At 35.5% G+C, this 144,179-nt stretch overlaps 8 protein-coding genes and 1 pseudogene across 8 annotated transcripts in view; 5 read left to right on the forward strand and 4 right to left on the reverse strand.

Annotated features, from left to right (window-relative positions):
* Positions 1-39: 39 nt before the first annotated feature.
* On the forward strand, positions 40-39,466 carry LOC136798837 (uncharacterized). The gene is made up of 42 exons (XM_067055513.1): positions 40-271; positions 829-1,221; positions 1,896-2,279; positions 2,444-2,581; positions 3,608-4,102; positions 4,675-4,925; positions 5,957-6,047; positions 6,610-6,997; positions 7,735-7,855; positions 9,015-9,183; positions 9,674-9,787; positions 11,413-12,042; positions 13,138-13,268; positions 13,559-13,611; positions 13,970-14,130; positions 16,901-17,209; positions 17,655-17,954; positions 18,885-19,211; positions 19,650-20,083; positions 20,448-20,763; positions 21,151-21,282; positions 25,868-26,020; positions 26,255-26,599; positions 26,927-27,244; positions 27,624-27,935; positions 28,060-28,230; positions 28,601-28,927; positions 29,077-29,232; positions 29,713-29,886; positions 30,192-30,371; positions 30,629-30,738; positions 31,996-32,075; positions 32,461-32,600; positions 33,054-33,371; positions 33,779-34,072; positions 34,631-34,936; positions 35,243-35,721; positions 36,393-36,490; positions 36,696-36,852; positions 37,388-37,726; positions 38,432-38,594; positions 39,003-39,466. The coding sequence occupies exons 1-42, from the start codon at positions 214-216 to the stop codon at positions 39,314-39,316; spliced, it is 10,329 nt and encodes a 3,442-aa protein (XP_066911614.1). The 5' UTR covers positions 40-213; the 3' UTR covers positions 39,317-39,466.
* A 117-nt stretch (positions 39,467-39,583) lies between these two features.
* Positions 39,584-41,361, reverse strand: LOC136799053 (uncharacterized; annotated as a pseudogene).
* A 4,408-nt stretch (positions 41,362-45,769) lies between these two features.
* Positions 45,770-65,800, reverse strand: LOC136799062 (uncharacterized). Its single transcript, XM_067055745.1, has 20 exons — positions 65,728-65,800; positions 63,749-64,075; positions 56,636-56,950; positions 55,865-56,188; positions 55,357-55,527; positions 54,874-55,191; positions 54,285-54,434; positions 53,699-53,872; positions 52,419-52,592; positions 51,889-51,998; positions 51,448-51,524; positions 51,091-51,233; positions 50,229-50,531; positions 49,766-50,062; positions 49,349-49,654; positions 48,642-49,105; positions 48,033-48,130; positions 47,653-47,809; positions 46,885-47,377; positions 45,770-46,184 (listed from the first exon to the last, which is right to left on the reverse strand). Exons 1-20 carry the CDS (start codon positions 65,798-65,800, stop codon positions 45,901-45,903), a joined length of 4,758 nt encoding a protein of 1,585 aa, XP_066911846.1. The 3' UTR covers positions 45,770-45,900.
* Positions 65,801-69,479: 3,679 nt separating this feature from the next.
* On the reverse strand, positions 69,480-81,584 carry LOC136798848 (arginine-glutamic acid dipeptide repeats protein-like). Its single transcript, XM_067055522.1, has 17 exons — positions 81,411-81,584; positions 79,551-79,621; positions 79,172-79,277; positions 78,195-78,294; positions 77,796-77,952; positions 77,430-77,513; positions 76,818-76,994; positions 75,762-75,860; positions 75,278-75,358; positions 74,846-74,993; positions 74,619-74,688; positions 74,270-74,301; positions 73,767-74,021; positions 73,023-73,093; positions 72,643-72,741; positions 71,817-72,440; positions 69,480-71,624 (listed from the first exon to the last, which is right to left on the reverse strand). Exons 1-17 carry the CDS (start codon positions 81,541-81,543, stop codon positions 69,843-69,845), a joined length of 4,089 nt encoding a protein of 1,362 aa, XP_066911623.1. The 5' UTR covers positions 81,544-81,584; the 3' UTR covers positions 69,480-69,842.
* Positions 81,585-86,938: 5,354 nt separating this feature from the next.
* LOC136798891 (multiple inositol polyphosphate phosphatase 1-like) lies at positions 86,939-93,914 on the forward strand. The gene is made up of 2 exons (XM_067055557.1): positions 86,939-87,077; positions 92,061-93,914. Exon 2 carries the CDS (start codon positions 92,062-92,064, stop codon positions 93,364-93,366), a length of 1,305 nt encoding a protein of 434 aa, XP_066911658.1. The 5' UTR covers positions 86,939-87,077; position 92,061; the 3' UTR covers positions 93,367-93,914.
* Positions 93,915-94,044: 130 nt separating this feature from the next.
* On the forward strand, positions 94,045-125,385 carry LOC136798880 (muskelin-like). The gene is made up of 25 exons (XM_067055545.1): positions 94,045-94,146; positions 94,573-94,642; positions 96,368-96,510; positions 97,544-97,632; positions 98,284-98,393; positions 108,319-108,456; positions 108,690-108,744; positions 109,039-109,113; positions 109,399-109,580; positions 110,128-110,241; positions 110,611-110,709; positions 110,991-111,049; positions 111,525-111,608; positions 112,640-112,780; positions 113,469-113,539; positions 115,067-115,134; positions 115,264-115,337; positions 119,365-119,476; positions 120,256-120,330; positions 120,886-120,947; positions 121,347-121,398; positions 123,489-123,539; positions 124,312-124,411; positions 124,713-124,747; positions 125,194-125,385. The coding sequence occupies exons 1-25, from the start codon at positions 94,076-94,078 to the stop codon at positions 125,272-125,274; spliced, it is 2,211 nt and encodes a 736-aa protein (XP_066911646.1). The 5' UTR covers positions 94,045-94,075; the 3' UTR covers positions 125,275-125,385.
* On the reverse strand, positions 98,709-103,220 carry LOC136798909 (uncharacterized). Its single transcript, XM_067055582.1, has 6 exons — positions 103,068-103,220; positions 101,947-102,262; positions 101,078-101,159; positions 100,410-100,529; positions 100,120-100,233; positions 98,709-99,693 (listed from the first exon to the last, which is right to left on the reverse strand). The coding sequence occupies exons 1-6, from the start codon at positions 103,118-103,120 to the stop codon at positions 99,278-99,280; spliced, it is 1,101 nt and encodes a 366-aa protein (XP_066911683.1). The 5' UTR covers positions 103,121-103,220; the 3' UTR covers positions 98,709-99,277.
* On the forward strand, positions 103,956-107,402 carry LOC136798867 (laminin subunit alpha lam-3-like). The gene is made up of 2 exons (XM_067055536.1): positions 103,956-104,410; positions 104,707-107,402. Exon 2 carries the CDS (start codon positions 104,992-104,994, stop codon positions 107,329-107,331), a length of 2,340 nt encoding a protein of 779 aa, XP_066911637.1. The 5' UTR covers positions 103,956-104,410; positions 104,707-104,991; the 3' UTR covers positions 107,332-107,402.
* A 13,242-nt stretch (positions 125,386-138,627) lies between the features above and the next one.
* LOC136798900 (acid ceramidase-like) overlaps positions 138,628-144,179 on the forward strand; it is a 7,673-nt gene continuing 2,121 nt past the window's right edge. Inside the window, exons 1-11 of the mRNA XM_067055569.1 lie at positions 138,628-138,811; positions 138,918-138,961; positions 139,243-139,330; positions 141,181-141,252; positions 141,460-141,538; positions 142,066-142,140; positions 142,384-142,429; positions 142,744-142,816; positions 143,050-143,121; positions 143,390-143,444; positions 143,993-144,074. Coding sequence (XP_066911670.1) covers positions 138,707-138,811; positions 138,918-138,961; positions 139,243-139,330; positions 141,181-141,252; positions 141,460-141,538; positions 142,066-142,140; positions 142,384-142,429; positions 142,744-142,816; positions 143,050-143,121; positions 143,390-143,444; positions 143,993-144,074 — 791 coding nt within the window. The 5' untranslated portion in view covers positions 138,628-138,706. The remainder of the gene's footprint in view (positions 138,812-138,917; positions 138,962-139,242; positions 139,331-141,180; positions 141,253-141,459; positions 141,539-142,065; positions 142,141-142,383; positions 142,430-142,743; positions 142,817-143,049; positions 143,122-143,389; positions 143,445-143,992; positions 144,075-144,179) is intronic.

Consider the following 144,179-nt stretch of genomic DNA (forward strand, 5'->3'; position numbering starts at 1 on the left):
GAACAGAACAACGGTAGAATCACCGTCGTATATAATGGAAATAACCAATTGGGACATAATGGAGATGGCCCGCTTATTGGCTCGAGTGATGCTAAACTGCTTGGTAGAAGTAAATCGTTTTCTAAATTGGACAACACTGTTTTCTGTCATAACCAACGCTTCAGTATCTCGTTCCTAGATGGTAATCATCTCTTGAATGGTTTTGTATGTGGTATGGATAGAGTGTTTACGATGAGCGCCGATCTGTCTATTTATGTCACTCTGGAAACAGGTAATTATTATAATATTGTATTTTTGTTGCTTCTCAGAGAGTTTGTATCAAAAGTACTTTACTTTGCTTTACTTTTTAAATATTTTCTTTTTTAGCACCTATTATAAGTCTTTACACCGTTCGAAAGATCTACTTTAGGCGTACAAACTTTTGCGAGCAGAAAGTTTTGCGATTTTCGCGAATTTTAGCCATTTTCACGAAAGCAAATGTCTTTGAAATTTTCCTTATTGATGGTAACAAGGGTTAAGTTAGATATTATGCAAAAGTCCATCAAATGTGGTCAAACCCCTCCCTAGTACGAGGGTTAAGGCTTTTAAGCATAAAACATAGCAAGATTAAAATCTAAGCGTAAACAAGATAGTTTGCAATAAAACAGAAGATAAAAGCTCGTACACACTCTGACTTGAAAGCTGTTATCGTGATTTCAGAGAGTTTATTCCCTGGTAGGTATCTTTGTTTGATTTGCCATTATTTAACTAATACGGGAGAGAAGTTGTGCGTGATTTTCTAATTTTCTCAGTCTCTTAATCTTTCTCTTTCCATTAATTCTACCTTAGACCTTAGTAACCATAACCAGTACCCTTCTACTGCAATTTTTGATGTACAACAAGACAAACTTTGTGCAGACCAACATGGTATGATATTTTACACGTTGACGAGCGATGATTACATTTTACAAAGAACCTTGACCTCCGATTGGCAATATTTAGATAAAATGGGGACGAAAAAATGTTCAGTCATGAATTGTGATGAAACTGGTAACGTCTTTTGTACATCTTCAAATACAATTTACGTGTGGTCTGTGGAGACTTCTTCTTTCTGGACCCATTTGTATGATCTTTGGGGTCAGCAATTCTTCAAACCTTTAAACAACAACAGAACTCAATTTTGCATAGTGGAGCAACTGCCGGGCAAGGAAGTAAATTATACTGTCATTGCATATAAGCCAGGTAAAGATTGTTTCTATATGTGTACGAAAGAAGCTCTTATCTTTTAAACAAGATTTTTTTTTGAAATTTGTTTCTCCGTAGGTTGTATAGACTGGAGTCGTTTATAATGCGTGTAATACTAATAATAATAATAATAATATACGGGATTTAGTTTGTATAAACGACTGGAAGAATCCGGTGTTCCAGCCTTATAGATACAGGGGCTAGCTACGCAGAAACTTGCGTAGCGAGAAAACAATTTATCAAGCAACAACAAACTCTCAAAACGAAATCAACTCAAATGAAAAACTTTCAATACACAAATCCACACATATTTTTTTTCTCGAGAATTATTTTGAGCAGGAAAAAATTATAATTGCAATATTGACACTTTTCTTTTGATTGGAGTTAGTGCACAAAGGTTTCTAGACGACTAAAATTGTTCCATTTAATTTATTACTTTTTGCTTTATTTCTACTATGTATAAATTAGTCGTCTAGCTTGCTAGACTATAGGTTGTAGTAATTATCTTTTCAACGATGTATTACTTAGGAAATTAGTAAGGCATTCATTAAAGAAGTTTTTGATAAAAAGTAGACTTTGATATCATAAATTTGTTATAGTATTACGAAAAGAGTCTTTAGAATTTCATATTCATAACTTTTCTAAACGCTCTTATTTTCGATCGATTACAGTTCAGCGGAACTTGATACCCTTCCTCAGTAACGGAGTTGAATTTTCATCAACATTGAGCGACACCAAACATTTCTACGGCTTTGGATTCCAGCTCTCTTGGGACACAATTGAAGGAAAAATCCATTTTGCAGTCAAAGAAAAACACCACTGGGTAAACGAGTTCGTATTTAATGATCAAGAGACATTCTCATTCTCGCATGACCCAGATGTGAACATGCAATACCAAGCCTTTTCTACTAAAGTCGCACACACCTCATCTGCCCATGAAGACTTAAAGGTGTCGACAAGACTTCCATGGTCAAACGCTATTTATATTTTCGGTTATGGTTCTTCGGACGTCATTAAAGAATTGGTTTATTTCCCATCTTCTGCTGCTTTCAAGAGTAAGTCATTCCTTACTTACTTCACTTCTAAAAATTTATTTATCATATTAAATTCCTCCATAATTTCATAATCCCCCCTTGAAACTACTTTTCAGTCATATCAGAAATATCCCGCGCGCGTCCAATCGATTATGTCTGATGGAACAGTTTCTTTTTGTATTCAGGGACCATCGATAACTTGATTGTTTTTACTGAAGATTCAAGCTACCGAAAACTTCAGGTTCCACCTCAAGGGCTCGATTATCAAATCAACGGAATCACACTTCTACCAAACGGACAAGAGCACGCACCCATCATTTCAGGTGATAATAATTCTCAATGCATAATTCCATATTTTTGTATGGTTGCGCTTCTAGAGTCACAGCCGATTTCTTTAATGAATTATTCTGGGGTTAAAATAGACGACTTTTTTTCTTCAAATCTCAAGAGGAACAATCCTTAAATTTATTGCGCGTAACCCATTTTCGGGTTTGGTTTTTACCCCTTTACTTCCAAGCTCAAAGGGCTATACTCGAGACTCGAGACTCCTGTATGGAAAATGAAGCCACTTAATTTCCCATCCAGAACGCCCGCGCGTGGTTTTTACACAAACGCCAGATTGAAAGTAAAGTCTATCGCTAGATTTAAAAAAATGCTGTCCTCAAAAACAAAGGAACCACTGGATACAATCCGTTGTCATGATTGCGGCGCCTTCTAGGTGCGTTCTGGGTGGGAAATAAGTCGCTTCACTATTTCTTGCCTGAGAAAGGTTAGAGTTCTACTCTAGCCCTTCGGGCTTTAAACTCAATGGTTTTACCATGTAAAAGTAAAAGGCAATGACGTGCATGTAAAGATACAATTGCATTTTTACATGCATGGTTTTTAAAATTCGGCGTGTAAAATAGCACTTCACGAACGTGAAAAATTTACTCATTGTTTTATCTTACGCACGCGCTTAAAGCCCTATTTATTTAAAATAGTCTTTTCACTCTTTGAAAAATTACATGCATGTAAAACAGCCATTTCATAGCCGAAACCTTTCAAAGATAAAAATCACATGCTTAAATAACAGATTTTGAAGATCTTTTTCATTAAAAGACCCCGAAGTTTAGACTTTGTCGCTCAACTAAGTAAACTAAAATTCCCAATTTTGAAAAGGTCGGTCTCAATCTTTCCTGCTATAAGTTTGTCAACTTTCCGCAACTTCTCAATTACCCATTTACGCTTTCTTAATGGATAATTTGAAAATATTCCGGTGTTACAATATAGGTACCATTTAGCTATTTTTCTAGTGGCAAGGATCACGATTCTTTTGTTCATTGAAAAGACCAATAAAATTGCTTTTTCAGATACTGAGAGGTTAATGGATGACAACAAAGAGTACGTTTTTACACAATATGTATTTTATGGAGTAAATGGTCAAATTACAAGTCTAAATTTTCTGGCACAGCCTTACGCAATTTTAGAATTCAAAGACATTGAACTGGAATTCCAAACTTCGTCTTATCTATTGACTGAAATGAAAATCCAGAATGATTTGTATGGTCAGATAGCAAACGGAGAGGCTTATTTGGCGAACACTTTGGTCGGTTTGATTGACCCTGATACTGAAACGTGTATACAAGATGTCAGCGAAAGCTGTTTACCAAAACTTGTTGAAGAAGTAAAACTTTTTAGTTATGCATTAGGAAAGATTCCAATCTTCGATTATCTGAAAAGAAAGCAACGGCTTGACAAAATGAGATTTTTATTGATCTTTCCAAAAGACAATAATGCAGCCGTCCTAACGACAGATGGTATGCATTGGATGAGACTCAAAGTGGCTTGTAAATTGAAAACTAATAGTAAGTATATATTTTGTAAGAAAGGTGTTTTTTCAGGATTTCAAAGCGCAGACAATACTCTTACTCGTAGATTAAGCTTGTCAAACTGAACATAGCCCTTAAAAATACATTATGTTCTCATAACATGTGTGAATTTAAAAATTTCTTTTGATCATTGAAGTTTAAAGATTTCAGACGTTTTTCGCGTTCCTAACCTCAACTTTCTATCATACTTTGTTTAAAAAATATAAGAATTGAACAGAATTGAAAACAATCAGCTAAGTTCTATATTGTGAGAGATCCTAGCCAGTCGGTTTAATATTCCGACGAAAGCGTGAAACATTTTGATCTCATCCTCTGGCAAAAAAAAGTTTCTTAAAATATTTTTTACGTATAAGAAGTATAATCCACAGAGACCTGCGATTCAAACTAGATTAGGATAACGCTATCACTGTATCTCACTAACATTCTGCCGATTGATAGTGTGAGGGTTTTGAATCCCAAGCTTTTCCAGGCAGGGTGTTAGGGAAATAAGGTGATAGACTCTCTACCTTCGCTCACATGTCAAACTAAAAACATTCAAATTATTTTAGCGGAACACCTTGCGTTTTTCCCCACTCCTTTACAAATCGAAAAGAAATCACCATTGATTTTCACAACTCGTCCTATCGATCTACGAAATGGGAACGAACTGCTGATCTCTTCTATGCATGGTTGCTGTGGCACCTTAATCATCTCCGTCAAAGGCATAACACGACCAGTATTTATCAAAGAATTGAAAAAATCTGATGAAAACACACAGTATACTTTTAATTGCCAATTAAATTATGCGGGTGCACATCAGGTAATAAAAACTTTATCCTTTTTGTTACCATATTTCGTTTCAAATTATCTTTTTAGAAAAAAGGCTGTACAGGGTGTCCCGAAAATCGAGCGCGAACATGATTCTGAGTTTCTGAGTAGAAGGTTGTTGCGTGTGTTTAACAAAATGTAAAAAAATATATACCAACACAATCATTGTTTTTATAAGAGTCATTATGATTAAAAAATTGACTTTCTTTACAATTTTCATGACATTAAAGTTATTGAGAATTGTTTTTTGTAAAAGTTATTCATAAAAGATGTCTCGTGACAATTAATATGACACAGAGAGAAACTTTGATAAACAGTGCAAATTTAGTGAAACACAAGAGCTTTTTTTCTATGGAAGTGGTACGACTTAATACTTTTTTTTTCGAGACACCCTGTATGTACAAGCATGTTCATGGTATAAGTGACAAATATTTAAGAGGAAAAAAGAGATGTGGTTACGTCAAATCATACGAGTTTTCAGAATTTGGACATCGGGTTGAAAAAGGGACTTTCCAGAAAATACATAATCCCGGGGGGGGGTACTAGGGTTGGCGAATGAGGGGTATGTGCGGACAGGACCTCCGAAAACTGACCCTTAGAGAGACTGATTTTTGCTGAAAAGGTGACTCTTAGAGACTTTTTGAATTTTTTTTTTCGATTTTTGAAAAAAGTCATACCCTTAGAGAGACTTTATTACAATTTTTTTTCGATTTTTGAAAAAAGTCATACCCTTAGAGAGACTTTATTACAATTTTTTTTGATTTTTGAAGAAAGTCATACCCTTAGTGAGACATTATTACAATCTTTTTCTCTGAAAATCAAAAAATTTCCTAGAAATCCTGAATTTTCCGACCCTTAGAGAGACTAATTTAAAACTTTCTGATTTTTCCGACCCTTAGAGATACTTTGAAAGATGAAAAAACCGACCCTTACCGTCCGCACATACCCATCATCCATTTTTTGCCTAATTACCCCCCCCCCCCCCCCGAGTACATAATGGCCTTTTTATCCTTACATGTTTAGCTTGTATTGGTTTATCTACCTACGAGTTTGGAAAGCTACCTTATTGTCGACAAAATTATTACCAAGGGAACGACATACGGTCCTTCTTTAAGTAAGTACAACAAAGGCATTGATTCCCTTTTTATTGATACCCCTAGTTTCTGAATTCAGCCATTTCTCAAATTAAAAAATATGTGAAAAATTTTCAAATGGAAAGAAGATCCCATACTTATGCGGGGCCCCCACTTATGCTAGTTCCTCCTTTCTGTTAGTCTACACAATAGACAGCTCCAGGCTTTTAGGCGTTACTAGTAGAGTAAGAGTTTTACGCTCGAAACGAAGGGAGATATGACGCAACCTACCTTTTGTTTATTGTTAAATTGGTGCTACATGGTGTTACTTTGATAGGATTAATTTTCGCGTGGATTCAATTTCGTAAACCAGCCAAAAATCAATGAAAAAAGGCCTGGAAAACGCCATTTTGAGCCTAAAATATGATCTTTATAATTTCGCGAGTCGTTAATCTCACACGATTTCGCGAGTTTTATTTTAACGAAAAAATAAAAAAATCACAAAAACACGAAATCAAATCTCCCGAAAATTAATCCAATTAGAGTATTATTTTATTATTCATTGTGTGAGATTGTCTACTAAGATTGATTTATTTTTAATAGCTTCACTAACATGGTCTACTGAAATGGAGTTGTTGTCCTATCCGACGCCTGATATTATGAAAACAGCTTTTAGTATTTACGCAGACCCATCGAAAGATTTCGGTATTTATTGGTATTCAGTGAGTAATACTGGAACGATTAAAATTCCCGATCGTTATGGATTTCAAAATCGTGGTGAAAAGTTTTCACAATCATCTTCTCATCCACATATACCGAAGATTAAAACAGTTTCAGACAAAATAGACTACACTATGTTTACAGTAATTGTAGATGTTAAAATTTCTCATGGTGAGTTTGGTGAGGAGTATCTCTTTCAATTCGGCAGAGAAGAATCAAACATCAACACGCATTTCACTGTCACCATTCAAAGTGGATTCATCATTTTCAAGTAAGCATCTGTTCTTTTTAGGAAGTACCTACCTAAAGCCTAACTCAGAAATTAGATCATAAATTTTTTCTTGTAGTCGGAAAATCACAAACTGATTTTCATAGCGAATATTTACAGTCAGCAACACTATATCAAATGGCAAGAACTTCCATCTAGGTATTATTTCCCGAACAAGAAGATGGTGTTATTGAAAAAGAACAACTTCCCCGATTTTTGCCCGTCTCGCGCCATGTTTGTGCTCCGTTCGGGAATTATGTGCCGAATAACGGAAAAATGGAATTAAAAGGCGCGTTAATAAAGATGATGTCATTTATACATCTTTCTCAACAAAAGACATAAGTTTTTAACTTCAACGGCCATTTCCGGAATGCTCACTACTTTAGAAATCGGGAAACGGGATACTTTCTTCCTAATTCGGAAAATCATTTCTTGTCAAGGCAATACTACCGAGTAACTCACCAAAAAAACCCGGCATTTTTCATTCAGTTTCTTGGTAAGTTCCACTTTGATGTTTTTTCTGAAAAAAAGAAGCCTTCTGGTACGCAAATTACTACAAGAGCTTCAAAAGTTAAGTGACGTCAAAAAATCGAATATATGGAGCCCAAAAACCTGGGCTCCAATAATTCGAAAAAGTCGCAAAGTGGAATAGTCATTACTGCGTTGAAAAAAAGCCGTGGCGATATTTTCCATTTGAGTGTTACCGACTGACTTGTTGCGTTTGGCAATTGTTTTTGTAGAACACAAGAAGATATGACGAACACATCAGCACGTGTTTTGAATGACCAGTGGACAACCGTTGCTATCAAAGGAGAGGCCGTGAATGGAACGCAACAATTGCAAATCTTTTTCGATTCTAAGGTAGGGACCACATCATCAACCATGGGTCCGTGCGAACCGTTTAAAGCGAGGGGGTAAAACTTTTGGGAAAATTGCCGCCCAACTTTATCTAAACGCAATATAAAATGCTTCTTAATTGGATGAAAACAGGCTTCTGACCACAGATCTGTAAAGCCCGAAGGGCTAGATTTTCGGCCTTTATCGAAAAGTGAGACAGGTTTTGGTAGGATTTCCTACCAAAGAAATCACGTGACAACAAGCAATTTCACTGGTTTGAGAGATGCGAAATAGCGTTTGCCGCCTAATTTTTTTGATCTCGCGCTCTGAAAACAATTAAAATGCTAGATCCTATCCATCGGCACGAAATTTAAAAAGTCAAATTTTTGCTTCACTTTTTTTTGCTGGAGAAAGCTTAAAGTTGCCTATCTAGCCCTTCGGGCTTTACAGATATCTGTGCTTCTGACTTCAATAAAGATTTGTTTGCAAAAAAAGTGAGGGGTCACGGCTTTCCGCTTTCCCCGTCCCGCATAAGGGGCCCACGATCACACAAATTGTAGAATCAATGATAATTTATTAAGTAAATCTTTTGATTATAAACCCCTTATTTGTCCGAAAATTTCGGAACATTGCTGCGAATTCTGGGGGGGGGTACTTAGGCGAGTGAAGGGTACGGGTATGTACCGCCCTTAAGGGTGCCTTTTTTGGGACTTGAAAGGTCCCTGTAAGGGTTGGAAAGACCAGAAAATTAAATTTCAGTCCAAATAAGGGTCGGAAAAATACTACGTTTCAACTCTTTTTTCCTTTAAAGATTAGAATTTTGTCAAATTAGTCCCAATAAGGGTCGTAAAAATCGCAAAATTTTCCTATTTTTTCCTTTTTAATCCCGCTAGGAGTCAAAAGTCGGGTGGTACCTATCCGTCAGCTCGCAATCCTAGTATCCCCCCTGGATATGAATTTAGCTGACATTTTGCACCCTTGCTATATCTAGCTGAGTTCCTGGAGATCTTTTCTTTTTTTAAATGATTCTCGACCCTAAGAAGGATTTCTCACAATTCTTCAGTTAAATAAAAATGCTGAATTTTACCCCAGTAGGCAAAACGCTCGTCTATCCATCCACCCATCCATTTTCAGGGTTGAATAAAAGAAGTTCATACATACTTTCACTATTCTCTTTCAATAGCTTGCTTCGACACTAACCTTACCAAAAACAGTCCAGAGCTATACTAACGGATATGTAAGGCTTGCGCTTTACCATTTCAACGGATTCCTTTCATGCTTCCGATATTATGCAAGTGCTCTTGATGATAAATATGACTTAGTGAATGCACAACCTTGTTCTCATCTGTACGGTAAGCCTCCATCTACACTCAAGACTTTTATCTTTCATCCTTAAGATAAGCTAAATGTCTACCTTACTTCAGCAAGATTTAGAAAACCAGGATCTTTCTAGTCTTATTAACTCGATCAGTAAACGTTCGACGTTATGAACAATTTGGAACTAATTTTCGCGGGAATTAATTTCAGCGTTTTTTGTGGTTTCTCCAAAAATTTGAATACAATTTTTTCCAATCTTATCGAAAAAATTTGAAAAACCGCTAGGAAAATGAAAGAAATTTGTCCGAAAAAGGGCAAAACCGCGAAAATTAAAAGCCGCGAAATGCAATTTTTCCAAATTTTTTTTTTCGACCGCGAATATTAGTTCCCGCGAAAATTAGTTCCAATAAGGTAAAATAGCTTGGCAAATAATTCGAGTTATTTAGACGTTTGACTTATGCGAGGTTTCTTCTAATGGTTATATCGGTTTCATATATCGGGATTTACCAACTTTGTTGTTTTCAGCATACACGGCAGCAAAGACAGACTGTCATGCTAAATTTGAGACGTTCCAAGCACCGCAACTTTCATGTCAATTAACTTGGGAAAATTACATTAGAAGGTCCGACTTACAACTTTGTAAGTGTAATAGATATTTTGCTAGTTTTTGACTTGCTCAACAATGACAGCATTTAACATAACTCCTACCATTCGCTTGAACAGCATTTTTTTCAACAAAAGAAAGAACAACTTGCCGTTCTTTTTGAAATTTGTCGTTCTTTTTTAATGTTGCGAAGTAGGCACTTTCTCCTCCTCCAAGACATTACCGAGTTTGTGCATGTGTGTTTTTCAGCGACGGAGACGGTAAAATTCGAATTTTCTACATCCTGACTGACTGAGGACGACGTTGAATCAGCACTTTTACCGTCCTCAGTTTTGCGGGTCAGAGCTGGGAGTTATTCCAAACCACTTCAAAGTGGAATTGACGTTAATTGCGTAGAAAAAACGTGGGTGACGTCTTGTATAGGCTACGAATGTTCAGAAATTACCAGTGGATACCCCTTAAAACCCACAATAAAAAGTGGTACCCTCTATCTCATTGTTTAGTTGGAGTGTAAGGCTGAAACTTTTTGTGTTGAAAGTACGTTGTCTATGATTGTCTTCCCTAGCAGTGATGTTTTGTAGAAAACAGTTTTCAGTTTTTCACGAGGAAGTGAAAAAGTGCAGTTTTAGCTATTTACCCCTTAAAACCTACAAAATGGTTTTTCTCGAATAACTTTTTACAAAAAAGTTCTTTTGACCTCAAATTTTGAACAGTGATTCACTGTAAAGTTACTAATGTTATGAATATACCATTAGTACCTAAATGATCTCAAAAATAAATGTGTTAAAATCAAATACCCCCTTAAAACCTACAAAAATAAGGCTAAAAACCACAAAGTCCGACCCTTGCTAACGGGATACTCAAGCTGATGGATACAAATTGTGGTGTTGCTGCTTTCGTGATTCAATGGTTCAAAGACTTGCTAGAAATTCATTCCCACAACAATATTTTCATTTTTCAGGATTTTCATGCCCATAATGCAATTGTGGTGTGGTTTTTTTCGTTTTTTTCGTCAAAAACGGCTACGAAAGGCCAAAACCTTCATTCGCTTCATTTTTTGACCTATGGTTTCTAATGTTTTTTTCTAAATCTCCATCAAATTTGTGACATTTTTGGTATGCAACATGACCAAGTTTTGAGAAAGTCGATTTTCAGATTTTATTGATCATCACCATAAAAGTGCTTTAAAAGTAGAATTTTAAGGGCCTGTCATTTTCGTTGGGGTCTATTCACGAAGATGAAAATGATTTTTCATACCTACCATAAGTATAGGTATCTAAAAAGTATAGGTTTTATGACCTTAAATTCAATTGTGTAATTTCTAGGTCCAAAAAACCTGATTTTTTGAAGGGATTTTTGATAAAATTTTGAATAACTTCGAATTTTTAAGATACTTTAGCATCTTTAAAATCCTCAAAATTTGGTATTTTATGAAAGAACATTTATAAGAGGTTGTAAAAAAGTGAAACATACCACATAAAATTAAATCTGGTAGTTATGAAAGCCAAAAATGCAACATTGTGGGTTTTAAGGGGTATGTGGTTTTAAGGGGTATCCACTGGTAGAAATCACATAGTCACATTAATATTGTCTAAGGAACGACCATGCAAACGTGTCAAATGATTCAACTTCATATATATTTTTTGTTTTCTAATTACAGTGCATAATAACTTTCCTCCGTATGACGGTACAAGTCGTCTTGGTTATTTTATCAATCGAAATGTGAGCTCGTATGACTTGTTCACTAATAACAATGACATGTCGATCGAAGAGGGAATTATTGATTTCGCGCTGTGTAACACAAAACATCAAAAATTGGATCACCAACTTTCCATGGAACCTTGTTTTGAAAGGCTTGAAGATTGTCAGGAGAAAATGTTCAGTTTAGGAATAGTATTTCGAATAACGAAATTAGGTACCAGTGAACAACAAATTGTTAGCATCGGTGGATATCGTTTGAGTATTTGGTGGAATAAGCAGAACCAAACTATTTGTAGCTTAAGCTGGAATTTGAACACAAAAGAAGCATTCAAAATAGAATTCATCTGTCCTTTCGAAGTATGGACCTTCATGGAATTTTTCATTTTCGAAGATCGCGTTGTTTATTATTTGAACAATGAAATGTACACTGTGGTCAATCTACAAGAAGCTGGTTATCATGAAGATTTTCAAGTCCAACTGGCTGATGAGGATCTAGACATTTGTTTTGACCAAGTTACCTACTTTCTTCCTTGGAGGGAACCCGAAATATTTTCAAAATACAAAAGATATTATACGGTCTTCCGAAATTGTAAGTCGCCTTTTTTTGTGATTTTTAGTCTTACACGCCTTGTCATGTCTATTTTTTTCTAATAAACCAACGACCTAATAAAATAGATAGACCAGTATCCTATTGAAATGATCCGCGTAAGAATGATAAAAAATTTAATGATTTTTTGCATCATTAAAATGTCATTCTGCGTGCAAAAGCATTTTTTTAAGATTAGCTATTGGTTGATATTGATCACATGACCTAAATTTTGTGAATATGTTCTTAATTTCAAGTCAACCTTTTAGGCTTAAAAATTAGTAAATATTGTTAAAATTATAACATTTGTATTTGGATAGTGCTTGTCTTTTCTATCTTAAGAACGCACCATGAACGCACGTTTATTTTCTTAGTTAGAGTCTTTCAAAAATGTTTATGTTCTTAAAGAAAATGCGCTGAAAAGCGCAACAGTGTTGTCGAAAAATATTGAAAAATATCTTTTGAGAAAGATGATTAAAAATGCGATCTGACGTAAGCAAAAAAATTATGTTTATGGTCAGTAGAAATTCGATATAATTGATTTTACACCATTTAGAGATGCTTGTAAAAAGTCTAATTTCTTTGTAATATGACTTACGCGGGCGGCAGAAAGACGGCAAGATGAAAGAATACCAAATGAATAGAAAACAAAAGATTTTTTGAGAGCCATTGTATGAAGTTCTTGGTCTATCTATTTTATTAAGTCGTTGAATAAACTTACTTTATTCACTTATTGATTAAAATGGGCTTAAAATTAGCATTTTTGGCAGTTCCTGTTTTAAAATTGTTCCTAAATTTTTGCCGAGATTGAGCCTCGTGTTCTTTCAAAATTATTCTCAGCGCAAATAGAAAAGGGGATAGACTCCATCACTTCCGGCTCCACCGAAGGCAACCAGATGAATATACTACTGAGGTTAAGGCCCTTCTTATACCGCCCCTTATTGGCGTTATTTTTGGGCTCGTGTCATAATAAGGGCCGGCGTTAAAAAGGACTGGCCTTAAAAAGGACCGGCGTAAAAAGGGCCGATAAGGTATATGAAAAAAGCTTGTTTTCCTAGGAAAGAGATTTATGTTGAAGTGAATTTTCTTTGTCTCCAGATCTTGATTTTCAAATGAAATTACCAACAATGACGGTGGAAGTGATCTGTCACAATGTCACATGGCACAACGACTTGCTCGATGATCGCACCTTCAAACAGCAAGCTATTTCAAAGATCATCATAGAAGCTGTAAGAGATTTTTTTGTCGTGGTTAGATTCTCAGAGCTGAATCAACTTGTGTACATTAAAGACACTTTGATTCATTTTCACAAACACCTAGACACATCGTACACTAAGGGATGTGACAGGGAAACATGCGGACTCTATGCTTATCAAGTTAAGAAATAGGGGATGATTTCCATGACATCCATTCATTCAAAAAGTCTCCCAGCCTGGACTTCTCATCAACTTTTGGTTTATGTTGGGAAAGGGTTTTTTGTTCTGGTGCAACATTCTTTAATTTTTCTATTTTCTTCCAGTTAAGTGATTTGTATGAAATAACACTTTTGCCATCGTCTGCCAGCACTTTCAGGTAAGCTTAACACTTAGCTAAATTTTGATATTATATTTCAAAGCCGAGTCGAAATCACATTTTCACCTAAATCTTTTACCAGCCGATATTTTCAGTACACAAAGTAGAAAAGCAACTCCAAAAATATATCCAAAAAGCTTTAAAGCTTGTTTCTAGATTGAAGCTTGTTTTTAGATTGAAACAATTTTTTTGTCCTAATGATGATTTAGCTAAGAATCGAAAATTTGACGTTTTTACATCACTTGTGTCATTCTTGTTAATGTTTTGAATTTCAAACCTACAAGATGTATATTTTTGAAGTTGCTTTTTTTACTTTTTATTTTCACGTCTTCTTTTATTTCTTCCCTCCCACCTATAGCTTGTATGAATCAGAGAAAACCAAGGCATCCGTTGAGCTCCACTTTAGATATTTTTTGAGCAGATATCCTGCATCAATTCTTTACGAATCGTCACAAGACCACGTGTTTCAGATGCGACATTACACTGTCCTGCTCTCCACACAAACGACCAAATCAACCTGTAAGTTGCCAACATTTCCTTCTTAGGTTTATTAATATTCCATAAGACTTAATTACAATAATGATCCATTGAACCAACTTTAACCGTACAACTTTCGCGAGCAGAAACTTTCGCGAATCTTAGACCTTTTTCACGAAAGTAAATGTCTTTGAAAATTCTTAAAAGGATCATTCGCGAAAGATTTATGGCACTTTTTAGCCTGTTAAAGCCTCATAAGTCAAAAGACAAAAGTTCATCAACCCGATTCAGGAGGTATTTGTCTCTCTAAGCCTTTCTTTTCGTCTGAAAATGTTAATTTTTATGTCTCGATTCGCCAAAGTTTATGCTGGCGAAAGATTTTTCGTAATGTCGTAAATTTCGTAATAATGTCGTAAATTTCGCGGTTTTTTGACCTTACGAAAGTTTCTGTTCGCTAAAGGTTTGTACGCCTAATAATGAGTGTTATGCTAGTTTGGGGAGTAGAAAACGTATATTTCCGAAAGTGTTTAAACTCTCTTTCCTCATGCAAAAGCAAGGAGATCCTTAGATTCACTTCATCATACGAAATGTGGAGCAAATTTCAAGACACAGCTTTCTTTTGCCTGGGAAACATTTTTCTCTATCTAGTATTTCGCCTGTATCTCATTGCAAGTGATCACCGAACTCTAAAATAATGCCTGGAATGAACTTTTTTTGAAAACGTCAATTTCCATAGCTCAGGCTTAACAATGAAATCTTTTTGGACCTACCTCGGAGGTCCTATAAATTAACCGATGTCCGTCCGTTCGTTCGTTCGTCTGTTCGTTCGTCCGTCTGTTACCAGCTTTTCTCAGGATTGGCTCATTAGTTTTTTCTGATTTTTGGCACAATGATGCAAAATGGCAATGCCCAAAATGTGACGGAGCCCGATTTTCGAAAAAAAATCATTTCCGGCCGAAAATGCCGGAAATATGCCGGAAAAACCGGTTTTTTGGCATTTTCTCAAGATTTCATCATTAGTTTTTTCTGATTTTTTGCACAAAGATGCGTATTAACAATTGCCCAAAACATGGCCGAGTCAGATTTTTGAAGAAAAATTTTTTTTTGGCCGAAAATGCCGGAAATATGCCGGAAATCGCCGTGTTTTTCTGGATTTTCATTGAACTTTTTTCCTTATAATTGGTTGTTTTTTCATTCAAAAACATTATTAATAGCAATGCCCACCATCAAGCATGTTTTAATTTTCAATAAAATAGATTTTAAGCCGGAACTTTCTAAAATCACCGGAACAGCCGATTTTCGCCGGAAAAAACGGTATTTCTTGAATTTCTTGAGCTGTACTTTATATTTTTTCATGAAATTTTGCACACTGATGCAAAATGTCAATACCTAAATGGGTGGCGGAGCCCCGATTTTCGAAAAACATCTTTTTCCGGCCGAAAATGGCGGAAATATGCCGGAAAACTGGTTTTTCGCATTTTCTCGAGATTTCCATCATTAGTTTTTCTGATTTTTTGCTCAAAGATGCGTTACTAACAATGCCCAAAATGGCCTAGTCCGATTTTTGAGAAAATTTTTTTTTCCGGCCGGAAATGCCGGAAATATGCCGGAATTGCCTTTTTCTGGATTTTCATTGAACTTTTCCTTATAATTGGTTGTTTTTTTCATTCAAAAACATTATTAATAGCAATGCCCACCATCAAGCATGTTTTAATTTTCAATAAAATAGATTTTTGAAGCCGGAACTTTCTAAAAATCACCGGAACAGCCGATTTTCGCCGGAAAAAACGGTATTTCTTGAATTTTTGAGCTGTACTTTATTTTTTTCATGAAATTTTGCACACTGATGCAAAATGTCAATACCTAAATTGTGACGAAGCCTGATTTTCGAAAACAATTCATTTCCGGCCGAAAATGCCGGAAATATGCCGGAAAAACTGTTTTTTTGGCATTTTCTCGAGATTTTCTCATTAGTTTTTTCTGATTTTTTGCTCAAAGAATCGTATTAACAATGCCCAAAACATGACCTAGTCCGACTCTTTAGTTTACTTATATTTCTATGCTTTTCACACAAAAACATTACTCATAACAATGCTCATTATCAAGCATGATTCAATTGTCAATAAAACTGATTTTTGCGACCAGAACTTCCTATTTATTATTTCCCTACAACCCTTCCCTCTCCCCCCATCAACAATCAATGATGAATTTATTGTGTTGTGTATTTTCGCTAAACGCTATATTTTCTGACTGATTTTTTTCATTTTTCTTTTCGCATTGCTATCTAACTTTAATCATCAGGTAGGTCCATTCAGCATATTGCTTGTTTTTTTAATATCGACCATTTTAAAACACAGGCTGATTTCACTTTTAACAGAAATGCTATAACGATATACGTTCCAGTCTTCCTTTTAGATTTCGGTGATACCGTGTAGGTGTAATATCCAAAGTTCAAACACGCAAGGGAATGTAGGTTTGATTGTGTTATAGACAGGATCACTGAAGATGCCAGATACCTTGTTCGATTTAAGGAGACATTTTAATTGCATTGTCGAGTTATGGAGACTCCACTGTATTAACACTAATAATTTAATTGTACATGCATGCACAGTGTCATAAATGAAGGGAAATATTTTCAACTGTCCATTTTTAAAACACCCAATGCTCGAGGTTTACATTAATAGACTAGTGCTCAAAGGCCTTAAATACACGGAGATGTACTTCCATGTCTTTCTGTGATTATAACACTTGTCTGTCCCTGAAGAAGGACCTTTGAATGTGGGTAAGAATTTTCCTCGCTATCTGTTTTCAGTGCCCTACAATACGAGGTTCAATTTCGAGGTTACTTACACTGAAGATCCCAAACCGAGTTACGTCATCCAAATTCTTGATGGACCTACTCTCAACCATCAGTACGAAAAAGGTTACTTCATAATTGCACGTAATGAAGATTTGGTTGAAAATTCTTTCGAGGAGCAAGTTTTGGTTGGTAGCGCAGAAATCTTTCATCTACAAAGTGTTTATCTTTGTAAAGTTGAAGTTAGTTTTTGGGTACGAAGAATGACACATTTTGGATTTGGTCCATCAAGTTCAAAAGTCACTTTTCAAGGTGGAGAATCAGGTGAGACCCCAAACAATAAAACTGTTACTGTCACGCTCTCTGATTCGGCAACCATTCGATAGGCTCTTATTCGATGAAATTCGAAGATCGAATTAGAAAGCGTCAACTGTATAAGTAAGAAAGTCTGCGACCTCAGTCGGAGGCTACCTGAAGGCTCCTCTTTCAATAGCTATCTACCCGAAGATAAGAAAGGCCACCACATTTTCTCCCTGAATTGCTCGACTTACCCTTGATCATACTCTTAATTGCTGAGCATCAAGCAGAGAGGCATCAAGCACCATTTTGGGAATTTTTGGTATGATTCGGCCGGGGGTTGAACCCACAACCTTGCGAACCGTAGCCGGATGCTCTACCACTGCACTACTGTCGTCGAAATATACTTATTTTTATAAAAGCCAGTTTACCGAATGAAATTATTTTTAAAAGTATTCGTTTTTCGTTTTAGGGAACGTCTACCCGACAAATATAACGGAGTTCCGCCAGCTCAACCAATCAGCTATCAGTATTGCATGGCAGAAATATCCCGAGGACATAATGTGTGCGAACTTTCGTCTTTTTCGACTGCTAATCGAAGAAACTTTGAACTCTTCAAACGTTCAAACGTTTGAGTACGTGGAAAATGCTAACAACACAGTAGTGATCGATACTTTGAAGTCATACACAAGATATTCTTTATATTTGTACGCTGTGAACGAAGTCAGTAAAGGAACACCAGCTATTGTCAACTTTCGGACAAATTCATCAGGTGTGGTGGTTTTCCCCATGTGATGAATTGTTATTTATAATTTACACGTTTTTTATAAGAACATCGAAAACATCCAAAGTCTTCGGACGTTTTTAACCTTTTGAGTTTTAAGCCTAAAAATGTTCTTAACATGTTCTTATTTTCACCATTTGTGAGTATTTTCTGTCTATTTTCCTAAGAAATCGGATGTTTTAGAGTCTGCAAAGCCTTAAAATGTTTTTAACTTGTTCTTAATATTTTGGCTATCGAAGCCTTATGTTCTTATATAGATTGTTCTTATAAAAAAACGTGTATTTCTAGGAGTCCTTTCTGTTTTTTCGCAATGACATGACGTAGGCTTTCAGTCAAACAAAGCATTAAGGTTTACCTCGTTAGGTTTAAGTATTGTGTGCAATGAAACTTTTAGTTAGATACTTCTTGTTTTCGAATCAAAATGGCTAAACCTTACGTTCTCAGGGGTGTTGGAAAATTTTGTAGGAGAACACAATTTTGTTACGAAGTAATTTTCTTATTGTTAGTATTATTACAGTTGACGTTCTCTAATTCGATCTTCAAGGGGAATTGGATTTTCATCGAATTAGGGAGCTCATCGATAAAGGGAGCGCCGTTTATGAGAGTTTCTTGTTGACGGGGACTTTAAATTTCATCGAATAAGGGAGCCTATCGAATAGTAGAACGTCGAATTAGAGAGCGTCAACTGTATTAGTATCTTAGTGTTATAAATAGATAATTACTTTGTCATAAAGATCTGCTTTCCTACACAAATTTACCGACACCCCTGAGAACTGCATTATTACTCCCACAAGGGGAATTTTTATCCCGGAACACGTAGGAACAGGCGCACAACAGCCATGGCTATTAGCTAGTTAGTGGTTATAAAACTTCTTACTTTTCCGAAAACAACTAAAAACAACGCGTGATTTCTTACAGCACCTGACTTCTCTCCCAGTCTCCAAAATCTCACCTACAACAAAGAAACCGGAATTTTCGAAATTGAAATCTCACCTTATCCAGACGATAAAGAAATCTACAACGATTTAGACCGACCAAATTTCTTCATTGATTTTCGATCACCAATAGATGAACAATGGACTTGGTTTGATATTTATGCTACTGAAATTAACGTGACTGATGCAACAAGTTTTTCTCTTGAATATGATGATGTTGGATTTGTGGTCTACAATGTTTCTTTAGGTGCAACAAACCAGTATGGAGATGCGCCAACTGAAGACTATTGTTATTTGTCGCCACAGGCCGGTAAGCAAATTTTATATTTTATCTTCTTATTTTGTTTCTGGCTATGTGGATGATGATTGAATCTTGTGAGTTCCTTTTCAAAATTTGGAGGAAAAGACTCGCGTAACTTAAGTACCGTAGCTTCGTATAATATCGACATACCTTATCTAATTCCGCCATAGCAACTATCTGGTCTGCAAAGTAGTTACAAGTATTTAGCATGATTTTTTAAACAGCTTATTCAGAAGGCTTATCTATAAACATTTTAAAGACCAGATAGCTGCCATGACGGAATTAGACAAGGTATATCGGCATTACACGAAGCTACGATAGGGAAAGGGGTTATAGTATTAGGGAATTTGGAAGAGCTTCCAAAAAAATAGCGCACATACTCCTTTTCCTTCATCTCCAAGTTGGCATAAGCACAATCACTTACCAATTTTTTTGAATTTTTCATAGACAAACCCATCTACTCCCTGTTCATCGAAAGTAAGGATCTTTCTGAGGAAAACGATCAAAGTCCAAGTATCGAGCTCACTCTTGCTGGTAACGAAAATGCTCACGAAAACATGTTCGTAACAAGATACGTTGTTGATCTTCAGTTCGAGAGTGAAGAAAATGTTTTACAGTTAGAGATATCTCACACAAATGCAACGATTGAGTATTGGAATCAAGCAGATAGACTTATTGAATGTTCGAACGTTGGACCAACTCCACGTGTAGCAAAACCAGTAACGAAAGAAATGCAGTTGAATCGTTACTATGTGAACTATACGTTGACGGTTATGATTTGCAAAGGAAATCAATGTAACCTAGGGAGTTGGGATGTACCGAGTACCTTTCAAACTCCAGCTCATAAGCCAATGTGTATGGTTGAAAATCTTGAATTTGAGGTGATTGTGTTGCGCTTATCCATGGTCTTTTATAGGCTGTTGTCTATTAGCTGTAGTTCTTGTTGAGGTCTGTGGTTGGGCTAGAAGTCTTGATTATATGCAGACGTTAGACGTTTTCGGGCCCCGGGTTTACACGTTTCTGTATTTAACAGAAACTCTTTCAAGGGTGTGCGCCGACTAATACATAAATGAAACCATATGTTAGAAAATTATTGGAAAGTTGTGATAGCTTAGCCCAAGACATGAAACGCGGAAAATGTGAATGGTTACTTAGAATAAGGAGATGTAAATCAATGGTGTGTTTGATCAGGTTGATCAGGACATTTTGATTCTTTTTTCACTGATTTTCATTTTTGTTTTCTAGGTGGTCAGCTCTACTTCATTAAAGTTAAGATACGATGCCATCCTACCCGAGTGCTTGAATGGAGAACTTGTCCACTATGAAATTTATCTATTCAAAATGAAATATCATAAAAAATTATTATCAAAACTCTTCGTGGACCATCCTGATGATTCCTGGTTAAGATTGAATCAATCACAACAGATCAACACCACAGACACTGAAGTGGTATTCGAAAACCTTAATGAGAATCGAAGATATCTTACAATCCTCAGAGTTGTCAATCATGTCGGCTATGGCAATTTTTCTCATATTTTGAATAGCACAACACTCGAAGATGGTAAGTGTTTTCCATAGAGATGGATTTCGTAAAACAAAACTTTCAATTTTAAGTATAATACAGTAACAAAATTATGCAAGCTGTAAACCTGGCAAGCCAAACGAGGGTTTTTCCAAAAAATGTTTACCTCAAAGGAAGTCACTTTTATTAAATCCTTTATTTAAAGTTTGAAAACGTGACAGGCGAGCATGTCGAAAATTCTCTCTCGAAATAGTAAGAAATCACAAGGAACTTTAAATCCAGGAATTTTTTTTGAATGGAGGTCGCGATGAAAGAAATGCCGAGCTTTCAAAAACATTTCAATTTTCAAAACGAATCGTCAAATCAAAATAGCCCCGGCGTTACATCAGTTGATTGTTCGGTATATGTAAAAATATTTTCTTTCAGCGCCGTCTACTGCACCCGAATACGAGATTTCTGTCATTGGCAACGTGTTCGCTGTCATCGAATTATGGATACCACAAAAAGATCAAAATGGTATCATCACTGCGTACAGAATTCTTTTCAACGATACTGATAGTATGTTTATTTTCTTTCTTCTGAACTTTTCCTTGAGATTCGTTTTGCATTTTTTTTCAAAGAACCTCTTAGAAATCCTCTACGCAAAATTGATAATGTGAAATGGTACTCTCTAAAAAAGTAACTTTTCTTAAATTGTTGAATAACAATATGCTATTGCCAATTTCTATTCTTCTTGCGTCAGTCAATGGGCTGTTCCATTAGAAAACCATACAAGACGACTCAGAGTCGAAAATTTCGCAAAGTATTTGATTAGTAGGGGCCACTATGTCGCGTAAAAGCTTCTCGTGTGCAGCAGCTTTTGCAAAGGGATTTTATGATTGAATATTGTTCCTTGAATGTATAAGATCAAAATTGAGAGGTGGGGCCGGGTGTGACCACCCGCTGCCATGGAGACTGGCGTCATTGGTTACTATGGCAACCAAAGTAAAAAAGTCGTCAAACTTTTTTGTTTCATTCGTAAGAGCATGAAAAACTGATAAAGAAAAAGGTCACAGCTTGAAAATTCGTTGAAAAAAGTCTATTAGCCAAAATTGATATTTTCAATTTTTGCCTGTCGAAGGTTGGAGCTTGGGGGTTACGCCCAGCCAGCACATTACAGGCAAAATTTAAAAATATCAATTTTGGCTAATAGACCTCTTAAAAAGGATTTTCTGACTTTTTCGTAATAATTTTTTGTGTTCACTGGAAGGTATTCTTTCCATAAAAACAAAAAACTTTGGCAAATCTTTATTTTTCGATGACGTCATCGTTTCATGACGTCATTTTGCCTTATTTCCTTAATATCTCATTTTCAGATATAGGTTGTGACCTTTTTCTTTATCAGTTTTTCATGCTCTTTCGAATGCAATAAAACTTTTTCAATTTTGATGACTTTTTACTTTGGTTGCCATAGTAACCAATGACGCCAGTCTCCATGGCAAAGGGTGGTCACACCCGACCCCACCTCTCAAATTTTGATCTTTTTCATTCAATCATAAAATCCCTTTGCACAAGCTGCTGCACACGGGAAGACATAGTGGCCTCTACTATTATTCATAGATGAAATAATCATTAAACGACTGGGGCATACTAGGGTTGAAGAATGTCAATCGGACCTGAGAAAAACTGGCTCTAACAGAAAATAAAGTTACCCTTACAGAGACAAGGCGAAAAAGTGGCTCTTAGAGCACATTTTCAAAAAATTTTCTAGCCTTCTAATAACCTTAAATGATTCAGAGACTTGGGAAGGTCAAAAACAGAACCTTAGCATCAGCACATACCTGGTACCTTTACCATTTATGCCGAAGTACCCCCCCCACCTTCACCATTAAAAGAATGCAAAATAGAACGGGGCTAGAGCTTTATTGTCACCCAAATGGGAACTGTCCCAGTGTGGCCAAGTTACATATCAATATCATACCAATATCTTTGACTATTTACAAAAATATTAAAATGTTTACACCTTGTAGATAAATCAAAAAACAATACAATTTCAAAAACTTTTAGTCATATAGATTGTTAACCTCTAATATATCTGTCCAATGCCAACGGTATATAACTTTCTACTTTAGCATGACTTGGTGCTGAGAATTTTAGGCAAAGTATCTACATACTTTTGAGCACAAATTTGGAAAATTACATAAATATTTTAAATTTTATGGAAATTAATTTAAATTTTTGAGGCCAATTTTTTATCTGCAAAAATGTTTTACCTTAAAGCTACTGCTACTTTATTACTGCTGTTACTTGCCTTGCATCCATATCATTGAGAGGTGGAGTTACATATTTTTTGAGAATTTATTGATTGACTAGTAGGAAATCGATTTCGGAGCAGGTCAATCAAATTTGATTGATTTCCATTTCTTTTTTTGATCAATAACCAATCAATTTGTTCCAATATTCGATGGGTAATGAAGCCCATTAGAAAATTTTGAGTATTGATCATTGATTGGATTTGAATGATAGCATAACATCATCGAATACCTAACCTATCAATAGACCTTTTTTCAAAGAGGACGTCCTGTTGAATAATTATGTAGTCCAGTCATAAAAACAATGATAGAGGCCCGATAGAGGCATGCATAATTACTGTATCATATGCATATTGTAATAATCATGCATGGTTTTATCATTGTTTTTCTGCTGGACTACATAATTATTCAACAGGGTGGCCTCTTTGAAAAAAGGTCTATTACTGTAGGTTGGGCTAATGTCAACATCCCTCTTCTAATTTCAACATCCTTCTTTAATGATAGGAATAATTGGAAGGTCAGAATCGCTGATGGAAACTAATTTTCTTTACTTAGCAATCAGAGAAGAAAATACCTTTTGTCTATAAGTGATCCCAACCTTCCTATTATTCCTATCTCTAAAGAAGGGTGTCGGAATTAGAAGAGGGATCAGGGCCCACGCCATGAATTTGAAAGTGGGGGGCCAATAAATATAGAGTCTAAGGAGGCGCAACCATGGTTGCTTTACTTTTCAAAAAAGTGGGCCCTTGGGATGTCGACATTAGACCAAGTTACGGTACCAGAACCAATCGATATCCAGTCAATTGATTTGTTATCGATGTGTCACTGATAGGAAATGAATCAATTGTTTTGAGTGGGAGTCTGGCACTGTGTAAAAAAGTTTGTCTTTTGAGTTATATATCTGATCAATCAAAACTCAAATCCATTGTACAGTATTCAATCAAACTTGACAGTTACATCAAAATGCCAAAAATATTTTGTTCAACCACCTTCACTTCAAGATAGGCCACCATAGAATGAAATAGGACGAACCATATTCATGTGGCTTTCAGCCTTGCACTCCATCACAGAGCCTATTTGAGATATTTTACTAACTAGCCCAGAGAACAATTTTAAACCTTTATTATTTGAATGCATGCCTTTTTAATACTCAAATATAAAAAAATTTAAAATTTTTAACTTGGTCATTAGTCAAAAAAGTCATTAAAATTGATTAGCCTCTGCGATGGAGTGCAAGGCTGAAAGCCACATGAATATGGTTCATCTTATAAAAGTTCATTCTATATATAGAAGTTCATTCTATGGTGGCCTATCTTGAAGTGAAGGTGGTTGAACAAAATGTTTTTGGCATATTGATGTAACTGCTTGATACAAATTTTACAGTAAGATTTTGATATAGACTTCAACAACAGTCTTGCCGTTTTCCCTCGCATCCATTTGGGTTGACCGGGTGAAGGCTCGTACACTTTCCAAGTGAACCGCCGTGAGTGGGAATCTTAAACTTTGACGCCTGCGTAGCAATCAAGGTAAATTTTTCCAACCGATGACTAATCGATAAGAAATCGATGGATTGGATATAGTTTGATTTCGATAATTGATAGAAATCGATAATCTAGATTTTACGGGAAGCTCGATTGGCTATCAATTGTAATTGTGATCGATTTTTCATCGATTTATTCTAAAGATGTTTGATTGATCACAATTGACAGCCAATTGAGTCCAATCGATTAAAAAACTAATCTATTATCAGTTAGAATAGTATCGATTATCGAAATCAATCGAAATATAATCAATCGGTTGGTTATCAATTAGTCATCGATTGACATTGAGCCTGGAAAATGACATTGGGCGCGATGTGATTAGCACATCGCGCGCGCACGCCTACCTAGCTAGCAAAAGGTAACTTCTATCACTTATAGATTGACACCCCCTGCTATAAATTCTTCTGTGAAATAGTAAGTAAATGATAATCTGTCTTACAACACAACTTAATCAAATATCAACAAATAATTCTACTTGTAAAAATGAAGATCATACCTGTCTGTGTTGTCTGTATTATTTATTGTTGTTGTGTGTAGTGATGTTTAATGAGCAACTCTAATTGTAAGATTCCTATCACTTTATTGGTGCATTTACTAACTACACAAACATAAAATACTATGCTAAAAGAAATATAAACTTCTTTAAGTACTCTAAAAACATCAAAAACATGATAAAAATACAAAAATCCAGAGCAAGTCTGACACCCGGGGGGGGGGTACTAGGGTTGGTAAATGAGGGGTATCGGGGTCTGACAGCATGATCGAATCCGCCATTTAAAAAACGAGCAATGTTTACGAATTCTTGGTTCCACCTACCTAGCACTTGCGGACTGGAATCATTAAATTTTATTTTAGCGAGTGAGTCCATGTTTTAGAATCTTCGAGAATGTTCTAGAATTTCAACTACTTTCGTTTTCTAACTTTTTTTCCGAGGACACCGCAGAAAGCCTATTGCAATACTTTCGCTCTGCGAAATTAACAAGGGGGTGGACGAACCTTTTTTAGTCAAAAAAAATTATTGAAAATGTGTGGTTACCCCCTGGAAAATGGTAAAATTTCCAAAAATACTCTTGGAAAATTTCATTTAATACCTTTTAAGTGAGGGTGAACGAACTAAAATCAGTCCTTTATCCCCTGGAAATTTTAGAATAACTTCTTACCCCATTGGAAAAATGAAAAAAGACCCCCTTAAATTTTTCTCGCATTACCCTCTGGAAAAGTTCGTCCACCCCTCTGTATGGATATAAAATGGAATGGCCCAATGCTCAATATTTTTCATAATAACATAACATCGATTCTCTTATTCTGTAGGAACAGTGACACAGCCGTTAGATGAAGAAGGGGTGTACCACCTTTCGTTCGAAGGGCTGACCCCCGTCACACAGTATAACCTTTCCATCAGCTTCTTGACGGCTGTCGGTGAAGGTCCTATGGTTAATATTTCCATAATGACCACAGCTGGAAGTAAGTCAAAGAATCTTTTACACGGCCCTGGAAGATGGTAAAATTTCATATTTGCTGAAAAAGGAAGTCTGATTCTGACTGTTTTAAACTCAAAATACATTTTGACGGTAAATTGTTGACTCGTGTTCCGAGTAGGTTCTTCTTATCAAAAGCTGTAATGAAACCATCAACTCTATCATTTCTGTTTTAGCAACGACGCTTAGTTTTAAATTATTGTCAATTCTTTTTTTTCAGGGCCTGAAGTTCCACCAAATGAAATTTCATCTCTTCCTTCCAACGATTCCTTAATTTACACATGGGGTGTGCCTTATTTAGAACTAATCTACGGTGCTGCTTTAACGTACAATATTTCACACTGTGGTATTTTGCGGAATGGCTCACAAACTTGTTGGTTTAAGCAAAACCAAAGTATACCAGCTATTTGTGAGAAAGTACGAGACCCTCACTCAATTTTCACGAATTGTACATTGAGAGTGGATGGTCTGTTACCTTCTACTTTCTATACTGTCAATATTTCTCATTGTGGCATAGAAGGTTGTACTAACTGGACCAGTTTTCAATCGAGTACTTCAGAAATGGGTAAGGCTTACGGTCAATATAGTTTGCACTCGACTGTAGTGACTCGGGAAAATCCCTCTAGAGTTTTGGTGGGAATTTGCTTGGTTTGATTCAGCTGTAACCTAAAAATGCTGTGCACCGAGAAACACTTGTAAATTCATAACCTGTCCCCTAAAAAGTCGACATCGTATTTTATTGAAGAGTAAAATTTGTTTCCGCTCATCTTTCTAGCAGCACTCTTCAGACAAGTTCGAGCACAATGTTGTCCTATAACTGTTAATATTCCTGGCAAATTTTAAGTATTTTCTAGATGCAGATTAAAAAATTGAAATCCCTTCTTTCTTTAAGCTCCATCCGGGCAGGTTCCTGGTGTAACCGTTTTCGGGTTAACCGAATCCATCAACGCTTATTGGTCTCTCATGGAGATAATGAAAAGACGTGGTGTCATCATTGCGTACAATATCTCCGCACGGTTCATCACACCTCTATGGTGGCCTGTCAATGAAAGTGCTGTTCCACAAACATTGTATTTCAACTCTTCAACGTTAAGCTGTTTACTGTATGGTTTACAAAACGACTCACTTTATAATGTCTCGGTCACTGCTCTTACAAGTGTGGGCTCTGGTCCTTGGAGTGAGCCGGTACAAATTCACACTCTCCAAAATGGTAATAAACATCTGTAAAGTATAGCTTGAAACGTATTTCAAAATAAACTAGTCGACTAGCCTCGAAATGACCATGTTAGCGACAAATGATTCACCTTATTTTATGAAATGTGACGTCACTGAATTGCTGTATTTCCTCAAGATATGAAAAGCACAAACAATCTATCGGCATCAAATTTGCTTTTCCACGATATGCTATATCTGCTAATACCAAAAATCCTCCAGACTATAGCAGCGTTTCTAGAACGAAAATCTTTCTGCGAAAAATTGCTGTACTGGCTTTAGATTTTAACATAGACGGGGCTATTTTTTTTTTTTATGATGAGGAAACCACTAACCGAAATTTGCTGTTCTCTAAATAGCACCAATTGTTATTTCAGTTCCAACTGCCGCGCCTATCAATGTTTCTGCAGATGGCATTCGAACTGAAATTTCCGTCGATTGGATACCCATTGACCGATTCTATCACCAAGGCATTCTTCTTGGCTATAATATTAGTTTCCAAGCTAGAGAACCATTCCCTGATCGAGGTGGTCGGTTACAAGGCTATGATTTATCATTTCTACCTAACATCTCACACGTGGTGTATGGATTGAATCCTCTTACCACGTATGATATCCGAGTTTCTGGGTTCACTGAGATTGGATCAGGATTACGGAGTGAAGCGATTAATGCAACTACTGACCCTTTCAGTATGTGATTTTTCCTATTGAGTCATTGTAAATAATTTTCTAAGCTCTTCTTTTTTTGAAAAGGACATCATTAACTGAGGTGTTGCAAGATATAATAAGACCTGTTTTGATTTAATATTTCTAGTTGATGGGAATTGGACGGTGTGGACACAGTGGGGGAATTGTGAAGTCAGTTGTGGTTTAGGTGTGTCGTCAAGACAACGCTGGTGTATCAACCCACCTCTGGAGAATGGAGGAGCTCAATGCGTGAACGAATCGAAAGAATACATAGAATGCAACGATTTCCCTTGTGATGGTAAGAAAAATACGAGAACAAATCACGTCGAAAAAAAATGGTTTTAAGATCCATTTATTGTTTAAGTAAGTCTGCGACCGCAGTCAGAGGCGACCCGAAGGCTCTTCTTTCGATAGCTAGCTACCCGAAGGTAGGGGAGGGCGCCACTCTTTCTCCCCGAATTGCTCTACTTACCCTTGATCCGTTTCTTAATTGCCGAGCATCAAGCAGAGAGGCATCAAGTACAATTTTGGAAATCTTTTGTATGACCCGGCTGGGGGTTGAACCACAACCTTGCGCACCGTAGCCGGATGCTCTACCACTGCACTACGGTCGCTTTTAAGTGATGGTATATTATGCAATGTCAATTACCTTCTTTTATTGTTTATAGGTTTTTACTTAGGTAAACCAGGCGAATCTTGCGATAAAACATGCATCAATTTAAGTTCAGAGTTTCTTTGTAACCCTTTAATGGAACTCGACAACTCGACATCACAATTCCTGGAAGCTCAAGACGCGTATAACTACAGAGAAAAGAATGCAAATGTGTCCTGTATATCCAATTCTGGAACTGACAAATACACACTACCCGAAGACCCACAATTTAATCCTTTAAATGATGTTTGTATTGGCTTTCGTAATTTACCGAACATAACAGACTGTTCGGCGTTGCCAAGTGAAAATAACAACAGAAGATTATGTCAGTGCCTGGATGAAAGTAAGTCAGAATTTTTTTACCCCTGGAGATATGGCAAAACGCTCTTTTTAAACCCCCTGGAAATTCTGCTTGAAAATGTTCGTCCACCCTCCTGTATGGATATTTTGTTGGGAAGTAAATGTTAGTATTTTTGATATTTTGAATAACAGAAAATGTTGGATACGGTGAATGGACATCATGGAGTTTATGCGAAGTCTCTTGTGGTGGAGGTCGTGCAAGACGTTCTCGCGCATGCTCCATTCCTTTCGGTGGTTGTTCGGGTCCTTCAATGCAAGTGGGTGACTGCAACACTGACCCTTGTCCTAGTAAGTATTGCTTTCAAATTACAGATTTTAGGCTATGTCTACACTTTATGAAAAACTAGCATGTGACGTTTGATGGTTCTTTACTTGAAATTGAACTCATCCAATGCAAGTTAAAGGAAATGGTTTGTCTGGTTGTATGTCGCTCTTTTTTGTCGTTATTTTTCGTTTTTTGTCGTTATTTCTCAATGGGTATTGGGTCATTATCAGTTAGGGTCAGGATTGAACTCAAGAGTCACAATTTACGGGCACTCGTACCCAGTAACTAAACCTAAATCCTCGTATTTTCTTTGTTCTTTCATGGTCTCTTTATGGTGGTCTGATTTTGGAGCTTACACTCCCTCTCAGGTATCAATGCATTGTAAACCTTACCCTACAACTCTAAATTTCCTTAACTCGAACAAATTTGTGTTCCCCGCGTGCGTGTTCGTGTTATAGAGACTTTTCTATGTTCTCATTATGAATTCACTTTCTTACTTTTAGTCTATGGCAATTGGGGTCAATGGGGGGAATACAGTGAATGTACAAAGACATGTGGTTTTGGGGTGGAAAGAAGAATAAGAAAATGCGATTCTCCAAAACCACAGTTCGGCGGAGAAGGATGTCCTGGCACCGATGTTGATGAAATTGAAGGATGCAATCCAATGCCATGCCCAGGTTTGATTTATACTTTCATCTTGAACAACTTTAAGTACTACCTACTAGTCGAGGGGTTATAATTATTACTCTCGGTGTGTTTGTACAAGCTCCAATCCCATCAACCTTTGCGTTAATCTCTTTTGCATGTTAATTGCATCATTTGACAAAAGATATCTAACAACTTATCTTTAATTGAGCCGCATTGAATTGTGGGATAGCAACTCGTACAAATGACAAAAAAAGTGAAAAGTAATAATTGTGACGTATGCGTTGCGGAGCGCTATTGCAGTTTAACATCTTATACCTTTATTTTTCACATACAGTGCATGGCCAGTGGGGATCGTGGGGCGAGTTTGAAGAATGTCTAAAGCCCTGTGGTAACCAATCACTTCGCATTTCAAGAAGATATTGTGATAGTCCAAAACCTCTGTTTGACGGATTGGATTGTGTGGGGAATAACACAAAAAGCGAAAAGTGTGACTTTGGAAACATCACATGCGCAGGTAAGATCTTTGATTCTGCGACTCTGAGAAAAGTTTTAGCAAACAGTGGGGGAACTCGAACCCAGTCCCATAAATGTTTACTTGGGTATTCTGTGGAGTGTTCTGTGACTTTGCAGTAGCGTAGACAGGAGGGGCGTAACATTGTAAAAAGATAATCAGAGTGTCATAAAAATCTGCTCTTCTACACAAATTTTGCGCCCCTCCTGTCTACGCTGCTGCTTTTTTGACAACGTTTTAATTTATTATTTATTATTTAGAAATCCCACTAAATTTGGTATTACGTTTCGTGGATGAAGAATGGCATTTCATGATGTATCGTCCCCAGGACCCTCGCATTGTTGATCTGAGAAGAAGAATCATGCAAAACGTACGTAAACCTCAATATTTCTTAAAGTTTGTCTCAATTTAATCTGCACCGGAGACTAAGAAGGTTGCAACTTTTTAATAGAATTCGATTAGCATAGCGGTTTTGAGCTTGTTGAAAATATACCTAGGAGTGGCATATTATCAAATAGAGAAATATCTAGAAAGCTTTGAAAAAGAAGATGAAAAAAAGCTTCTTGTAGACGACGGTTTCTTTCACTTCAAGGAAATTCTAAAGATTTCGAGTTTTTCCCTGACTATCTAGTAATACTAAGGACTTATTATGCACTGGATATACAAGTAACAGATTTTTGCTGATTTCTCGTGTACTAGATATGTCCGCAGTAATGATATTATTGTTCACTCTCCTTCCCTCATTAAATGATTTTTCGAAGCATTTTTATTGCATTTCTTATCGAAAATCACTCATCCAATTCCCAAAAGAGACTTAAAACTTTCCTGTGAGAGTCAGATTCTTCCACTTAATTGCTAATTATAAGTCGTTATGACGTTTCAAGCTGTGAGAAAGATGCAAAAGACGTGTTGTGTATAAGAAATTTAATGTTGACACCGGAAATTTTCAAACTTCAACCTAAAAAAAACCACTTTGCCACCACGTGCCTCCAAAGGATTTTCATACCACACTGGATCCAAGACACTCAAGTCTTATGTATGTTAATTTCAGCTCTTCTGGGGACAATCTTGGAAAGATATTTCCAATTGAAAATTTCGTGTCACATAAGCATTTTGTCTGAATTTCTTGTCTAATGATGTTTTTCTCACATTACATTTCACAAATCTATCCAGCTCGGAATGCTAGCCTTAATGTCAAACTTTTTTCTGCAAATGTACAAAAAGAAAAAGCTAGAGAACTTTTTTTTCAATAAGACTGATAAACATTTTTTTAAATCAGACATCTTCGAGCCGCCATGACAGTTGTCCTTTGCGGACAAAGCTAGAACATCAATTGTTTTCTGAAACAATGAAAATACAATGATCGCTCTCCATCGTTTTATGAGTCGTTTATCCAGTGTATAATAAATCTTTGGTAATACTCAAATATTATAAAATAGAGAAAATCTAAAATTTTGTATGCTCGTATGCTTTGTACCATGCTTGCCCGTAACGGAAATGAAGTTGTTCTATTGGTTGAAAGTGACCTATTGAGTGTATACCATAGAATGACTTCATTTCGTTTCGGAGCGAAACAGAACCGTAGCGTGTGAACGTGGTCTCATTCTTTATTATTGATGTTTCTCAGGTGATGGCCTTTTACAGAGACAACAATATCGATACAGCTTTCGATTTGAATAATCTTCGAATCGATTTCCACGGTCAATGGTAAGTTTGTTTATGTTTTTTGGACTTCGGTTTAATAACTATGGACTAATTATTTTCAAAAAATGTTAAGCTCCGGCACTGTCAGGATTTCTAACATGAGTTTTCGAGGGTTTCAGATTTACAAGATGTATAACTCGAACATAACTCGAACCTATGCACGTAAATCTGTTCGAGTTAAGGAAATTTCAAGTTATAAAGTAAGCTTTTTATAGCCTTGTTAACTGGAAGAACCATAATACTTGTCCGAGTTAAGGAGACATCGGAGTTGTTGAGGTTTAAGTCAAATAGACTCAACTGTATTATAAAAAGAACATTCATTCGGACATCATTCGTGATTCTTTTCATTACCGCTCAGGCTTATTTTCATTTCATTTTATGTTTTCAGGAAAGGAAGTGTAGTGATGAATTTCACAATCATTTACCCTGAGAATCCGTTCGTGGAAGTTTTCATGATGCAATCTGAGCTGGAGTCTGGCTCCTTAAAAAACCTGTCACTTGTCCCACAAAATATTACAAGCAATAAATGTAATAATCCTTTTTCTTCTCCTCCCAACCACCGTCTTTTCTCCACCATGATCAAAGATTTTCATTTATGAAAAATCTTGAATTCCGGGGAAACCTGGTGAAATTTACTTTCTGATAAATGGCAATAAGAAATCCCTTAATCCGAGAAAAAACTGCAAAATCCGCCTTGAAAATTCTGAGAGTACCAAGAAAGCCCCAAAATAATCCCAGTATCGTTCAATCTCGTGTATGGAGTTTTCTCAAAAAGGGTGTCTCAAAGGGACGAGAGGGAGTTTTTACAAGCTCTTATTTGATTTGGTTGGTCGTTAACCAGTAATAAAACAATTTTGTTATTTTTTCTTATTATTTTCCCATTATTAAAGTATCTTATAAAAACTTCACCTCATGTCTGGTCTCAAAGAAAAAATAAATATTAAAAAAAATTGCTTCAAACTTTTTTTCATTCTATTGCAGTACCACTGGCACCAGTCAACATCTCCTTATCATCACCACAACCCTTCATTGTTAACCTTTCATGGAAAGAAAACCCTAGTAATAATTACACAGAGCCTAACAATGACCCTTTCTACTTATATTACGTCTTCTATGCGCAAATACACGACGAAGCAAACTACAAAATCAACAAATGGATTAATTTCGGAAGTAAAAATACTTCGGTACAGTTACGTGATTTGGAATCAGGTAGTTTATATGCTGTTCGCATCCTAGCTTCAACTATCAAGACGATGGGTTTGAGCACGGAAACTCAAGTCATCCAAGTATATGAGGGACGTAAGTATTCTACTTACTCAGATGTGCAATCATGGTCGAAATATTTTGAGATTTTAGTGTATTTTAACGTTTTTCAGAATTTAAAGTTCGGGCTGGAATTGCTAATTTAGCACTTCTACTTTCTTTAAAGGAATATTTCAATTTTGGAGGGGTTCAGTGGCTTCTAGGCTATATTCCAAGCCTTATTGGAGAAAATTTTAGCTTTTGAATCTTGAGATCCTAAGGTCCTAAAGTTTCAAGTTTAAACTCAGAGTTAAAAACTCTACTTTCCAACTATAGTTTAACGCGTTTAAAAATAATTTGAGGTGTTTAAAATTAATGTTTTTTATTTTAGTAGTTGAATATCACAAGCTTTCTTACTTATTGTACTTATAAAGCTAAACTCTTGATTTTCTTTCTTTCCATAGCACCAAAATCGAAGCCTCAAAACACAACTCATCAATTCATGGATCCACGTCAAATTTTCATCAGTTGGGACCACATCCCGAAATCGGAGGTACCGGGAAAATTGAGAGGTTACCGTATTATGTACAGAATATATCAAACCAATGAGAATGTGACACTTGAAGTATCTGGTAATATCAATCAGAAGTTCATCCCTGGCTTGAAACCCTACACGTGGTACTGGTTTGAAATATGGGGATTTACTAGAGGAGGTCCGGGTCCCATTCACGTCTTTATGGATCAAACTCCAATGGCTCGTAAGTTCATAAGCTCGTAAGGTCTCAGCGACCGTAGTGCATTGGTAGAGCATCCGGCTAGGGTTCGCAAGGTTGTGGGCTCAACCCCCAGCCGGGTCATACCAAAGATTTCCAAAATGGTACTTGATGCCTCTCTGCTTGATGCTCAGCAATTAAGAGAAGGATCAAGGGTAAGTGGAGCAATCCAGGGAGAAAGAGTGGCGCCCTCCCCTACCTTCGGGTAAATAGCTATCGAAAGAGGAGCCTTCGGGTCGCCTCCGACTGCGGTCGCAGACTTACTTACTTACTAAGGTCTCAAAATGACCATTATTCTTATTTTTCTAACTGAAGATACCTCTGAATTACACAGCTGGTGATACATGGTGTACGTACATTCGGTATTAACTTTTGTTAACTGAAATAAAAATGTCCATATGAATAGTGGCATTTGGTAAAAGAATTAAGATTTTCGTCTAGGGAATACGAAACGCGCATCACTTGTGCTTTGATTCGGTGACGATGAAATGAAAAGATTTAAAGACTTCACTTTTATCTAGAATACTTCTTCTTTTTTTTCAGCTCCTGAGAGTGAACCAATGAACGTGACCATCCATGAAAAATATTCTATCGATCAACTTTTCATAACATGGAAACCAGTCCTTAAACATCTTCAAAATGGTCCACTGGATGGATACAAGATCGTCTATTATCCGAATCGGATTGGTGGAGAGATAGTCGGGAAACTGGATGATCCGATGGAGCTGACTTTCGATAAATACACCTTCTCTTGGAATATCACTGATCTACAAAGTTACACTGAATATACAGTTGAGATATTTGCCTTCAATAAAGTTGGAACGGGCCCCAAAGTCACACTTCTTGCAAGTAAGATCCTTTTTTCTTGTATTTATGGCTTTGAATATGTTTCGCATTAATTTGATTTTGTTGATGATTTGGATACTCACATATTAGTAAATTTTTTCATGTTTTCGTCGTTTTGTGTATGGTGCCATAGGTGGTTTCAGGCCCTGTCGAACTTATCAGAGGAAGAGATTTGCAATGAAATTTCATTGTCAATTAACGAGTGTTGCACTCCTTCGCATGTTTCCGACGTACTTGCTTTATTTTCTTAAATCTTCCAGTGCGGTGCATTGGTTTTCTTTATAAATTCCGACATTTTTCTTTCCATAGGAACATGCAACTGTCCTCGTTACATCTTGACCAACTTCATCGCAGCCGCACCGTATGTTGTCAAAAACACATCAACAATCTATCCAACGTACACTGGAGTTTTCCCTGTCATTCTGCAAAGAATTGTCGACACAATATGTTCTGATTGTATCAACGGTGGTTTGTCATTGCTTTCATATAATGTTTCACTGGACGGTCTTAGCAACGAGAAGGAAAGTATTTTAGATATGAAGAATGGAGTAAGTGAGGATGTCCAGGTCACTTTTCCGATGTTTGGCAAATTCGAGATGACCCGACACGCTGGTCAATATCCGTATATCGGTATGGTCAATTCTCAAGGTATTGCGGTATTGAAATACCAACCACGTATTGTTGCTATTGGTTTGTGGAGATTGTTGACAGCTGTCATGGGAGCATGGCCTGTCATTATGGTGGCTGTGTTGATGTGCACGATCGTCGGTATATTGTTTTGGTTTACAGTAAGTTATAAGTAGAGTTCATTTTACGGTCTAGATATTATACTTCAATGGGATCAAATTTCGCGGGGATCAAATTTATTGTGAATTTCGCGGATTCGGGTGTCATCTGCGAAATTAAGTCCCAATGGAAATTTGGAAAGGCCTTATCTGGGAAATATCTTTGAGCAAAACTCAAAAAATGGCAAATTAACTATTTTTTAAATGTTTACAATGGCATCAAAGAAGCGCCAATAATGCGTATTTCAGCAAGAAAAATGTCTAATTTGGAAGTAAATGGCACAAAATCGTGAAAATATTGTTAGTAAGTCCCCGCGAAATGTTAAAATTTCGCGGATGAAGTAATAGCGCACTGCGCTAATCTAAAAATAGATTTTAATTTTGACATAATCATTACTCTCGATGTGTTTGTACGAGTTCCAATCCCATCAACCTTTGCGTTAATCTCTTTTGCACGTAAATTGCATCGTTTGACAAAAGATATATAACAGCTTGCACGTATCTTTAATTGAGCCGCGTTGAATTGTGGGATTGCAACTCGTACAAATGTCAAAAAAAGTGAAAAGTAATAATTATGACGTATGCATTGCGGAGCGCTATTGATAATCTCTTAAGTGAAAAATGTTAATGTTTGTAAAAGATTTACAATGATTGTGTAAAATCATGTCTTTCAGGAATTTGATTCAGAACTAGAAGAAGTGAGCAAAGACTCGATGATTCGTGGTGCAATGGGTGGTTTATGGGTGGCTTTCATCACCATGACATCCGTTGGGTAAGCGAGACAAAGATTTTTCATGGTTTTCATTTCTCTTTGAGGATTTTTTACTTAGTGATATCCACATTATCTTAGAGTTTGGAAATAATCCAGTTATCTAAAAAGAAATCTTAATTTCACTCTTGCTCTTATCTAAAAAGCCTTTGAGAGTCAAGCATGCAAAAGGGGGACCTTGTACACAATACCATGTTTACTCTTGTAGCTATGGTGATATTACTCCTTCGACCAACAAATCTAAAGCTTTGATGGTGATTTGGGTTTTGGCTGGCTTCATTTTGTTGGGCATCATTTCTTCAGCCATCGCTTCAGGAATGTCTGTTGGTCAAATGAAAGATGGCTTCAAATTGTATGGCGCTAAGGTAGGTTTTTTGACTAAAGAGGGCATCTAAAAGAAAAGTATTTTAATTTTGAAGCGAACTCTAAATAATTGATAAGTCAATATCAAGTTAAACTGCTGTAAGGGCACTAGAGGTATGAATTTATCTTTCAGTTTAACTATATGAAGCTTAAATTGATTTAATATGAGAAATTGGCTGATTTTGAAACCCTTGATAGGCCCTTTTCTTTTATGAATTGACTTTTTTACATTTTTCCTGACTTTGAAAATACCGTAAATCCTCGAATAAGCGCCCGGGCGCTTATTTAATTTTTCAGACTCTAAGGGGGCCGCTTATTCAAGCGGGGCGCTTATTCGAGCGGGGCGCTTATTTTTTTATTTCAGAAGTTTGTATACCAACAAATTGGAAATCTGCCTAAACTTAACTGTTTAAAAGGGTAAATTTTTCAATATCTTATTCAATCAATAACAATATTTGAATAAGCGCCCCTACCTTTCCAGAGAAATAGTTTTGATGAATCATAATTTGATGAAATATTCCACTAATCTCTTTTTAGATTGGTGTTATAGAAGGCTCATACGAATATAATGTGGCAGTTCGTAGAAATGGGAAAGTAAACGAAAGCACCACTTATGCTGAATTAGATGATCTCATTGAGGCTGTAGGCGCAGAAGAAGTGGAAATCGGGCTAGTGGATTCCACAGAGCTTTTGGGCAAGGAGAAATATCTGGAAGAGAAATCCATCATGATAACCCGAATTTTGAATTACAATACTGGTTATGGGTTTGTTTTATCCGGAGATCTTATCCGCCTGGAATCGGATTTCCGTGCATACATCACTGGCAATCAAGCATACTTGATTTGGTATATCGAGAAAGTACTTGGCAGACTTAATGTAAGTGGAGCTTTAATGCTCATTTTCAAACCTTTCCCCGACATTCTACCTGTCAAATTATATAGCTTTTAAAGGTCTTTTGTAAGGAATTTCATCGGTTGAGACTGAGACCTATTTAGCAATAAACGGAATTTTGTACCACAGTCTCTTTAACTCGAATATCTCCTTAACCAGAACAACTTTTCTCATACCTTTAGTAATACCTTATAAACCTTACTCCATAACTCGTTCAAAATCTCCTTAAGGGCTCTGACCATAGTGAATTTTTAATATTTGCCACTTACAAAATATAAAATTCTACTTAATCTAGCCCACAAAACTGTGGCATGTTATAGATTTTCTGTTAGGTCAATTATCCTTGAATCTGAAAATTTAAGAATTGCAATGAAAAAATTTGATGAAGAAGAAAATGAAGACTTTTGCGAAGAAGAGTATTTCAGCTTTGAAGAGCTTAAAGTTTCGACGAAGTAAAGACATTTTGAAAATTTTTTTGCGGTAGATTTTGTAGGTGATTTACAAAGGCATTCTTTGTTGAAAGTGTTAAAGAACCTAAAACATAACTTTTATGTTCAATAATACTAACATCAATTTTCCGACTATGGTCAGAGCCCTTAAATCGAACAAATTTGTGTTCACTCTGTACGCGTTCGATATGGAGACTCAACTGTACTTGGCTACTATAAAATTTCAACCTCCTCTTTTTAGCCGACCATGATTGAAACATTGGAAGTGTTATTGATGCCCGAAGAAGCATCCACCATTCTCCTACAATTGTGTGGCATTTGGGCGGTGGCGGTTTTATTGGGCGCCTCATTCTCTTTCATCAGAGAAACATTATGTCAAGGAAAATCAAAAGTTCAACCGAGAGGTAATAAATGTTTTCTGAAGTCCGAAAAAAATGAGTTTGAAAGAAAAGAGACACTTCTGTGTCACAGACCCGCTGGATCCCCAGACCCCCAAAATTTCGTACCCGGTGGAAAAATACCCTGGATTTCAGCCCTACTGGGAAATTCACTTTGATTTCATCCCCACTCAAAATTCAATGTTTAAAAAATTGCACTCCAAAACCATCCCCACTGGATTTTTTAACCTTGGAACAATAAAATTTCTATCCCCATTGGGATTTCAATAGGAATATTTATCCCCATTGAGGAAAAAAGCCCCACCGGGGCTGTGAGACAGGGGTGTAAAGAGGTTCATGAAACACTAATATAAAGAGTGCTGAGTGTCGAGTGCTTATAGTCTGTTTATTGTTTAAATGGTTTTCATTTGATAGGAACCCCTGAACAAAGATATGCTGATGTCAATACAAGCCTTACAAAAGAAGTGTCTTCCTTCCACCAGAAATTTACTGGCTCTGTTGAAGAAATTTCCAATCGACAAGACGATGAAAAGATTGAATTAGATCGATTACAACGCTGTTATAAATCCTGGAAATATCGAGATAATTTTCATAACATTTTCAAACTAGAAGCGGACTTAGAATTACACCGCACGAAGAAAAAAGAACGCGCGGCCGAACTGAAAACTAAGAAAGCAACAATGTACCAGAGAGAATTGGACTTCAAAAAGAGACTGCACTATAATTGAAAAAGCTCTGGATTGAAATAAAGACTGTCCAGTCTGGTAAAGATTGTATAAAAATGATGCAGCAATCACTGCAGCAATAATACACGATAGTAGCTAAATATATTTATACAAAAAATTTCTTCTTATTAAATAATTATTAATCATATACTACTTGCAACCGAAATCTAATATATTAAGGATATTCTAACAGACTCCAATCTAGTGTCGTACTACTTAATTGTCCGTCTTATTTATCCAACAGCAGACAGCAGACAAGGGGAACACTTTCTATTCCATCCAAGATCTGCAATAACAAAATTTTGCGAGTTTTGGATACTTAAACTTGATGCAGGTGGGTTGTTTACCATACAAGTTTGTTCGGCTCATTTCCCCATCAACAATCAGTTCGTCATTATGTTTTCGTGTGACCCTAACATCAAATGTCGCGTTGCTAGGTGACACTTGTAGCATGATATTAAAAAGATCTGCATCTTCACCTGGGACTTTCCCCATCTCAAGGCTGATAATTTTTTTCAGTTCCAGCTTAATGCATATAGGTATAGCTTCTTTATATGACTCAATAATGTTGTTAATTTTATCGACCACGGCATTTCCAATTTTGTGTGCAATTTTCGTGTTAGATGGCACAGCTTTCTTGTTTGTGCACACGCAATAACCTTTAGGAATGCCCGTTTGATTGCATGTCCGAGTCACTGGATTTATTTTGGTAAAAAGTGACTGTCCGTAGAGAAGGTTGACCGGTTTTTGTGGATACAATAAAATGTGTTGTAACGTTGCATGTACATCAAAATGGGATGTCAGAACCTCCGTATTAGCTTTCATATTTAAATACAAGTCTTTGTGTCGGCGTTTAAAACCAGGGGGTAATATAATGGAATAGAAAGGTAAGAATTCTTCCATTCTGCCTTGTTTTGTGTTTCGGAAATCTCCCGTCACAACATTTCTGGAACCGTGGTCACCAAAAAGAAATAAGATGGTGTTTCGCCGACGCTTCTCATCTGCATAGAATTTGACCAAGTCTAAAAAATTTCATATAGAATGCACTAGTTAATGAGTAATCGTAGTAATCTGAAGGCTTTATAAACCGAACAAGGTCTTTTTAGTCTAGGAAAAGGTTTTTAAATATGATTTTGAATGAAAAGTAACAGTTCAAAAATTAATACAAATTTACACAAAACACAAGTGTGGCAACCTGACATTTACATGGAATTCTTTGAAAATATCTTACTTAGAATTTCATCTTCAATCATATGCAGGTTATTCATATCATGATGAGCTTGATTGAACATCGTCACCGAAAACTTCAAAGATCCTTCACAAGTCTTCGTAAAACCTCTTGAATTCGCTTTAAGTCTTGACTTTCGCAGACACAAGGTTCTTTTCCACATCCATTGTTATCCCTATGGGCGGCAATCCAATACGGGCGTGTATACCAATCAGTTGGGGCGTCTTTAAAGCCATTCATTCGATACTGAAATGTACCACCCGTTACACCGTCTTCGTTTAACATGGTCGAGTAGCCAGCGTCAGAAAATTTCTTAAACAAAAGGTTTGGTATTTCGTCGCATGATTTATTGTTCGGACGTTGCCATGGATTCTCCTTGGTTTCAGAATAATGGTAGCCTAAAAAAGGAAAGTAAATATAATATGGTAATGGATAGAGAAAGATTCTTCAGGTTTTTGTCATCACCATCGACGTTTTTCAATTGTAAAAATAGGACAGTGCAGGCTCTAGGAAATATAATTCCGAGTTTTCACAGTTTTTAATATATAGTTGGAATAATATATAGTTGGTATTAATTAGTATTTGATTATAACTATGTCAGACCCACGTTAAATAAATTGGAAAATAAAAAAATAAAATAATCTGAGGCTTATAAATACAACTCACCAGCTAGTGTGGCCATCATTTGGCTCGTTGTTCCATCGCCATGGATACCATGTTTCTTGAAAAGCATCACGTCTTCGTTGTCATGCAACAAGCGCATTAAACGTGGCATCTGACGGTATAAGTTACTTCTCGATTGTGCGTCTAACATAACCATAGCAACGTTGTATTTCAATCCCGTGGATTGTCTTTTGATCTTTTTCCGTGAACGGCAAACCTTTTGGGGATTGGAAATGAATGAATGAAACTCTTTGACGACTTGTATAGAAGTTTGATTTGAGTGTTTTACTAATAATAATAAACTGACAAAGTCTTCGGTCAGTGGTTTCAAAACAAATTTCTCATCGGTAGAATTCAACTCAATCGGGTCTGTAAAATGTACATGGAAATCGTCATTTAAGACATTAGAATATTTATATTGATGATGTATAATGATATCATCAGAAGGGAGTGTCCGATAATCAATCCGTCCGTCCGCAAACTTTTTTCGACCTCTTTTTATATATTGAGCTCTTACTGCAATAACTGCACCCTTTGGATTTTCAACAATTAAAGAACTTCCTTCGATTTTACCATATTTCTTGGTGGAGCACTCTTCTTTTTTATTGAATGTCCATGCCTTCAGAGCATTCGGATGGAATGGGTCAAACACAGGTGGTTGACAGGCCACTGTCAGATTTTTATTAGATCCCTCTCGCATGCGGCTAGCTTCCTCTTCATCATTTTTGAACAAAGTTTGCTGATATTCTTTTATCAAAACTTCCCTGTCTTTTTTCCAAGCTTCTTCATTTGTTGTATTCATAAGATTCAGTTTTTTAACTTCAATAATTTCTTGAAGAAATTTACGACAATCTTCTTTTATCGCTTTCGTAATCTCTGGTGAAATAAATTTACCTTTCTTTTGTGTCCTTTTAGAAGTCTCAACTCGCTTACTCTTCGTTTGACCCTTTTTCATTTTCATTGTCGGCGACTTCTTTTGCTTAGGTTTGACCCGTTTTTCTCCAACAGAAGATTTTCCACTTATTGAAAATCTTCTTTTCTCATCACTCGGAATCATAGATTTCCGAAGTATCTCCTTGGAATTGCTCTTTTGAAATGTAAGTTCCATCTTCGAATCTCTATAGTCATCAACTTTAGATGGTCTTCGAAAAATGGCGAACTCCATAGAAACAGTTTGACCTCCTTGCAAACATCGAATCAGAATGTAAAATATTACAAACAAAACCAGGATCACAAAGAGCATTTGCTTTTGTTTCTTCATGTTGAATTGATCTATTGGTAAAAGATGATAAAATTTACTAATTTATTTACGGCTGTTTAAAAGAAAATGCCAATCTTCCGTCGACTACACGTTTTTTTTTATTAGAACCCAGTTTTTTAGAACATTGAGGCTGAAATTCGTCGAAAAATTAAGAACATGCCCAGCCTCAATTTGGAAAAAAATGACAAGAAAGTACAATTTTTTCCTCTTTTCAAGCAGTTTTAACCGAACTTAGGGATGGATTTTCTACAATCAAAAGTCAAATATTGTCCAAATTTTACCAACTTTAAGTGCTCTTTATTTTGCATGATAGTAGTGAAGTTACCGAATATTGCCCTAAAAAAACTTTTGTTGGAGGATGATGAGCAGAAGACTATCTTGCTTTGAAGAAAGGTTTGCCACAAATAATTTTAAAGGTATACTTTTTAATTAGAACTAAAGTCTGTCCAGATATAATTGGCAGTGGAAACAAGAATGCCTGTAACTTTTGATAGTCAAATATAATTATGGAAATTTTTTTTCGCCTGTTTTGGAGAATCAAAAGCGCTATATTTGAATCTATTTTTGGTTGAAAAATTCGCGATTTTTAGCGGTTAAATTTGCGATTGCAAAAATTGAGCTTTTTTTCTACTTATGCTATAACGTTCATTTTTACACCAGTGGTAGTTCAACCTTAGGTTGAGAAGTTTTTTAAATTTCAAGGCAAACAGAAAAGTCCTTCGGAAGATATGTGACCCGAAATACCCCTTGGTAGCACTTTTCTGTGACATATCAAATCTCCAACTTATTACTAAAAACGGGGGTTATGTTATCTTTTTTGAACAGTGCAATTAAAAGTTGGAAAATGTTAAGTGTTGGTGCATTGGTATTATTGGTATCATTGATTATTTCGAAACGAAGTGAAATCACAGTATAATTGTTTTTATTGAAAAGATAAGCATGAACTTTGTTATTTTTAAGTCATTAAAGAACTTTGCTAATTCCCAAAACACTAAACATAGTTTGGCTATGAGGTCATTAAAGATATCATAAAATGTGTTATGATCGAAAAACTGTTTTATCAATCATATCACTACCCCCGTTTTTAGTATAAGTTAGAGATTTGATATTTCACAGAAAAGTGCTACCAAGGGGTACTTCGGGTCACATATCTTCCGAAGGACTTTTCTGTTTGCCTTGAAATTTAAAAAACTTCACAACCTAAGGCTGAACTACCACTGGTGTAAAAATGAACGTTATAGCATAAGTAGAAAAAAAGCTCAATTTTTGCAATCGCAAATTTAACCGCTAAAAATCGCGAATTTTTCAACCAAAAATACATTCAACTATAGCGCTTTTGATTTTTTAAAACAAGCAAAAAAAAATTCCATAATTATATTTGACTATCAAAAGTTACAGGCATTCTTGTTTCCACTGCCAATTATATTTGGACAGACTTTAGTAAAATTTTTTGCTGAGGGCAGGCTCGACCTCTGTTCTTAAATTTTGGCACTTTGAGCTTAATTTGTTCTTATCCTGTTGTTGTACCCAATTTTTACTACCTTATCGGCCCTTTTTACGCCGGCCCTTTTTGGCGTTATTCTTTGGACTCGTGACTAAAAGGGCCGTTGTTAAAAAGGCCGGGTGTAAAATTGGCTAAAATTTTGCAATTTTTATCTAAAAGCGCGTTGATTTTTGACCCTTTTTTCCTCAACTCAAAGGATTTTTGGCATGCTTAAAGGATGAAAACTATCCATTTTTTACTCTATTCATGATATGCACCACTGCAATGTCTTCTGACATTACATCACGGACCCAACAGCTGATTGGTTGTAAGTGACGTAAAATCAGTCAATACGTCACTTTCAACCAATCAGCTGTCGGGTTCCGTGGAAGACATTGCAATGGTGCATATCATGAATATCCAAAACTTCACGAAAATCAATGATTTTCAATGGAATTTTCAACAGTTTAATACTGAAAGATGACACTTTAATGTAAATTTTGATTAACCCTTAGAAGCCAGAATACGTATATATACGTTTTGAAAAGGCCATTTTACCGATACACAGTCTTTTGGTCATAACTCCTGACCACTAGAGATTCAGAGAAAAAAAATCTGCTATTTTTTGTAGCTGAGAGAAAGAGCTTTCCAACAATACCAAAGTTGATACCTGAATCGTTTGTCCTGGTCCAGAAATTGCCTTTGAAAGAATAAATTTCCAGAAAAAAATGATGAACTTTTTGGCCTTTTTCAAAAAAAAACAGCGGCTTCTAAAGGTTAATACTTACTGTTTTGAAGCCTGAATAGTGATTTTTACAAGTTTTGGCGTTATTTACGGCCCTAATCAGCGTAAGCCCACAATTAGGCTGTGGCGTTAAATTAGGGCCGATAAGGAACTTTGACCTGACTTTGATTGCTTGAAATTGAGTAATTACATGCTTAACATTGTTCTTGAATTGCTCTTATAAAATTTTTAAAACCTGATTCAAATTAACCAATAACCAAAAAGATACAGCACGGATTGACGACTGGTCGGAGGGAAAATGAAAATATTCTTCTTTTACTCCCACAATTTCAAATGTTCAGATTCATGAATATAGTTATAACCCAAAAGAAAATGTACATGGAAAAAATACGCTCTGGTTCAAAAATACTTACAACAAAAAAACGATGTTTTCCGTAGAAGAACAAGCCACTAAACCGAAGAAGATAATTAAAAGCAACTAGCAGTTTAACGATGAGAAGCAAAACTTTTAATTACACTCTTAATGTACTTCCGTGGTGTTTTCCTCTCTTCTTTCATTAGTAATTAAACGACATTATGCCGACACTTAGACATGTCAAAGTAGATCTATTATACAACAAAATACTTTTGTTAATTGCCTAATAGACCTGTGGTTTTAGAAAATGAATTCACTGAAAAATTTTTTACCGTAGTTAACGCTAACAATCCAAAAGTCCGTTTAGAAAATGTGGTTTATTTGATAGACCTTTTCTTAAATTACGTCAAGAGCAACTCTTAACTCATTTTCAAAACATTGCTATTGTGATTGATTCCTATTGATTCCCAAAGGAGATCATAATAAGTCTACTCCATTTATAAAGTGACACTCGAGGACTCAGGGGGTTTAATCACCTCGGTAACTAATGACTTCAAAACGAGGCAGTCGTTGCGCTCAAAATAATTTATGAAAAGACCTACTGTTGAGCGGACTTTTGGATTGTTAACGACAACTACGGTATTAAATGGCATCCAATATTGATCAATTTTGTGAAACATTTTACAGATGTTTCCGTTTAAGGGCACAGAAATGTAAATTTCTTATTTATTATAAACCTGAGATTCATCTCAAGTGATGTCAGATATTTATTACGAACAAATAGTTGGATTAAAAACTAAATAAATTATCAAAAATAATTACAAAATAATGTGTAATTTCTCAAAAAAAAAGTTAATTGTTTTTGTCATACGTAGATTCAATGATCCTATCAAATTGTTTTTTACGGATAGCTCTGGCTAATTTTTTCTTGCTTTTCTTCTCGAATTCTTCGTGTTGTTTATACAAGTCTAATCTATTCATCAAACGTTTGTAATTCTGATGTAAAAAGTTCAGTTCAATCAACTCTTTCTGGTTTTTTGATGACATCTCTTCGATCGAAGCTTCAAATTTCGTACAGAAGTTCTCGCTGAATTTGACGAGTGATGTCATCTTCGCGAGTCGAGTTGATGATGTTTCTGTGGGATAGAAGTGAGATGAATTATTAGAGCTGTACCGTGTTTCAATCCCAAATTATGGAAGATTTCCGAAAACTTTTAAAAACTCATTTTCAGTATTTTTGATTTTTACCACCTGTCACTTTTTTGTCCATAACTTTTTTCCCCATGACGAAAAAGTTGACTCTACCCCGCATAAATTATCTTTTCAACGGTATAAAGAGACCTTTTATAATTTTTTTTCTAGGTTGATTCAAAATTCTACTGGACTATTGTTTCAATTAAAGATTTAGAAATGGTAGAAAACTGGACTGGTGGACAACTCATAGAAAACACTTTTACGAGTTTGGTCAGCTTTTAAAAATCGGTGCATTCGAAATATTTGCGAAATCAACAAAATATATCATATGTGGCACTTTTTGATTTAAAACTTTATAAATTTGAAATTTAAAACTAAACGAGTGTCATTTTGGAAACTTCTTGTAACAGATGAAAGACAATGAATCTCTCTTTGGAGAAACGAGGGGTTTTTATCTACCTATTTTAATCCGTTGTTTTAATGTTCATCAAAAGTTTTGTTGGTGAGGATAGGCGAGATTTCTCTTGATGTTTGAAAATAAAAAATAGCAACCCTCGTTATATTTTTACTATACAAGAAATTCTCACTGGACTTGAGTGAACTGCAAACCATTAACGAATACAACCCTCTTGGAAACCTTACCTTCTGGTTGAACTTGAATCTTCGTCTTGCGGCAGAAAAACCAATAAAGATAACCGACAAATACCAAAGCAAAGAAAACACCAGTCAGTGTAATGAAAGTGAAGTTTGCTTCCTCAGGAGTGAAAAGTAATTCTTCAACCTCGATTAGTGTTGGTTGTAAAAGACCAACTTCTTTTTCCATGAACCGTGAGATGTAAGCTTGATTCGATGTCGTATAGCTTCGAACGTCAGATTCTAGCTTAGCCGCATCTCCTGCAAGAACCATCCCATATCCTGCATTATAATCCAATACCTTATAAATTCTCAAACTTTTTTCTTCCATTAAAGCTTCGTAGCCAAGAGCAAATGAAGCATCAATTAATCCGATCTGAACTTCGCCACTCTCTACCGCAGCCATAATATCCAATATACCCGTGTAATTTTTATTCGGGTCAATTTTTCCAAATAGTTGAATGGCTTTTCGATATTCAAAGGAATCTTTAATTGTTGCAACCTAAGATAGAGAAACAGGATGAAAATTCAAACGCAACCCAAGCCCTAATATTGCCATGGCCATGGTTAAATTAATTGAGCTTTACAGCTGCTCAAATAGGTAAAGCTAAAAAATCGACACGGTTTTTTAAACAAAGTGATAAGGAAAGACTGAGTTTCCAGTTCAAGCTACAATTAATAAAATGTCAAAATAGTGCTTTTTACTTTAAATGAATCAAAGTTTAAAAAAAGTCTGCTTTATTAAAAGGTATTTTGTAAGAACGTATAGGAACTCACTGTTGATCCGTATATTTTGATATCATCATTGAGTGCCACAACGCTGAGTCCTGAGGAAACTACGCCTCCAAATATACCGATCAGAACGAGGCCAGTCAAGGACCACACTGCCAACACAACTTTTGATAGTTCCGTGGTGGGTACAAAATCACCATATCTAACGAGTAAAAGAAATTCAAAATCATATGCTATTGGAATGCAAGTGGAGTGTGCTCCCAGTGTGCTATCAAAAAAAAAGCTTCTGGCTTTATTGCTTCAGAGTAAAAGGAAAACATTTTACTACAGAAAGATTTCATTCGATATAAAAAATGTCTACTCGACAGCGTGTAGAGTTTTGATTGAATTTTAGGATAAAAGTATTCTTTGAAATCACTACTTACCCGACAGTTGTCATGGTAACAAAAGCTATCCAGAATCCTTCGCTTGCTCCTCGCAATGCATCTTGGATAGTCATATCGCTGTTCGAAGAGCTTTGCTCCTAAAAGGGAGTACGAATGAAAGTATTGTTTGACTAGTCTCCAGGTCGATTTATTACAACTGATGTATTACTTTAGGCAAAACTTTCGCGAATGAGGTATAATTTTAGTAGAAAATTTAAGTTTTCGGTGAATGAGACTATTGTTTTAATCGTTCAAATGTATTCAAACCACAATTGATGGACTTTTGCATAAAATCTACACTAAATCTTATCCTTGTTATCATCAAAGAGGAAAATTTGAGTAAATTTTATTTTCAGTTTTTTTTCTCGCGAGTATAAACTTTCGCGAATTAACCTCACAACAAAAAGGCTAAAGGGCTAAAGTTCACGAAAATTGCGAAGTTTCTGCTCGCAAAAGTTTGTACGCCTAAAGTACACTGAAAGGTTTTTGTGTTTCGATTTTTAAGGTGGCGATACTTGTTTCAATAGACCTAAAATTCAATTTATATCTCGAATATATTAAGCTTTGGCAAGACGCTACTATAAGAAAAGAATCTAAAAGAAAGCTTACAGAGAACCAAAGGAACCAGCCAACAACACACATTAACAACATTGAAATCGCCAGAACTGATTTGGCGTTTACCACAGCTGTGAAAATCCTCATAAATCCTACACTAACAATCTTTGGTTGGTGGACAATCATGGCTGTCCCTTGAGACTGGACAATTCCAACAAACGGGTACCCTGAATATGTCTTAATAAAAAGTTGACCAAAAATCGGAAAAGTAAAATGCGTGGTGTCATCGATGTTAGCGATTGCACTGTTGACGTCATCTTTAAGAGGTTCACGCCCATCCATGGATAAATTGTAGTAAGTTGTTGTGGGCGTGGCACACCCCGTACAAACAGAATCAACAATTTGTGAAAGAAGTTGGGGAAATAATCCAGTATATGTTTGTCGGATTTGGTCTGCTTGCATGAATGGATTCGAGTTGTAGTAATTGGTGAAGATAGCTTTCGGACATTTGCAAGTGGCTATTGAAAAAAAAGTTAAACTTAAACTGACAAAGCATTTGCAAAGGCAAAGATTATCGACACAAAGCACTGATGTTATGTACATAATTGTGTTAAACAGACATTCCATAGGTAAAGAATCAATTCTCAAACCGAAAAAAATAACTTCGGAATAGACTGTAAGGTTAGTTATTGAAATTGATAGATGTAGTGGAATGATCAATTGTTCTGTGAAAAAAAAGTCCAATCATTATGGTAACTTACATCCTTTCAAAACGATTGGTGGACCATCACCATATCTGGAGTAAGCATACAAGTGAATCTCATATTCTGTATAACTTTCTAATCCACCAATCAAATAACTCATTGTAAACTTATCCACATCGATCAAAATCTTCGTTTGGCGGCCCGCCAATTCAACGCCCGCTTGACGCACCATGAAGTAGAAAAACCGGTAACCGACCAGATCACCATTGTGATATTCAGGGGGTAATGCAGACCAAGAAATATTCAACTGATGTGTGGAAAATTGATCATTCACGAGGGCGTTGGGTGGCGGTGCCCCGGGTGCTAAAAAAAGTAAAAAATTGATTTATATGAAAGTTATAATCAAAAGTTAGAAAAAAGAATCAGAACATGTGAAATATATAAACTATTGTTTAAGGCTATTACAGTACTTACCACCCTCGGGCGTTCGGAATACAAAAGGTAGGCATGGCGGTCCAATTCCGCCATTGGAGTATCCTGTAATTTCCACCCAGTACCATGTGAAAGCTTTGAATGCATTGATCGTCCTCTGTTCAGACTGTGCATCAACATTAACAATAGTGGTGTCATTATTGGTGTATTGTTTGTATTTGATCTGGTAACCAAGGAAACGGCCCGGTACTTGAGATTGTGGGATAGCTGTCCAACTGAAGAAGATGGTATAGGAATCCAATGTTTGCATTTCACATGGATATGGCGAGACTGTAGGTGCTGAAAAATATAAATAATAATGAAAATATCTTAAAAAATCAATACCTATAATATCTTGGCCAGGGAATAAAGATGATGAAAAATCACCAATTTCAACCAAATAGTTCTGTTCAAAGTCATTTCTCGAAAAGACAAACATAAATGATTAACTAATTATGAAACTTACCTCCGGCAACAGTTCTAACTTCAATTTCTTTGGAAGCTAGGCCCATTCCCGCAGTGGATGAAACTAACACTCGAATGCCGTATAACGTCCCTGGTTTCAACCCAATGATTTGTGTCGAATTGTCTGGTGTTCCTTCATTATCCCATAGGGAATCATCATCGATATTCCGAATGAAAATGTAATAAAGATAATGTTCTTCTACGTATCCCGATTGGTTCGTTTTGAATGAATGATCCCACGTGACATTAATAGTGGTGGATGTATACGATTTGCAAACGATATTGTTGGGTGGTTGGGAAGGTACTGGCAGAATAAGAAGATAAAAGAAAAGTTACAAGACGTAGGATGTCAACAGTTGGTATGTGATGCCTAGGAAAAATGACGAAGGATTCGTCAAGGATGTAAAAAAGAAGTTTTATGAATCAGAAACTTTGCTTGTACTAAAACAAGAAAATCTTTCTGAGAACTGGCACCATTTAATGCAAGCTAACAAAAGAGCGTTGATTTAAAGTCCATACGTTTTACGTCTTACGTATAAACAAAATAACGTAAGATGAAAGCTGTATCGATGTCATGTGCAAACTGGGACCAAGCAAAAGTTATGTTACTTAAAACATCATGCTTAAAGGAATGATCAAATGGTTTCAGATATTTTACCTATTTTGTAAAAAAATCTTGACAAATTTTTTACTTTTAGCGAGAAAACAATAGAATTTAAACTTAAGAACCGAGTAAGAACCCATATTTAAAGATTTCAATTTTTAAACATTCAGGCCAAAAGATTTGGATCTTTTACTCTGGATTATAGAAAGATTTTTAGGTTGAAAATCTCAAACCATCTGATTGCCCCTTTAATCCTTACCGTCCTCAGTGGTGATATTTTTCAATTCCACAGGCATTTCAGCTAAAAGACCATTATTATCGATCGCATCTTGAAGGATTAATGATTCGGCATAATGCACCATTTGGAATGACACTGTGAAATTGGCCAAGACACTCCCTTTCCTAAAAGTTGTGAATGTATGTAAACGAGTACAGTGGAGTTTCCATAACTCGAACTCGCGCACAGGGAACGAAAATTCGATCGAGTTAAAGAAATTTCGAGTTATGGAGTAAGGTTTATAAGGCATTGTTAAAAATGAAGGGACAACAAAATTTGTTCGAGTTAAGAAGACATTTAGATTTAACAGGAGAAGGAAATTAAGAAAAAGTGGTTTACTCAAAATTGTGAAAAGTGACGCCAACTTGATTGTCGATTTCCCCGTAGTCTGTGTTGTTTTGGAACACCAGTGAAATCTAAAATTGAAAACAAAATTGAATCATTTGTAAAGACAATAGCGACCTTGTGCATTCGAGATAAATCGAAGGAGACGGTATAACGGAAAGTTGACATGTGACCAATATCACAGTCCACTTTGCCCGACGACGGTAAAAACACCGAAATGCCGTCGTCTGTTTAGGCGATAAAGGCGATAAAAAGCCGTACAGTAACTATCGACTTTGTTTTGGGTCTACTAAACTTATCGTCGCCCTCGATATCCTCCGATACATAAACTCGCTAACAACAAATAATAGGGATAGTTAAGCGCCAAGTCTAATATAAAAAACAAAATTCATAATTGTGAAACAATTCTTGTTAAAAAAATAGAAAAATACTTACATTTGATCTGAGATTGTCCATCAACAAAAGAGTGTTGGGATCATCCATACGGTACATCATAAAATCCCAATGTTCGTCCACCAGTCGTACGTAATAATTCACATCCACACCTAATTAAACGAATATATTATGGTTCAAAAAAAAATTCTGTTTTGATGGCTGCGAAAAAGGGCCTTACTTCCTAGCTAGTCTTATAGGGAAACTGACATAGCAAAAATGAAAACTATTGTAGAGTTGCGAGTTTGAGTCTTGCCGGATCCGTTGGTTTTCCAACGGTTCTGGTGGCTGGTCAGAACACAACACGAGACTGCACGAGAGTGACTGTATTTTCACTTCATTGTAATACAGAAGGCAAGAATTAAAACTACTGGAGTAGAGCATTTTGTCCAAGACAAATCTTTGAGCAAAAGCTTAATCTCAGAAGATCGTAAGGCTACTCTGCTTTGTACAACACCCCAAGCTCCAAACACTCTCAAATCTTTCCCTAGCTGTATCAGTAAAATTGTAATTAGTGCGAAAAGATTCTTTACTTTTACAAGGTGTTGATGAGCATGGAATATATCGTGTATCATTCCCAACACAATAATCTCCACCATATTTCGGTGCCGGCAAATCACAAAAACGTCTTTTGATTGCATTTCGTGAATTCGAACATGGCTGCTTACATTGTTCAATCAAACCCCATGCGCTCCAATGACCGTGTACTGTATTTGAAAAAATTAAAAAGGATGATGATAAATAAATTTCATAATGGCAAGTGTAACTACTCCCTTAACCCTATTAGCCCCAAGCTTTTTTGACTTTGGTATCCCCAGGGGGGGGGGGGTAGAATCTACCACCCTCGATTATTTTGGATCTAGAAGAGCTATGGTCATGAAATTTGGTACAGATGTTCTCCATCATGAAACAAATTTCCAGGAAGAAAAAAAAATTGATGACGTCATTCAAAAACCGATGACGTCATCACAAAATTTCCACTTGTCGGAAAAAAGCGCAAATATATGGTTTACTAAACTGTCTATTACAATCGAACCAATAAAGATATTAAGATTCTGTTTAAAGATTCAGAAAGATAAAAGGTTGTTCTTTAACATAATTGCCGGATTTGATATTCCCGCGAAGACTTTTTCTTAAAATCTATGCTGAAGATGAGTAAAATTTCCAAAATTTGATGACGTCATCATTTTCAATTTTTTTTTTCAATTTTTCAAATTTATATTGTCAATGCCTATCACGTGTCAAAATTTGAAAATGATTGAATAAATAGTTCAAAAGTTATCAGCACTTTAAAATTTTGAGTTTTAAGCGGTTTTAGCTGGGTTTTATGTCATGTTTCACAATGAAGCCATAAAACCTGATCTGAGTAACCTATGACCCTAAAACTTTGCACAGGTACTCTTAATAAGATTTTGTTAAAAGTCAGAAAGTTTCAAGTCGATTAAAAAATTTTTCTCAGAGATATTCACAAAAGAACTCCAGCGTGGTAGATTCTACCCCCCCTGGGGCTAATAGGGTTAAGAATCTCATTAAGTGTTGGGCCTTCAAAGTTTGTAGTAAAAAAGAATGTTGAAAAATGTTCAAGAGTCGTCTATTAGCTATACATGTAGGCTTCTTCTCATTCTCTAACGAAAAGATTTTATTATATAGGAAGTATATCTATAGAGGTCTGCGATTCAGACTAATATACATGCTATTTGTTCGAGTATTTGAATTATTCAACTGAGGTTTATTCATGATAAAGTTTCACAGTACTTGACTTCGAATTCTCTCAATTCTACTTTATGACAAAAATAAGGGAGGACGTTCATACTTGGGCATGGCTGTGGGTTGCAACCACTAACAGAATCTTCGTTCACTCCAGCGCATTCTTTTCCACCGTACAATGCAACAGGAGAATCACATTTACGTGTCCGAATTCTCCGTCCGAAATCACACGTGGTTGTACAATCAGACCACTCGGTCCATTGTCCCCACGAGCCATCAACTAAAGACAAAGGTGAATGATATTGAAAGAGAAGTATTGAAATGGGGACCAGATACAAAAAACATAATTTTTCGTCAGAAAAAATAGCTCTCTCTATTAAGCTCATATAAATAAACCTTGAGGGGAGGCCTAGAGTAATAGTGATTGGATATTGCATCCACTGGCATCATATGAGATTGTTCATTTTTTCGGTCCTGTTTTGGAGTGCCGCGTTCCATACCACCCTATTTTTTTACCCCGCCTGTTGGGCGTATACTCACATTTGAAATTAAAGAATTTAATTAAAATTTTAAATTACGGAATTCTACAAACTTTCTTTTGTTTTTTTTTCCGTCTCTTGTTAAAATGTTTTTCAGACAAGGGCATTCCACACGCATTAGCATTCATGAATGATGAAAGAAGTATCTATTACCAGGGCAAGGTTCCACGTTGCAATCGTTGACATCAATATTTGATCCAGGGCAAGAAGACATCAAGCATCTACGATAACGCTGGTATCTTCCACCACCACATTCTTTGCTGCATACCCCCCAATTTGCCCACTCCGTGTACGACGCCGAGTCTATTGAAAATGGAAAAAAGAAACGAAAAAAAATTTCAATGATTTTTAGAAGAATATAGCAAAGTAAAGTTAACAAGAACATATAACCATCAAAAGTGTTGCATCTTTTTATTTATATTTGTACAACAAAGCTATAGAGAGGAAACTCTAAATTGGTGATGGTGACGGGATAAGTAGCATTGAAATCAAGAACCAGAAGAGGCTGACAATTATTTTATGATTTTTCACATCAGTAAAAACAACAACAGGGATTGCATTTATATACAAATTATACTATTCAGATCGCTGGATATACCAACATTGATCTTGGATTCATGTTTCGAATGAAATTCGACAAGGGTCGAATGACTGGGTCAAGTTGCTGTAACTGCGAGCCTGGTAAAACAATTACTTCAAACAAACTCCCTTTCTAGTAATTTTAAACAGGTTGCAAGTTTACCTTTATCGACGCATTTACAAAGTCTTCGATCTTGACTGCCACCAACTGCATGGCAATCGATCAAGGTTAAGTTTTTGTAACCACGACATCGATTGGCTGAAATCTCGTAACTTGGATCACTTGCTTTCTGGTAGTCATCAGTTTGAGGGTGTGGCGTGCAATCAATGTTTGAAAGTTGAGTGTAATCATTGGCATCAATGGCTTCGAAGAAAGGTTGTATGCGATCGTATGTGTTCAATAGACGTATACAGGCAAAATCGTTCCCCACCTCTGAACACAAGTCTGCACAGCTTTGACCAACTTTCGCCAAATAAAAACCTGGAAAATCAAAAAAATATATATCAAAGCATTAATAACAAGTTCTATAACACTTAGAAAGTCAGCGTAAATAATGGAGACTGATTTTCAATTCGTCACCAATGATATGCGATTCTTGTTTTTAACCTAGAATTCGAACATCACAAGACGATATGAAGAGCCTACCTGGACATGGAATGTCATTACAGGGCAGTGTTTCCATGGTTTCACCTTCACAATCATATCCGCCATACAGAGGTGGTGGATTGGTGCACCATCTTTGACGCATGGACACGCCCAAACCACAACTTTTGTCACAATTACCCCATTGGGTCCACTCTGTGAGATTTCCGTCATCTACAAAAATAAAAAGAGATTAATGAACTTTGATTAGTATGATGACTGGCGGTAAAACCTTCCTTTTCTTATAAGGCTTTTCAAAAAAGAAGAACGTCCTTGCACCGCCAAGAAAAACGTAGCTTGATAACTACAGTGAAATCTCTTTAACTTGAACCTCTAGAAATCGAATGTATCCTTAACTTGAACAAGTTTATAGTTCCCATCAGTGCAACAATGCCTCTTAATAAACCTTACTCCATAACTCGAACATATTTCAGTTCCCCGTGTCTTTACCAGTAGTTTAATCAATAATTTTTCTTCAAGGAAAGAAGAAGGCTGATTCTTTCCAACTTACAAAATATGCCAGTGCTAACAACAATAGTTGGTGACCAAGGCCCTTCACCAGTAATGGTATATCCAGCAATCTGAATAGTATAGTTTGTATACAAATGCAATCCCTGTATTTCCACCTCTGTAACATCCATTCCCTGTGTTTGAACCGTTCCATTCAATGAACCGCCTCTGAAACTGAATCCTTCCACTTCCACATATTGATATTTGATGATGTAACCGAGCAGGTTGCCTTGGTGGTATTCTCTAGGGACGGCATCCCATTTTATCAGGAGACTGGAACTACTTGTTTCTTGACCCTCAACTTCCAAGGGGTAAACAGACGGTACTAAAAGAAGATGGCTATTGTATCATGATTCCAATAAATTTACTTGACAGTAAGGTAACGAAAAGGGTTTGTGATGCACTCAAATAAACAGCGTTCAAGCGTAGAAACTAGAAGACTGTCGCTGCTTATGATCCGTGCAAAATAGAGGTAACGGGTGTTAAATGGTTATACTATAATTGTGAAGAGATATTTTGAGTTTGTATAGTATAAGCTATCACAACGTCCTCTCGTCTCTTTGTTTTTCTTTTGTCTGTTTACAAGGGTATTTAGAGTTTGAAATTTGATGCTCAAATCAATGGTTTTTTTACAATCACCTTCAAAAATTATGAGACATCTAATAAGCTCATTTGGGCCCCCAGAAGGAGGGGAACTCTCCAGTCTATTTGTAGGTGTATTTATCAAAACAATCTCTGTGCTATATATACGAAAAAAAGGAAGAAAACATACCATTCTCTTTGGTTCGAATTCGTACTAACTCACAAACTGGACCTTGTCCTTCCTTTGTGACACCTAACACTCTGATATCAAACAACGTATCATTTGGCATTGGATCAAGTGTAAAGGTCAGCTCTGGCGTATCAAAATAATACCATCGACCTTCATTCATGATGACTTCTTCCCATTGGTGCGAATGACGGAACAATTCGATGACGTAATATGTGACGTTGCCACGGCGACTCAATGGTTCAATGGCCTCCCATTGGATGGTGATAGTGGTGGCTGTACTTTCCGCCAGTAAGTTGTTTACTACTCCATTGGGTGCTATGGATTGAAATATTCGGTCATTTATTTTCCAAGAATCATACCTTATCGGCCAAAAGTCAACACTGACCTGTGACCTACGTTTTACACTAACCGTTCAAGTCGTCGTTACTGTTAACAAGTGTGTACGTCATTTTTAACATCTTTAAATTCGAAAAGTTATGACAAGGGTTTAAAAAAAGCAATTTAGAATTATCTTATTATTTTTTTTAAACTGATAAAATATTGTCATTTTAACTGGACGCCATATTTAATACGAGCGAAGCGAGAAAAATATCAACTTGCAGAGTCGTTTCGGACGACACTGGTACGGTATAATTCTAATAATGATGCTCTTTCTGATAATTTTTAACTTAAACAAAAAATTACGTCACAGGGACAGTATACAATCCAAATATGGTTAAAGGACACGGGGATGGCTAGAGTGAAACTTTGAAGAGATTTTTGTTCTTATTTGATTGTGCTTTTAAGCCAACTTTAGCGGGTGCATGTCACTAGTCCGACACTTTCTAGTCCGACAGTAGAATAGCCCAAATTTATAAAATAAATTCGGGTTTAAGGGCCCAACCTCAAAGTCGGAACTTTGGATTTTTATGAGCACGTGGTTGCTTATAAAAGACGTGCCTCCTCTTCGGCGATTCATATTTCGTTTCATATGTTTTTTTTGACTCGTTGTCGGACAAAATTGTTGTCGGAATACTCGAGGGGTAAATCACTTGAAAAAAGGTGTACGATACTTTTTGACTTTTTGAATTTTCATTTGACTTTTTGACTTTTTTTTGACTTTTATTTGATTTTTTGACTTTTTTTAACAAACTTTCATTTTGACTTTTTCCGACAAAAACGCCCACCGCATTCGGGCGCCCAATATTTTCCGCCCAAATCTGTCCAAAAACGCAAACCGCCCATAAATTTTGCTCCAACCATCCGCCCATTCAAGAAACTTTTTGACTTTTTCAAGACTTTTTTTTTACTTTTAATTGACTTTTTGACTTTATTATTGACTTTTTGACTTTTTCTTTGACTTTTTGACTTTTTTTTGACTTTTTTGACTTTTTTTTTGACTTTTTGTAGAGGTGTACGATAATTTTTCGAGTGATTTACCCCTCGGGAATACTGACGAATTCGTCAAATCCAACGTCGGGCATTTTTACTGTCGGATTAGAAAGTGTCGGACTACTGACAACCTCCCGCTATAGCATCCAAAGGACTTTTAGTACGTTCAGCTTACAGCTTAACCGGCGTGCGACGCCGGTTACCGGCTAGTACTGTATTATTTAACCCCAGGCATCCTAAACTACAATTAAACCAAAATTCCAAATAAGGAAAAACCAACAGATTTTTCAAAATCAGAGTATGTATATGCCTGCTATGAAATGGGAGTACTTTTTATGACACTAAAAAGCCATCAGTGTACAGGCTACAAGGAGGTACACGGTACCGAAAACTGACCTCGACATTCTGTGTCCATGAGTTAATGACGTCATTATGGTGCAATATCGACAGTTAATATATTGTCCTTTCCCAACTGGCACACAACGTTGTTTCAACATTCATCTAACGTTATATGGACGTTGTGAACGTTAGATAAACGTTGAAACAACGTTGTGTGCCAGCTGGGTTGCTGGTGCTGACATTAACAAGTTTCGTGTTTTTACAATAAATCGAAAGACAATTATTTTCCTCTCTCTCTCTTCAAATATTTTTTATCAACAGCTTAATTAAAATATAAGCTTAGTTGCCTTAGCAACGACGATTAAATGTTTTGTTTGATTTGATTGAAAACAAAATCTGAGTTCCACTTTTTTCGCTGTTTCATCAAAACATTTATTTGATGAGCTTATTTTAATACAATGTGGTGGTGAGGAATGAGCAAAATTATACCAAAAGCCTTACGTAGAGTTTTAGGCTTAGTTTTAGGGTTTTTTTCTTCTTAATTTAAGCATTATTCGATATATTTTGGGGAGATTTTCTAAAAAATTGTATACTTTTGGGCCCAGCCCCTACAGAAGTGTTCTTAAATTGTTTTTAATTTACAGCCTTTTTTCTCATAGAGAAAAAACCTACAGTAAAATCTGAGACGGAATGGACAGCCAAAATCCATCATCACGGCAAATCACTTTCAAAGTTCAATATGGTGAAAACCGCGATACCGATTTAACATTTGTTGAGGATGAGGAGACGACGGTTCTCAGTATAAAATATCATTTAGTTTTGAAACTTGACTTACCAATAGAAAACCAATGTATCTTAAGAAAGGTAAATCAAGATTGGATTTATTTGAGGGACAATGAAACCCTGGTTTTCACTAGCGATATAGAGCATCCAACAGCCGAAACGGTTGCTGAGATACAAATCGATTTGAAATGTCTCGCCATCAAAGAACATTTATCATTATTCCCTTTCACTGATGACAGGAAGAAATCTTTCGTATTTCCAAAAATTCGAGTTCTTCCGAAAAGATACACCATAGAAAACAATGTTATTGAAATAGGTTGGGACGAGTTTCAACGTCATCATGCGTTGTGTACACTTAAAGGATTTCAAGCAATGATTTGTGACAAATTAAACACAGATCCGAATGAATCTTTACTACTTTATACAGAGAGCTTTAAAGAAAGATCTTTTCTCAAGAATACTGAACATTGGTTAGAAACTCTAAATGAATATGGGGTTCGTGAGCAGGTTTTAGACGTGTACATTGGAGTATTCAGTCAACCTTCAAATACAGTTCAACAACAGTCAAACAGTTCAAACATTCTACGCCTTCCATTCATTAAGATATGTAATACTCGAGATGAGGAGATTGCCAAATGGTATCCCGACAGCAAAAGCTGCGATACAGTGAATCTAATGACATTCATTCAAAATGAATTGGAAATTCCTTTACAAAACCAAGTCCTTTATCACGCCGAAAAGAAGTTAACACGATCAACAAATCTGACATCATTACTCATTACCAACGCGTATTCTATTGACATACATGTAGCTTACAAAACTTTCCCAAAAGCACCCGGAAAAGAGCTTTCAGAACGTTCAAGATCTCACTTTGAAGAGCTTAGATTACAAGAAGTGCGATCAATGACTATTAAAGATTTAGATACAAATTGGACAATTGTTGAAAACGCATTGGTTGTCATGTTAAACCCGTCAGCAGGATATGGAGAGATCGTACACGTTATCAGTGATAAACTTGGTGAAAATTTCATCTACGATTTGTCCAAATCTGGGAAAACCTTATACAGAGGACTTGTTATCGAAGAATTGTTTTACAACGGCGGTGTATTCAGCGAGGATATTGAACTCAAATGTTCTTTGAATTACACGAAATCCAAGCCTGGCGAAGATCAAGACTGTGATAGGAGAATGTATGGTTTCAAGAAATTGGTCATCAAATCTTTAACGAAAGTCATAGAGCTTGATGTGTCAACTTTTAACACTTTAGACAAATTGAGAAGATTTATTGAATCTGAATGGGAAATCTCTAAACGGTGTCAAGTTTACATGACAAAGGATCGAAAGATTGGACCAGATTCGAACGAGTCTCTGCTAATGCTTTACAAGCATACCACAACCGAAGAAGAACGAAAACAAAACGCCTTGTATTTCAACTTGATAACACTTGAGCCTAAAAACGTCACGGTATATCTCAATTGCGCTTACGGAGGGAGAATTGGGATGCCAGAAACCATCGACATTTTAGAAACATCTACAGTCAAAGACCTAGAAAACAGGTTATCGGAAATGATGAATATTCAAATATCCGTATTCCCAAGAAACCCACCACAAAAACATAACCACGACGAGTTCTCGCTGCCCAAAGATAGAGTTCATCTTTTCTCACTGATTAGTACAGATGTAACCGAATCTTTGTCTTTACGTGTGTTCCGAACTTTAAAGGCACTAGTTCATGTTAAATGTAGGAAATGTGGAAACGACGAGACTCTAGAAAAGCGGGTTACCGTTAAAGATAGATTAAACCTTATCCAGGACGTGTATACAATTCAAGATGCCATGGAATTTCTAACTCGGAAATTTCAAGAATACCGCTGTAGTTCTTATGGATTTTGCCAAAGACAGAACTTAAAGTTGTCGAAGAAAGACAATATCTTGAATCTGACCTCCAAGTCGACGCTTGCTGATTTGCCAGTAGATTATGTTTTGAATTTTAAAACATTTTGTAATTTAAGGAGTTTCATGAGAGGGGCATTCAAGAAAGAGCCGGAACCATGGACGTGTAGTTATACTAATCGGTAATGCAAAGAAAGAAAGAAAGAAAGATAAAGAAAACCGAAGAACATTTTCAATATTAGGAGATTTGAGGTTTTACTTATCTACGGATTGTTGATACTACACGTTTTTCTAAACGAACAGCCAAAATTTTTGAAGCCTTCCAATGTTCTTAACTTTTTGAGATTTAAGCCAAAAAATGTTCTTAACATGTTCCTATTTTCAGCATCTTTTGAGTATTTTTGCCCATTTTCCTAAGAGTTAACAGGTGTTTTCATAGTATTGACCCCCCCTTTATAGGGGGGGATGGGTAATTTTCCAGTTAAAATGGGGGGTTTGAGCTTATAGGGGGGGGGGGGGTCAAATAAAATTGGGGGGGGGGGGGATTTTTTTGGTTAAAAAAGTCTTATTTCTTATTTTTCCTAGTTTTACTATTACTAGTTTACTGTTTATTTGCTAGTTTTGCTAGTTCATTGACTATTGGTACGAATTCACACTGAAAGCATTAAGCACCAACACGAAAAAATCTTCTCGTGTCCCCAAACCTTAATAATCCAAAGTTTTTATTTTTTATAGACATGAAAGGTGACGCCAATATAACATTTGATGTCTTTTATGGTTGCATTCTTGTCTTGTTTTGGCCATTTCTTCTGTCTGGTCTGTGTTTTTGTTCTCTGTTTTTGCATTTTTGGGATTTTCAGTGTTTTTGGACATTTTCATTCAATAAATTTCAAATGGTGTATGTCAACTTTGCTTTATTCTGCATTTTTCATTTTTAAATTTTTGGTCTGTATTTTATACACAAGTTGATAAATATCAGTGCCATTCTCAGTTTTGCATTCATTACAAAAGGAGCACTTGAAGGGTGAACATCAACTTTCCAAATTTCAACTTTCAACATTTAATTTTCAATCAAGACTTAGTCACATTCAATTTCAACATGACTTAGTCTCATACTTTTCTCACAGTTTTCATACCCAGGCTAGCTGGTAAGTTTTGCTTTTTCCTTTCAGTGTTTGCTTTTTTTGCCTGCCATTTTGCCTGGGTGTTGCCTTTTTGCACTGCTTAGGACTTAGCCATTTCAACTTATATTTTTCTTCAACTTAAACTTTTTACATAGATACTTCAATTATAATTTCAAATTCAATTTATTCTCAATGCAATTAGACATCCTTTTTCTTATATAAATTCCTCGCATTAATTAGGGAAAACTAGGTTCAAGCTACCTTATTACACGACAAGTGATACTTTTATGGACCTACCTAGTTATGTATTTAACAAATATACAATTGATATCTACGTGAGCGTGACCATTAAACAATCATTCAGAACACAAATAGTGACGATCTATTAAAATCAGTCGTTTGTTTCTTATAAAAAAACGTTTAAAAACCAAAATTTCATGGTCTTGAAATATTCTTTCATATTCAAATATTTTATATTTCATATTCAAGACTTTGTGAGCAAAAAAACATCTATCTCATCAAAAAATTGAGTAATTTGACTAAGAACATTGATGTATGCTTATCAATAGTGATTCTTTTAGATAAACATGCGTTTTTTGAGCCAACAAAATTTTTTTGAAAAAATCTACTTGAGCCATCTTTTACCTAAGATGGTACCCTACTTTCATGCAAAAAATCAAAAAAAGTTAATGATTCAATTTTTCACAAAGTCCAAAAAACCCGTTCTTTAGCCGTTTTTTGGCCCAAATTTGCCGAAATCTTTTTTTTTGAAAGTCAGGCTCCGTCACATTCGAGGGTTTATAGTTATGCATCTTTGTGCAAAAAATCATAAAGAATCAAAGAGGCAATCTCGAGAAAAGCTAATACCTAGGTAATTGATAATGTGCTTATAAATAAATATCGAATTTGGCCAGTTTCTCTATAAAAACACGCCAAGCAACCGAAATTTCATGTCTAAACACACACATTCTTCAAAAGTAAGCCCTCATGAGCAAAAAAACATCTATCTCATTAAAAAATTGAGTAATTTAACTAAGAACATTCATGTATGCTTATTAATAGTGATTCTTATAGATAAACATACGTTTTTTGAGCCAAAATTTTTTTTTTGAAAAAATCTGCTTGAGCCATCTTTTACCTATGATGGTACCCTACTTTCATGCAAAAAATCAGAAAAAATTAACGATCCAATTTTTCACAAAGTCCAAAAAACCCGTTTTTTTAGCCGTTTTTTGGCCCAAATTTTTTTTCGAAAATCGGGCTCCGTCACATTCGAGGTTTTATAGTTACACATCTTTGTGCAGAAAAAACAAATGAGCCAATCACGAGGAAAGCTAATAACGAACAAACGAACGAACGGACGAACGGACGGATTTATAGGACCTCCACACCTCCACCCCACCGAGGTAGGTCCAAAAATTACTAGGCAAGTATTCAACGTCCTTGAAATTTGCACGATTTGAAATCAACACGAATTTTTCAGCTTTTCAAGGAAACAGCGGCGGCTGTTTTTAATTAAGGGGGCTTTTATTAGCACTAAATTTCTAAATTAGTGTTAATAAAATGACTAGTAATATTAGATTTTCGACTTCAAAAACATTACCCATTTCTTTGGTGAGGAAGGGAAGCACCAAGTCAGGTCCACAACCAACTCTGGTACAAGCTGCTACAAAGATTTCATAGTTCGTGAACGGATACAAAACGTTGTCTGAAGTGAACGTGTAATCACGTTGCGTCCCAAGTCCTTTCTCTGTCACGTTATGTAACGTGTTGACGTGATGTGTTTCTCCATCGTGAAGTTGACCACGGATACTGACATTGTAATAAAACAACTGTCCAAACTTATATTGTTCAGGAATTTCATCGAATTCAATGGTCACACTGTCATTTGTGAAGCTCATGATTTCACCTTCAGGTGCTACGGTTGGCTCTGTTGAAAAAAAGGAAGAAGATATAAGAATAAAGAGGTTAGTGTGTTATTTTTTTGAAATATCACGACCTTCTAAGAACCTCTTATCTTCATAGAGCCAAATATTTTTATCTCTACTAGATTGGAATTGAAGTAAATTGAGTACTTCTTTTATCATAATCTTTTTTCATTACTCAATTTTTCGGATAGGAGTGTCTGTTTTTTCTAAGAAAATCAGTTTTTAGTTTTGAGGATCTCAAAATCAATCGTAAAAGGGGTTACGCACGGAGAACGAGTCTCGTGTTCGCAAAAGCGAAAGGGATTCTATAGAGCCAACTATTTCCCGAGTTAGAAGATCAATAATAACTCGGAAAGCTAAGGAAGCAAAAATTCCAAAGTTAAAAAATGAAAAATAACTTCCGGGTCTCTATAATTTCGAATGTTTTTGTTCGAAAATCTTGTTAGATTCGAATTTTAGATTCGAACAAAAACATTCGACCGAAGTTCCCGCCAAAATTATGCACATCAAAATAAAGAAAAATTTTGTCGATCCAGAATCGGCAGGTACAAAATGCATAAAACATAATGCATATTGCATAATGCATAATAGTATTGTGTAATTTACAGAACGATTTCATATTTTCTAAAAATCTCCTTTGCAGAGGCTAAAACAGCGAAAAACCTCTTTAGAAGAGTTTCTTGTAAACATTCCAATCAGAGGGATTTCCCAAGACATAATATTTACTTTTCGAATCCGAACGAAAGAGAATGTGGATGCACCACCACAGATATCTGTAAAGCCCGAAGGGCTAGATAGGCAACTTTAAGCTTTCTCCAGCAAAAAAAAGTGAAGCAAAAATTTGACTTTTTAAATTTCGTGCCGATGGATAGGATCTAGCATTTTAATTGTTTTCGGAGCACGAGATCAAAAAAAGTAGGCGGCAAACGCTATTTCACATCTCTTAAACCGGTGAAATTGCATACTTTAGTCACGTGACTTTGGTAGGAAATCCTTCCAAACCTAGGCTTCACTTTTTGATAAAAGCCGCAAATCTATTGTTTAAGTGACGTATTGGGTTGAATATTTTGAAAATTCTCGGAAGACTCCAGTGGTGCATATCATGAATTAGAGAATCGTGTCATCCAGTCTATCAAAAAACCTTAAGTCGAGCCTTAAGTGGCCTCCAGGCTAGGTGTAATCGCGCTAAGACTCCTTCTACATTTGATCGATTATACACGCATAGTAAGCGAGACAAAAATTGGTGTTATGAAAAAACTTCGAACTAAAAAAAAAGTTGGTACTATAAAAAAAAAGTTGGTATTATAATAAAAAAAGTTGGTATTATAATAAAAAAAGTTGGTATTATAAAAAAAAGTTGATATTATAAAAAAAAGTTGGTATTATAAAAAAAAGTTGGTATTATAAAAAAAAGTTGGTATTATAAAAAAAAGTTGGTATTATAAAAAAAAGTTGGTATTATAAAAAAAAGTTGGTATTAAAAAGCCTTTTGGCGCGCCATAGTTATCTTCTTATCTTCTTAATCTTCAATGAAGCACTCAAAGTTTACTGAATTTAAGCACATTAGATATTCTTATAATTATTGATATTCACTAAAACACCGTTCGTTGTGCGCTGCGGTGGAGTGTATGGCGTAACTCGCGCGGTAACTAACTCGCCTTTTGTTGGAAGATCATATTGGGCGTTTTGGCGTTACCACCCTCGAAGCTAGTGGGCGCCCCTGTCATTCCGCAACTCTTTCCACCATTTTAGATGGCCATAACAATAGATCCAAAAGGGCGCCATAATCTTGGAAGATAATTTGTTTTGGTCTCCAGCTTTGGGAAGTAGCAATGTTTTTCGTTGTTTTTGATGGAAAATAGTAAGAAACTTAAGTTTACAAGTGGCATTTAGTTTTTGCTGGCTTATAGAATGGCAGGATCCTGGATGGTTTCCCTAACTGAAAGATGCGTATTAACAATGCCCAAAACATGGCCGAGTTCGATTTTTGAGAAAAAATAGTTTGCAGATTTTCACGGATTTTCATTGGATTATTTCGTTTTATGTCTTTGTTTTTTTCAAACAAAAACATTATTTATAAGAATGTCCACGATTAAGCATGGTTCAATTTTCAATGAAACTGATTTTGGTACAGGAACTTTCCAAAAATCACCAGAACAGCCGAGAATCGCCGGATTTCTTGAATTTCTCGAGTTGTTCTTGTATTATTCTTCATTTTCATACTATTATTGTCATTTTTCAATTGTCTTATTACATCACTCTTCAGGTAGGTCCATTCAGCATGTAGCTTGTTGAAATTTTTTTTTGCAGGGGTTCGTAACGAATATTGACGTCTTCGTATGATCCTAGTATTTTTTTTTTGAAGAACGTCATTTCATATTACCCAAAATATAGCCCAGAAACCCTGGTGATAAAACACTTGAAATACTTATTTGATGGAACCTCAATAATAGAGACTAGTTTATTTTCCGATACTCGGAGTCTCGTGCAGAAGACTGCCTGAAACGGCACGAAACTCCGAGTATCGGAAAATAAACTAGTCTCTATTATTGACTGATATATCGCTCTACCGATGGTATAGAGCACTTTCTTGAATCACAAGTCAGATTTGTAAATATTTGATGGAACCAATGAAAATAGTTTCAGTTCAAAGAGATTCAGTTCGACCTTATTGCCCAAAACTTAGTTGGCCCTATACTCGGGTACCTAATAGCCGTCCCCCCCCCGCTAATTAATTTTTCGAAAATTTTCCACCCAGGACATTCTTATTCCAACCCCCCCGCTTATTAATTTTTGGGAAAATGTTCTTGAAAGTTCCCTCTTTTGTCCTAATTCAGCTGTATTAGCCTCCTTTTCAAAAATTTTCCACCCAGGACATTTTTATTCCAACCCCCCCGCTTATTAAGTTTTGAGATTTTTTCCAACCCCCCCCCCGCTATTCCAACCCCCCCGGCTATTAGGTACCCGAGTAAGTGACTAAATTTTGGCTTGGTGACTAAAATTAGGGCCGACTAAAAATTTAGAAATGGTCAAAACTTAATTATTAGTCGGCCCTTAGTGACTAAAATTTTGACGAGGTGACTAAAATTAGGGCTGATAAGGTAAATGACTCTTTTTGTACGAAAAATTGGTAAAAAACCACTATTTTCAAGGTTTTGAGACAGAGAAGCTGTTACAAAATTTTCCGAAAATCTAAAATGTTGAAATACTTGTCTTCGCAAATGTAAATTTAATTTTCTTCTTCATCAAATTTTTTCAATGCAATTTTCAGAATACTCGTTTGACATAAATTTCGCGTGGATTAATTTTAGCAAGGGCAATGATTTTGAAGAAAAAATTAAATTTCGCGCGAATAAATTTAAAGCTAAACAGCATTCTAAATAGACTGGAGTCGTTTATAATGCGTGTAATACTAATAATACTAATAATAATAATACGGGATTTAGTTTGTATAAACGACTGGAAGAATCCGGTGTTCCAGCCTTATAGATACAGGGGCTAGCTACGCAGAAACTTGCGTAGCGAGAAAACAATTTATCAAGCAACAACCAACTCTCAAAACAAAATCAACTCAAATGAAAAACTTTCAATACACAAATCCACACATATTCTTTTTTCTCAAGAATTATTTTGAGCAGGAAAAAATTATAATTGCAATATTGACACTTTTCTTTTGTTTGGAGTTAGTGCACAAAGGTTTCTAGACGACTAAAATTGTTCCATTCATTACTTTTTGCTTTATTTCTACTATGTATAAATTAGTCGTCTAGCTTGCTAGACTACATTCTAAATAAATTTTATCTCAATATAGTCTGCATCGGAGAAAAAGGCTATATATAATCATGAACATAATGGGACAAAGGTGTATTCTTCGGAAGTATCTCAAAAGCAAAAATGCACATCATGATCTAAATCGACCAAAAGGAAAGAAGCAACTCAATGTGAGAAAAAGTAAAAATAAACACAAATAAAAGTGACTCAATATGAATCAATTAAATATATTCCAAGAAAACACAAACTCTGTTCTTCAGTTTTCAACCTGCATAGGATTTCGGCCATTTTCGAAAATATCCTCCCTAATGATATAAACAGGATAATGTAGGTAGGCCTAGAAATGTTGATCAGGCATCACCACAGAGGAGGTCGTAAAAATAAAAATGTGTTTCTTTGAATTATTATAACACGCTCAAAAGTATAAAAACAAACTCAAACATAAAACCTACGGACCTGCCGAGGATACCAAAAAACTAGCTAGAGAAGTACTACCCACTGGACAAAGTTGCCACATCTTTGACCCGTTCTGCCACTAACGTTGCAGATAATACATTCGAAGATAAAGAAAAAAACACTTGAAATAGACTGCCACCATCTATGACAAGGGAGAAGAAGATTGAAAGGATGGAAAAAAGCATGAGAATTTTTTTGAAAAGTTGGGTGATAGCCCGGTTCGATGCCTCGTATCCCCCTGGCCGCTCACCGCAAAAGCTGGTGAACGACTGCATTTAAACTGAGTTGAATATATAACTTTTGGTAAAATTCGATTTAGATAGCGGTTTTTTGCTCGCTAAAAAGATATTCAAGAGTAGAATATTATCAAAAGAAGAAGAAGTAAAAAAAAAAAACATGAAGAAGATCAACTTCTCGTGGAATAGTGCTATGATGTCATTTTAATTTCAGAAACTCTTCAATCTTAGAATGTCTTAAATAAGAAAAAAATCAAAAATATTAATTCAGCCAAAATATAATATACAAACTTTTACCTGGTTGACTGTAAAAAGAGCTCGTTTGTGTTGTTTTTAATGGTTTTTAAGTCAATCACTGATAAACAGTTGGACTATAAATTTCGACTGACGATGTTCTGAGATCAAAGCGCAGTTTATCAAAGAAGTTCAGTTTTTCCTTTTTGAGAATATTCCACTCGTGTTTACCTTTTCAAGGAGCACAAAAGCGCTATCTAATTCGAATTCCACCAAAAGCTACAGCCTTTTTTGTCTCCGATGTAGATTATATTAAGGCTAAATTTTAATAGCCCTTACATCCCTTAGCTGCTCAGGATTTCAAGATCTGGAAACTTTATAGAAATAGAAATGAAAGAAGCCCTAAAAATATTTCTTTTCAAATAGAGCTTGATATTTTTTCAATAACTTTGAATTTTAGTCCTAAAATTGTTTGTTTTGCATGAATTGACTTGTTCAAATTAGATCAGAGGTAAGTTTTGACAAATAAAAGCTCTCAATTTGTATTTTAGGCATAACTGGATGTGATAGACGAAACAAATGTAGAATACGATTCGACTGTACTTCTTGCAATTAAGTGTGCTAGAACGGTTAAGGTTTGGGGCATTTGACCCTTCTTTCGGAAATGGAGTGGGACTTGGTTGGATTTAGAGAAATCACACACAATTCATTTGAATTCATAAATGAAATATAATTCTATCTAATGATAATATGGTGACTTCTAAAAAAGAAAGATCCTAAAAAATATGAAGCAAATGATCACTAACAGATTATATATACATCAGTAATAAAAAATCAGGATGCAAAAGACCAAATTATTTGGTCAGCGAAATGATTACCAACAACCAACCCCCCTTTGTGAAAAATGTCTCTGTATAAAAAAGTAATGAATAACAAAAGAATGGGTAATATACAAGTGTAAAATTCACGCAAACAATTCTGTAAGATGCTAAAACACATCATGTAGTAATCAGTTCAAACATTAAGAATATTTTAATCATCATTAACACAACGCCAACATTTAAGAACTTTATTAATCCTCTGATAACGACAGATCGATTGTCTCTGGTTTAAAATGTCCACTAATTATACTGGCTCTCTCGTGTGCCGCGCGCTCATGCGGCGGTAGTCTGTCATGAGGTTGTCGCTCTAAATGATGTTCCATAGGCGAACGAGCATGAGGCACCCTTTCCTGAGCCTGTCTCATATACCTCTCATGTAGAGCACGTTGCTCGTTCAAAGCACGTTCACGTTCACTCATGGCACGATGTTCACGTTCACGCTCCGTCATTGCGCGGTGCTGTTCACTAAGCATGTGTTCGTTTAGCGCTCGTTCACGCTCACTAACGGCTGATCGATCGAAAACTGAAGAACGCGCCATTCGTTCGCGTTCCCTCTCGCGTTCGATTCGTTCTCTTTCTCGTTCGTGGACGAGGAAAGCAGCGTCTGGGTGAGCCGAGCGTTCATATAAAGAGCGACGCACGGGGTCATAATGATAAGAAGAATGAATATCCTCTCGCCCAAAACCACGCTCTGCACCAGGCGGTAGTAGCATTTCTCCTTTCATTTTCAAAACAGCCTCAGAAGCAGGTCCTCTCTCTTGAAGTAACATGTGACGTGCATGTTCTGCGCGCATTATTTTCTCACGCTCAGCTCTCTCAAAGTGTGCAGTCGAAGTCAATTTTTCATTCAAGTGTTTTTCGATAGCCTCCCGATTAAACGCCTCAGGATTGTGACGAACATTTTGTGGTAAGCCTCGCGGACTGAGGTCAGGCGCTTGGCCATGTCCGTGACGTGTGCCATGTGGGAAACTTTTTCTTTGTGTAACATAATGGTGATATGCAACAGGGTCTCTCATCATTTCTTGTGGATCATGAGGGAAACTTGGACTAACAGCGCCTTCACGACCGACAACAGATGGAGGGTGGCTTTCCCGCCCGTGCGGAACACGATGTCGACTCATTTCGCGCGCTAAACGAGCTTGAGCTTCATTGGCAGCAGCGAAAGAGTGATGCGGATATTCGTAAAGTTCACGAGGGGCAGCAGTTCCTGGTCGAGAGCTAGGTCTATGCGTTGGGATGGGCGGTGTGGGTGGAATGCTGAGGTGTTCACGGCGTTCAAGGTGAGGATTGCTCGGTTCTGCTTGTGAGGCGTTTCTTAAATGTTCATCATGAAGGTGTAAATGGGTGTGCGTGTGGTGGTGGGCGTGTAAATGAGGTTGAACTAGTGATCCGCTCACTGGTGGAGGTTCCAACGCAGATCGATCCATTGCTGAATGTGGGCGTTCACCAGGTGTTGAGTCTCCACTCGTGCGATGTGCACGAAGGTATGCTTCGGCGGCACTTGTTGGATGTGGAGGGTGCGGTGGATGGGGGCCACGGCCGCTTTGAGATAATCGGTGAAACTCGAGAGCTTCTGAGTTTCTTTGTGGTACGAAGGGATGAGCTGGATGCGATGGGTGAGGCGACAGCAATGCAGCATGCTGCGATCGATGGTCAGTAGGTGGTCTTTCAAGACCTTTAACCAGTGCAGGGTATTTTCCTTCAAAATGGGGAGGGCTTCCCGGTCGATGAGGGTGGTCGTGGGAGAAGTAAGGCATGTATCGTTCTCCACTTCCTCTATGATGTTGCTGTTGTTGTTGCTGTAACATTCGTTGCATGTTCTCTCGCATGTTCTCTCGTTGCATCTCAAAATGTGACGTAATTTGTGCAGGTTGGTGATGACTGATCACAGGACTACCACTTTCACGACGCTTCAGAGCTGCCTCCTTCTCACGTTGGCGAAGTAAAGCATGTTGCTCTTCCAACATACGTTTCTGAATAAAACAAAAAATAGACAACATTGAAAATATACTCATGCTAATTACTTTACTTAGTTTCCAATCAGCTGAGTCGAATGACATAGCAGAATCTTGGTAAAAGTACTATGAAAATGAGGCCCGCAAGATGATTTTAAGTCAGAAAGTTTATTTGATTAGAACATTGCAGAAAGCAAAACAGCAGTGTACCTGATGCTCCTGTTCAGGATTTCGTTGTTTCTTCGGTCTTTTGAAAGTGTAAATTCTTTCGCATCTCGAACATGTACTTTGCGGATCAGTCCTTCTCAACTCGAATCTCTGGTTGATTTTCTCCAACTTCTCCATGTCATCGGGAATTTCCGGCGAGGGCGGACCTGAGAAAAGTTCCGGTTGAACAGCGGGCGAATGATGGGCGTTCATGAAGTGCTGATGGTGATGCATGGGTGGGGGTTTATTGATGGGTGTTTGATATTGTTGTTGTTGGGCGTATGTGCGTGGTTTAATTTCATCGTTTTCTTCTTTAATTGGTTGGAAAGTATTCTCCACCCGATCTTGGGGCGGAGCTTGAATCGTTTGTTTGACAGCCGCCATTTGTTGTTCAGGTTGTATGGTCGGTTTCTGCAAGATCACAGATTGTTGTATACTTGGTGTCATTTCACTAGATACACTTGACGATGACGCAATGACAGTGGTTGTACTGTGAACTTGAGGTTTAGATTCGCTCACTGTGGTTGTCTGAACGGGTGAGTGTGACCGCGAGCTTTCAGTGGAAGGCCCATTGCTGCTCTCTGCACGGCTGCTTGACTCACTATCTTCGGATTCGTCATCTGCGTCCTACGTGAATAAAAGAATGAACTTATGCTACAGGGGATAAATATCTTCGTCATCGGGAAATGATAGTAATAGGTTTCATGAAATAAACGCGATTTGTGGGGTTGACACCAGGAGAGGTTCTATTAAACACTTCTAAATTCGCAAAAGAAACTAATTTTCTATGTTTTCTACATTAAAAACAGCAAAAAAGAATCATTCTTACCAGTGCATCATCCGATTCATTCCTTTCTACGCGGCTTTTCTTACTCTCTTCATCCTTTCCTTCCATCTCTTCATTTTGGGCTTTTCGTTTGTTCTTTGCCTACGTAAAGAAACAATACATCTAGTTTTAGGAACAGTCTCGCTGTATGATATGCAAACACCTATGATGACATACATACTAACACGTTTGTAAATCTCGTGATCCAAGCCACGATAAACTTCCAATATAACACGTTTGATTTTCAAAAAAGGACAAGCGAGAAGATTAAAAATCAAACATTTCATTCTGGTTTGTTGTTTACAAATGAAGCGTGCTTACTCTGATTCACGGAGCACTTTTTTACGTTCTAACGACGACCAGAGAGACAAAGACAAACAAACCTTAGGCTCCGTTTCTTCGGCTTCTTGTGTGGTAGGTAGTGGTGTTGATTGTTTATTACGACTGTTCTTGGCTAAAAAAAATACAACAAATCTTAAAAAGTAATCAAAACATAAACATTAAACGCGAGTAGTTTGATAGTGAGAGGTTTGTTTCTTTTAAAAACATCAGATAATGTGGTTTCTATGGAATTTCATATATGAACAGACTTTTCAGGAGAAACAAAACTCTTTCTTTGGCTTATATTTCATCAAAATAACAGCTAACTGAGAAGATATCCTAAAGAAAAGTACTTCCCTAATCTTATCAAGCTGACTGACTATCAAAGAAATTCGTTTCTATTCATGAAAAACACAGCTTTTCGTACTTAGACATTACTTCTCGTATTAATAAGCTCAAATTAAACATATAAACACACGCAAAGAAGACTTGTCTAGTATAGAGATGAGATATTACATCCAGGAATATTACAAAAGTAGAAGAGAGAGCTCAACGGAGAAGTACATGAACTGATTCCTTCAGTATTCAAAAACTAAATATTCGACAAAAACTTGTCTATTCCAAAATGTTATAAATAAGATTTCCACCCGTAAACCAGCTTATATTTCAAACCTACTTACTCAGCTTAAAATACAGAAACACTGTCCGCTCAAGATTGGCGTGACATTATAGGGGCCGATTTTCAAAGAACTAATAATTAATTTACTGTACTCGAATATAATTTTCTATAAGCACAAGAGTCTTACCATCTTGAAGTATGCGATTCTTCATTGTAGCAGGATTACAAAAGACAGGCGTCGAAGATCTTCTAGTGCGCATGCGCCCAGTGTAAGGCACTTGTTCTTCTAAATTTTCAAAAGCTGCTTTATAAATGTACGGCGGAGGGTCTCTCTTTTCTTCCTCCCTTAATGGACGCATTTTTCCATACCGTTTGAAGTATAACCGACAATCGTAACACAAAAGAGTCTTCGATTTGCCAGCATGATGCCAGTTTGGTGATTCTAAAGAAAAATGGGTCGAGTTTTCGAAATAACAGAATTTTTCTATCGTTAAACGATGACGAAGCAGAAATGTTAGCCCACTTCAATTCTCACCAAGTTAGACTCACTAAATCGTACCGTTTGAAAGGCAGCTCGGTCAAGCGTTATCAAGCTCATTTCAAAAAATTAAAATTCTTCAGTTTCTATTGGCTTATAGCTTTCGAAAATCAGTTTGCAAAGAATACTTAGAGCTTTCAAACATAACTTACTAGTTGTATAGCAGTGGCGACATGCGTATAAACTAAAACAGGAAAAAAGTATAACAATCAGACATGATCACAATTTTTTGAAAAAAAGACTTGGAAAGCAGATCTTAGAATTTTAACTTAAAAATAGTTCCCTGTACAAAGCTAACCATTCTTAACGGCATGGTCAGCTTTCGAGAAGATTGGAAACGAATCTAATATGATTGAGAGGGGGTTAATTATTTTGGGCAACGTTCTGTGTCGACTCTTTACAAATCCCTAAAAGGCCGACCACGACGCTAAGCATCACACATGTGGGTCTAGAAGATCTAACGGACGATAGTGATCATTTAAATAAACAGTTAAAAAATACCTTAAGTCGCGAACATTTTCGCTGTCATCACTATCATCAAATTCATTTTCACTGCACGAACTCAATTCCACTGAAAAGAAAAGAAAAGAATCATAAATTATACATCCAAGGGATTCAATACAAACTGTGAGGTCTCATTTTGATAATCTAAACGCTTTTGAAACCACAATATCCTATTTTATTGAAGCAAAACTATAATAATCTCTTGACACGTGAAATGGCCTTACAAAATTCAGAGGTTTCTGTTGTTTTTGGTTTTGTGGTTCTGGTCTTTCTAGCCAACACATTATGACGTCTACCGCCACGTTTGTGAGGTCGAGAACTTGATGCAATTGACGACTTCTTCCAAAAATAATAATATTGAATAAGATCATTCTGTGAGAAGAGAAAACAAAGGAACAAAAGTTAAAGCAGGAATTTTTCATCTCGTCAAATCTAAATTCCTCAATGAAGATATTCTTATAAAAATCGCAGTTTGTTTTTATAAGCCGAGAAAATAAGGATGAGGTTGGTTGATTATAAATCAGTCTCTAGGTTCTCAACATGTCACAATGGATTGTATTGAGTTTATAAAACCCGTATTACAATAAGTCTAAAGAGAACTTTACAACATTCCTATGAAAATTAATATGTGATATGAAAAAAAGTCTCGGACTTACGGTGGTTCTGTCAGGAAGCAGCTCTTTACGGATTCGATGAAATGTTTTCCCATATGATCTCAAACCTTTCATGAATTTTTTCTATAAACAAAAACAAAATGGATGAAGATAAGAGCCAAAGATAGAAGGAAAACAACCCTTAGGAAATCAAAATACACACGGCTTTAAATCCACTTTCTTTTACAACGTACTACTCAAGGACCTTTCCCTTTCCACTTAAGATTTCAGCATCAAGTAAAATGCACGGCCGACGAACGAACAGAAAAGTAACATGTCATCACTCGTTTGCTCTGCATCTATAACAAACCCTTTGAATCTCGAATAAAAGTTAAGACCTGAAACCTTTATATACCTTTTATGCGAATTTATTCAGTTTTTTCAAATGTAGAAAATGATTCAAAATCGATTTAGTGTATTGTTTCGTCTGAAATGCTTAAGAGCCTTAAGTAAAATCTGATGTAGCAATAATATGAAAGGTACTCACTCTTTCGTCATCTGACCAAGATCTCATTGTTTTCTTTGGTGACGGGTTACAAACAAGATCTTGCAATGCCGTTGATAAATCATAGTTGTGCCCGTGCAACTATCAAATATGAAAAGACGACGATCAAACAGAAGTACAGTTGAGTCTTTATAAGTCGATTACGCACGGATAACATAAAACTTGTTCAAGTTAAGGAAATTTCGAGTTATGGACTACACGTTTTTTTTTTTTAAGAAACACATTTTTAAGAAACATGAGGCTCAGAATGCCTAAAAACTAAGAAACATCTAAGAAACATGCTGAGGCTGAGAATGAGAAAATATCATTTTTTAATTCGTTTTTTTTAAGAACCTTCCAATCAAGGTTCCAGAAATATACATACATAACAGTTAGAAACACTTGAGAAAGTAAGAAAATCAATATAGAAGATATGAAAGTACCGTAAATTAGTCAATTGGACTATTGTATTATCGACATGCATCCTTTAAGCTTGACACAGTTTAGAAACATGTAAGAAACATTTAAGGCTCAAAAGGCCGATTTCTTAAGAACCATTGAGGCTGCTTGGTAAAACTAGTTTCTTGAAAAAAAAAAACGTGTATAGTATATAAGGCATTGTTGAAGGGTCGATAAAGTTTTTCAAGTTAAGACATTAGAGTTATAGAGGTTTGGGTTGAAAAGACTATACTGTATTAGTGAAAATTTAGCAATTCCCGAAAGTAGAATTAGAGTACACGGAAGAAACTTTTTCTATTCTAACGATTTTGAAAAAGACGGCAATTAAAATTTGGATTTGTCGGAAAGATCTTTTCACAATTCATTATTTGACGTGTCAAATTTAGAAAAAGGTTCTCAATAAATTCTACAGAAACCTAAAGATGGTATCGAAAGAGTTGATTATAGACCGAGCTTCTGAGGCATCATTGCTTAATCATCGAAAACCTTTACGAAATACTTTCTTGTCAACATATTTGAAAGGATTGACCAAGGGAAAGGAAAACGAATCGTTATACTATAGATTCTTGGCAGTTGTCAAGACAAGAAAAATACACTCACCATATCGTAAGAGTACTGAATCGGCAAATCTTGGGAAACCATGTTTAAATTTTTGTCGATGATACAGGGGCCACTTTCTTGAGTGTTTTGCCAATATCCACTATAGGAAGTTATGCTTCCAGCAGCACGAAGATACACCACCAACTTTGAATTTGCAATTCCTTGTGGATCCCAGATCTGAAATAACAATATTAAATTTAAGCGTTATACCCCAATTTTCTTTTCTTACCATCCATTTGATGGAGGAGGTTTCTCTTCTTGACTAAAGGTTGTTCCCGCGTCCGACCAAAATCTTAGAAAAGAGTTTAAAAAAAGTGACACCCTAATAGTAGCACTAGTCAATGGCGGTGTAAATGCATCGAGAGCGCTAGATCTACTTTTTCTTGAATACTTGTGTGTGTTGTGATGCTGTAGCACCATTTAACGTTGATTTCTACACTTCAATGCAGTTCAATGGCATCTTTATGGGCAAAACTTCCAAAGAACACCGGTCAATATAGCGGATAAAGTTTAGTCGAAGATTTATAAATAGGTCAGCGGTCTTAAGGCTAAAAACACCTACAAAACCAAAGCATAAAATGTATGGCTAATTGGTCCGTAAAATCAACTTACGATGTCTTCCATGCATGTTTGGTGCAATTCCTTCAGATCCTCTTTGCTTCTCTTGTGGTATTCAATGCAAGTTGGAAGAGTTGCCTAATAACAAAAATCGACGGTGGCAAGTTAGACAAAGTAGAAGGGCTAACCTAAACTTTTATATCGGAAAATGTTTACATTTAGAAATTGTCGGTTTTGTTTTATCATTTCTACCACAGCCGGTCTAAAGAGCCTGACTGTCAAAGAATTACACAAACGATGTAAATCTTGCCATAAATATTGTATTAGACATTCCAATTGTTTTTTAATTGGCTTTTCTCTTTTTTCTTTTGCTTCTGAACAGGGTGATGATTAAGAGACAGGAAATATGAGAAAGAATACCTGATGACTAGCCCCAATACGAATCTCTCCTTTCGCGTTGGCCATTCTTCTTGTGTCAGGATTGTAACGTAAGATATAATACCAACTGTCTTTATCTGCTATATATTCCATCATATAATCCTTGACATCATTAAAAGGATTACAACGCGCATGACCTCTGAAAAGACCAACAAACAAAAATCAAATGGAGTCAATAAAAACGAATATATGGGGCTTGACGACTTATTGAATTAAAAATATGTTAGTAATTTATGTCTCTAATGCTTCTTTAATAAGTTTATAATTCTTTTTGAGACGACGATAAAACGGTTTTATAAACATGAAATCTGTTGTAGAGTTGACAATGGAAAGGCAAGGCAACAAATATTTATATATTAATCAAACAAATCAATCGCATACCGTAAAGACGAAGCCGGAAACATATCGATAAAATCGGAAACAAAAAGTTCCCTTTCTTTGACCACCGGGTTGTCCAGCAATACATTGTGCTCACCCGATCCTTAAAAAAAGTACAACATATTTAAAAAAGGATTATTTTTCAATATTTTTGTATAAATAAACTAATTATAAAATTGTTAGTTTAGAGGAGGAAACAAAAAATTGACAAGACATTTGTTTGAAGAGATAACAGTATACAGTTAAGATGGAGAGGTCATTTGATCCTCTTTGTCAATAATGGATGACAGACTTTATTTTGACAAAAGGATATAGGATGATTGAAAATCACACAACCGTTTTAAACACATCAAAATAGCTTAAGTGTTTTACATGTTATTTGTTTAGACTGACTTCATTTATAGATTTCGGGATAACTAATTGATTAGTAAAAGCGGGGGGAAATAAGAGAGGCTTCATTCAAAACGAATAAAATGCAGATTATAACGTGAATAACAATACCATAGTAATTAGAGCTTAGCTTAAAAGGCACTTTGAGAAGTGTATATCTTTTTTACAACTTTATTAAAATTGCATATAGATGACATGACTTTTTTATATAAAAAAGGAAGTACACGCTTTTTATATAAGAATATGGGGGAATACACTTTATAAGAATGTCCATAATAAAAATGACCAAAAAATTAAGAATGCCAGGAATATCACCAGCATGGAATTTTAATTACCCCAAAGCAAGGCTCACTCCTTTCACAAAAATGTCATTTTATGCTTGACACCTACGTACTAAGTGTTATAAGGATCCTAACCTAAGATTGCTGTAAGAATATTTTAGGATGATTTTCCCGAAAAAGTTAAGAATATCCATGATGAAATTGATTTACACCATTCTTATATAAAAAAGGAAGTACTCAATACAAATCAAACAGCATCAAAGGAAGGGACTTCCAATTACTGAACTAGGGAGGGAAAGTATCTCGTACCATTTTCGGCATTACGGTCTTGTAGCAATAATTGATAAACGGTGGCAGGAATTTCACATGGTCTGTAAAACCACACTACATCGACTGTGATGTTATCTTTCTTGCTCTGTAAATAGAAAACAAAGAAATCCACATCATCAATTGAGCAAGCAAAAGACATGCTTATTGATTTCATAATTATGACTTTTATATGTCACTTTTTTATCGCATTACGTATCTCTCATTCCGCTGCTTTTTTGATTTACACTCGAATGACAAAAATTCAGCAAAAGTCATTCATTATGTAACAGTTTCAATACTTTTCATAAAAGATTACGAAGAGCCAAAGATTCTTTTGAAAAATTGATTGAGGGAATTTCAAATCTAAAAACGTATTTACCCTTTTAAAATCTTTGATGGAGCAAATGTAATACGGAAGATCAGGCCTTTGACTTTCAATGTAGACTGTATCTAAAAAAAACAAAAGTATTTTTCTTATAAGAACTGCCAATCTTTTTCGAATAAAAAGCTACTAAAATACAATAGCTATATAAAATAGCTGAAACTTTTCGGTAAAAATAGATACCAAGACATATCGAGGCTTTATTTGAAATTATGCCGCTTTTCTGGGAAAAGGAAATACACGTTTTTATTTATTAGAACACCTAAAATTTGGCTGAGCCTGGATGTGCTTATTTTTTTAGCAATTTTCAGCCTAAAATGTTCTTAAATGCGTTCTTAATTTTTCAGACTACTCTAAATCGACATTATCATGCAAAATAAAGAGCACTTAAAATTGGAAAAATTTGGACAATACAATCTATGCCTAAGTTCAGTTAAAACTGCTTGAAAAGAGGAAAAAATTGTAGTTTCTTGTCAATTTTTTCCAAACTGAGGCTGGGCATGTTCTTAATTTTTCGACGAATTTCAGCCTCAATGTTCTTATAAACTGGGCTCTAATAAAAAAAAAACGTGTACCGGCTGTGGGAGGCAGTTATGTTTGCTTGTGCTAAAATTGCAAAAAAAAGACAAAATTCGTTTTTTTATGTCACTTTTTTACTAATTATTTATACTCATGGAAATGATTGATCAGCTATTAAATTATGATTGCCGGCAATTACAGCAAGATATTGAATTTTAAACACCTACACTTTAATGACTTTTGTGAATCGATGTATCAAGTCTGTACTTATTGGGCTTTTTTGTAGGAAGAAAAAAACTGGTGTAGAAGAGGGTACAATTAATTTCTTGATGAAATAGAAAAATAGAAAAACCAAAAAAGTGTTATTTTTCCTTTTCATCCTATGAAACAACAATCCTTCTATTTTTATGTAATGTTATTTTGAAAACACACGAATGAGAAAGTTAGGGGAATCAAGTTACAAATCTTTCATAAGGTTTCGATGAAGGATTAACAAGTCTTCCTTCTTTCCCCTCAATCTTTCTCACTTTAACTTAAATTTTTTGAAACCTGAACAGAATGCGTCGTAAAAGGATTCTTTAAAAGAACAATTTCTACTAAGAAAACTAACTTTGCACAAATTCCTTGGTTTACGAAATTCAGACGTACAAAGCTTTAAAACGAAAAAAGATAAAAATGATAGAAATCTTTAGCGAGGGAAAAGGGAGGAAAGTTTTCGTTTACAATACATAGTTTGATTCGATTTCCTAAGTTTGCTAAAAAGGCAACTTTGTTTTTGATTTGTCTGTCGTTTATATAAAAATAAACGAATACACATTTTTTTTATAAGAACAGACACATCCAAATTTTGAAGCCGTCGGATGTTTTTTAACTTTTTGTTTCTGAGTTTTAAGCCTAAAAATGTTCCTAACATGTTCTTATTTTCGCCATTTTTTAGCATTTTTGACCATTTTTCAAAGAGATTGGATGTTTCAGAGCCCGCGAAGCCATAAAATGTTCTTAACTTGTTCTAAGGATTTTGACCATCAAAGCCTCAAGTTTTTATATAGTTTGTTCTTATAAAAAAAAATATGACGAGTCGTTTCTTTGATAGCTATATGCAGGCAACCAGGCAGGTAGGACTTGCAAGAAGGCCACGCAACCCACTTTAGTCAAAATATCTTAAAAACGCCTGCAAAGGCTGAGAAAGTCGTCCGAAACTTATCCCGACTACGGTCTTGCCTGGGCAACACATTCTTTTTACGAAAGTGTTTACAAATGTTTTTGAAGTGAAATTGTTTGAAGCGACGAAACAAATTAAACAAAATTGAAACGTAAAACAAGGTAGAATTTTCTTACCATTGATACGATAAATATCTTTGCCATCGGAGTATTGCGTTATTTTCTCATCCTCTTTATTTCCACCATTTTTATCATTGCTTTTCTTCCCCCCTCCACCGCTGCTGCTATCCTCGTTATTCTCCATTGTCATTTTTCGTTATGTAAATAAAAATTTCTTTTTGGAACAAAAATGTTGGTGATCTTTCAAACAAATGATAAATTATTCAACGAAACCATTGATGCGTGTATCGCTCGCTTCTTTCTTTTTATCTTGTTATCTCACATCAAAATGCAACAGAAATGTTCATACAAATAACACGAGGTTGCCTTTTTTCTCTTCTCTCCTGCTCAATTATTATATGTGAGTAAGCGAGGGTGAGAGCGATTTTTGAGAATGGTTGAATCTCTTCTCTTTATTACAGACTTTCCTTTCGATGACGTCATCCAAAACTAAACAATTTTCATTTTTCTTGAATCTCTGAAAAAGTAATAATAACATAACAAGCATGGTAAAAAGTGAGAAAATACATACAGTCCAGTAAAATATATTGTTTGGGATATTTTCGTGGAAAACTAAAATCTAATGAACAACCCGATACAGTGTAAGACTTTGACATACAAAAACGGGCCGAAAACTAATACTACACTGACACTACAAAAAAAAACTAATCCTTTTCTCTCCAAACTGCACATAAATAATCCTTCTGACATCTCAAAACAACATTTCTAATTCCACCCAATCTGTGTGTATAGTATGTACTACACTCATGTTGGAGTGAGAAACTCAAAACAGCCGCATTTCTAATTCTGTTTTTGTATCAAACTCTTTTTTTTAAATACAATATATTCATTCTGAAAAATTTGCTATTTCTCACAAAAAAAACAAAAATTGAAATAAACTATATGTAAAATAGACATCACAGAATCACAGGGTTACGAATGAGCAAAGACTTTACAAAAAAGCAAAATCAACCACCTCTGAAATGTATCAAACCAAAAAAAGAATAACCTAAAAGTCGCAAGCTTACGAATTTCCCACGAAACAAATGTTGCCAAAATCAAATGTAAGAAACAGAGACAGGCGTGCTACTAAAAACTTAATCATCCGAGAAAAGAAGTGTAATTATGCAAAAACATTTTTGACAGCGCGCACGTATACAAGACAATGAGAGAAATCCCTTTCTGTTGACAGTTATGTATTTTCAAGTCCAGAGGTGGCTAAATACATTATCAAAACATCAGGGCGTAAAACGAAACCGTTTGTTTATACCACATATTAATTTCTTTATACCGGGAAGATTTGTAAGGCCAAACAACAAACCAAAACTACTTTATACCCACATGACCTTACGAAAAAAATGTAAACACCCTAAAACTACAAAACCTAAAAATATTTTACTTTTTTCAAAAAATCAATCATTCACGCCAAGCTGAGGGTCGAAAGAAAAAACTTTCTTATATAAATGGACAGACTTCAACTTGTTTACACAGCAAGACTTTTTCATTAATGAGACTAGCTTCCGAGCTTTTATCAATTAAACTTAAGAACATTCTTAAAACAACACCAACATCATTAAAAGAAAGTCTTAATAGATAAAAAGAGGAGGGAGTCTTGGCTTGCCCAAGCATCTTCCAAAATGTCAATGCAAAAAACCCAAATGACAAAATGGGTTTGTTTTTAACGGAACACAAAATTCACAATTTATATATTTTGTTTAAGAGACAGGCAAAAAGCTTTAAGAGACCGTGTACACTATCACATAGAGAACCCCCAACAAACCTTCAAAAAATGGAAGTGTTTTTGTTGAATAGAAAATCCGTCTAAATTTGATTCGCCGATAATTTATTCATGAACTATACATTCTCTTTTCACTTCATGTATTTTGAGATGCGGATAAATCAATTTCTAGCAATATAAAACAAAAGAGATGTTGTAACGTTGGCTAGAAAAGAAAATATCTTCTTTCACACGTTTCACAGGGACACAGGTCAAACGCATGCATAATTCACAAAAACAAAATCCACTTCTAATAGTAAATAAAATACAAAGTTGGTTTTTTTAAATCACACAATCTCTTTCAAAGGAACTTAACTTGTGTTCCAAAAGCCTAGAATTTTGCCAGAAAAATACTTCGGAAATGTTTCCAATAAAGTTATCTATTCCCACGAGAAAATGCTAAAATTAAAAGAAGGGTATCATTTTTCTGTCGATTGACAAAAATAAGACGAAGAATTACGTAGTAAAAGTTGGATCGATCGACTCTTTTGATAAACAATCAATTCAAGATAAAACAAAGCGGCAATTTGTACACCGTTCTCTCTATCTATTGTCGTAATTACCACCCTTTAGTTACCACTTCACAAACGGGCAGGTCTAAAACGCCTAATACCTACACTTAATACTTAATACTTAGCTTACAGACAGATTTCTTCTGGTTCAAAATTCTAAGTTTCGTGGAATTTGAATGCTAACACATAAGTCTTTGCTTTATATTTATCTAAAGTCTTTCAATGTGTTATATAAAAGAAATATTTGTATTAAAGTAAATATTTTCTTCGCCCATATAAGTATAAAGCAAAAGGTCATTATCTTAGTTTTTTTCTTTTGTCTGCTCTGTCTTATTACTTTGATTTAATTATAAGAAAACATATGTAAATATTCAAATCAGTTATTATTATACACCCCTGTCTCCTTTATAAACATCCAATTGGCTAAAACGTTATTTAAACGCTCTTCGAGATTAAATATAGGTCATTAACTGTATCCTTTTGTATTACATCAAAATGCTCAAAAAATGCTGAAAATAAGAACATTTTAAGAACATTTTTAGGCTTTAAATCCAAAAAACTAAGAACATCCGAAGGCTTCGAAAATTTTTGACGTTCTTATAAAAAAAACGTGTAGGCAAAAGTTCAATTGGCACCTTTAAAAATCTCTCTTTTAGCATTTTCTACTAAAAATTTAGTGAAAATTCAAAGCATCTTATTCAGCACATTGATAATTCTTACTATAATGAAGTTAAAAAGGTCATATTAAATGACCCTGTCAATATTCTGGCTCGAAAGGGTCATTTGTAATCAGGTTTGTAATAAAATCAAGTCATGTCAAAATATTCTTGGCCATCTACTTCAGTTACCTGCTCCAATGAAACAGGGGCATACTCACTTATTTTAAATTTTCAGATCGACTGATTCTTATAAATAAAGCTAATATAAATGAGCAAACAAAATATTTTTCTCCTACGAAAAAGTGTGTCTCGACAAAATCTGTGTAGTCTGTAAACTTTCTAGAAAAAGCGCGGGAAAATAAAGTGAAGAGAAAGAAAGGGAGAAAATATTTTCAAGTCTTCAAAACGCTATAAGACAAAAAGTTGAAATTTTTTTAACACCAAATTTTCAAATTAGGTCGAATTGGGCATGCTGATTATTTTAAAGGTATTTTCGAGCAATTTCGAGGTATATACAGTAAATATTAAGTATTAGGTAGTAAGTATCAAGTAGTAGGTATTAGGCGTTTTAGACCTGCCCCTTCACAAACTAGAAATAATATAAGCTTACCAGATTTCTTGGTTAAAAAGCAAACTCACACAAAGCTTTTACAACTTTTCAAACAAACCAAACTGCGTCTAACTTTGTTCAAAGTGAGTAGGGTTTTCAATACAAAAACATTTTTTAATGAAAAAGGACACATTAGCGATGAATTAACTGTTAAGTAATTCGAACTCACTTCTCTTTTTTTTAAATTGACATTAAAAAAAGTTTGATGTAAAATGTTGATATCATAAGCACGCGACCCAGATAATTGTAGAAACGTAGAGACAAAAATGAATCTATTTTGATGAAAAAAATTACTTAAAGTTTCCCAGTTCCCTAGTCTTACTAACTTAAACCTAAAATAACCAAAAAGAGTGAAAACAACAACGTAATAGAATTTCTCCAAGCCCCTTATTCAAGAAAGACAGTTTTCTCGGAAACTTCTCTCTGATATCATCTTTTTTTCGGGTTTTGAGATAACAAAACGAAAACTTTTCGCTGTGTGAAAAATGTAGAAAAAGTGGTGCATTAAAGAAAAAGTAAGAGAAAAAAATCAAAATGGTCCACCAATTTTCGAATCCCCGTGAGAAAAACAACTCATTTCTAATCAATCCAAGAGACTATAACGAAAAACACATCGACACATACTAAATAACACTTAGGAACACTAAAACTAAATAAAGTTTACATATCTTAAACGTTTAGAACAAAGATTGTTATTTTGTTGTTATTTTAAACAAAACTGTTGGTATGCCGTAGCCTTGTTTTATCTTGCCTTTTTCTTACTACATGGTTTAATGAATTTTTATTCTAAATTATTGACAAAATATTTCTAAAATAATATCTTGAAATCTTATACCAAAAAAATTGATAGCTAAATGCTCTTTTAACTTTTTAACCCGTTCATTCCGCTAGAGCCAGACAACCCACGACAATCTAAATACACTTTTCACATTATTATTGAGAACATATTATAGAGTTCTCCATTGCAGAGGATTTCAACTTTCAAGAGAGACAGCTGGCTATTGTTAGGATGAAACGACAAAAGCGTGTTATGAACAAAATAATAACATTGTGCTCATTTTCTCATTAGATAATAAAAAGATTAATCATTTGTTTATTTAAGACAAAATCGCGAAATTTCTTCAAGGCTTTTCTCAAAAATGTCCAGAGAGTATTTAGTGTTTATAAAAAAATTATACGAGAAGCTATGTGAAAAATCAATAGTATGTTACGTCATCACTTTAAATAACGTTTCCATAGAAAATTACGAGAAGAAAGTACATAGTTTTTTTGTCACAAAACTCTTTTCAAGAAATCCATAAGCTTTCAACACGAACCTTGCGCAGACAAGTCCCACTTGCTACTCTCACCAACAAATTCATTTGATCAACTCAACGATCCACATACATTTAAAAAAGCTCAGCAACATTTTCAACTTTCACATCGTGCCGATATCGTGTTGCATTTAGCAACATTTTAAAAATGCCGTCATTTTCCTTATAAGGAAAATAGAATGTTGCATGCGCGCTTTTCATTGGTTTTAAATTTAATCACGTGACACAACATACAAAAAATACGTCAAAACTTACGGCATGATTCCACCGAACCACCCGTGACCGTCTAAAACAAAATCTAGAGAAAAGTGCTGACGTGCAACAATTCAAAAATACAAAAATATGCAATTTCAGGTGATAAAGCTTTTATAGCATAAGCTGTTGAAATATCCCAACGTTAAAAAAAGGATGAATAAATCGGGTAGCATGGGTATAGTATAAACTATATAAACCTTAACCCAGCCTTAACCTAAAAATAAACGGGTTGGGATGCAAATTCTCATACACAAATATATTTCTAAAAGAAGTATCAATATAATGGTGTAAGATTCCAAGAATGCCCCTTCCCCATACACAGACACGCGAAGACACAACCACAGCCTCCATTCACGGCATTCACCTCAGTTCTTCATTGGTCTCTTTGCCGGATTAATTTGACGACGTTGTTTTGGAAATGTTGAAAACTCTTTTCGGACCGATTTGGAAGCACGTGAGCCAGCTTTGTGCTTTTGCAGTTGAACCACGACAAGTGATAAGAGAAGCAGAAAGTTCATCATCCTTCAGGCTTTCCATCACTTAAGTTTTCTATCTTGAGGTAAATTACCAGTTTTTTGGTAGGTCAGTCAAGTCAGTTTTAATCCATTAATGAAGAATTCATAATCATTTTTTCACATTTTCGATTTGATTTTTAGGTAGCTCAATTCTTCTTTTTTGACATTTGAATGAATCATGCAAACCCCCCCCCTTTCCTTGAAATAGATGGTTCACACCTCTCACTCTTGTCCGACGACAAGACAAATTCATTAAACAGTTTAAACAAAAACTTGTATATCAAGTTTACGGGATTTCGAGTGCAGGTCAATTTTACTTTCGTTTTCATTTGGTTCAATTTTGATTTAAGCAAAAATCTTACAGTCTGGGAAATCCTCTCAATTGCACGCTTATGTTCCGAGGGCGTAAGCGTGTAATTGCATGGTTATAATTTACGCCCGCTCCCGCCCTGGTTGAAATTGCCTAGGGATTTCAAGGGGTTCAGAATTCTCTAATTCGGGCGAAGGCATGGTTTAACGGGCAATCCATTTTTACGGAATCTTCTTCTACGATAAATTTTGAGTAAAACTGCCCTACAGTGTAGACCTAAAGCTCTAAAACAGCATCTAATAACATGAAAACCAGAATATGATTCTTCAATGGGAATCAAAACTATAAAGTGCACTTACAAACATCAATTTGTCAGATCTAACAAAATTAATAATCGCACTGTCATCATTGACAATAAAACAAACGATTTTCTGTCAAGAGCCTTGTAAACATTCCAACAACTTCCATCGAAATGATCTATCACAGCTCAGTCTACCATTTTTAGCGCGGTCCGAGGATTGAGCCGAGAACGCTCTGCGAACTCCTGCGCGGGTGAAAACTTCAATCTGTCAATCATTTTCTCAAGCGAAGAGTACGCGAAGCGATTCTAGCTTTGCGATAGTGCCGCGGGACATCAATGGATAGTATTCAATCATCATTATCCCTTTATTTTCATTCCTAGAACTTTTGCAAAAAAAAGGAAAAATAGAAAAGTTGTATTTTTTACTGCTCTATTCACATACTGAATTTGAAAGATCTTCTATGTGGCGTTTTTTTGCAAACTTCAAAAAAGTGATTTTTGTCCCGCTTTTGCGGGACTTTGGCTTAAGTGCTTGAGTGCAGCATAGGGTACAAAGTCCAAACATGCGTTTCCCGTAATTTTTTTATGAAGAGTTAGGTCTATACTGCCCTAGGCTTTTGAAATTCAACAGAGCTTTCGGAAGGAATTACGTGTCAAAAATATAGGAAATTTTAAAGCGTGAAATTACACGCTTACCGCAAAAGCCGTCACCCGTCAATTTTGCTTAACGCTTACCGCCCGTTTCAGAACAATTTCGATAAGCGTATAATTACACGCTTAAAAATTCTGCCATTTTGATAACCGTGCAATTGCGCGCTTACGGCCTCGGAACATAAGCGTGCAATTGATAGGATTTCCCAGACTGTCTTAGCATAATGGAGTGCTATAGTTACAGGATGCAGGAGGACAGGGGTTTAAGCAAAAAATCAGACATAGTAACTTTGTGTAATGCCAACATACCTTGTCTAATTCCATCATAGCAATTATCTGGTCTGCAAAGTGTGGTCAGAGTGATTTCTTTCAACAGTATTATTTACCGTGAGAGACCGGATAACATATGGATCAGTGGAGGCTAATATGCATAGCCCTCAAATGAATGACTTGGCTGGTCTTTAAAAATACAAATTTGAATCAAAACAAACCTGATTTACAAAATTTGCAGGTGGAAAAATGTATATCTCCTAATCATAAGTCATGTCATGCATAATAAAGTTTAAAAAATATCATTATTAAATTTACACATCCAGCAGCCATCAAGAAACATCTGATTTCCCACCATCTTGAAATTTATGATCGCATGATATTTTACTATCCAACCATGCTGTTTTATTTACCCGCAATTTTGTCGGTGAGTAAACTTGCCAAAAATACTTACGCAGAAAATATGGGATTCTAAAATGGTAAAGAAGTAGAGCTGCAAGCAGGGTTGCATAGTTTTTGCACTGTTACATTTGTTTTGAAATTTTGCTGCTTTGATTGGTCAGGAATTGGCTATGGAAGTTTCCTTCCACTGATACAAGTTACCCGATTTCACGTTATAAACATTTAAGAGACCAGGTAGTTGCTATGAAAAGGTTAGAAAGGTATATTAGCATTACACAATCTTACACTTATACTTATGATCGTAATTTTTTCTTCTTTTTTTTGCGGCACTTTGTTAACCATCTAACTCTTGCTTCAAGACCGCTTTCTTAAGAGAATTGAAGACTAAAAGCATAATGCCTTCAAGGATTACTGATTGTTAGGATAACTGATTGAAACAGATAAAAAAGGCGTTGACATTCTAAAAGCCCACACGCGTGGCAATTGGTGGCAAAGAATTTTTCCAAACAGTCTGCGAAGGAGGGCTGTGAAGCACTCAGTAGAAGAGACAACTTTCGTTTTTGTTGCAAATTTTGATATAAACTTCTCACAGGGATTACTTGTCAATGTGTTTTGTCAACTTTTCAGCTTTGTATTGTTGCAAAGGGAAAAGATAAAAATGGTAAGACTAGCCTATTCTAATCTAATCTTGATATAGAAGTTTTAGTCTAGGCTGTTAAATGCATAATTACACTTTGGCATCAATAGGGTATTCCCAAAAGGGTATCCCCATTATGGTCTCCCCAATAGTGTATACCCAAAAGGGTATCAATTTGTTTTCCTTCTGGCCACCATCACAACTAAGTACTCCATACTTCAGTGGATGCAAGTAAAATCAGTGGGAAGTTGAATATATTAGCTATTATAAATAAATTTTGCTCAAAAATAACGTTCTCCAGAATTAGAATGCGATAACGCTGTAAATCTTCTTGCGTCCTATAAAGTATTAGGGTTTTATTTTCGTAATAAGAAGCAGATAGTTTCCGGCCAGAATGGCTGGAGTAAATTAAATATGTGGACTGAGTCATTAGGTGGTCGGGTTCTCTCAAACAACTATTATATTTGTGGATTAATTTTTTCTTATCATTGTTTTGATACTAGAGTTTTTAATTATTCAACATGACATCCTGACTAGCGAAAGGTCTATTTAACACTGGACATTTGCATCCAGTGGTACTATAAATCTGGTGTGTTGGAAGGGTTGTCCCTTGCTTCCTATGAATTTTCTCAAAATTTTCTGAGGAATTCTTCAGATGTGAGATTGAATATTGATTGCAAACAGGACAATCTATCAAATGAAAAATTTCAATGAAATAAATTGCCTAAAATTTGTTAGTAGTTTGTATATATAATTATTTCTTTTTAAATTGAGCATAATATTTCTTTAGAAAATGCATTGTTATCTTCCTAATTTTGTGTAAACTCCATAATTTCCAATTAAATCCTAATACAATGGCCTTTTCCTTTCTATATTTTTGGACCTACCCCGGTGGAGGTCCTATAAATTAACCTGTGTTTGTTCGTCCATTCGTTCGTCTGTTCGTCCGTTTGTCTGTTACCAACTTTTCTCAGGATTGAATCATAGGAATCTTTTGATTTTTGGTACAAAGGTGCAAAATGGTGGTGGCCAAAATGTGACGGAGCCCGATTATCGAAAAAAAAAATTTTGGGGCAAATTTGGGCCAAAAAACAGCTAAAAAACGGGTATATTTGGACTTTGTGAAAAATTGGATCATTTCTTTTTTCTGATTTTTTGCATGGAAGTAGGGTACCATCATAGGTAAAAGATGGCTCAAGCTGATTTTTGCAAAAAAATTTTGTTGGCTCAAAAAACGCATGTTTATCTATAAGAATCACTATTAATAAGCATACATCAATGTTCTTAGTCAAATTACTCAATCTTTTTATGAGATTGATGTTTTTTTTGCTCATGAGGGCTTACTTCTGAAGAATATGTGTGTTTAGACGTGAAATTTTGGTTGCTTGGCGTGTTTTTATAGAAAAACTGGCCAAATTTGATATTTTTTTAAAAGCATATTATCAATTACTTAGGTATTAGCTTTTCTCGAGATTGGCCCTTTCATTCTTTATGATTTTTTGCACAAAGATGCATAATTATAAACCCTCGAATGTGACGGAGCCTGATTTTTGAAAAAAAATGTTTTTGGGCAAATTTGGGCCAAAAACAGCTAAAAAAAGTTTTTTTGGACTTTGTAAATTATTGGATCATTTTTTTTTTGCATGAAAGTAGGTAAAAGATGGCTCAAGCAGATTTTTGTAAAAAAAAATTTTTTAGCTCAAAAAACGTATGTTTATCTATAGGAATCACTATTAATAAGGATACATCAATGTTCTTAGCCAAATTACTCAATTTTTTGATGAGATAGATGTTTTTTTGCTCACGAAGTCTTGAATATGAAAGAATATTTCGAGGGCATGAAATTTTGGTTTCTAAACGTTTTTTTTAATAAGAAACAAAGGTGTAATTTTAATAGATCGTCACTATTTGTGTTCTGAATGATTGTTTAACGGTCATGCTCACGTAAATATCAATTATATCTGATTATATATGTGTTAAATGCATAACTAGGTAGGTCCATAAAAGTATCACTTGTTGCATATTAACCCAAGGCAAATTGAAATAAAAAAAAAGTCTAAGAATTATATTATATTCAGAAAAGGTTAGACATATTTTCTTCTTCACTATACTTACCTATAAAAATACAAAAGTTCCCTTAACAATCAAAAGCACCAAAATTGCAAAATTGCAGTATAGCCACCTTTTTGCAATTTTGGCGCTTTTGATTGTTAATAAGGGAACTTTTGGGTTGCTATAGGTAAGTAGGGTATATACTGATGGCAGGTGAATAGAATGTTTAGGGCTATGAGAGTTTGTATTTCCTACCTCCAAATGATAACGTTGATAACACAGCCACTCGCAATCGAAAATAACTTTCATTCAATAGACTTTCTTAAATGCTTAAAATACTATCCTTACTGGAGAAACGGGGTAGTCTTATTTTTATTATACTTGGAAACATCTTATATTTACAGGATGTCTCTTTTAACAAATATTGTTTTATTGGTTGTTACAACGCACATCTTTGCTGAGCAATGCTACAAAGAATCCCTTTTCTCAACAAAGACTCCATATACTTTAATTGAGAATTTGGATGTTTCTGTAAAGAAACCCTCTGTGGAGTGCAGACCAGTTCACATCAACATGATTCATCGACATGGTCATCGCTATCCAAGTATCAAAGACATGAAAGACATGATGGAGGTTGGTGAAATCATCAACAACATATCACCTCCTCCTGATAAAATTGATGTTCCGTGGAAGTTACCTTATACTTTTGAGCAGGACAAAATACTGACATCAGTTGGAGAAAAAGAACTGTTTGGTATTGGAAAGCGGATTGTTGCTCGTTTTCCAGAGCTATTTGAACAACCTTATACCCCATTCAACTTCACTTTTCAAAGCACATGTAAATTGAGATGCACACATAGTGCTATTAGTCTTGCAGCTGGATTATTTGATGGTAAAGGACATCTTGGCGAGGGCAAATATCAACCGATAACACTGGAAACTCACCCTTGTCATTCAGACATAGTTTTGAGATTTTTTGATCACTGTGAAAAATATGTCAGCCAGAATGAAGCTGGTAAACGAGAGATGAAAAAATTCACAAAAAGTCAACATGTTGGGAAAGTTATTGATAAGATCAAACAAAGACTCGGAGGTGATTTTGTACCTTTGAAACCCAAACACTTGAAGGTAATAATGGTGATGTGTGCTTATGAGCTTGGAATGCATGGAGGAACTATGGATACAGGCTTTTGTTCCCTCCTTGATGCAGAAGACCATATTGTAGGGGAATATTTGATCGATTTGAAACATTTCTATACAAGATCAGCTGGTTTTGACATTAATTATGAAAGTGCATGTCCTCTTCTGGGTGATTTCGTCAAAACTTTGAATAGTTTCGTAGAATCACCAAAACATGGAAAAATTGGCGTTTTCCGGTCCGCTCATGCTGAAACTATCATCCCCTTGTTTGCTTTACTTAATGTTTCCCTTGATCATGCTAAAATGAAAGCTGATAATTTTGATGATTTGAAGACTAGGAAATTCAGAGGAGCTTGCTTATCGCCGTTTTCTGGAAATTTGTATTTTGTTCTGTATGATTGTGATGGTGTGTATAAAATTCAACTTTATATCAATGAGCGGCTGGTCAAGCTTCCGTGTTGTAAGTCTGACATTGATTGCACCTTTGAAGAGTTTCTGGAGCATTACAAACCATTGGTTGATAAATGCCATTTTAAACAGATATGCAAAATTCAAAAACATGAACTTTGATTATTTTATTTAGAAGCATCTTTTGTTCACCCTGTTTATAAGATATTGTATAGGTTTAAGGTCCTCTCAATGAATTATCATTACAAATGAGTTCTAGATTTTGACTGAAATCACTTAACCATTGCTTGATACTCGTACTCGGTTGAATTTCCCTATTTATGGCTCAATTTCAAGTTTTTCTGTCTTGTCTCAGAGGAATTTCCGTCTTAATGAAGTACTTTACATCCCACCAGAATTTAGCAAAGTTCTACAAAATTTGGCTATCCATTAAGAAAAATAAGGTTCTGTCTGAAATAAAACTTTTTGTGTCACCAAGGGGGGGGGGGATTTATTTTTACTTAATTATTTCAATTTCCCTTTTTTATATTATTGAGCATAAAGATGTTTGTATATTTATTGCTCAGAATTTTTTTTGACTCAAGAATTTTTCTACTTACTGCTAATTACTTAATTTTGTTCAAGTTTTTTTTTGACTCAAATTTATTTAAATTGATTTCTCTACTGTACTTTTAATTTTGATGCATCGAACTAAAAATACTAAACTGAAAGTTGACTATTTGGATAATAATAATTTGAACTTAAAACGTCTAAGATTCAAATTATAACACGTCTTATCAAACCTTAAAAACAGGCATATTAACAGATATTTCAAATTCATGGTACTCTATTCATTTACTTTTTAAGATAAAAATATGAAAAATTGAAATGAATGATGACATCACACGCATTGAGTTTCGATATTCATAATTGGTCTTCATATTCGGCTGCTTATCACCCAAGGTAATTTTTATTTCTTATGGTGAGTATCGATGTTTTAGAATATATATTTTATTTTAGCAAGAGATTCAAATGTGAGAAGAAATGCTTAGCATGAGGTTTTCAACTTGCTCCAAAGAGCAGACTCCTTCATTTTAAAACACCATCAAATGATACACCACTCGGGGAGCTGTGGTATAGTAGTCATTGACCTTGGTTGCTGCACAGGCGACTGAAGTTCGACTCTCACTCGCAGCGGTTCACTTGGCAAGTGAATGAACCTTCGCCCGGGTCAACCCATGCCATGTGAGGGGAATTGGGTAGTCAGTCCAAGGTGCTGACGGGGCGCTCATTGTAAGCGTCTATAGTTGCGAAAATAGGCCTCAAAGCCTGATGCAACTCAACCAAATAGAAATAGAAATAGTCTTTAAACGTTTCTTTGATTTTCAGAAATGTTCTGGTGGACAAACCAAAAGACCCTTCATCGCGATGGTCTTCGGAAAGTAATCATTCACCACAGGTATCTACATCATGTTTCAGGTTGAATATTCGTGAATTTGAGAGCACGTTCACACACTACGGTTCCTTTTCGCTCCGAAACGAAATGAAGCCATTCTATTGGTTAAATTCAAGATTTACATCAGTTCCAACTAATAGAATGGCTTCATTTCGTTTCGGAGCGAGACAGAACCGTTACGTGCGAACATGGTCTGAGAGAGTGCTACATTTTTCCTGTCAACAAAACCTTTGAAAAAAGGAAAAACTTTGCTTGCGATTTTCAGGTTTAGTTTCTTAATGAACAGAACTACTTCTTCTTCCAAAGCTTTTGCCGGCGAAACGTTTTGCCCCGAGGACGCACGGGCAAAATAAAGATACTCCTTACCTTTTGAATTATAAGTAATCATAGTTAATTGAAGTGTATATGACTTGTTTGATATTCATAAAGACTTCCGTGGCTAATTACCTGTGGTTATTTAAATCATCTTTTTTGGAGAGACAAGAGTATGTATAAACAAAACCGCTCGTTAACGTCATTCTCATCTGACTTCATAATTTCATACCAATTTTTAGAGATGAGTTGAGAAAACAATTCAATGAAACGTGATTTAGAGTTTGAATGTACCAGGGGTGTAAAAATTGTTTAATACCCAAACTATAAACCATTCAGCTACCATGCCTACGCATTGCGAAAGACTAAAGTACAATGCTTTTTTTTGATAGGCTTACGACGTATGAATTCCGGCGAATTCTAGATTCCAGGCCAGTGAATTCTTAAAGTCTAGTGTATTGATTAGAGTGAATTTGTAATTGATGTGGTGAACTGAACTTTTAGAACGGCGAATTGTAATTTTTCCGTGTTTTGGACCGCTGAAATTTGCCCTTTGCTGGGCCTAAATAAGACCATTGAAGGTAAAAAAAAAGAAGCATGTGGCACCAATAATTGAACTTTCTAAAGCGCTTTTAACACGGTAACACTTTAGGAAATCGTAAATCTCTAATTCTCACTTTTTTTGTACTGAGGATGGCTCTCAGTTGAGAAACGAAACGTATATATACAAATAAATTTTAGAAAAATGAACAAGAAGTTTCTGTTAATAAACACTTTTTTACTAAAGATATATCAAAAGATGTATCAAAAGATGTATCAAAATATTGTAAAGATGATACATAAAAGGCTCATTTTTCCAGTCTTAGATTTTTGATTGTTATAACATGCATATTTCTAATCACCTTGGGGTGATGAAGACCGGAAATTAATTTACTTTTTTCATTACAGAGGCTTTCTAAATGATGAATAGGAAACTAACCATCATTTTTCAAATTCCAAACTTTGTTGTCGTTAGCAACCGTCGCCTCCATTAACAAGGCTATATGAAAAATGACGAGCTCTTATGGGTTTTCCCATTAACTGGACATTAAATAACTTGGAGTCATGTTCACTGCAAGCCCCCGTTTAGAAAACAAAAAATGCATCCTTGGAATTTGACTTTTAGCTCCTTTTGCCTAAATTTCGCTTCAAATACCTTTAAAATGTATATATCGGACCGCTTTAAAAATACCTTCAAAATGTATACCAATCGACGCAGAATTTTATTTATGTTTTCTTAATTATATTGATCATAAAAAAGAATCTTTGGTTTTGGCTCCCAAAGTTGAATTTGAGCTGAAAAGCTCATCAGTGACTGATGTACATTGGAGTTTCTACTGAGACCCTACCTACGTTTCCCCCTTTTCTTATTTTTAGTTCATCACGATGAAACTGAGGCAACCAGCAGTTGTAAACAGTATCACCTTCGGAAAGTATGAGAAAGGTCACGTGTGTAACATGAAGAAATTCTTAGTGTATGGGGGCATCAATGAAAATCACATGATCGAATTGTTATCAAGGTACTTTTTGGATTGACAACAAGCTTTTTGGACCTACCTCCGGGTCCCCCGGTGGAGGTTCTATAAAAATTAACCCATATCCGTTCGTCCGTCCGTCCGTCCGTCCGTCTGTTACCAGCTTTTCTCAGGATTGGCTCATTAGTTTTTTCTGATTTTTTGCACAATGATGCAAAATGGCAATGCCCAGAACGTGACGGAGCCCGATTTTTGAGAAAAAATTTATTTGGGCAAATTTGGGCCAAAAACTACCTAAAAATAGGGTTTTTTTTACTTTGTGCAAAATCCTGTCATTACTTTTTTCTGATTTTTTGTACACAGATGGAGGGCAAAATTCTCTAAAGAATGGCTGAAGTGGTTTTTCCCGGAAAATTCTTATTCGCCTTAAAAAACGGATTTTCGTATTTTGGGGAAATTCCCTTTAACCAAATAAGAAAATATAGCTTTTCTCAATGTTGACTCATAATTTTTTTCTGATTTTTTGCACAATAATGCAAAATGGCAATGCCCAAAATGTGACAGAGCCAGATTTTTAAGGACAATTTTTTTGGGCAAATTTGGGCCAAAAACAGCTTAAAAGGTTTTTTTGGGCCTGAAAAGTGATTTTCGTATTTGAGGAAATTCCTTTTTACCATTTTACATTATTCAACACACAAGCTTTATTTTTCCATTCTGAATTTTTGTACCATTATTGTCACTTTTTTCTTATTTTCATCTGATGTTAATCATTAGGTAGGTCCATTCAGCATGTTGCTTGTTCTTTCTTTCTTTTTTTGGAATACGATTATTCTCATACCACATATGTCTGCTTGTTTAAAGTTCTGTAAGCCATTTGAAGCTAATGTTTGATGATGACTGGTATGCCTGGTCCTGTATTGAGCAGTCTAGGATTCGTCTGTTAAAAACATCTACGTTATGGTTTATACTACGTGCCAGCTTGCGATACACTTTCACCTTGCCATAAAAACAAGATCTCTAAACTACAAACGGTTATCAGTAAATGAAAGTTTTTAATTTCACATTTTATATTTTGTAGTGGACTCAACAATGATGAAAAGAAAGAGACCTTTTCTCTCAGGCACACTATTCAAGGAAAGATTTTTCCCTGTCAGTATATCAAAGTAGGTAAGCGATGAGCCGATTAACCAATATCAATTTTATATGTAAGACACGTTTTTTATAAGAACATTCAAAAATTTTTAAGCCTTCGGATGCTCTTAACTTTTTGAGTTTTAAGCCTAAAAATGTTCTTAAAAAACATGTTCTTATTTTGACAATTTTGTGAGTATTTTTGATCATTTTCCTAAGAAATAGGGTGTTTCTGAGCCCGCAACACCTTAAAATGTTTTTAACTTGTTCTTAATATTTTAGTCATCGAAGCCTTATGTTCTTATATAGTTTGTTCTTATAAAAAACGTGTACATAGAAGTTTTACGTTCAACACTGCTCTCGTCTGCGCATGATCAATTTACGAACAATACTCTACTTTAACAAATGAACACGTAAAATAAGAACCAATACTAACAAAAAGGAAAATTTTACCAAGTTTAAGGTCTACTGTAATAAACTATTGAATTATTTGAATTAATTAGCGGGGGGTCTTAATAAGAGCGGGGGGATGGATTTTTTTTCTCTTAACAATTAGCGAGGGGGGACGTATATTCGGGAGACAAGAGTAATTCACACGCCAAAGTAACTGTAGAGGTCTTTCTACTCCATCGGTGCCCTCTAGACTTCCCCATAAAATTTAATTTTGTCCTTGTTATTTATTTTCAGTGCCGACATTGTCGCATGGAACGAATTTCAACTTTAGTATTTGGTATGTTCAATTGATTGGAATCGATAATCCAGAAGTGGTTCGACCAAGATTGAAATGGTTCAATAACGTAAGCTCGCATAATTAATTTCTTCTTATATAATTTCAATATATTTACAATAGCTTTTCCCTATGATAAAATTTAAATACAACTCGTTCAAAATCATCCTTTTCCTAGTCTACAATATAGACAGTTCCATGTTTTCAACCTTTCTTTTGGCCAATACACCATTATAGTGTCCTCCAGGGTTTGTTCCCCCACCAAATTCTTGATTTTTTTAAATCTCCTCCCTCTTTTTTTTTTCCCTATGACTTTTCAGTTTTTTAGTTTCCCCCCTCTTTTTTCCTTTTCCCCAGAAAATTCTGAAAATATCAGTTCCCCCCATATACCCATTTCTCAAATTTCGATCTGACACAAACGTAAAATTTTGCTGCAAAAGGAATACTAGACAAAATAGAACGAAAATGGGTTAATGTATAAACAAACATGCTTAGAAAAGCAGACTTAAAACAACAATGAAATGAAAAATTAAAATCCTATAATAAAATCAAAACAACTTTAAAAAATACTGAATATAAGGATCCTGAAATAAACACACAAGATGAAGAAATACTAAATCAAAGAAGAAGAAGTGATTTCAAACTTCTCCCCACCAAATATGCCAACTATCGATGCCTCCCCTCTTTTTTTCCCCCCTTTACTATTCAAATTTTCTTGGGGTCCTTCCACTGCAAAAGTTTCCAAAAATAAATCTACCGAAAGACACCGACAGAGTCACTTTCTTTCTGCCGCTGTTTCGGTTATTGAAGAAAAAATGACGATATTTCGGTATTAAACTTGTCATGCTTTGATTGACGGTGGTATGAGAAAAATTCGTCAGTATTGCGCTATTGGCGACCCCCGTACGTCCCCTGTCAGTGGAAAGGAATCTCGGTAATCTCATGATGAAACATTTACCGAAGGAAGTACTGCCAATTTCCCGTGAAGTCCCGTGGTTGGTTAGAACCTAATGGAAAATCATCACAATCCATTCTGTTTGGTTCGTGAATGTGTAAATGTCCAAGTGAATATCTAAAATAGCCGTGGTTGTATAGTTTTGCAGTAACAATGTCATAACGAGTACCAGTAACGACACAACTGTGTTGACCAAGAATTGAATTATCTGTCGGTAATAAATAATAATCGGTATTTTGACATGGTTGTTTTTCTTCATTTGATACACTATTGAGCAGAACGGAATCGATAATTTGAGTATTGTTAAAAACAACATCAATGGTTCGACCATGAGAAGGCTTGTGACATTTCATTCGAATCTCAGTAAATGTGTTGCGGATGGTTCTCACAGTAGGTTCAGATAATGCGAAACCTCCTAAAAAAAAACCGTAAAATATTTTTTAATGGTGAAAGATTAGACCAGGAGAGGATGATGGTCAGTCAAGGATAAACGTTTTTTTATAAAAACATTAAAAATTTTTTAAGTCTTCGGATGTTCTTAACTTTTTGAGATTTAAGCCTAAAAATGTTCTTAACATGTTCTTATTTTGACCATTTTGTGAATACTTTTGACCATTTTCCTAAGAAATAGAGTGTTTCTGAGTCCGCAAAGCTTTAAAATGTTTTTAACTTGTTCTTAACATTTTAGTCATCAAAGCCTTATGTTCTTATATAGTGTTCTTATTGTAAAAAACTTGTAGATTTGGGAAAAGCTAAATTCTCCGTGGATTATACTCTCGTTGTTCAGCTTCTATATTGAAGACTAATAACGTTGGCGTTCATGGTTAATTGTATTGTATACCGTAAGTGACATTTTTCAGAGCATTCAAATCGTCATTTCGAACTTTTTCAATGAATTTGTTGAAGCGATCCTCTTCGTTTTCCACGGTGACGTTCGCAATCATCATCCATCCGCCTTAAATGAATCAACGAGATATTTTTTACTTTTCAAATTAGTTTTTGTTAAAGAATTTTCTTAAAAATTGATAAACGGAGGCGGGGTCCTAATAAGGTCAGAGGGGATTGGAAAATTTTCGAAAAATTAACAAGCGGGGGCCCGTTTATTTGGACCTAAGAGTACGCTATTCTTACCTCCACCGTGTTCATCTTCCATATCACAATAAACATCAATGTTTTCGGAATTTAAATGAATCCGATAAAATCCTGATTTGCATAACGGACACCTCAATTTCAATTGCTTGCATGACTTAACTGTGAAAAAAGGATGATAATTAAAGGCTAGAATCGAATGTGCATGAAAATGGTTAGGATTACAAGAATAGGCGGAAAAGATCATTTAAACGAGCCGCCTCGTGATATTTAATTTCGCGTTTTCTTGATTTTTTTGCCTTTTTCTTGAAAATAAATCTCGCAAAATCGCTGACTTGCGAAATTAAATCGATGCGAATTTTTTAAAACTAGATTTTCAACGTGAAATCGCTTATAAATTTTATCATTGTCGACGAAATATGTTTAACTAGTTTTTGGCGGATTCATGAAATCAAATCAACACGTGATTTTTTAAAACGCTAATTTGCGAAAATATAAATACAGAACATTTTGTGATCAACGTAGAAAGATATACATGAGAAACTTTTTTTAAATATACGAAGAAAAAAAAACTCAAACAACTAAATTAAAAATAAACCACCAGGAAATAGTCATATTCGCTTAATTTTGGCAAAAAAAAAATTCTTGACAATTTCGATATTTATGGGAAGATCTATGATCTTTTGATACTAACTTTTTGAATCACTTACCTAACGTGCAAACTATACCATTTGCATAACAACATCTATTCACTCCTCCCACTTCCACACATTCAAAATCTCGTTCTTGTCGCTGTAAAATGAACGGACAGAAATTTTCAAGCTATCTCAGATAGCCTTAGTAGTAGCATTCTCCATAAAACAAAACATTTTTTTCCTTTAGGAAGGGCTGCACCATCGTTTATTTCAATTATGCATATAGTAGAAGATCAAGCCTCCTGTCTCGTTGTATCTTTTATATGACTAAACCAAACTTATTCCATTCGAAAGTAGAATGTATAATTATTCCAAATTTATCTGAGAACGAGGACATATGTGATGTTGTTTAAGGGCGTTACCCTTCTTGGAGGATATTTGCCCCAAAATCTACCTTAATGGAAGAAATTTTCACGGAACAAATTTTCACAAAATTTAATTTCACCGTTTTTTTTTGACAAATCTGCGAAATTAAATTCTGCGAAACACAAATATTTTCAGGATTTGAAAAATTATATACCTCTAAAATTGGTCTTTTTAGGGCAAAAGAGGCCATATGAACAAAAAATTTTCTCAACCGCGAAATTAAATTCCACGAAAATTTCTTCCCATAAGGAGAATGTGAACAACGGTCGAGGAAACTTTTAAGTACCAAAACTGTAACGCCATAGACAAAACTACAAGGAAAAATGAAGGCTATAGGAAAATAGCTCATTTTAATTGGATTGACACATATGTGGAGCAAGATTGGTCAAGATTAGAAAAACATTTTTTTGATTATATCAGCATAATATAACAATAATCAGACAATGTCCTGGTATGAAATATGTGTCTGATATGAAACGGGAACACTTATGTAAAAATGAAACCTTTTAGATGGATACCTTATAGCCATAAAAATTCCAATCTTCATCTTTAACAGTGGTCTTTCCTATCTCTGATTCGTCGATATTCTCATCAAGTAATTGACAAACTTTTATCTTTTTATTGTAATTTACTGATCGACATTTTGAATTGGTCATACACTGCACGATACACTGGTCAACTCTCTGGAGGTTACTTAGCGTTCCAATTATGTTTGCTGCCACCAATCTTTTCCCACGGAGCGCGAAATTGAGCGTCATAGATTGGTCTGTTTTATGTTGCAAAACTTTCTGTGCTAAGAACGCGCCTACACATGATAGCACAAGTGAAGTAATTCTATGGTAAAATAATGAGAATGCGGCTATTACACACTTTTTTATAAGAAGGGTGTTTTTTTCTTTCATGATGAATATTCTTAACTTTTGGGGAAAATCATCCTAAAATATTTTTTCATGGTATTCTTAGTAAATCTAGCATGTTATACATACCCCAAACAAAGATTTGGAATTTTTTGAAAACTTTAATTGTTGGGGGATAATTGACAATTTACAGGTAAAATCCTATAAAAATTGGCATTCTTAAGTTCAGTTGCCCAGGTCCATGATGGTGTTATTCTTAGGATATTCTTAATTTTTTGGTCAATTTCATCTTTTCATCTTAAATATTCTTATAAAGTATATTCTTATTGAAAATAAACGTGTATTATTTAATTTCCCTGATTTGTTTCGGACTCGGTCCGTTCTCGTTAATAGTAAGGTTCTAAGTGCATTCAATCGAGGAAATTGGATCTTAATAGGATCTAACAAGGAAACAATGAAACTCATCACACCCCTGTGTTACAGACCCGCTGGGAAAATACCCTGTCCCCGGTGGGAAGATACCCTGAAATTTCAGCCCCACTGGGAAATTCAATGTTTAAAAACTGCACTCCAAAACCACAACCCCACTGATTTTTTAACCTTTGGACAATAGAATTGCTATCCACATTGGAATTTCAATAGGAATTTTTATCCCCACTGAGGAAAAAAGTCCCACCGGGGCCGTGAGAGAGGGGTGCCTCATCATTCAATTCAGTGCGACAAAGCTTAAAATATTGAAATGTGAGTTGCTCAAAACCACGAAGGAAAAATGAATAGTTTACCTGGTAAAAAAGACTAGTTGTCTTGTATTTCGGTTGGTTCTGAAAATATTCATTACTTTGTTGCCCAAATTAATTATTTCAAAATGTTTCCTTCGCACACTCTTTCCTGTACTTATCACACTTCAGATTTGTTAAAATTTTCACGATTGTAGATGTTTATGCGGGAAAAAATGAAAAGTCAAAAAAAGTTGGCGGCAAAAAAATGATTGTTTGCGGTATTTTCATGAATGCTTGAATCAGATGCAGTATAAATAATAGATATGGAAATTATTTACATACTGTAAAAAAAACTTGCGGTAACGTCGGGGGGTATATTCCATTGAAATGAGGAATCACAATTATGACTATCAGGACTGAATCAATATTGAATGAAAGTTTCATACATTATATCCTTCAAATGGAAATTTTGAAAAAAACTGTCTTTAAAGTAAAAACCGTCCTCAGGTCCCAACAATGAAAAAGAAAACAATTCCCTAAAGTTTTTCTGGTAAACCGACATTTAGAGCAAACCTTGCGTTCTCAGACAATGCCCCTGTATGTATAGACTTTGCATGAAGTGCTGACACTCGTCATTTAATTTCATCGTGTATACAGTTGCCTCTCTCTAATTCGATCTTCAAGTGACAAAGAGTTTTCTTCGAATCAAAGAAAGATTCGAATTATAGAGAGCAATTTACACTACTCCCTAGTTAAAGCGACCAATATTTTAGTTCCAATTACAGAAATATTTGAATTGTCTACTGCATTTCTTTTTTTTTGCGCAAACAAACATATACGTCACTTGGGGTTTGGATAGTTGAAGATACACTTGAAAGCTGAACTATCAATATGTTTATTTATCTGTTGATCTATGTTTGATTTTCGTGAAAAAATACTTTCTATCTTATCTGTCATGACAATAATTTACTGAATTCAAAAGCCAAAGCAAGGTGATTCTCATTGGGACAAGATGTCTCTTAAGCTTTTGATCGCATTTTTGTTGCTCTTCACATGTTTATCAATTACGTCATGTTTTGATGAAGCTGAAGAAAAGGAAGATTTTAAGACATATTTTACTAAAGCTTATCACTTGAGGTTTAAGGATGAACGTCAAAATAGTACAGTGACTCCTCAGAAACTTCGTAGAAGCTCTTCAACCAAGTTGCTGGAGAATGCTTTTGACCGTTACCAGAAAGCTTCGAAATTGGACAAATATCAGAAAGTCTCACGTAATGGCACCACTGATGATAAGTTGGACTTGATTGCGGAAGAGGTTTGGGATCGAACTGGAGCTGAGATGGTGGAGAAGACTTTTCAGATGGTCGGAGCGAATGTTGGTTCGCAGATCGGAGGTTATGTGGGAGGTAAGTAAAAATAGTTAAAGTTTTTTTTTTGCTTTCTAGTATCGAACCACGATATGTGTAGTCTCGGTGCCTCACTGTGATACTTAAAAGTGTAGGCTTCGGTCTTTTTTCAGAAAAAGAGACAAAAAAGTCTGAATGATTTGAATCTGATCTCTAATGGCTTCAGACAACGAAGGTTTTTCCGGCAAAAAAAAGAAGATATATTATTGATTATTATTGACATGTTTTGCGGCTTTTTTTTGCAATGTTTTCGAACCCTAGTATTGATTTAATCTTTCGGTTCTGTCATATTTTAGGTTCACTTGGGATGGCGATGGGCGTTGCTTTTCCGCCCTTGCAAGTTCCATTAGTCATTGGCGGTGTTTTTATCGGAAAGAATCTTGGTAGAGCACTCGGCTATATTGGTGGTAAAATCGCTTCAGATTTTGTCAACAACTTTATCGCTGGTCAAAAAGTTATATGATTTTATCAATCAACATTCCAAGAATGCTACAACGTCAAAACAGGTGACATGTCGTAGTGATATTTGTTCCGCTGGATCAGCTGAGTATAAATGTCAGTGCCGTTCTTGCAAAAGAGCTATGGCGTATAGTGATAAAAATGGCGCTTCATCGTGTAAAACATGTGGATTAGGTACCTACCCTATCTCTGACTATTATGGACGGAATATCGGATGTCGAAATTGCCCAATCGGAAGCATCGGGAGATCGGACGGGAAATGTTATAATTGCGACGGTGTGATGGAGTATGGGGATACAGTAGGTGCGACTTCCTGTAAAACTTGTCAAGTTGGGACTGTTCCTGTAGGACACAATTCTTATCAACGTCGTTATAAATGTGTCAATTGCCCAATCGGCAGCATCGGAAAAACTGACGGAAAATGTTATAATTGCGTGGGTGTGATGGAGTATGGTGATACAGTAGGTGCGACTTCCTGTAAAACTTGTCAAGTTGGGACTGTTCCTATACACAATTCTTATCAACGTCGTTATAAATGTGTCAATTGCCCAATCGGCAGCATCGGAAAAACTGACGGAAAATGTTATAATTGCGTGGGTGTGATGGAGTATGGTGATACAGTAGGTGCGACTTCCTGTAAAACTTGTCAAGTTGGGACTGTTCCTATACACAATTCTTATCAACGTCGTTATAAATGTGTCAATTGCCCAATCGGCAGCATCGGAAAAACTGACGGGAAATGTTATAATTGCGTGGGTGTGATGGAGTATGGTGATACAGTAGGTGCGACTTCCTGTAAAACTTGTCAAGTTGGGACTGTTCCTGTACACAATTCTTATCAACGTCGTTATAAATGTGTCAATTGCCGTGTGGGGACTATCGGGAAATCGGACGGTCAGTGTCACAGATGTGATGGTGTAATGGAATATGGGGATACAGTAGGCGCAACATCGTGCAAGAGCTGTCCTCTTGGAACTGTACCGAGACTGGACTACTACAGATATCAATATGGATGTAAGAGTTGCAGGGTTGGTACCATCGGGAAATCGGATGGGAAATGTCACCGATGTAATGGTCCGATGGAATATGGCGATTCCTATGGAGCGACGTCTTGTAAGAATTGTCCATTGGGCTCCATTCCAAAGGTTGATTACAGCAGATACCAATATGGATGTAAGAGTTGCAAGGTTGGTACCATCGGGAAATCAGATGGCCTATGTCACCGATGTAATGGCCCGATGGAATACGGTGATTCCTCTGGAGCGACGTCTTGTAAGAATTGTCCATTGGGCTCCATTCCAAAGGTTGATTACAGCAGATACCAATATGGATGTAAGAATTGCAAGGTTGGTACCATCGGGAAATCAGATGGCCTATGTCACCGATGTAATGGCCCGATGGAATACGGTGATTCCTCTGGAGCGACGTCTTGTAAGAATTGTCCATTGGGCTCCATTCCAAAGGTTGATTACAGCAGATACCAATATGGATGTAAACAGTGTCAATTGGGCACTATCGGGAAATCAGATGGCCTATGTCACCGATGTAATGGCCCGATGGAATATGGCGATTCCTCTGGAGCAACCTCTTGTAAGAATTGTCCATTGGGCTCCATTCCAAAGGTTGATTACAGCAGATACCAATATGGATGTAAGAGTTGCAAGGTTGGTACCATCGGGAAATCAGATGGCCTATGTCACCGATGTAATGGCCCGATGGAATACGGTGATTCCTCTGGAGCGACGTCTTGTAAGAATTGTCCATTGGGCTCCATTCCAAAGGTTGATTACAGCAGATACCAATATGGATGTAAGAATTGCAAGGTTGGTACCATCGGGAAATCAGATGGCCTATGTCACCGATGTAATGGCCCGATGGAATACGGTGATTCCTCTGGAGCGACGTCTTGTAAGAATTGTCCATTGGGCTCCATTCCAAAGGTTGATTACAGCAGATACCAATATGGATGTAAACAGTGTCAATTGGGCACTATCGGGAAATCAGATGGCCTATGTCACCGATGTAATGGCCCGATGGAATATGGCGATTCCTCTGGAGCAACCTCTTGTAAGAATTGTCCATTGGGCTCCATTCCAAAGGTTGATTACAGCAGATACCAATATGGATGTAAGAATTGCAAGGTTGGTACCATCGGGAAATCAGATGGCCTATGTCACCGATGTAATGGCCCGATGGAATATGGCGATTCCTATGGAGTGACGTCTTGTAAGAAATGTCCATTGGGCGCCATTCCAAAGGTTGATTACAGCAGATACCAGTATGGATGCAGACAGTGTCAATTGGGCACTATCGGGAAATCGGATGGGAAATGTTACAAATGTATCGGCGATCAACAGTATGTCGATGATTATGGGTCGACTACTTGTAAAATCTGCCCATCTAATTCCAGGGTGGTCATTGATTCAAGGGGATACCATCTTGATTGTAAACGATGGAAGTAAATGTTTATCCTTGTAAATTTTCACAAGAAAGAATGATTTACAGAACCTAATAACTCTGAATAACTTGTTTCTTCCCTCTGAACTATAACCTTTTCCCCTTGATATTTCTAAAATTCCTATGAAAAGATATACCTTAATTACCACGGCCTCTTAATTATCATTCTCGTCTTGCAAGCTAGACGACTAATTCGGACATAGTAGAAATAAAGCAAGAAGTAATGAAGGGAACAATTTTAGTCGTCTAGAAACCTTTGTGCACTAACTCCAAATCCAAAAGAAAAGTGTCAATATTGCAATTATAATTTTTTCATGCACAAAAAAAATTATTGAAAAAAAAAATGTGTGTGGATTTGTGTGTTAAAAATTTTTCATTTGAGTTGATTTTGTTTTGAGACTTTGTTGTTTGATTGATAAATTGTTTTCTCGCTACGCAAGTTTCTGGGTAGCTAGCCGGGGATTCTATAAGGCCGGAACACCAGATTCTTCCAGTCGTTTATACAAATCCCGTAACAATAATCGTATTGTCATATAACGCCTATACTACTGTATTACACGCATATAATAAAGGACTCCAGTCTATATACATGATATTCCATATAAAACTGACGTATTTGCGTGGAAATATTACGCAATGACTTTTAGGAAATATAAAATGCCGAATCGTGTATAGCACATAGTATCAGCAGATAGTTAATAGTTTTTGCTACTTTCATCAAGTGGATTGTCTGAATCACAGACCTCTACAAAGTCCCAGGTAGTATAAGGAATAAGGAGCACGAATCCGTTAGTGGATGTCAGCAGTCTAGAATGGCGGCTGTATAGAAAATAACGCCTGAAAATGGGAATGAAATGATTAAAATGTTAGACGTATAAGCTGTTAAAATAGTGGCGAGTTACAGAATTGTATATGTTTTTGTCTTAAAGGCCGATTCAGTATTTAGCCATGTACGAACTACTCTGCATATTCCATTTTCTTTCCTATTACAGTATCGAGAACAAGAAGCCATACGTTTGTGTTTGAAACATTTTCGCCAGAAGAATTATGCTGAAGCTTTCGAAGCATTACAAAAGAAATCGAAAGTGGTTTTAGAAGATCCTCTATTGACGCATCTGCACACTGAACTGGTGAGTGGAATGAAGCCTTAAAATTCAGTACTACTTTATCAGGGAAGAAAATTTCGGGGGAAAGTAACGAAAATTTTGAGGGTGACCAAAATCTACTGTGTTCGATTTTGTGCTGAATAAACAAAAAATTGTTTTTCTTTCCCTCTTTCTGACCAATCTTGCTCCACATCTTTGTCAATTCAATGTGAAAAAACAGACTTTGATCGTTTTCTTCTTCTTTTCTCATCATTAAGGTGAAGAATGGAAATTTCGAAGAATCAGAAAATTTAATTGAAAAATCTGCTCGAGGTAACCTATAACTATATCCAAGTGTAATTGTTAGGGAGTTATTGTCTTGTCATGAAATCGATAGCCCCCGTCTTTTTTGTGATCATTCCGATACTTTTTTTAAATGTCAGCGAATCTCTGAAACCCCAAGGATTCATTTTAAAAACTTGACTATGAACAATTTGCTAGATTCTCTAGGAGTAATCTTTTTGTCTGAAAATTTCTGCGTTCACCTTTTTAATTGAATTGTTAAGAACCCATGAGCAAGCTGCTAGTAATTGTGAATTATAGTACACCTCCCATTTTCATATTTAGATGGTTTGCTGAATCAGTTCATCTCTAACCAAACATACAAATCAAAATGGTCACCCATACACCCTTTGGACGGAAGTGAGTTTATCTTTTCTTAAGTTCCTTCTAAAAAAATCAAATCAAAGTGCTCATTTAATTATTTGAAACTCCCCATGCATCGTTCAAAAACCAATCTATGAAGTTTTTATTACTTTGTAAGTTCATAGACTCTCCAACTAGTTTTTATTCCATGTGTCCTTTAGAAAAATATCACTCCCCATCAACAAGAAAATTTTGTGGAGTCGATGATATTTTATCCTTGGACGGAGCGGGTATTCGACCCAGGAATTTCTCATTTCCTCCTCAATTTTTCACTCCTTTTAGACGGTATACAGTGCAGTATTCAACCAGGGCCTCGAGGAGGTCATCAAATGTGCATCGATATTGAAAAACAAACTCTTTTCTTGCTGGGTGGTTGGGATGGCACTAAAGAATTGGCCGATTTCTGGATGTATGAAATCGCTAGTGGACAGTGGCATTGTATTTCTGATGACATGACCTCCGATGTATGACGACGTCAGCTTTTGTTTTCTCTTTAAAGCTTTATAGTGACTCTTCTAAATATAGCGTCCAAAATGGGCAATGGGCAATTACATTTTATATACATACAGGGGATGGACGAACATTTTCCGAGAAAGGAAGGGAGTAAACCACACAAAAATTTCTTTCGGCTTGAAAAGGTTCGTCCACCCCTTGCATATAAAAAATGGAACAGCCTAATATATCTTAGAGAATAAATTGATTATAACATTACATGTTTTTTCAACAAGCAACCAGTTGAGGCTCGAGTCCTGAAATCAGCCAAAATTATTCTGTTACTAAGGCCTTTTGATTATAGAAATGGGGTGGTCAAAGAAACTTTCTCAGGAATTGAGTTAAAATACTTAGAAATCTTGGTTATTTATAGAAAAAAAATGGGTTTAACCTTAACCGTGTAAATGACATGGGTGGTAATTTTGAACCTAAACCTTGAACTCTGCCCGTAAGATATCATTCTTATCTAACTGCTCAACCATTCTTCGACTATAAATTCCATGTTTTTTTTACGCACAGGGTGGTCCAACCGCAAGATCTTGTCACAAAGTGTGTATCGATACCAAAAGGAGAGACATGTATTTGTTAGGGCGTTTTCTCGATGGTACTGCGCGAGGCCAAATCGAAGTTAAGGTGAATTACACCCCCACTTTATTTTTTGTCTCTTCCTTAATGCGTTAAGTGCCCGGACATCATTTGAGGTCACCCGACATTTTTCGGTTCTTTGCAAGTAGTTATTGACCTAGGAGTGTTGCAAACCAGAGAGCTTTTTTTCTTTTCTTCTGTTGTAACTGGGATCGAGAATAATAACTTTTTTCTTAGTTTAAGTATGTACGTTAATTTGTAAAATAGAGGTTACGGTATGATGGCATTAAATGGGTTAAATTTATAATCTTGTTGACAGCGCGTTTCTTAAATCTTCGGTCCAAAGCTGGATATAAAGAGCTCTAGAACCTTCAAAGGATTATTTCATTATTTCTCTCTCTCTCGCTCTTTTTGTAGAGTGATTTCTACCGATATGATTTGGATACAGGAGTGTGGGAAGTTTTGTCCACGGATACTCATTCGGATGGAGGGCCTCACCTCATTTTTGATCACCAGGTGAGTGTGACCATGACTTTTTTTAAACAATTCTTTTTATGTGTATTCGAAGTCATTACTACTTGACAATGAAATTAAGCTCCAGTTCTGGGAGTACTGGGTACTACTCTTGCCGACTGATGGGGGTGTGCCGCTGAGGCTCGAAAATGGACCCTACGTGGAACTCATTTTTTGAAAAATGTTGCCAAAATTTGGAACAAAGTGACCCTGAATGGGACTACAATTCCCAAATTTTCTCAAAATTTAGTTTGTTTCTGATTAGAGGTCTTCATTTTCTTTAGATGTTGTATGATGAGATATCGGACAAAATTTTCGTATTTGGTGGACGCATATTAACAAAGTAAATTATAATACATGTTTTCTTATCGCGCAGTGTTATCCTAACTACACTGTTTTCGATGCAAATTTCCCCTCTGGAGTGTTGCCATAAATGTACATACTCTTTCACCATATGGATTAAGCTGCTGTTTACCAATAGTTCAGTTGTCCCTTTTAAGTGACGCCTGAGTGATAAGAACCCCTAGGGGTAATGTTGATGTGGGTTTAGGGTCAAATAAGGAAGTTGACTCGACTGTCTGTAAGAGGATTCAGTCCCAGCAATGTTAGTTGAAATTTTCCATCAGTTTGTGTCTTCGTTACTAGTTTTTCTCGCTACCGGCTTATTCAAAAAAATTTTCTGGAAAACAAGGCTTTCAAAAGAGAATGAATGAGACAAATTAGTATTTTTTTACAAACTTACCTAACCTTAAGGTAGCTCACTCATTTGAAATACCCTACTGTCTCTATATTTCTGTGTTTTTTTTTTATATTTCTAGCACACACGATGATCAGACGTTAGAGCCCTTATTCAGTGGTCTTTTCTCGTATCACATCCAAAGTAAAACATGGACGAAAATCAGGTTTGGATTTAATCTTTTTGTTTTTAATATTACTAATTATGGAACTTTAAAAGAATATTTAAAATGGCCAGAACGAGTTAGTATGGAACTGAAGTCTACCCAGGCCTGTTTTCACGCGCTATATAAATCATAATTTATTTCTTTACATTGGCCTTTAAAATAAAATAAAATATTTAAAAAAAGCAAAATGTCTGTTTACTGTACCTTTTTTACGGTTTTACGCTATTTTTGAATGATACGAGCCCTCCCCATTGTGGACTTGGTCCCGGGGGGGGGCAGCTGGGCAAAAGGACCGACGGGTATGTGCGGGTCCTAAGGGTACCTTTTCCAATATGTTTAAAATGCACTGTAAGGGTAGAAATTTCAGAAAATTCTTGAAAAATCTAGATATTTTGACCAAAAATGCTAGAATTTTGACCATTTTTTGCACGAAAGGGATCGAAAATTTGGGGGAAAATGCACTCTAAGGGTATGATTTTCACTGATTTTTGCTGCGCTGTAAGGGTGCAATTTTGGTCCTACTCCTTGCGAAGTTGGAATTCCTCCTCAAGTCGGAACGCTTAGCGCTGTCCAGACACCGCTGATTCTGTGCACGCGTGACACAGATACCATGATGCATAGAGATAACACTCGAACTAGCGGGAGAACATATAGCTCGTCGCAGGCACAGAACGGGATGAGTGACACTGCGAAATTTTATACTCGCTATAAAGTTTTATGGAAGATAAGTTTATCCTAGTTCATCATCCGGGTTCACATCATCTAGGTTTGTCTGGTTCATAAATCTGTCAAAAGTTCTGACCCTTTAAAAGCAGGGGGGCTCTTTCTAATAGATGTGCCGTAAAAACAGGCGTCACATACAAAGTCACATACAAGGTCGAGGAATTCCATAATTAGTGGATAAGAACCGTGATCTTTTCGTGTGTTAATAACTCATCACTTTCTATCATAGAGAAAAAGTCACGGCCATTGAAAATGAACAGTAGCTAGAGAGCCCAAGCAGTTTTTACATAACCTCTTTTTTTTCGTAGAGAGGATCCAGCTTTATCAGGGATGACGCCACGCAGTCAGCAGTCAACGCGCGCGCGAAGCGGTCATTCCATGTTGATTGACTCCAATAGAAGGCTTTTGTATGTCTTTGCTGGACAACGTGGTAATAAAGAATACTTGAGGTGAGTAGTGACGATATGTCACTAAATAACTGGATAGCTAAGTCGGTAGAGCAGTTGCAGTTCGAATCTCACTTCTGTTCTCAGTTTACTTAAGTAGTTCGCTATTAAACTGAGGTCAACGCGCAGATATACGCTGCAAATTATCACTCGAGATCCTGATAGTTTGTATACGATTGATGTGTAATTTCGTCTAATCTGCACTGGATCTGACAGAACTTCGAACTGCTTCGAACTTTAAAAGACTATACATTTCCTTTTGTTATATATTTTCTTTTCCTCTTGAATTATCATGGTACACTATCCGACCGATTGAATTAATGATTCATGTTAAAAAGATCTTATAAACTTTAACTCCCCCCTCTTGAATTTCTACCAGTAACGTAAATCTTTTTGTCTATTAAAATATTTTGGGTAGCCTTGCGCGTTTATTCGTTTTCTTATAAGCACAAAACTGCTAAGACCATGTTCACACGTGACGGTTCCGTTTCGCTCCGAAACGAAATGAAGCCATTCTATTGGTTACATTCAAGTGTTTCGTCACTTCTAACCAATAGAATGGCTTCATTCCGTTTCGGAGCGAAACGGAACCGTCACGTGTGAACATGGTCTAAGTGTTCTTACAATTACCGAATATAATTTGATGCCAATTGCACTCGAACTGACAGAGGTTGATAATCTTACTTTTTAGCGATTTCTTTTCATACCATTTGGACAGTGGAGAAGTGAAAGCCATTCATGCAACTTCATCTGATAGTACTTGTAAGTTGTAATGTTTTATCGAAAAAGTTAAAGTAACTACTGGACTGATTCCTATGAACAATACATAGCATAGCTAGCCAGTTGAAAAATATACACTAATTGATAAATATGGTACTGATGGCTTATATATTGTTGTGGTTCTGCTACCCATTTGAGAAAAAAAAATCAACCATTGTTTTAAAAAATTTAGACCCCGACGGAAAAAAAGTATAAATTTGGGCTGATTCCAAAACCGTAAATGATTCAATAATTGACTTCAAAAACGTTAAAAACAAGGGATTTTCCATTTTTATGCCTAAGCTCCGATTTTATGGCCCTTTTATGACCATTGGGTAATGGGTTACTGGGCAGAACGAGGCAAAGTGGATTTTAAAGGACAAAACTCGTGCAATTTCGGACTCTTTCCAGATGAGATGGAGTTTTTATAAGATACTTTGATAATTGGCCATTTGAAGTAATAAAAATGACGCGTTCTTTGAAAAAGTAACAAAATTGTTTTATTACTGCTTAACGACCAACCAAATCAAAAAAGAGCTTGTAAAAACTTCATCTCGTTCCACTCTTGCACCACTTTTTTTAATTTTCTGATGATCTCTATCAGAATCATGAAAAATAAACTTATAGAATGGGCACGAGGTTTACAACGAAAGGATGGGAAAAGAATTATCCGGTGTACGAGTATTTCCGTAGATAGATAAAGTCGATATTTTGCGTGGGTATCTCACTGACCTTTATATAACCCTGGACCAAGCAATATCTGCCATCTTTGATTGGAGTTTTTTTAGAATTGGTACCCAAGGAGAAGCCATTGCAATGCTAAAAATTAACGTCTAACGCCGCTACATCATCAAAAGAATTTGAAGAAAAGTAGACATAGCGCTCTCGATGCATTTACACCGCTATCGAGTAGTGCCGACATTAGGGTACCAATTTTCAAAAAACTCCGATCAAAGATTTTTTTTGGCTGAGATTGAGAAGCTTGGTCCAGGGTATATAAAGGTCAGTGGAATATCCCAGTAATCTATAGTCTAGCAAGCTAGACGACTAATTTATACATAGTAGAAATAAAGTAAAAAGTAATGAATGGAACATTTTTAGTTTATACAAACTAAATCCCGTATTATTATTAGTAGTATAGGTATTATTAGTATTACACACATTATAAACGACTCCAGTCTAAGTAATCTAGGGCTTTTAGACAGTCTTCAATTCTTTTTCACGGGGTACACGGCAAGCCGGCTCGGCTATCTATGAACTGGACGGAACGCTGGAAGGAACGAAAGTGCAAGAGAACGCCATTTTGGCCGTAATTATTTTATATTTGATTAGCTACCATTTATATTTTCTCGCTAGTTCCAGACCTTTTGTGAGCATGTTTTTAGCTCACTCTCTTCTTGGACTAGGGACAATGTTCAGGCGTGTTTAAGACTTATATAAATCTTTTTGTCTTATTTCTTTGTCCTTATTCCATCTATATCTAAGAAAGATGAAAAAGATATTAAATTTTTCTTGCTTCTCTATTTCCAGTTCCATCACCAGGGTTCACCCAACGAGCGACATTTGATTCGCAGACAAACGAACTCTTCATGTTGTCTGTAAGCGTAAATACTTTTTTGCATTTGTAATATTTTCCTTGAGTATTAGTCCGCATTGTCCTCAAACCGCACAAGGGAATGAAATCTCACGTTTTCCATATTAATAGTTTCTCTTGAATTTCATTTCAGGGTTTGAGCAAGGAAGACAAGAAAGAGGAGATCAGAAATTCGTTTTGGATATGCGATATGTCAACTTATAAATGGTAAGAATTTTCGAAATACAGTATCAGGAGGAATTGCGTGAGGTTTATCTTTTATCCTGGCTCCATTTGAACCCTTTTGTTTCCCAAGTCAATCAGACCTGAGGCAGTTTTTTATAAATCTAATATCGTCCTGTGATGTTGGCTTTTCTCCCATTTATATATTCTCCCATTCTGATTAGCTGGGAAATTATTTTTTTCGATACAATAATTTTTTTTAATAACATCCGACTACGTTTTCTCCTCAGTATTTGATTGAATGTTCTTTAAAAAGCCTTCTTATCAACCTCCGCCGACTATTAAAATATTCATTGTAATACTTTAAAACTAATTTCATCAAAATTTGACAAAAAGGACTGTTATATTATTGTTCGCGTCGAACTTGGTTTGAAATTCACTTATCCTTCAGTTAGAAAATAAATCCGTACTTTAGACATTTACATGTTATCGCATTATAAAACATCTTCAAAAATCAACAAAAATGATCAATAAGTTGGATCTCACTTTCACGGTCTTCTTCACCGAAGGCTGTCTTTTACTCTTGGCCAACACGTTCTCATTACATCATGTTTTGTCGTCAAGGAAACGAAACAAACAATCCAAAAATGTTTTATTTTTGTGCTTGTTGTTTGGATCACATTGTTGTTCTGGGATCTCTGTTATCGCTGTATGTGTTTTCGAACTGTGGGTGAATGATATGGAAGATTCTTTACAAATGGCTTACAAATCAAGAAAATTATTCGCCTCCATTGGTGCTTCGTTCACTATTTTTGTTTGCTTGGAACGTTTTGTTGCCATACGGAAACCGTTCTTCTACGCCAAAACCAACGAAAAACACGCATTTGCCGGTGTCTTCATCTTTCTGACGTTCCCAATCATTTTCTTCGTATGGAATCAGTTTTCATCAAAAGCTTTCATTTTCTCTTTCGCTTTCATTTTCACCGGTGCAATCTTTATTACCATTGGCAACACAGTATTGTATCGATCAATCAAAAGACAATGCGCCCTCATTGCATCCACCATTGTCTCCAGATGTGCAACCAGTCAAAAGCAAAGACGTAACAAACTTCGTAAACGCCAGTTAGTTTCGTTGAAAATCTGTCTCCTCATTTCTATAACATTCTTAATGACGTGGCTCAGCCTTGCTCTCTTTCTATTTCTCAAAGAGCGTCTAGGATTGATTGGTGAGTTCGGATACATCGATATCATCTTCGAGATAATTGCATTCTCGAACGGTTTATGGGACGTTGGGATTTTCTTTTACACTAAGAGAAAAAGCTCCTCTTCAACAGAAATAAGGAATCGCGCAATTGGCGAACAATCAACGAAAATGCAGACTTTCAGGCGAAATACTGTTCAAAATACTTCAATGGAAATCAATGAAACACCTCTAAGCAATCCAGCCAATTGAATGTAAGACAAGCCGTTGAGAAGGGCAATTTTAGTTGGCTAAACCATTGAATTATTTATTTTACCTTTATCTGTTTGTTTAAGTTTGACCATACCAATTTCGGATAGACAAGCCGATTGTTGCCAGTTTGAAATTGATGTTGACTCAATGCGATGTTTTGTCCAAAGTCTTTTCCAAAAGAACTCTCGAAAATGTCGATTGAGGTAGTATAAGATAGCCACATCCCATATTGCATTTGTCATGGCAAATATTTCAAACATGGAATCCTGCCACACGAATTTACCTAAAGTATTCTGGAAATGTGTGACAAACCGGTAGAGAGATAAAGGGTACCACGTTGACAAAAAACTGATCGAAATTGAAATACAAATTTTCAATGATTTCATTTCTCGTCGTTTCATTCCTGTCTTACGTTGAGTTTCTTGAATTTTTGATCGGTCCACTAAGGTTGATTCAATAGCTTTCAGATGTTTTCTAACGGAACGATAAAGTATTGTGCTACTAACCAAAATCCATACAAAACCAATAGACGCCACGATGAAACCGAAAGTGTATCCTATCGATGTCAGGTACGTCAACGTGACAAAGACGCCCGATAATATGAGACCTACAGCTATGGGAACTATAAAGTGTTTCGTCCTTAATCTCTGGTAGATATATGGTGCCTGGATTGATACTAATCGTTCAATAGATATGTTTATAGTGAACATGATTTCACTGGCTATACAAAAATGTCTGATAACGTCACTGGCGAAAATGTAAGGTTCTGATTGGTCGGTGGATATGGAGAAAATAGAAAACAAAGCTGATGAAATTCCACCAGAAATATGAGCCACCTGTAAAGATAAGAATAGGATCAAGTCAAACGATGCCAATCTTTTCCTAATCTTGTAAAGAACTGAGGCAGCAATTAAGTTTAAAATCACTATTAAACAACTTTCACAAAATAGAACCAACAAAACAGACTGGTCCGTAGAAAACATTTTTGTTCAACAGATTTCAGAGCAAACTTTTTCACATTAACTTTATGTTACATTTCTATCAGTTTTGTGATTTAAGATTTGGCCAGCAGGGAAGAAACATTTTCAATTCAGATTTTCTTGTTGTTTACTATTTTTTATTAGAAAATTTTCAATTACATCTTTGATTTTGGCACATTTCCTTTTTCTATTACCTTATTCAGCTGGACTTAGCGACCATGTTTTTTATGGTAATTTTTTGCTTAAAAATGTCAAAAGACTTTTCAAAATTTGAGAATTATTCCAATAATTGAGGGATATTTGGGCAGATGGAAATTTCATTATTTTTTTCTAGGTTCTCTGGGAAGAATTTTAATGAATTTTATTTTTACCCTTTATTTGAAAAAAACATTCTTTTATTTCTTAAATATAAACTCAAATAGCTAGAAAATGGTCAAAATAATACAATTTCATTTCGGCTATGAGTACGTCTCGTCTAGATGAGAAAAAGATTCAAGTAAAATAATTTTTAACGTTAATGCAGCGATGCATATATCGGACGGTTTACTTATCGGACAACTCTGTGTCGTCATTCTTATGAACGTGTCTGCAGCCATTCTGATTCTTACCACGAAGTCTCTTCGCGCTGTCATCAACAACATCATATTAGCATTGTTGTTTGCAAGCCACATCGCTACTTCCTCGTGTATCATATCAATAACATCAACTTATCAACAATATCTACAAAGCATTCATACACTACAAGCCGTTCGTGATTTATGTAGCGCTTTTGAAGTTGGTGTCACTATCTTCCTATCTCTAGAACGCTATATAGCCATTCAGAAACCATTTTTCTACTCGAATCTTTCAGCAAAACATTTCTACGTATCCCTTGTGGTCATTTTCAGTCTTTCCATCGGATTTTTTATATGGCGTCTTTTTTCTTTAACGGCTTACATATTCGGAATGATCTTTACTACTTGTGGTTGCGCATTCGTTTGTTACGCATGCGCATCGTCTTACCGTACCATCAGAAAACAATGCAGAAAAATTAGCTCGACTATCGTCACAACATCAAACGAACAAAAGACAGAACGAAAGACAAGTATAAGAAAATTACAAGTTCGTTCTTTGAAAATTTGTTTCTGGATCGCTTTGACGTATCTCCTAACCTGGGTACCGCTCTCCATATACACATTCATCAATAGCTTTCGAAGTGAGAGGTTCTCTTTGACTTATACCAATATCGCCATAATGTTCGGTTACTTAAACGGTATTATGGACGTTCTGATCTTCCTCTATGTGAACTCCACTGCTAAACAGAGACTATATGCAATATTCATGAAGAAAAAGAACAAACGAAGTGCTCCCCTATCACCACTTTCTGGTGCTGTTACAAGGAAGATATCTTCAAATAAAATTTCATAGAATAAGTTAATATTTTGTATGTTATGATAAAATATCGCAAAGATGTAACGATAATATCTTAAAATTTTTATAGTTGATTCAATAATCACGTTCATCGGTTCTTTGACGTAATAATATTGTCAATTCCAAGGTGTTTTAAATTTAAGGTTTTGGCATGGTTTGCGGTTCGTGTGGATTTTTCTAATACCTTAACAAGTGTATAAGGTTTTCTCCCATTCCTATTGTTTTTCAGGTCTTGTGTTTATCGTAATGAGAACACTGGGAACCAGTATTGGGATAAAATGCATGACGTCGAACCCAGACCTCGATTCGCTCATCAACTTGTTTACGATCATGTTAATAAGGTGGGTTTACAATATGTTCGTTTTTCGTGCGTTTAGAACTAAAGTTAAGCTATTGATTTTTGTGGAACATAAGCGTACCGTTTGACTCCATAGATTTATAAAGCCCGAAGGGCTAGATGGAGTGCTTTTGCTGAAAAGTGTGCCGAGGTTAGGTAGGAAATCTTACCTAAGTCACGTGACATTACAATAGAATTTCAGCGCTTGACCAATCAGAAGCTTCGCGGGTTTTCGAAAACAATAACAGCACTATTTTTTCCGATATTCACTTTTTTTTTTGCTTGGAAGAGCTTAAAGCACTCAATCTAGCCCTTCGGGCTTTATTAAATAATTTTTGATCAAGGTTTCTTTAATGAACCTTGTTTTGCTTTTTCGGTTTCTTTCAGTTAAAATATGTCATTTTAGAGATGTAAAAATGGGTCAAAATTAGTTTGAATACTGAGAAAATACAATTATCAAACAGATATTAAAGTTTCCCTTCAAATGATCCTACCTTTACGGCTACATGTTTCAAATGAACGCCCCTTCTAGGGGGAGGCGTTTATTCGAAGGGTGCGTTTATTTGTGGGAGGCGTTTATTGAAAATGTTTACATTATAGGGATGGGGCGTTTATTCGGGGGGAGCGGGTTTAAAGGAAGGGGACGTTTATCCGAAGTAATAAATATCGGCTGCTGAGGGAGGAGTTTCAGTTTCACCAAACCCCCTCCACCATCATGCTAGGGGGGCCTACATGGTTAGAGCCTTATTACCGTTGGTAAGGTGTTAATTATTTATTCATCAGGTTCATTATTTATTTGGAGGCAATCCTGGAAGGTCGACGTTAAAAACAAGACTGGATGATTTTTGGAGTCTTAGGGTATGGGAATCTTTCCTTTCAAACGTCGATGGCTACACGATGATGATAACACATTTTTATAAGAACATCCAAAAATGTTGAAGCTCTCGGATGTTCTTAACTTTTTGAGTTTTAAGCTTAACCTGCTCTTCACCATTTTGTGAATATTGTTGTCCATTTTACTAAGAAATTTGGTGTTTTAGAGTCCACAAAGCCTTAAAATGCTTTTAACTTGTTCATAATATTTTGGTCATCGAAGCCTTTTGTTCTTATGCCGGGTGGGCCAGAAAAACGCAACGAAATTTTGACTTTTGATTTATAAAATACTATTGATAGAAGAAACATCAAAAATTTTTCGAGTAAAACAACGTCTATTTTATTTCGATTCTCGAATTTCTGAGCATAGAAATAATTTTATCAGTGATTGATTAAAGCCTGCCATCTTGAATTTGTTCTGAAATGGCTCACAAGAAGAATCTACCCTCGTCCTTATCATGAACAAAAAGAACGAAGTTATTTACAACTGAGTTTTTATCCCAGTTTCTCGTAACATTGTATGTCGTTTTATTTACTTAGCTCCATCGCATCAAGCTAGAGGACGTCGTTCGAAACTGTCGTTATTTCATCCGAAAATTGAGGTTTTTTTCTTTTGGTTTGACACTTTATTGTTAGATAACAATGATTCTCATATATCTGGCTGAAATTTTGACTCTTGGGATCGCCAAAATGAGGCTTTTCTTTCGGTGGGATTTCGCTGTAATTAGGTACACTATTTCCTTCGGTGAATATCAGGGGTATTCTTATCAATTTTTTTTAAAATTCTTAATTTTGGGGCCTGGGGAAAATAACACTGACGTATCCTTAAATTCAATCCCTGGTTATAAAGTAAAGTTGAATGTTTTAATTTCAAATGTCACAATCAGGCCTTAAAATAATTTGAAGCCACTGAAGTTTAGCCCAGTGCCTTGCACCCTTTCGACTATTTCCTTTAAAGATCATCACACTATGCTAAGAGGGCTTATATGTTGTCATTTAAGGTACCAAGAACTCGTGAAGTTGGATGCCATATCAGGACTACGTTATTTACAAGTAAACAATTTTTACACATGAGATTTCGCAAACTTTTTCGAGCCAACCATAATAATTTGAAATAGCTTTTTCTCAAGTGGTAAACAAGGTCCTTACCCAGTATCTCAATAGGTTAAAAAGAGGTGATAATTGACTACATCAGGACCTCACAATGCGTACAGTATATCTTAAAAAAAGAGGGAACAATTTTAGACTACTTTGGTGGTTTCATTTTTTGGAATAATTTTGTGTACCATTGGAAAACTTCAGAAAATACAAGATTGAGCTTTCATTTTGTGTAAAGCTATTATGAGGATAACAAATACATAGAATTTTTTAGCGTGCCCAGTCTAATCTATTGACTACTTAAACCATCAGTTAAGGTGGACGCTTTTTGGACCTACCTACCGTTCGTTGGAAATTCCCAGTGATAGATAATGATATCGCAAATTGAAATATTATTGTTTTGAACTGATTAATGGGTGTAGACCATGTACTCTATTACAGTTTAGCTCAATGCTTCATATAGAAATCAACCTCTCAACCTATTTAAATGATATTTCATGATTGTAAAGTGCTCTGAACCTGTACTTTTCCGTCTGTATTTTCTTACTGTCATTTTTTGCTTTTTGGACCTACCTCCGGTACCCCGGTGGAGGTCCTTTAAATTAACCCATGTCCGTTCGTTCGTTCGTTCGTTCGTCCGTTCGTTCGTCTGTTGCCAGCTTTTCTCGGGATTGGCTCATTAGTTTTTTCTGATTTTTTGCACAATGATGCAAAATGGCGTTGCCCAAAATGTGACGGAGCCCGATTTTCGGGAAAAAATTTTTCCGGCCGAAAATGCCGGAAATATCCCGGAAAAACTGGTTTTTTGGCACTTTCTCGAGATTTTATCATTAGTTTTTTCTGATTTTTTGCTCAAAGATGCGTATTAACAATGCCCAAAACATGGCTGAGTCCGATTTTTGAGAAAAAAATTTTTCCGGCTGAAAATGCCGGAAATATGCCGGAAATCGCCGTTTTTCTGGATATTCATTGGATTTTTTCCTTATAATTGGTTGTTTTTCATTCAAAAACATTATTAATAGCAATGCCCACCATCAAGCATGTTTCAACTTTCAATAAAATTGATTTTTGAAGCCGGAACTATTCAAAAATCGCCGGAACAACCTATTTTCGCCGGAAAGACAGTATTTCTTGAATTTCTCGAGCTGTACTTTATATTTTTTTATGAAATTTTGCACACTGATGCAAAATGACAATACCTAAAATGTGACGGGGCCCGATTTTCGAAAAACATTTTTTCCGGCCGAAAATGCCGGAAATATGCCGAAAAACCGTTTTTTTTTGACATTTTCTCGAATTTTCATCCTTATTTTTCTCTGATTTTTTGCAGAATGATGCGTATTCGCATTGCTCAAAACATGACCGAGTTCGATTTTTGAGAAAATGTTTTTTCCGGCCAAAAAAGCCGGAAATTTTCGTTTTTGCAGATTTTCATTGGATTTTTTCGTTTCATGTCTTTGTTTTCTTTCAAACAAAAACATCATTTATAAGAATGTCCACGATTAAGCATGGTTCAATTTTCAATGAAACTGATTTTGGTACAGGAACTTTTTAAAAATCGCCAGAACAGCCGAGAATCGCCGGATTCCATGAATTTCTCGAGTTGTTCTCGTATTATTCTGCATTTTCATACTATTGTTCTCCTTTTTCAATTGTCTTATTACATCAATCTTCAGGTAGTAGGTCCATTCAGCATATAGCTTGTTTTTTTATACATCGATATCTTCAGTATGTAGCTTGTTATTGGAATAATTATTTAATAATTTTTGAGCCGATATATGTAAATATTTCAAAATCTTAAATGCAATTTACGAAACAATTTCAGCCTAAAGATTTTCTTATTTTTCAAAAGTCTAGAGAAAGTTGACATTCAGAAGTATGTGCCTACGGCTTTTAGTGCTGAAACAAAATATACGATGTAGTTGTAATTTCACTATTTGAACGAACTCCCATCAGGAATTTTAGTTGGGAAATTGTTCATAGAATTATCTCCCTTTTCAATTTACACCACCTCGAGTATTCTTTATCCTTCTTTTCCATGACAGGACCAAGTTTCGCAAGTGATCGACCATTCAGATAAAAACGAACGAGAAGAGGTGAGGTATTTCGTTGCTACACGTTTCTCTTTTATAAGAGCTTGTCAACTTTTGAGTGAGGCTCGATACTCTTAATTTTCGTAATTTCCAAACTTAAGTTTTCTTTATTATGCTCAATTTAATCACTTATTGAATTAAAAGAGACCTTTGATCAGAATTTTCTTAACTATTTCTGAAAAAACTGAATCTGCTGGGATTATTTTTAATTTATTTTCAGGCATTTGCCGAAATTGAGCCTGATGTTCTTATAAAATTGTTCTTATAAAAAGAAAATTGTGTATTTCAAAAACAAATAGAAAATAGATTTGCCTCAGCCGGATGAAGGAATTAAGCACTTGGTCTACCACAGGAATGGCACTGCTTGACAAACTGAAATTTTGACGACTCTATCATTCTTAAAAACGTCCCGTTAACATTCATAAAACAACAAGCATTTCTCAGGGATACGCGGCTGAAGTGTTCTGTTTTGTTCTCTAATGGGATTAAGATGTGTACCCTTGGAAAGTGCATTTTAGTTGATTATCACCGCAAAAATGTAATTTGAGGGTCAATTTCAATTTTGAGTCCCATTCAAATTTGACCTTGATTTTTTTTTATTTACCCCTACAAACCGATTTTCCGTTCGGACCATAGTCGGATGTTATAATGTTATTAGATCGGATTTGGAGCAAGTGAAAGTTTCTTTTACAAAGCAGAGAGTCAAAACTATGAATGTGTATTTCTCAGGTTCAAATGATTAGAAATGAATGTTCTCATATTCTGCTCTTGACAGTTCGAATCACTAGCATCGACGCTTTTCCATGAAAAATCACCGAATACTTCTTCCGACGAAGACGAACACAGTCTAACTGATGCCACCAATGATGACCAAGGTATTTTATTTTCGCTAGATGAGGCCAGGGCTACAACCTCATTAAATAACATCCAAATACAAACTTTGTGCCTTAACCTTTAAATTTTGGATTCGGGAAGGTATTTTGCTTTGAAGAAACTTTTCCATGGCACAATTTAAGGAGAAGTTATTTTCTCAAGGTACACTGATACTAAATATTGAATTTAATGTTAGTATGATAAATTTCGGGTTATTTTACTATTTACGACTAAAAAAGCATGAAACTCCTGAAAGGCTCAATATATTAACGTCGGTTACTTAATCCAATTTTTCGCTTCCAGAAATACTTTGGCGGACGTACAAATCCAGGACTCAGGTATGATTTCTTTTAATTCTTTTTGTGTAGAGCTTTTGATCTTTATCCTCCTTCTGAAATCACGTGCTGTTTTAAGAATTTTGAGGTCTTTACAAAAATTGGTCAGAGAGGTAGATTTCACCAAGTTCAATAGTTTAGCAAATTTTAAAATATTCTTGAAGAAGACTTTTTTTTCACGATTCCCTCGTATGAAGCAAAATAACAAAGGGTATTTGCTATATTGAGGTTCTATTGACTTTCTGATGGTGACAACAGTTTTAATATCACATTGTGATTTTGATTCTTTGGCTCAAATTGGAACAAAGTTTGTACAAATCTTTTCTTCATACAGTTTCCTTGTCCAAGTAATCTTCTTTGAAAAAAGAACCAAAATAAATATTTTTTTAAGTCTCAATTTTTCTTGCAATTGCAGAACGATAAAAAAGATTTCTCCTTTTTGTCCTTAGGTCTTTGATAAATTAGGGGATTTTTTCCCTCAAGAAATGGTCCAACCTACCGGAGATATCGTTGATTTTGTTAATTTTTAAAAGTCTGCTTCAATTTTATGCATTTCTTATAGTTTTATAGCAGAATTTTGTAAATGAATTTTTGAATCTTGAAAATATATTTAAAAACGAAACGAAACGAAAAATTATAAAGGCAGTATTTTTTTATGAAAGGTTTAATCTCTAAAACCTTAACCCTATTTACCAGGGGGTATTTTGCACCACCCTGGCACTATTTGCTTAGGCTGCTCGCACCCCCTAATATGTTTTGCTATACGTGTCGTGTATAAAATTTCCGTCAGAGAGTTACCCCCGTCTTTGTGTTTTTGAGTTTTAGAGACTTGATTTGCTTGATAAGTATAATCAATTATACTTTCATTAAATTTGAATAGCTAGAAGTTAATACAATCATTGGACTTTTAATCCTTTTTAAGAAAATTGAAACAGGTTACCCCCGAATTTGGGGAACTCTTGGACGGATTTTATACACACGATAAGCATCCCTTTTAGCAAAGCATATCAGAGGGTGCGCAACCTATATTTTGCTTGGAACTCTCTGAAAGAGTTTTCAAAGCATACAAAACTTTCTGACTTTTAACAAAATATCATATAATTTTGAGTTAAAACACTTACCCGGTCGGGTTTTATGATTTTATTGCCAACATTGGTACCTTAAGGGAAAAAAAATTGGCTGGAAGAACACATTTTCGCCTAATTCAATCTCACGGATTTTCGACAACGCGTTTTCCGCGAAACACGAATATTCTATGATTAAAAAAAATCACCTCTAAAATTGGTCTTTTTAAGTGCGAAATTGGACATATCATGAACAAAAAATCCTCTCAACCGCGAAATTAGATACCTTATCGGCACTTAACGCCGGCCCTTATTACGCCAGAGCCTGGTTTTGGGCTTACTCCAATTAGGGCCCTTAATAACGCCAAAATTTGTAAAAATGGCTACTTATGCTTCAAATTAGTAAATAATGACTAAATTTTACATTAAAATGTCACTTTTCAGTAGTAAACTAAAATCACTAATTTTTAAATATATTAAATATTTCACTGAAGTTTTAAATATGGAGTAAAACAATGGATGATTTTCGTCTTCGAATCATACCTAAAATCCTTTAAATTGAGAAATGACGATAAAAAATTAACGCCGCTTTAGGTTAAAATTACAAAATCTTGGCCCTTTTTACACCGGCCCTTAGACTTTTCTTTGGAAAAGTATCAGATTCTATCAGTAGAAAGACATTTAAAAGTTTTCTTTTAATTTTCACATTCAGATTTTTCAGACCTTGAAATTCTGATGGAGGGGCCCCGGAAATGCTGGTTAGCTCCAAAAAGCTATTTTTTTATTGACTGCATTCAGAGATAATTTTTTTGGATTTCCTAGTAGCTATTGGATTTAGGAACTCTCCTATACCAAATCTTAAGAACTTTTCTGCGATATTTAGAGAGCTGGAGTCAGTTAAAAACGATTTTTTGGTAATTTTGATGGTTCAAATTTTTATGTAACCCACATAATTTCACCTAAATGTACTATTTGAAACTAAAGATTTCTTTAATTTATAAAATATGAAATACTCAAAACAACTTAGGAAAAATCTTTCGTTTAAAGTGTAACTGCAGGCCAAAATACTTTGCTAAGCACCAACCTACATTTAGGGGCCATCAGCATTTTAGGGGCCATACAATATAGTCAAGATGATGAACTGGGTTGTTTGAAATTGATTCTTTTTTTAGTCCTAAAGTAATAACCCTGACAGTGTTCAAATATAAAAGTTTAACAGTCAAGAACACCATTAAATTAGCCTACCATAGGCTGTTTAGCCTATCATAATCGACAAAAATCGATTGCTGATTTTCGGCTAATTAGACTATATAGAATAGTCTAATTACTCTATTATAGGCTAAACAGCCTATGGTAGGCTAATTTGATGGTGTTCTTGACTGTCTAACCTTCAATTTTATCCGATTTTTAAGAGCACCGCGTCAAGGCTTGGTGACCTGTAAGTAATTCTTTTGTAAACATGTTTAGATTTAGATTTTTTGAAGAGAATTTACGCCTTTCGTTTCAGATGCCAAATCCTTATAGAAAGCCGTCTAAGTGCTTGAAATTTTAATTTCAAAATTAAATAGAATTTTGTCATATTGCCAACATAGCATAAATTTTAAGAAATTGTCTAAAAAAATCTATATTTTATTTTGTAATTTAACCCTTTGAGTGCCAGGGTCCTTTTTTCTAAGTTTTTTTTAAAAAATGGCTAGTTCAAACTTTAAGGGCTTATATCTCCTGATCTAGAAGGAATTAGAAGCTCGTATATAGCTCGTTGGATAGCTTAGAGTCTCTTCTTTCTTTTGCTGCGCGGACCTGACTGAACTGATGAAAAGGTGCCCAGTGGTAAAATTTCAAATCAATTCACTAGAAGACAGAATTCAAAAGTAAAACAGGGCCAAATTTGGAGGTTCTTGGATCACTCGTTGACCAAAAATAGTCAAAAAACGGTCAGAATCTCAAAAAAGTGAATTTTTGTCAATTTTTTGCATTTTTTTGACTTTTTTGCTTAAAATTTCGCTGGAAAGACTCACTTTTGAATTTTTTTTTGCTTGACCATAAAGGACAATCTAATTCCTACGAGTTCGACCAAAAATAACGATTTCTAACTCAAACTGGGCATTACAGGAGGGCTTCGCCCTCCTATATAGCCCATGTCGTATATATACGACATCGGCACTTAAAGGGTTAAAAAAAGATCGGAGTGATGGAGTGTTATCACTTAGTATTGTGCCAAGGTGGAACAGCTAAAGCAGATACCAGCCAAGTAAGCCAAATTTGAATATCCACACTCCTTCTTCGAGATGTTTATGTTTCTCTCACATACAAGTTCTCCACATGGATTGCTCTTATGTCTTGAGTACCATAAGTTCTTGAGTTACATAAATTCTCAAATACTCAAAATAATTACGAAAAGAGTTTTTTAAGTTGTAATCCAAGCTTACTCACGTCTTTACCTTGATAAGAAGTTCTCAGGTAAGGATTTATAAGAAACCAAATGCTAAATTTCGAACAAAACATTTTTAATCGATTTTCAACCTTTTCGGGCACTTTCTGAAAATAACTTTTTTATTCAATTGAGCATAACTTTTGATCTAATGAATCGAATTTAATAAATGACCAATCAAAATTAAATTTTATCTTTCTTCTTTTCTATGGAAAATGATTCTTTTTTTAATTCTTAGATTTCGAGAAAATCAGTTTCAAAGAGAGAAACTTTTTTGTGGCGCACCCGGTATAATGGCTAGAAAATACTATTTCAACCCTTTTATACCCTAAGTTTAAAAGTGAAGTGCTGTTAAGAACAAGTTAAAAAACTTTTACTTGGAAACGAATGAAAAATAATAAGAATCGAGGCTTGACTAAAATCTTAGCTGTAAATAGGTTTCTCAAATGAAACATTGAGTATATATCAACCTTTTCCCATCACATTGCTGACGGGAGAAATTTTCCTACGTGAATTACTCTGAGAGATTACGAAATCAGCCCGCAAGAAACTTTATTTTGCTTGCATTGTTCACACTACTTAGAAAAACTTGAACTTTCGAAACTTATTTTTATTTAAGTGTGTGTGTGTGGCTGAATGATGTGAGACAAGATTGCCGCTCGAATCGGTAGCCGTGTACTTTTCAGTCGAAGTCCGTTCAATCTGTCTTCAAATACAATCTTAAATTTCTACCACTGGTGTCCATGGTAAGGCTTATACGTTACCTTTTTTCGGACACAATTTGTCAATGAATGGTATCGATGTTCTTCTTGTTATAAATACACCCCCTTCTCATACACCCGTTGGGGTCTTATCAGCCAGTGGGGGTAAAAATGACGGACCAAAACTCGATGGGGATTGATATTCCTATATCTTTTATGACTTGGGATTTGAATTCCATTGTTTTCTAACCAGAAAATTCAATGGGGATGGAAAAATAGCACAATACTTTGCAGTGGGGATTTGCTTATCTGATTATTTTCAGCGGGGACAAAAATTAGAGTATAATTTTCCACTTGGACGATATTTTGGCCAATTTTTCCTGTGGAAAAGGTTCCCAGTGGGTCTGTGAGAAGAGGATGTCTAAATTACTGTCGAAAACGAGGAATCAAGGTATTTTATTTTCTAGATAATGTAGAAAAACAAGTTACTGTTTACTTCTGACTTAAAAAAAAAGCGTTCCAAAAGATTCCAAGTTCTTTTAGAATGACAAAGCAATACATAAAGACACATAGATATCCATTGTCAGACTGTATCTCTACCTAAAATGTTGAATATTCTCGAAGTTAGTTGTTGGTTGGATACCCCTTAAAACCACATACCCCTTAAAACGTACAAAGTTACCTTTTGGGCTCTCTCTTAATTTAATAATGTATAATTCACTTTTTTACAATTTCTAATATAGGTACTTTCACAAAACACCTAATTTCAAGAATTTTAATTATCGCAAAGTGTCGTAAAATTCTTGAAAGTTATTGAAAGTTATATAAAAAATTCCTTCAAAAAATCAAGTTTTTAGGACCCAAAAATGAATTTAATCATAAAACTTATACTTTTTAGGTACCTATACTTATGGTAGGTACGAAAAAAATAATTTTCTTCTCCATGGTTACACCTCAAAGAAATCGAATGGCCCTCAAAGTTATATTTTAAATCTCATTTATGGTGGCCAATAAAATCTGAAAATCGGCTTTCTCAAAACATGGTCATATTGCATACCAAAATGTCACAAATTCAATGGAGATTTGGAAAAACATTAGTAACATACGTCAAAAATGAAGTGAATAAAAGCTTTCACCCTTTGCATTATGGGCATGAAATCCTGAAAAATACAAATATCGTTTTGGGAATGGGTTTTTAGGAAGTACTTAATCAATTGAATCACGGTTCAGTATCTGAATTGTAATTTCACAGTTTTAGTCAGTTGTGAGCAAGGGGTCGATGTTTGTAGGTTTTAAGTTGTAATTTGATTTTAACGTACAGTTTGAAAATTTTTAGGTACCAATGATCTAATTGTAGCATTAGTAACTTTGCAGTGAATCACTGTTCAAAATTTGAGACCAAAAGGACTATTTTATAAAAAGTTATTCAAGAAAACCATTTTGTAGATTTTAAGGGGTAAATAGCTGAAATTGCATTTTTTCACGAAGCAATAAAAATTTTCTGAGCAGCTTTTACAAAAAACCATACCCAGGGAAGAAAATCCAGGGTGTTCCTGAAAAAATTGAAAAAATATCCAGGGGTTTACCTTTCCTATTAAAGACCTCCTCAACATGGGGGGTACAGATTTTTTCTAGAGTCCTAGAATCTTTATAATCAGGCACACCAAATCATCTTACATTCTCATTCTTCAAACCACAACCAAAATTCACAATTTATACCTTCTGACTATAAGTTTTTACAATCTATTTCTTCAAACCATCAATCTTTGCACTTTATTTCTCCAAAACCATCAATCTTTGAAATTCAAACCAGAAATTTGCACAATCCATTTCTTCATACCATCAATTTTTACAACCCATTTATTCAAACCATTAATTTTTGCAATTTATTTCATCAAGCCATCAATTTTTACAATCTATTTCTTCAACCATTAATTTTTACAATTTATTTCATCAAGCCATCAATTTTTACAATTTATTTCTTCAAACCATCAATCTTTACAATCCATATCTTCAAACCATCAATCTTTGCACTTTATTTCACCAAAACCATCAATCTTTGAAATTAATATCTTCAAACCAGAAATTTGCACAATCCATTTCTTCAAACCATCAAATTTTACGACCCATTTCTTCAAACCATTAATTTTTGCAATTTATTTCATCAAGCCATCAATTTTTACAATCTATTTCTTCAACCATTAATTTTTACAATTTATTTCATCAAGCCATCAATTTTTACAATTTATTTCTTCAAACCATCAATCTTTACAATCCATATCTTCAAACCATCAATCTTTGCACTTTATTTCACCAAAACCATCAATCTTTGAAATTAATATCTTCAAACCAGAAATTTGCACAATCCATTTCTTCAAACCATCAATTTTTAGAACCCATTTCTTCAAACCATTAATTTTTCCAATTTTCCAAAAGACGAATGATAAAAAATGTTTTGTTTCCGGAATGCGGGTGAAGGAAAAAAGTTATCATGCGGCCGGCCGGAAAATAATTTTTTTTGCTATTTTTGATAATTTATGGCTCATTGAAATAGAGTTTAAGAATAACTTTTATGTATAAACACAGCATAAATTATGCCCTAAATTACAACAAGTACGGACTACTAACGAACGAAAGTTTGTGGCCGGGGGGGTCAGAAAAAAAATTTTTTTCGCACCCGGCCGGTTTCCGGAAACAAGAAATTTTTTTTACATCCCATTTCTTCTAACCATCAATTTTTACAATCTAATTCTTCAACCATCAATTTTTACACTTTAATTCTTCAAACCATCAGTTGTTACAATTTATTTCTCCAAAACCATCAATTTTTACAACTTATTTCTTCTTTGGGACAAATTTTCCCCAAAACTTATTATTCGAGGATTAGCCATAATTTCATGCCAAACTTATATCTACCAACTCACATTTACTTCTCAGCCGTCTGACTACTTGATTGGTTTCTACCCCTAATCTAGGTCATAGGCAAATGGAAAGTTAAACCATCAATTTTTATATCCCATTTCTTCTAACCATCAATTTTTACAATCTATTTCGTCAAACCATCAATTTTTATAATCTATTTCTTCAAACCATTAATTTGGACATCCCATTTCTTCTAACCACCTACAATCTTTGTTCTTCAAATCATCAATTTTTCACAATGTAATAGACTAATAATGATTTTTACAATGAATTTCTTCACAGTCAATTTTTCCAAAGCCATCAATTTTTCGATATAAATTCTGGACAATACCATAGTGTTGTAAATTTATAATATAAAATAATCCCATTTTCGTCAGCCGTAAAATAAATAAATAATGATGTTCTCTATAATGTTTCATAGAACTGCTGGAAAATTTGACGTAAATTTTGTCCTGGTGGGAACCAGGGCCGGCGAAACCGGGGGGGGGGGGGCTAGGGGGGCTGTAGCCCCCCCCCCCCCCACTTTTTTGCAACAAAAAAAAAAGATTGAGAGAGAGAAAGAGAGGGTGAGAAAAAAGTCTTGGCTACGTTCAACAATGAAGCCAAAACGGTTTAAAAATCTTTCTTTGCTCCATATCCATATAAAAATCTAACGGATAAACTTGATTTAGATGAAGTTGGTAGAGAGTTTGTGCCGACTCGAGAGCATTGCTTTAATTACTTTGGAAATTTTTAATTTTTATTACTGTACACGTTTTTTTTTTTATTAGAACACCTAAAATTTGGCTGAGCCTGGATGTGCTTATTTTTTTTAGCAATTTTCAGCCTAAAATGTTCTTAAATGCGTTCTTAATTTTTCAGACTACTCTAAATCGACAATATGATACAAAATAAAGAGCACTTAAATTTGGCAAAATTTGGACAATATTTGACTCTCGACTTTTGAAGATCCATCCCTAAATTCGGTTAAAACTGCTTAAAAAGAGGAAAAAATTGTAGTTTCTTGTCATTTTTTTCCAAACTGAGGCTGGGCATGTTCTAAAGATGTTCTTAATTTTTCGACGTATTTCAGCCTATATGTTCTTATAAACTGGGTTCTAATAAAAAAAAAAACGTGTATACTTACTGTTAAAGCATACTCTCAATCTACTTTTACTTATGAATTTTGAAGATGTAAAAGTCTGCTTTATTTACTTAAAGGTTTCATTTTGTTATTATGTAGTAGTATATTCTTATTGGTGATTATCAGTATAAAAAAACGCCTAACTTTTTTAATTTTTTCATTCCAATAAATTCACAAAGATTAAATTTAGACCACTTCTAGGCCAATGTAGTGTACCATAATTTCAAAATTGGAAATGGTGGGGCCTCCTTAGTCACTATATCATTTAGCCCCCTCACTTTTAAAAGCGATTCGCCGGCCCTGAAAATACCCGGTGTTATATCTCTTTGTAAATATTCTACGCCCATAATAATCCTTAGAAGAATAACAATTGGCTAAATTTTGATCATGTACAATAAACCTTGAAAACTTTGCGTACACTTTTTTATGATGGGGAAAACTTTAAATAGATACTAATTAATAATCGTCAGTTTTTAGTGATAAATTTTAATTTTTTAAATAAAAGGAAAGGTGTTCAAGGAACAGTTGCTTTGAGAAAATCAGTCATCTTTTTCCAACCAATGATATTTGCATTTTAGACACCACTGCAACAAACTCAGTTTGTCCAGAGGGACTGCATTAAAATTCAATTTACTAAAAAAATAATATTTGTTATGGATGCTCATCTCCTTTCATAACACCCCTGTGTCACAGACCCACTGGTACCCCAACCCCACTGGAAAGATTGGCAAAAATTTCGTCTCCGGTGGGAAAAAACCCTGTAATTTCAGCCAAACTGGGAAATTGACTTTAATTTCGTCCCAATTCGAAATTTCATGTTTAAAAACTGCACTCCAAAACCATCGCCACTGGATTTTTTAACCTTGGAACAATATAATTTCTATCCCAATTGGGATTTCAATAGGAATTATGTTCGGACAGAATTCTTTTCTCCATCTTTGAAACAATTATAAAGTTGTTGAAAATTAAGGATTATTTGTGGAAATTCTCAAAATTAATGTTTTTTTGTAAACAAAAATTTTGTCGTAAGAAAAACAACTTTGCGGTTCGTTCGAATATTTCCATATTTGAATAATTTTCCAGTTAATCTTTGCTCATTAAGGCTTTCCATTCTCTTGCAGAAGCCACGAAGGTATAGCCAAGCAAGACAGTCCTGACAGTCAGAGAGCTATAATTACATAAACAGCCGGATGTCTGACTAGTTCTAGTATTTGGCGTGTTTAAACAATAAATTCAAAATGGTTGATGTTTTCTTTGAGAAAGGTTTCATACAGGTAACAAAAGAATTTTGTCAAGTGACAAAAGGATGGTTTGTGTCACGCTTCCAAATGGCTGAATTTCGTGTTTTGAAATTACTTATTTTGAATCACATGATTGGTACGTTATTTTCTTTTTGAGTGGATAGATGTAACATTACTTCTTTGCAACGAAGGAGCAACTTTGTCTTCTTTTGGCTATGTTATGAATGTCTGTAATTTGGAGTAACTTTTGTGCTAGTAACTTTTTTAAGATCAAGTATGGCTGCAGTAGCGTGGTGGGCATGGGTCAAACTGGGAAGGCAGGCAACTTAAGAAAATGTTGATTTTGGCACCCCCTATGAAAAGTGAACAAATCGTGAGCGAAGGGAGCACGAAAATTTTGGTTCTTTTTTCTCTTTTTTATCGAAAATTTACTAATAATCTCAAGCTTGGTCCCTAAGTTATTTGGCACAAAGCAGAATATACATTATCAATCCCTCCCTAGACTAAAAACCTAGCTTTCGATTTACAATTATAAATCGAAGTGATAATAGTTATAGCCAAAGAGCCATGCGAGAGAACTGGTTTTGAGGAGGCATTCCATTGATTTTAGTTTGGTTGGTATTTTACCTACAGTTCTTAACTTTGTAAACCGCACGTCTGAAAATTCGATAGCGAGCTTATATTAAGATTGCGACTTAAATGAATTAAATAAACGATATTGGAAGGCAGCAAAGAACTTTAAATATTTACGGCACTTTCAAAGTACCATGGCACCATGACGTCATCAATGGTGCCATGATTTACCAAAAGACACTATCTCATTTTCGTGCTCGATTTGCAAAGTGTTAAAAAACATCCATTTCCGATACGCAAGTGGGTATTCCAACATTTCTCATTTAAAGATCGTTGCATTATAAGTAAAGTCATTCAAAATCAGATGTCTGTTGACAGAGGTTTCAGCCCAAGTTAAGTAGAACACCGATATGGCTTTGAGAAGCTACATTTTTTCTATAAATCATTCATCTTTCCTCAGTTCTTCTCTTTCAGAAAATAAAATAAAATGGTTTGGAGATTATTAAAGATTTGATGCAAAATGTTGACCATCCTATGGAATAGTGTGGTTTTGCTATTTATTTTTGGTAGAGCCGTTAGCCAATCAACTCATCCTGACGCAAATAAATATTGCCAGAGTATAGACTTTGTTCAAGATGTCAAGTTCAATAACCCCAAATGCAATGGTCATAAAATGAATATACGTAACAAGCGATGTGCCGGTATATGTGGATTACGATTTATACCTAACCCTGACGATCCCCGACTGACACCGTCCGACTTGTGTGTAATGTGCCGACCGACCATCAGTGAAATTGAATTAAGCGTTACTTGCGTGAACGAGCAAGAACTTGTTAAATTAATTGTTGTTACAGACTGTAAATGTTTAAGTGTCGATTGCACTTGCAAGATGAGGAAACCTACATTGTTCAAATGACTGCCATTTTGTATTGGCTGAATATACATTTTTTCTTATAAGTAGTTTGGTTGCTAATAGACTCGAGCCCTGAAGTTTGCCAATTCTTTTTCACTATCTTAAAAAGTAAAAGCTTTTTAGACAATCTAAACTTGTCAAACGAAAGCCCTTGGCTAAATAAACAAAAATACATATGGTACAATATCAGGGGTGGTCAAAGCTCATTTTCCAGAGAACGCTAGAATGTTAGACTGACCCTAAAATTGGAGTTGCTTATAAAAGAATTGTATAGCAGGCATTTTTGGATATACTTTTCTTCGATGGTAAATAAACAAAAGCGTGGGTAATTATAAAATTCCATCATAAATTTAAATAAATTCAAGGCTCTATCGGGTGCGAAAAAAAGAAATATTTAGTTACTTAGGCAAATGAGTCTGCAAGGGTTCCAAAATTACGAAAATCGAAAATCGACTGCCTGAAAGGGTCATAAATTTTGGCTGAATTTTTGGGGAAATAATCTCAATCCCAGCTCTGGAATTGCGGTCATTTATTTTCTGGTCTCCGTAGAGTTCTCAGCGGTGTAGGAAAATTTGTGTAGGAGAACAAAATTTTGTTACAAAGTAATTGTCTTTTAATGTTATGAATAGATATTACTTTGTCATAAAAAATCTGCTCTCCAACAAAAACCTTTCCGACACCCCTGAGAACGCTACTGCTGTTTGTTGGGAATAATTATTGGAAAGATTTTTTACAACTATTGTAAATATTATTTACCTTTAATAATTATCAGCGCAGTTGTATATTCTATGGATTTGATCACCTTCGGTTTTATGTCAAGAGCGGTTTATGTCACGGACCCGGTGGGATTTTTCGGCCAGTTTGGGTAAAGATAACGGACAAAAACTCGACGGGGATTAACATTTCCATATTTTTCATGGCTGGAGATTTGAATTCCATTGGTTTTAAGCCAGAAAATTCAGTGGGGATGGAAAAACTAGACCGATATTTTGCAGTGAGAATTTGCTTATCTAATTATTTTTAATGAGGACATAAATTGGAGTTAATTTTCCACCGGAGACGATATTTTGGCCAATTTTTCCAGCGGAAAGGGGTCCCAGTAGGTCTGTGAGAAGGGGTGTATAAGGAGTGGTTTATGTCAGTGAAGATCACTGTAATGACATAAACCATGAACATGATGAAAGCCACAAAGCAAAGAGTGAAAATGATTTTTGTTTTGAGAAGTTTGTGTGTATTAGGAAATAATTATCAAGCTTTTGTTTTATATTTTTATTTTGTTTATATTTTGTGACTAAAAATAATATGAAGACGGCACTGTATAGGAGGTCCTGGCTATGAATACTTATAATTTAGTGTCTCGTCATGTTTGTTTACACACGGAAATATGAAATGCATTCTGGGGAATGTCAAATTTCAAAATAAATACTTTTGTCCAATTTCCAGATGATATATTTAAAGAATATCACTAGTCAATTGTAACACCAAACTGAACACGTGCAAGAAGCATGGCATGAAATGTCAAAGGTTTTTAAAGTAATAATTCGATCTTTTTTAGGATTTGGACCAAAATACCGGTGAATTTTATCGTGCACCGTACGCACAATATACAATAGAATCTCCATAAAATGAACACGCACGGGGAACATAAATTTTTTCGAATTGTGGAAATCTCTTACGTTTGGAGATTGGTTTATACAGCATTCTAAACTGAAGGATTCAGAAAACTTGTTCGAATTAAAGGAGACATTAGAGTTATAGAGGTTCGAGTTAAAGACACTCCACTGTATCATTATCCTCTCTTTCATGATATTTTCTGTTTCTGTTTCGATGAGGGGTCAAAGATACCACCATTACGAAATAGACTGTAAACGAATCTCACAATGAGGAGCTGAAATATTTTTTATAAGAATACTTTAGGCTGCAGAAATTCCAGAAAAGGAAACAATTTGATAACAACCTGGTATTGTCGAACCATAGTCCGTATAAAAAACCCCGGTCTGGAAGCCTTTTGTTTCTTTCCATTGTTTCTTACTTGAACTTGTGTTGAGAAATTAGTTTGTTTTGCTCACTTTTTGATCATGTGATTAAATCTTAAACCAATCCCAAGAGGAATACTTGGTAACGTGATCAAAAACTGAGCAAAGCGATTTCTATCTTTTGATATTGGCAAAGGAAAAAGCTAACAAAAAGTTAAAACAATAAGCTTCCAGACCAGGGTTTTTTATACGGACTATATGGTCGAACTTTATCAAAGGGATCGATCATATTATTGAAAATAGGATATATGAGGCCTGAAATACCTTATTCTTGTACCTTTTTGCTCTGAAAATATAAAGTACCCTCATTTTGAATTTTATTTGACTCTTATTTTGGGGTAAACTCTTCAAGCGAGTCAAACCTGACTCGCCTTTTAATAATTGTTTGCTTGCTCCGAATATGTTCGTGCAATGTTTTTAATGGAGCGTGTTTGTATCGTTTTTCCTTTCTATTGTTACAAACACGTTTTTTTATAAGAGCAGGGTTTGATAAAAGTGAACTATATAAGAGCATAAGGCTTCAAAGGCCAAAATATTAAGAACAATTTAAGGGGACAGAAGCAGGTGACAGCAGCAGTCTATGCTCGCTTACCCGAGCCGCACTGATGACTCCTTGGAAAGACGAAACACGTGCCTGCAGATGGATGAACAATTTAAGAACATTTTTAGGCTTTGGGGACTCTAACACAAGGACAAAAATACTCACAAAATGGTGAAAATAAGAAAATGTTAAGAACATTTTTAGGCTTAAAACTCATAATTTTTGGATGTTCCTATTAAAAAAACGTGCATTGAAACTCCTAGGGCATTATTTCCTTCTGTAATCTTATGTTAGCACTGTATTAGGTAGTCCTCTGTTGTAATTCGAGTGTTCAATTCACATGATAAACAGAGAAGAAATAGAATATTCCTTTTGCGCAAAAATCGGATACAAAAATTCCCAGATACATAACTTTTTATGCATGTTAGATTTCTCAGGAACAAGGGAAATTTAACGGACCAAATCATGCAGCTACATTATTGGTGCTTAGCTGTTGTGCTTTTAAAACTGGCGTCATCCCAGGTATAACTTTTTATCTTTTAATCGTTTTTTTATAACATCCTGTTGCTGGAATTACACCTCCATCACTCCTCCTCATTTTATTTTTGCACGTAATTTTTCTGTTTAGATTTTGGAGCCTTGTCGCAAAGATGCCTACCCAACTCACGAAAAGTGAGTGAAAACATTTTGGTCATTTTGATGTCTATGTTATTTTTTTCATTATAATTACACCCCTGTCTCAGTCCCCGATGGGACTTTTCGAGGGGTAATATTTAAATGACGTGGGAGTGGAAATTTTTATAATTTTGTCGGTGGGGTTTCAAATTCTATTATCTGGACTGGAGCTACAAAATTCTGTTGGGTCACTATGAACTGCTAATGCGGTCACTTTTTTTAGATAAATGTTTCATCAGAGAGGAAGGAGAATTTGTAACTTGTTCTCTATTTCATAGAACGCGAAAAATACAAAGATTTGCATTGAATTTGGATTTGCCCGGTGATCAGAGATGGGCAGAGATTGTTCAACCTCATACACAACAGGTACTACATGTTTTTTTTATAAGCATAAAAATTTGGCTCGGTGATGTTTAAGTTGAGGACTTAACAACGTTGAAAAATGCTTATAAAGATGCTCAAGCAAAATTTTAGAGAACTTTCGAAAAAAAAAATTGTTCCAAAAACCGCCAAAAACAGGCAAAATCTGGAAAATTCATTTTTCGTAGGCTCAGGGTAATGCTTATCATATGTTTAAGTTTTTGCCATATCTGAGTCTAGATATGCTTATAAATGCAGGGCTTATAAAAAACATGTAATCAGAACTTTCACACCATCTAACCCTCTGTATTTTCTAGCTTACACCAGAGACTATTTTTGACTCAACTTTGCTTGGTGATTCTTGATTGCGCTGAGTTCAGTGAAATAAACTAAAGGATACTGCCATTTAAGTTTTCACTTTGGTTTTCAATGAAATATCCATGAAAAACACATCTTTAATGGCGTCAGTATATAGTACATGCACTAGACAATAAGCAGAAGCAGCCGGCGGAGAGATTTTTAGAAATATGTGTTCTTATCTTCTAGGAGACCAAATGTTATGACCTTTCAATTTTTTATACAAATGATGTGTACTGATTTCTAGGAACCCTTTATCGCACTATTTGTCTCCCTAAACTTATCACTACATTATGGTTTGATGTGCTCTAAAATTTAGGAAAAACAGTTTGCCAAGATAAACCTGTAAGATATTTGTTTTTCTCCACGCAACGGATTAGAATAGGTGGATTAAGAACTCATAGAAAACACTCCTCGTTAGGTTATCAAACTTTTTTACGAGTTTGCTAGCAATTAAAACTTGATAAGTTGTAAAAAAGTTGTAAAAAATCATTACTTTCAACATTTTCATTGGTCATTACGTATCACGTGGTACATTTTAAATAAGAAAATGCACTTTTTTAGCCCTTTCTATCCAATGCAGAAATTAGCCAAATAATTTGAAATTTATTTTCCTAATTCTAAATACAGTCTTCTTTCACCAGTATGCAACCCATTCGTGACCCATCGATAATTTCTTAGTTATAGACCATACGTTAATTTTCACTTATCTGAAGATTGCCATTGACAAAAGATTAAAAATTTACATTAAAACTGGTCTAGCGTTTGTTGATGCTAAAACTTAAGTGCAGGATTTAAAATATTTGCAAAATCATCAAAATTGATCGAATCATAGGTCAAATTCGTTTTCGAAACTGTATAAATTGGAAAATTGTTCTTATAAAAACAATGAAAAAACTAAACGAGGAGTGCGCAGAGTCATTTACAGATTTTTCTTGTAACAATGAGAAGACAATGGATCTCTCATGGGAGCAACGAGAGAAGTTAATCCACCTATTCTAATCCGTTGCTCCACGAGAGATGTGTTCTGAAAATTTCAAGGGTCACTAGGCAACAGCATTACATCAATTTGCTTAAAAGATGTGTTATGAAGCTTTCTAGGGTTGCCTAGACAACAAGAACACGTTAGATGACATTGATTATACCCTTGTCTCATCAGAACACATCATTATTTCTAGCTGATTAATTTTCGAAGATCTGATCAGAACAGATAAAAATTTCTAGCTGAAATATGCTCTCAGAACACATCGGAAAAAAAGGTCGCCTCGCCGGCTGCTTTCGAATAAGCTATCGACGAAGTGAAATTTCCAACAACAAATATTCTTAACAACAAGTATTTTAAATTATCAAAGACATGGTTGTATAGATTTGCTACAATTTAGGTAATTGCGAAAACTGTAACAAATATACACGATATATAGAATTCCCCCAGTAAATTTTTATCTTTTTATCTCTTGATAAGGGTTTGGATGATTTTTGCGTTCTCCATTACTTTTTAGATCAAGAATGTCATTCAAGTCATCAAAGATCTTGTTCCGCGAAAAGTCATTGAAATCATCGACGAAATTTTTGTAAGTGATAATACAGTGGAATTTCCAATCTTCGTATTTGAACGGTGGACGATATTTCTATCCTTCTTCTTACTAGTGCTTACCCCCCCCAGTTGGCACAAAACGTTATATGGACGTTGTGAACATTAGGTGGACGTTGAAACAACCTTGCGTCTTCTTGTTTGCTAACTTATTAGTTTGGTATGAAAACCTATTTTTGATTTTCAGCCGATCCTGATGGTACGGATACCACAACCTTATGCTGATGAAATTCAAGGAATCTCCCGAGCAACTGGAATACCATTAGGTGAATATGAGAAGACCTATTTCTTGTTTCCAATGGGAATCTCAAACTTGTTTCTCAAAAGTTATTTTTCCCTTTTTGTTAGGAATAGGAGAGTGGTCTTCCAGCAATCTAGACACCCCCTTCTCACAGACTCGGTAGGAAAATGACGGACTCTGAAACTCGACGGGGATTGATATACCCATATTTTTTATGGCTGGGGATTTCAATTCTTTTTTTTTCAAGTCCGAAAATTCAGTGGGGACGAGAAAAATATTGAATATTTTGCAGTGAGGATTGGTTAATTTGATGATCTTCAGTGGAGACAAAAATTGGAGGATAATTTTCCACCGGGGACGATATTTTGGCCAAATTTTTCAGTGGGAAGGGGTCCCAGTGGGTCTATGAGAAAGGGGTGTATCTATACTCAATTGGTATTCATGCACTTAACATTCTTATATTCCCGAAGCTGCTCTACGCTTCTACAGAAAGAAGACTGATAGCTTTTAGGAAAAAATCAATAATTTCTAACAATCTTTTTTCACTTCCAGGCGAAATAATCTTGTACAACATATTTTACGAAATCAATCCTTTCTGTACTTCGATCGTTGGACAAGATGAATCTGGTATGATTACTCGACTTCCTTTCATACTATAAGCAGCTCCTAAGCCTTAAGGCTGGTTTTGCGTTGAGAACAGCCTAATTTTCTTTTAAAATTGATAATTTGCTTATTGAAACGTACAAAGAATTAGTTTGTATAAAAAACGTTTAAATCAGAAAAGAGCATCTTTGGCTTTACTTATCCCTACTGTCATACAGACTTGTTTAAGTAATGAATATTATATTGTAATTTCGTAATTCTTTTCAGGAAAATTATTTCACGGAAGAAATTTGGACTTTGGCTTGATGATGGGGTAAGAACGTGTTTTTAAGAGGTTCTCAAAATATGTTTTCGCCCTTGTCCATTGGTCCATTCTATTTGAATAGCATACCACAGTGAATCTTAAAATAGACATTGATTTTTCTGTTTGACCGAAATTCAATCCCATCACCCTTCGCGTTAACTACGCCTGCATGCAAATTACACTCAACTAAAAAGAAAAAGTAATGACTTTCACGACTTTTTAATTAAGACGAAAAGGATTGTGGGATTGATTTTCGGTCAAGCGTTAAAAGTAATAATTATGACGTTTGCATAACGGTGTGCTATTTCCGTTCTTTGATTTAGATGGGACAATGCTAACAATACATGGATTTTAACAGAACGATTGAGAGATGCGATGATCATTGTAGACTTTCAGGTATCATTAAGTTTTCGCTTGTCCTTTAATAACGAAGAAAATCCAGAATTTTGTGAGCTTTTTTATCCTAAAAAAATGACACTTCTTTTGTCTAGGTATACTCCTTACTCCAAGAGTTATCCTTACAACGCTACTGATTGATGTACTGTATAAAAGGAAATTCGACCTTTACTACAAAGAAAATTGTCTCATTTCTGCTCATTTTTCATTTCTATTGTATTACGATTATCTAGCGTGATGGAAAGACAATTTACAGTGGAGCTCATTTTGTTGGCTACATTGGCATGCTTACTGCAGTCAAAAAGGTATCCTTCCTTAAAATAACATTCCGTCTGATATTGTAGAGAAAAATGTCCGAAATTTCCGATATCCCCGCTGGCACACAACGTTGTTTCAACGTTTATTTAACGTTCAGAACGTCCTGATAAAGTTAGATGAGCGTCGAAACAAGGCTGTGTGCAAGCTGGGATCGTATTTAAAAAGTATTTCAAGACCATGAAAAATTTCACATGGAGGTTTTCCTTTCTAGCTTTTAGATTCCAATTATTGTGTAGTTTCTTTTGTATTTCGCAGAACGCTTTTACAATGACAATCAATGCACGTTTTGGCCTTGAAGATAAATACATGGGTAAGTTCGAATCATCCTATCAGTGAAAAATACTCTTGTGATAAATATCAGGTTAAAGGATAAGGGGGGCACTCATATGGTCCGACCCACGGCATGTGGTAGGTTTTTCGAGACCCTCAAAATGCACTGTAGTACTTCTTTTAGCTGATTACACTGTAGGGGTGTGTTTTCGAACTGCTGAATCGCCAGTCTGACAGCAAAAATCTGATGTACCTTTATAGTTTTGACTCGCACTAATTTTGATTTGTTTTGCACATCAATCTACACTGTAATAAGGGTGAGAAGCTATCGGTAAAATGTACTGTAAGGGTCCGATTTTGAATGCCTATTTTTTGGCGGCACATGCCGTCGTTTGGAAATCGAGTGCCCCTCCCCGGGTTTTTACTCGAATATTTCCGATTCATATCAGACATACATATGTCATATTAATTCAGGTGTCCCCTATTGTTTTATTTTGTTTCATTCTTGTGCTGACTCTTATGCGGTCTTACTTCAGTGAGAGAGGGGTTGATACCACGAACAATATTATCGTATTTTCAAAATAACAGGTATATTACAATGGTTAGATGGACAATCTAACGGACAGATGGTGGCTTTCTTATCTAGACAAACTTTCGAAAATGCTACAAAGTATGGTGTTTATTGAGAATCTTTCAAAGTGTTTATAAACCTGTTAAACCTTCAGCGAGTCGTATCGGATTGTTAAACCATTAGATACAATCTACCAGACCATAT

The sequence above is a fragment of the Clytia hemisphaerica genome, unplaced genomic scaffold, assembly GCF_902728285.1.
Source record: "Clytia hemisphaerica strain Z4C2 unplaced genomic scaffold, Clytia hemisphaerica genome assembly, whole genome shotgun sequence".
Taxonomy (NCBI): Eukaryota; Metazoa; Cnidaria; class Hydrozoa; order Leptothecata; family Clytiidae; genus Clytia; species Clytia hemisphaerica.

Excerpts from the sequence above, each read along its gene's own strand:
- LOC136798837 (XM_067055513.1), top strand. The coding sequence starts at position 214 with ATGGATAGAGTGTTTACGATGAGCGCCGATCTGTCTATTTATGTCACT. Across the intron at positions 27,936-28,059 it reads TGCAACTACTGACCCTTTCA|TTGATGGGAATTGGACGGTG; the intron begins GTATGTGATTTT and ends TAATATTTCTAG. Across the intron at positions 33,372-33,778 it reads CATCCAAGTATATGAGGGAC|CACCAAAATCGAAGCCTCAA; the intron begins GTAAGTATTCTA and ends TTCTTTCCATAG.
- LOC136799062 (XM_067055745.1), bottom strand. The coding sequence starts at position 65,800 with ATGACAGGGGCGCCCACTAGCTTCGAGGGTGGTAACGCCAAAACGCCC. Across the intron at positions 56,951-63,748 it reads CTTCCTCACCAAAGAAATGG|CACCCAATGGAGTAGTAAAC; the intron begins GTAATGTTTTTG and ends TTCAATCCATAG. Across the intron at positions 55,192-55,356 it reads TAATGACATTCCATGTCCAG|GTTTTTATTTGGCGAAAGTT; the intron begins GTAGGCTCTTCA and ends TTGATTTTCCAG.
- LOC136798848 (XM_067055522.1), bottom strand. The coding sequence starts at position 81,543 with ATGACAATGGAGAATAACGAGGATAGCAGCAGCGGTGGAGGGGGGAAG. Across the intron at positions 77,514-77,795 it reads GTATTGGGGCTAGTCATCAG|GCAACTCTTCCAACTTGCAT; the intron begins GTATTCTTTCTC and ends TTTTGTTATTAG. Across the intron at positions 75,359-75,761 it reads CTTGGTCAGATGACGAAAGA|AAAAAATTCATGAAAGGTTT; the intron begins GTGAGTACCTTT and ends TTTTGTTTATAG.
- LOC136798891 (XM_067055557.1), top strand. The coding sequence starts at position 92,062 with ATGTCTCTTTTAACAAATATTGTTTTATTGGTTGTTACAACGCACATC.
- LOC136798880 (XM_067055545.1), top strand. The coding sequence starts at position 94,076 with ATGATGACATCACACGCATTGAGTTTCGATATTCATAATTGGTCTTCA. Across the intron at positions 110,710-110,990 it reads ACCTCATTTTTGATCACCAG|ATGTTGTATGATGAGATATC; the intron begins GTGAGTGTGACC and ends CATTTTCTTTAG. Across the intron at positions 111,609-112,639 it reads AAAACATGGACGAAAATCAG|AGAGGATCCAGCTTTATCAG; the intron begins GTTTGGATTTAA and ends TTTTTTTCGTAG.
- LOC136798909 (XM_067055582.1), bottom strand. The coding sequence starts at position 103,120 with ATGAATATTTTCAGAACCAACCGAAATACAAGACAACTAGTCTTTTTT. Across the intron at positions 102,263-103,067 it reads CAACTAGTCTTTTTTACCAG|AATTACTTCACTTGTGCTAT; the intron begins GTAAACTATTCA and ends ATTTTACCATAG. Across the intron at positions 99,694-100,119 it reads TCTGAAAAATGTCACTTACG|GAGGTTTCGCATTATCTGAA; the intron begins GTATACAATACA and ends GTTTTTTTTTAG.
- LOC136798867 (XM_067055536.1), top strand. The coding sequence starts at position 104,992 with ATGGCGTATAGTGATAAAAATGGCGCTTCATCGTGTAAAACATGTGGA.